Below are 144,179 nucleotides of genomic sequence, written 5' to 3' on the forward strand. Positions count from 1 at the left end.
TGACAGGGGTTGAGATTCTCTCTAGTGACCTGTTGCTATTTAAGGTTACATGTTACAACCATCCTTACCTTTGATGAAAGGGTTCTTTCCCATTTTCTAGGATATTCAACTAGCTTCCTATGGGCTAACCTATGTATGCTACGTCTCTCTTAGAATAGGTGTATGGATTGTTTAGACCATCCCCAATGGCAGTGTCTTTACCAATTAAGACTTGGTACCTAATAGTACCGCCATTGGGCAAAAAAAAATTGAGGGTCTCTTAAGACCCAGGGTCTCACTTAAAACCCCATTCTTAAATGTGTCCCACACCATATTTTAATAAAATAATCCTTGTTACTTTTTATGCTTCCCAATTACAATTTACCGTTGGCTTTTTTTATGCTGTTTATTTATGACCGTTGCAATTTAACGTTGGCTTTTCATTCTTGTTCCATGTAATATAGTATATATTAACTTCCAGAATGCTACTGCATTGTATCGTTGGCAATATTGTTTGTTTTAATTATGTAATTTTAGATTTTAGAAAACTTGTTATTGTTTTGATCATGTAATTTTATCATCATTTTAAATAATTTGTATTTTTTAATATTTGGCAATATTATTATTAATTATTTTTCAAACTTTAATTATTTTTCAATCTTTTAATAAACTACGGTTCATATAAATTTTGTAACTTTACATTTTAATCAATTTAATATGATAAAATAGATAATAGTGTCTTAAATAAATAGTTATTGGTGGGATCTATTTAAGACATTTTGTTAGAGGGTCTTCATTGGAGTGGTTGAGTACCTATTATGTACTATTATTAAAAAACAATAAAAAAGTGATGTGTCAACGTGGGACCCGTTTAAGAACTCGCAATTGAGTGTCTCTATTGTGGATGCTCTTAGTCACTCTAATGTGCGTGGCTATACGACTTGATAAATATCTTTGTGCGTGGCTATACGACTTGATAAATATCTTTGTGCAAGTAGCTTGATGTAGAAACTATAAATATCTGTGCAAGTAGCTTGATGTAGAAACTATATTTGAAATGAATGATTATAGATGACCCGGACTCCACTTTGGTGCCATTAATGGCACCAATGGCACCATACCATTGCATCTCCACCACACACACACACACACATATCACACACACATCCCCACACACATCCACACACATCAACGGCCAGGATTGGTTCTATGGCACCAATGGCACCATTGCTATGGCACTGAAGTATTTCCCGAGATGACCCAACACATGAGTATACAAATTTAACTTTATCAACCATTCATTATTGAGTATACAGATTTAATTTAATTTTTACAAAAAATTCATCTATTACATTTATTCATTCACAACTCGAGGCCCTCTCAAAAAAAAAAAAAAAACTCGAGGCTGGAGTCGGTGATTATTCATTTTTTTTTTAACAATAGCTTATTAAGTGTAAATATTATTTGAAAGATAAATGCAAGTACTTCCCTTTTTTTTGTGGTGTTTGGGTTTGAACATTGGACCTTGCATATATTATGCATTGTCCTTACCAACTGAGTAACTGAGTTAAGCGACGTACTTCCTTTTTTATGACTGATACTACACAGATAGAAATTACATATGACTATAAGAAGGTGGCGCCTCATGCCTTTGTGCATTTTACTTTGCCGGATTCTGCTACCGAGGCCCTCAATGTTGCAGGCCGCTGTGACCTAATTTTGAATGGTAAGGTGTTAAAGGTCATCAGTGGGCCACAAAATCCAAACTTCCTGAACCAAAGGAGGCGAAATGAAGCTCCTTTTAAGATGTCGGATGTAATCGTCGAAATTGGGACTTTGGTTAGCCTAGCGGACTTTACTGTTTCTTGGAGAGGGTGCGATAAAGAGGTAAACTTTCTTGTGGACCCTTTTGACAAAATTTGCAAGATTTGTGTCAATAGGGATACTGTGTTCTCATTCAAAGGAATAGGTAAACAAGCAGTGATAAAATGTGATTTTAAGGTGGGATTCTTGATTAGAGACATAGAGGAGATCCAAAGATATGATGATACATCACATCTTGTTGTTTTATTACGTCTAGCTTCATCACCGTTGGTTTTGTACAGAACTGCCGATGACGACATTGATGAATCGGTCACAATTGATTTGTTAGACGATGACGATCCTTGGATCAGGACCACAGACTTTACCCCCAGTGCAGCCATTGGACGATGCAATTATTATAGAATATCAATCCCACCTCATCATGGTGCCAAACTGAACAAGGCATTGGAATATTTGAGACGCCAAAGAGTGCCACGGATTCCGCTTAACCGGCCACCTAAGATACAAAATGAACCTGATTTTGGGGTTCCCATGTCAGATGCTTTCTTCTACATAGATTCTCAGAAGGACATTTCTTTTGATATAATGTTCTTGATTAATGCAATTGTACACAGAGGAATATTCAATCATTATAGTTTATCAAACAAGTTTTTTGAATTGCTGAAAAATCAATCTAAGGATGTCAATGTGGCTGCTCTGAAGCACATATGTACTTACAAGCACCCACTGTTTGATGCAGCTAAGAGACTAGAAGCAGTCCAAAAATGGTTGCTCAGAAATCCAAAGTTTTATCAGATCTCCAAGCAGCTCGATGATGTTATGGAGGTTAGAAGGCTAGTTGTTACTCCAACAAAAGCCTATTGTATATCACCAGAAGTTGAATTGTCCAATAGAGTCCTCAGAAGATTTAGGGACGTTTCAGACCGATTCTTGAGAGTCACCTTTATGGATGAAGGACAACAAACACTTAATAATTATGCTCTTAACTATTATGTTGCTCCTATTGTGAAGGAAATCACATCAAACTCCTTCCCACAGAAGACGAGAATATATAAAAGGGTGAAGACAATCCTGGAAGACGGGTTTTACTTTTGTGGCCGAAAATATTCATTTTTAGCCTTTTCATCCAATCAACTTAGAGATCGTTCTGCTTGGTTTTTTGTTGAGGACAAGGACATAACTTGTGATGTTATAAGAAATTGGATGGGTAGGTTTAATCAGAAGAATTATTGAGAATGTTGTGATGAATTGTGTTGTTTATGATCAATCCGGTTCGGATCTGGTGTTAGCATTACTCACGGAAACCATTTTCACTGCAAAATGGTTTTGGAGTCTAACTCACGGAAATCATTTTCACTGCAAAATGGTTTTGGAGTACAACTCACGGAAACCATTTTCACTGCAAAATGGTTTTGGAGTACAACTCACAGAAACCATTTCCACAACAAAATGGTTTTGAAACCAACTCACAGAAACCATAGCCATAGCAAAACCATTAGACAATTATTTTGGTTTCTCATAGAAGACTATCAAAACCATTAAACCATAATTATGGTTTCAGTAATAATTTCAGTGTATAACATCTTAATCATTATTCAAAACCATCTAACAATAATAATTTCATTAAAAACCATTACACAATTATCTTGGTTTCACATACATGATTATCAAAACCATTATACCATAATTATGGTTTCAGTAATAATTTCAGTGTATAACATGTTAAACAACATTCCAGTAAAGAAACTCAGAATCCATACTCATTTCTCTCTCTAACTCATAAAAAGCTCTCATCTCTCTCTATAAAACAAAGAAACAGCACCTCCGACGAGACTCTTTTTTTTTTTATTTCCGAATTAAAATTTCAATTTTTTTCGTTGTTAGGTTTCATCTTGAAGCGTGATTATGAAGGTATTTTGTTTTACATCATCGTTGTTAGCTTATTTGTGCAAAACAACTTATTTTGTGCAAAATAGCTGTTTTGCACAAATAAGCTGTTTTGTATAAATAAGTTGTTTTGAATAAGCTGTTTTGCACAAATATGCTATTTTGTATAAATAAGTTGTTTCGAATAAGCTGTTTTGTATAAATAAGCTGTTTTGAATAAGCTCTTTTGCACAAATAAGCTGTTTTGTATAAATAAGTTGTTTTGAATAAGTTGTTTTGCACAAATAAGCTATTTTGTATAAATAAGTTGTTTCGAATAAGCTGTTTTGCATAAATAAGTTGTTTTGAATAAGTTGTTTTTTAAAATGAAATCGGAATAAGCTGTTTTGTATAAATAAGCTGTTTTGAATAAGCTGTTTTGCACAAATAAGTTGTTTTGCATAAATAAGCCGTTTTGAATAAGCGGTTTTAAAAAAAGTGATCCTAATAAGTTGTTTCGAATAAGCTGTTTTGCATAAATAAGCAGTTTTGAATAAGTTGCCCAAATAATTCTTTTCAATTAGAGGGCTTTAATTTAGTGGGCTTGGTGGGGGCTTTTTTAAGTGGACTTTGAAATTTAGGGCTCTATTGACACCTCTACTTATTAAAATTAAGCTTTCACTTGGGGTGTAGAAAGCAATTATGTTGGGTGTAGAAAGCAATTATGCACGGTACATAAGGATCTCCTTATGCACCATAACCAGGGCCGTCCCTGAGAATTCGGAGGCTCGGCTCTGGGAATGAAAAGAGGTCAGTGATAAAATCAAAACGTATTTTTTTTAAAAGAGCAATGTTCTATTTATATTTTTTAAAAGATAAATACAACGTGCCGTATATATGCGTTACACCCATAGGTGAAAATAACTACCGTATACATGAGGAATCCCCACCTAACACCAAAAGCAAGAGGAATATTAAACCTGCACAAAACAATCAAAAGTCATGCGCTGTTTGCACCCCCTTTATTGCAGGATAGTATACTACTGGGTATATTTTTTTTTTTGAGGCCCATCCTTGGGGGAGGCCCAGCTCGGTTGAGCTGTTTGCACCCCCTCAAGGCCAGCCCTGACCATAACCACACCCTTTTGTATGTATTCTCAAACTTTATAATTATTAATAAATCATTATTGGTGATCAATATAATGAATAAATAGTGATTTTGGTTTCTGGTACCCAAAACGACCCACATTACATGTGATTAACTTGTTACATAATCATCTATTATATATTTTTTTCAACTCTTTTAAATCTCAAATTCATATCAAAATATAGATTGTGTTTCAAAATACTCCATCCAATGATCCCATTAGATTTTATTTATTGACATAATCACTTACACGTTATTAGGAAATTATTGAGTGGTTGTGCAATCCACCCTCTGCCATGTGCGACCATAAGAAAAATAACCATTTGTAATTGTCTAACCACAATAAAAGAAGACAACTAATGGAAACAACTTAGAATTTAGCTATAAATAAATGAGTCTTCCCAAGACATTTCTTTTTCAAAGCATGCTGTTATGACCATTTTTTTCTTATATGCCAAAAATCCAAAATGATATAGATTTTGGATCTAATCCAATATATGAAAAATAAAAATGGTGGACCATACGAATATGGTTTCTCTTAAAGACAGTACACAGATTCAACAACAATGAAGACAAAACTGATAAATAAATTCACATGACTCCCATGTTGTTGCTGCTGAAATGTTTTCAGCTTTGTTCCATGATTAAAATAAAGATATGTATATTTTATTTTGTCTAGCATACATTCATAGAAAGATTATTAGTAAATCGTATCAATCTTTCTAAGCTAAATATCACTCGTATTGTAGAGTAACAATATTTTGGTGTCTGTAAAGAAGGGTAACAATGGAAACATATTCTTTCTTCACTTTCGCGGACCATACTTGATAAATAGTATTCAAATAAATATTTTTTTTATTGAAATATAATGATATAAAATTATTTATAGATCTATTTTATAATTTATTTTGAGATGTTGGTTGAAGTTATTTCGTGCTTATTAAGTAGTAACATTGAAAGAAAACTACAAAATAAAGATGCGTACATGCGGATCCTTTTGTTGGACTGAATTCGAATCTAGGACCTTTGGTTAAGTTGGAAAAAAATTGTTTATTATCTCATTCAAATGCTCTTCGACATATGTGGCACCCTTATAAGCACTAAAAATGGACTTTAGTGAGAATGCAATTAGATTCCCTAGTAGATTCCCTATGCTGAATTTGATACATGTAGTTATTAAAGGTCATTTGACTATGTTTACACCTAAATAGGTCTTGTTGCCTAGGGTGAGAGACCTTAATAGGTCTCCTACCGGTGCATGACCTTTTAAAACCACTAGATTCATCAAGCACATTAGATTGTACTATAAGTAAAATACACTTGATTATTTTTATTTGTCTCCCACTAGTTGAGTTATATGAGACAGCCACAACATCCGTGCTTCCATTCCAATCCCTCTCAAATCACTGTTCATTCACCCCTTCCAATCTCATTCTCCACCTCTGTTTTTTTTTTCTCCACAATATCAATAATATTCACTGTTCTAGTTCAATCTAACATATATTAAACTAATTGTCCATGTGTCTGAAAAATTAGTGCCAAGATATGGCATGAACTTAAAGAAGGATTCACACTTTCATAAATAAATTGAAAAATAAAAGAACAAATCTTTGATATCCAATAAAGAACAAAGCAATAACAAGATTCACACTTTTATATACACTTAAGAGAAAATATTACATCTGCAATCAAGAACACACCCCATAAAAATTACTGCCAAAAAGCAAATCTTTCAACAATTAAAGAGAGCATTTTTCTTCATCCCACATTGTTTGGTGCAGATTTTTCAACATCCCCTCCATTCAAGCATGTTTCTTGCCACTAGACCATCAATGATCCAAGCTCCTTTGTTGTTGATTGCTGCAGATCTGAATTGTCCAGAGAGAAAGAAAAATGCAAAGGTGATAGGAGAGAGACAATGATGATGAAATAAAAGAAATTATTGAGTGTTGATAGCATATAGTAAGACTCATAGACTTTTATAATCCAAAGGTTGATCAATCCTTATCTAATGGTTCACATTCATTTTTACCAAAAAACAAAAAAAAATATGTCTCCTACCGTAGGAGACCTATTCAAGTCTCCCACCAGAGACGGAGCCGTAAAAATTGGTAGATAGACGATTAAAGATGTGAGTTTCTCTTCCATCAATGAAATGTTAGGCGAAAGTTATGACAATCGAACTAAGGATAGCCAATTATTTCTCAAGTCTACTGACTAGTACGTGGGTCGTAAAGACATTAGGTTGAGCTAAAGCTCGATAGAACGAGGCAATGGGACACTAAACTCACACTCGCTGTTTATAGTGCCATTGACCGCAAAAAGTGATGAGTAACGAGACCCATTTTGAGGAAGGGTTGCACAATATAGGCATTATAAACAAATCATGCCCTGAAGTGGAAAGCTGAGAGCCAAACATGAGACAACACATATCCCTCAACAAGCAAAAATCACGCACACTACATGTGAGAGTTACGGAGCAATACTAGACAAAGTAGGCCACTCGTTTTGACCAATAAGAATGGATAAATACCTACTTCGTACAACATATTATACACAATCAACAAACACACAAGCTACTTTGCCTATTTTTACCCCTTTACGATTATTCCTTTATCTTTATTTACATGTATTTCTTAGTATATTAACAAAAATCCAAAAACAATAGTTCTTAATGCTCTACTTAAGCGCAATTAAGGAACTGACATTTAAGGAATAAAATTCTTCAATATAATGCGACAACCGAAGAATTATATTGAAGAATTTTCTCAATCCAAACATAATCAATTGAAATTAAAGCAAACTTAAATAGAGAATGAGCAACAACATTTTCAATTATTCAAACATGAGAAACTAAAAACGAAAAAAATCAAATAACCAAGATTCTTGAATCATTAATCATGAAACCAAAGTAAAAATCATCATCGATAGACGACTTCAAAGTCTTGACTACATTAGGAGAATTACCTTCTCGATAATATTTCAAAAACCCATATTACTGGCAAATTGACTGGAATTCAATTCCCTCAATATATTGCACCCTTTTAAAATTTTCAAATACAATAATGATTTCTTGACTAAAATAACCATAATTATTGTACATCTAAACAAAGTTAAGTTCTTAAGTACCTTAAAGGTTGGTTGGATACTGTTACGCCCTAACTAAAATTTGTTTAATATTTAAATTTATTTTTAAAATAAATTAATATAAAAATATGATATGGCGTTGATTGATTGAATGAGATGTATATATGTACCCAACTAAACTAAATAAGTACCATTGTGTTCAAACAAAAAACTATAATTATTGTACATCTGTTTTATATATTCATTCAAATAGTTTTCATTTTTAAAATTGGACTTTTAAGTCCCTTAAGTACTACATGTTATAATTTGGTCCCAACCTATCTTTTTCTAATAGTTGTATTTTCTATTCATAATTAAAATTGGGATAATAAATATCACTTTTGGGAAGAAAAAAACATCTTTTAGGGTAAAACATCACTATTTTTTGTATATACTTATATGATACTTGAAAACCAAAATGTTCAATTTTAAAAACAACAAGTAAATAATAAGTTCTCGAGAGCATGATAAATGATGAATGCAATGATATCCATCTAGTTTGTCTGTGTATGTACCACTCATACAATCATTAAATATCATATCATATTTTTATTTTTATTTATTTTAAAATAAGCATAAATGTAAAACAAATTTTGTATTATTTTTATTTATTTTAAATAAGCATAAAAGTTAAAAAAAAAATTGTATAGAGGGTACCCGTATCCAACCAAACTCTAAGGTACCTAAAAATTCACCAAAAATAAATTACTTTCAATTTTTGAATTCAATATTAATTAATTTTTTTTCATTTTACACTTCAATTAATAATTTTATTTACATGACTCCCAATTTAATATCTCCTATTTTTTACATTTATAGTAAAAATAATACTACCCCCGTCCCTAATTATAAGACCCTTTTGAGATTTTTTTTCCCTTTTTATAAGAATCCTTTGATATTTTCAATTACATTAATTATTTCGTTACCAACATACCGTTATTTATTTTGCATTTTTTTCTTCAATCAACAATAAATACTATGTTGAAAACACAAACTAACTCTCTCTCGTAAGGATAAAATTGTAAAAATAATAGTAATTAAATACAAATTTAATACTAATACCAACTTTCTTAATTCCCGTAATTTTTGCAAAATGGTCCTATATTTAAGGACGGAAGTAGTACATCAATACATGATAAAAAATACTTTATTTATAAACATGATAGAACGTTATTCTAGTTAGTTCATATATAAGTCATGGAAGGGTTTGTGAATTGGTCAACTGAGTTAGTGATTTTCGGATGGACAGAGTAAGTGGATGCCTACCAATAGCAGCATAAATGCATTCTATCACAAGTAGTGGGGTCAATATTTTGTATTGAATAATAGGCCTAAATTTCATTATCCCATTTAAGAAGCTACCAAAAAGTCAACAAATTAGAAAGGTCGACAGAATACCGCGTAGAATGCAATAAAAATAATGGTTTTCATCAACTAAACATTGCTTAATTTTTCTTTCTTTTTCTGAGAAAATATCATTGTAGAAAAATCAAGCTATGACTTTTTGAGTTATTACAATTATTATGATAAGACATAGTTTACTTTGAATGGTGCAACGTTTGATGTTTCATGAGTCTGCAACTTCATGATATCAATATATGTTCCTTCAATTCTTCTTCTATCTTGTGTGGTTGTAACTAAGAGTAAAGACCAATGGGAATTACATTGGTTTCATTTCTTTCTTTTATTCTCTTTTACTGCATATATATCAATATTCAAATCTCGTTTGTCTCTGGAATATGTCTTGATAATCAACAATCATTGCTGCTCCAATTAAAGAACAATCTCACTTTCAGTCCAGAGAGTTCTAGCAAACTAAAATCGTGGAATTCAGGCATTGATTGTTGTAATTGGAATGGTATAGATTGTGACAATAACGGATTGGTTATTGGTCTTGATCTGAGTGGAGAGTCAATTTCTGGTGGATTTGATAATAGAAGTAGTCTTTTTAGTCTTCAAAGTCTTCAGAAATTGAACTTGGCTTCTAACAATTTCAATTCTGTTATTCCATCAGGATTCAACAAATTGGTGATGTTGAGTTATCTGAATTTGTCATATGCTGGATTTCAAGGTGAGATTCCAATTGAGATTTCTCAGCTTACAAGGTTGGTTACTCTTGATCTCTCTTCTAATAGCTATTTATTAGGACAAGGGCTGAAACTTGAGAAACCAAATTTACAGAAGTTTGTCCAAAATCTCAGTAGTACTAGGCAATTGTATTTGGATGGTGTTAGTATAACAGCTCAAGGACAAGAATGGTGCAATGCTTTGTCGTCGCTACGTGACCTCCAAGAACTAAGCATGTCATACTGCAATTTATCAGGACCCCTTGATTCTTCCCTGACAAAACTTGAGAATCTATCACTGATTGTTCTCGATGGGAACAACTTTTCGTCCCCGATGCCAGACAAATTTGCCAATTTCAAAAACCTGACCACCCTCAGTCTTGCATATTGTGGATTGACTGGAAAATTTCCACAGAAGATCTTCAAAATTGGAACATTGTCAGTTATTGACTTATCCTTCAACTACAATCTCCATGGTTCATTTCCAGAATTTCCACCGCATGGATCCCTCCAAACCTTAAGGGTAAGTAACACAAGCTTCTCTGGAGCATTTCCGTACACCATTGGTAACATGAGACACTTATCTGAATTGATTCTTTCTAATTGTAAATTTAATGGAACACTTCCCAGTTCACTGTCAGACCTTACAAAACTTAGTTACTTGGATTTGTCATCTAATAGATTCACAGGTCCAATGCCATCATTTGGCATGGCAAAAAACCTTACCCACCTAGACCTTTCTCATAATCGTTTAAGTGGTGTAATTCCGTCATCTTCTCACTTTGAAGGACTTCACAATCTTGTCAGCATCGACTTGAGTTATAATTTCATCAAAGGAAGCATTCCTTCATCCCTTTTTACACTTGCGTTACTGCAAAAGATTCGGCTTTCATTCAACAAATTTAGCAGACTTGACGAATTCCCAATCACGTCTTCTCCCATATTAAACACCCTTGATTTAAGCAGCAATGATCTATCAGGGCCTTTTCCAATGCCTATCTTTCATCTCCATTCACTCTCTATCCTCAAGCTTTCTTCTAACAGGTTGAATGGGTCATTGCAGCTAAATGATTTTTTGGAGCTAAGAAATTTAACTGCACTAGACCTTTCATACAACAACTTATCAATCAATGTGAATGTTGAAAATGCTGATCATACTTCCTTTTCCAATATTAGTACTCTAAACTTGGCATCCTGCAACCTGAAAACTTTCCCTAGTTTCTTGAAAAACAAATCCAAACTAACCATTCTTGACCTTTCGAATAATCAAATTCAAGGAATAGTGCCCAACTGGATATGGAAGCTACAAAATCTTCAAAGCCTTAATGTTTCTCACAATATGCTCACTGATTTGGAAGGCCCTTTGCAAAATCTCACTTCCAACCTGATAGCCCTTGACCTTCATAACAACCAATTGAAAGGTCCAATTCCTGTTTTTCCTGAATATGCTTCTTACTTGGATTACTCAATGAACAAATTTGAATCTGATATTCCATATGATATCGGTAACTACCTGAATTTCACAACTTTTCTCTCGCTCTCAAATAATACTTTACAAGGCACTATCCCTCATTCCCTCTGCATTGCTTCAAATCTTCAAGTGCTTGATATTTCAATTAATAGGATTTCTGGAAAAATTCCCTCATGTCTAATGACAATGACTCAAACCCTTGTGGTATTAAATCTGAGGATGAACAATCTCACTGGCACTATCCCTGATGTGTTTCCAGCTTCTTGTGTTCTAAGGACTCTTGATCTACAAAAGAATAACTTAGAAGGGCAGATTCCAAAATCTCTTGTGAATTGCTCAACACTAGAAGTGCTAGACCTTGCAAACAACAACATCATTGGCAAATTTCCATGCTTATTGAAGAACATATCCACAATCCGTGTCATAATCTTGCGCAAAAACAAATTCCATGGTTCCATCGGATGTCCAAAAACCAATGGAACTTGGCACAGGCTTCAAATAGTTGATCTAGCCTTTAACAACTTCAGCGGTAAACTACCTGGAAAATGCTTCGCAACATGGGAGGAAATGATGTCTGATGAAAACCAAACTGATTCCATGGTAAATCACATCCGATTTCAGGTTCTTAAATATGGTCAAATATATTATCAGGATTCAGTGACAGTTACGAGCAAAGGTCAACAGATGGAGTACGTTAAAATTCTAACGGTCTTCACCGCCATCGACTTCTCGTCCAACCATTTTGAAGGAGAAATACCAAAACAGTTATTTGACTTTAAAGCACTCTATGTGCTCAACTTGTCAAACAATGCACTTACTGGCCAAATTCCATCGTCCATTGGAAATCTGAAGCAGCTTGAGTCCTTAGATCTATCAAACAATTCACTGGAAGGAGAAATTCCCATAGCGATTTCAACTCTTTCTTTCTTATCATTCTTGAACCTCTCTTTTAATCATCTCTCAGGAAAAATCCCAACAGGTACACAAATTCAATCATTTCCAGAAACTTCTTTCATTGGTAATGAAAAACTATATGGCCCTCCTTTGACAAAATACAACAGCATTAATGCAAGTCAACCGACAACAGAATCTGCCATGAAATTTGATTGGCAGTATGTATCCACCGGAATTGGTTTCGGAGTTGGAGCTGGACTGGTTTTCGCACCATTGATGTTTTGGGAGAGAGGCAAGAAATGGAGCAATGGCATCATTGACAAAATTCTCATGGCAATTCTTCCATTATTTGGATTGGTTTATACTCCAATTGATGATGATGAAGAAGATGACACAAAAGAAGACCCAAATATGACAGATGACAGTGAATACAATGAAGAAGAAGATTATTGGAGTTATCCAAGATTGTATTGTGTGTTTTGTTCCAAATTTGACAACAATAAGAAAAAGGTTATTCATGATCCCAATTGCACATGCTTTCACTCATCACCAGGTTCAAATTCAACAGATTATTCAGATTCATATTCTTATTAGTCACATACAAAAGATGAAAATTTGATATTCTATTTTTGCTTTTTTTTTCCTTGTCATTAGTCTTTTCCTCTGAATGCATACATGTATATGTATTGTATATTGTATATAAACACACAAAATCATTCAAATTATGGTAATCTATGAAGCACTGACACAAACACATGATACGACACTATAACAAACATGTAGATACCGATAAAAAATTGAAATTTTTTTTTGAATTAGTGTAACTACATGTGTCAGTGTCGTGTCGGCGTCTGACCTCAACATGTGTCAGACACGGTCACGCCTTTAATCTGAAGTGTCAGTGCTACATAAGCGGCAATCAAGCAATGAGAAATAAAAGAGTAATAATGTACACCCTGATGTTGTAAACTGTAATGATAAAAAAAAGGTTAAATGTTCAGTCAGGATTTTTATCAAACATTTTGTAGGCATATCCATAATTATACTACGACTATACTTAGTGGCATAAAAGCTAAAAAATAGATAAGTGCAAATAATATTTGTACCCTTTTGAAGATTCTCAAATCACACATGAGAAATTTGAATTCAAAGGAAACTTGGCAGTTAAGTAAGTGGTGATGATTTTGTTCCTGGTATTGAGTCACTTGATGACAGACACACAAGAGCGTCTTTTTTGAAATGGGCAGTTATATTTATTGCTATCCGCACCTATATTTTACTTAAGTACACCCTTTCTTCAGTTTTTTTTTTTTTTTTTTTTTTTTTTTTTTTAAGTTTACTCCTTTGCTTTTTTTTCTTTTCTGGTTACACTCCTTTAGTATTTAGAAGTTGATTTCATTTATATATATTATATATGTAAAATGTTGTCAATCAATCATAATCATCGAAGTATCACAAAAGTTTGTTTTATCATAATCACTTCTAAAATCATATACAAAAGATTGATTGCAATTTGTTAAGTGCAAACCTCTTTACAATAAAAATGCATGTGTTTGGTTGAGTTGCACGTTTAGTGGCGAAAAACCCGAGTTTGCAAATTCACTAAAACAAAGTTGCCGTGATTTTCAAAAGCTAGATTCTTACCGCTTTTGCAAAATAAAAGATCAATTAAAAAATAATAAACCAAAATGATTTTTTTTTTAAAGCTATAGAACTAAAGTAAAACAAATAAAGCAAAATATCTAACTTTTTTTTGACTCAAACAAAATATCTAATTAAAAATTCCAAAGGTTAAGAAATCAAAATTAAATTGATCAAAGTAAGATAAGTAGATAACATTTCATTTTCATTCACAATCATGCATGTTCAAGATTGTTTCTTTCTCCTTTCCACTTGTCTTGTTACTACAAGATCCTTGAATTTCGTCAAGAGCTAGAACAATCAAAATCCTCGACGTGTAGCAACACGTGTTATGCCCTTAAGACATTGCTCTCACACATCAAATTCCTCACGACACACTTTGCCACATGTCACAAACCTAACAATTTTTCCCTTAAATCCACACCCCATAAATCACCACTTTCAATTCTCACCTTTTCTTCCCATAATAACGCAAAATCACACACCACCATCATCACAAAGAAACAAGAAAAAACACTCAAGAAAAACAACAAATGGCTAGTGATGGAAGTGAAGTGTTCAAGTTGGTGTCACCAGCAATAGCAAACGAAGGAAAGCTACCAAGACAATTCACTGATGAAGGACAAGGGGCAAAGAAAAACATATCACCACCTTTAGAATGGTACAACATACCAGAGGGGACAAAATCTCTTGCACTTGTTGTGGAGGATATTGATACACCCGACCCAGAAAGTCCGCTTATACCGTGGACATGCTGGGTCGTGGTGAATATTCCTCCGACAATTAAGGGATTGCCAGAGGGGTTCTCTGGAAAAGAAGAGGAGATGGGTGGTGAGTATGCTGGGATTAAAGAAGGGACCAATGATTGGAAACAACCTGGTTGGCGTGGTCCGAGGTTGCCTACACATGGTCATAGGTTGGAGTTTAAGCTCTATGCCTTGGATGATGAACTTCATCTGGGTAATAAGGTATATACATTTTTTTGTTAATTTTATGTTTTCTATATCATTGTTTGTTGAATTTTTTTTTTCTTCTATATAAAAAAGAATATAAATATATGAATCATAAGAATATTTTAGTATGAGTGTGTTGTATAAAAAATAACAATGAAATTGGTTCATGTATGATATCATGTGACATGTTTGTTTCATATTATAGCTTCTAAATGCATATAAACTAAACTCATTTGAGTTGGTTTGGTGGTGTTGACTGAATTGTGTTTCTCTTAAAGTTTTATGTTCAATTCTCTCCCGTATTAATTTTGATAGATAAATAATTTGTATAGACTAATTTAACTTATCATATAAACCAGAGTAACTTGTTTGAAAGTGGATTTTTTTTTTCTCTTCTTTAATTTGGTGAATTAATTGCAGGTGACTAAGGAGAAAACCTTGGAGGCCAAGGAAGGGCACGTGCTAGGAGAAGCGACTTTGATTGCTATATTCTAAATAATATTGTGATGATATTGTGATGTAAAAGTTTGAACTATTACTAGTATACAATGTCTTTTGACAGATGTACCATTTTGAATCCAATGAGAGAAGAGCTTCATTTAATCCCTTTACACTATAGATTTGTCTTATTTGCAGATTAGAAGACAATTTCTTGATTGAAACTTCAACCGAAGTGAATTATGTTTTTTAGGCAAATAATTACCGAGTAGATACAATATTTCTTCAATATTGTAAAATTACAAAATAGCTTTTTCTTTAACAAGCTAAAATGAAATTATATTAAGAATATTAATCAAACATTCTTACCAGCATAAGATGTATCAAACAGAAGCTTTACAGTTCGATACATTGAACACATGACAAAAACAAAATCTGCTAGCCACCAACCTTAAACCTTTAGATAAATTTGCAATTTTAGACTTCAACCACCCGAAAGAAATAAGCTTAACCTGTCTATCAGTTGTGTTGTAGATTTTTCCTTATTATTTAAAATTCGATCATTTCTTTCATTTTAAAGGACCTATTTTAAAGGACCTAAACACAAGTGAATCAGATTAAGTGCATAAAAGAGCGTCATACTTTAGAACCACCTACCAAATAAGCATATTGAATAATGTGATCCTGAAGAACATTGAGATCAACCGAAGAAAAACCCAACCAAGCACGAACCGAACATCAAAGAGAATTAAAACTGGCACAATTAAGAAACAAGTGGGATGCCGTTTCTGCCACACCACACCCACTCACACACAAAAGATCCTCATGAGTAATTACACCATGCCTAGCCAGATTATCTTTGGTAGATAACCTCTTACGCAGAAGACATCATGCAAAAACTAAAACCTTCACGGAACCCAAATAAAATCGGAAGCAACGGGAGGTTGAAGCTGATGTGAACTAGGTACCCACCACGAATTGAATAGGCACTATGAAGTACGGATACATCTCGGATAAGGCGTGTCTCTGTATCAGACACGTGTCGTGTCCGACACCGACACATATAATTACATTGAATTATATAGTTTTCTAGACCGACACATATAATTACATTGACTTATATAGTTTTCTAGAAAAATAAGTTGTGTCGGCGTGTCGGTGTCCGGAGTCTGTGTCTGTATCCGTGCTTCATAGAATAGACACCATTCCGGTTTAACTGCCACCACTAGGGGTGTAAGCGGTTCGGACTAAACCAACGAAATCGAAAGTCCAAACCGAACCAAACCGAAAAAATATCCGACCTTGTTTGGTTCGGTTTGAAACCGATCCGAGCCAATCAAAACCGATCTATGGTTTTTCATTTCGAGATCCGTGAAACTGATGAACCAATCCGATGATAACCTCACTCCTTATTTTACTAATATTATCCTACCTCACACAAACTTATGGTTAATCCCAAAATTAAAGTCCAACATAAAATACTTTTTAATCCATTCACTTTCTCTCATCATTATCTTCATCTCATCTCATCAGTCAGACTCTTTATCTCTTGGTAATTAATTTTATCATGTTTATGCCATTGATTTGTTATTTTGACTATGTTTTAATTTTAGGATGTGCTTTTTGGAATTTTTGTGTTTGTTGATGAATGATGCATGTATGTATCATGGATGATTGAAATATTTAAGTTTGATGAAGTTGTTTTTGAAGAATGATGGATGAATGAATTTTGGATCATATGTATGAAATATTGAGTAAAGTTAGTTATGAAAAGTAGTTTGAAAAATAGAGAACATGAAAAAACAAAATATGAAATACAATTATACAAAGTTCTATGAAATATTTTTGTGAGAATATGATTTTTTTTTAATTGTATTATTAAACAAACCGGTCAACCGAACCAATCCAAACCGAACTAAACTGATTAGTTTGGTTAGGTTTCTTTTTTGAAAAACAGTGAAAACCGAACCAATCCGAACCGATGAAGATTTCATCGGTTCGGACATTTTTTTGACTGAAAACCAATCCAAACCGAACCGTTACACTCCTAGCCACCACCAATCATTATTAGTATCAAGCTTCTAATTAACGATAGAAATAAGATCCGCACACTCTTCAATCAACTCATTCTTCTATGTTAACAACCGTCTCCTCCACTTTGAAAATTGTTAGATTGTACACTTTACTAGTTAAAATGATCTAGAACATTAAAATGCTCTTTTATGCAAGTGTTTTTGTATTTTTGCATTAACATTATCATATTATCATTTTACGTCATTGGCAGCTTGACTAACAAAGTCCATAACATGGATTATTTTAAAATAAGTGACTATATTTTTTAGTGTTTACGTTGTTATTTATATTGCTCCAGTCATCAAGACTTTGAGTCCTATTATTGTAAATTGTAGATTAAATTTTCTTGTCATGTTGTGTTTACAAATTAAATTTCTTGTTTAGTCTTGACAAAAAGTAAATAATATTTCTTATTTAGTAAAGTAAATCACGAAACCAGAATCACTTATGGTAATTCAAATTTTGCAAAAGAAAATAAAAACAGAATTTGGCAGTGATATATAGTATGTGGATTACCTATACTTTTACACGAGTAGAGAGACAACCATCATGATTCATGACATCCATAAACCCCAATTTCAATCTCAACAAACTTAATATTCAAATTATTTTCTATTACACAAGGGTAGTGGTCAAAGAGGGAGAAAGATCAACTATCCTTGATCGATTCAAGTTACAAATAATTTTTTTTGGCTTGTGGTTACTAAAATCGACTATAGGTGTTATCATAACTGACCAATCCAACTGTCCTTGATCAATTCAAGTTACAGATCATTTGTAAGGTTGAAAAGTTCTTTGTTATGAAATGAGTCCTTCAGTGTAATGGATTTTCCCAAGTGCAATTTTTTATTTATTTACACCATTAGATATGAAAAGGAAACATAGATATAATAATGAGTTTTTCTAGTAACACCCCATAATAATCTAGTACACTCAAAAATATTCAAAATACCCGTGTGTTTGGATGAGGTATTACTAGAAAATATTCTAGTAATAATCTAGTGAAAATATGAAAATGCTTTCATAATAATCTAGTGAATTTGGGTGTGTGTAACTTGATATTTTTGGGGTATTATTAGAAAAAGTCTTTAATAATATTATAAAAAGAAATATTGAGTGTGTGATTGAGATGTAATAATTAAGAAAAATGAAGAGAATTTTACTTCAAAGAATTCATTCCAGTATTAAACCAACTAAAACTAACAAAACACAAACAGAGAAGTTGAACAGGATAAATATATAAACATCATTATAGAATATAAATAATTGATCTCAAACTCATTTATTTTTCGTTGTGCAGACTAAAATTGACTATAGTGTTCTTTTAGCTGATCAATCCAGCCACGCGTCTAGAAGAACTCTGAAGTTGGTGATATTTATTGGGCTAAAGTTTAAAAATTATGAACAATGTTTTTACATAAAATTTTGATTTTGATTAAATGTATAAATATAAATAATTGTTGCTTTCAAATTATAACGAACCAAACTAACTTTGTTTATCTATTTCATTGACACCAACAATATAATAAAAAAAAATAAAATCTGAATTCTTATTTTTTAATGACACCAACAACAATCATTATTACAAAAAAAATTGTTTTAGGGCAAAATTGAGACTATGAAAAAGTCAGTCCGAAATCTTATATTTTCTTTATATATAGTATAGATATATAATATAGACATACTCGTTCTAATATGTTAGACTTTTTAAAGCATAAAGGAAAAAAAACTGAACATATATTCATATTGTGTTTGTTACATTTTTTATTTTATTTTGAATTCACTTCCACCAATTATATTTTGTAAAGAATAAAAGATAAGGAAAAAAATTGTTATGTCCTGGACAATAAATGTTGAGTTTGTTACACTTTTTTTTAATATTTAAATTTACTCTTATTTATTTGTTATATGTGCTACTTGTATTAAATTTGAGGGTAATTTGGGAAAGATAAAAAGTCAGTCCAAAAGGGCCGAAATGAACAATTTTCTTTATATAAAGGAAATAACATGTCTTGCCTCTTTTGGGTTGACCTTTTCTCTTCCCATAATTACCGTCAACTTTCAATACCCACCTAGCATATATAACAAATAGATAAAAATAAATTCAAATATCAAAATAAAAGTGTAACAATCACAATATAAATACAAGTATATACATGTCCAATTTTTTTCTTTATCCTTTAAAAAATGTAACAAACTAGATGATTATATTTGGGGACTGTTAACTTGCACCCACCTAAAAACACTGAGGTGCAAGTTAACAAGCTGCACCTACTTGTACTTTACTAAAACACCCTTTTGTCTCTATTAAACTTTATTTTAATTAAAAGGACATTTTTGTAAATAGCATAAATAATATTTGTTTATAATAGAAAAACATGGGTGTTTTGGTAAATAATTAGTAGGTGCAGCTTGTTAACTTGCACCTACTTGTACTTTACTAAAACACCCTTTTGTCTCTATTAAACTTTATTTTAATTAAAAGGACATTTTTGTAAATAGCATAAATAATATTTGTTTATAATAGAAAAACATGGATGTTTTGGTAAATAATTAGTAGGTGCAGCTTGTTAACTTGCACCTACTTGTACTTTACTAAAACACCCTTTTGTCTCTATTAAACTTTATTTTAATTAAAAGAACATTTTTGTAAATAGCATAAATAATATTTGTTTATAATAGAAAAACATGGGTGTTTTGATAAATAACTAGTAGGTGCAGCTTGTTAACTTGCACCTTAGTGTTTTTAGGAGGGTGCAAGTTAACAGGTCTTGCCTCTTTTGGGTTGACCTTTTCTCTTCCCATAATTACCGTCAACTTTCAATACCCACCTAGCACATATAACAAATAGATAAAAATAAATTCAAATATCAAAATAAAAGTGTAACAATCACAATATAAATACAAGTATATACATGTCCAATTTTTTTCTTTATCCTTTAAAAAATGTAACAAACTAGATGATTATATTTATACTTACTTTTTCACTATCCCAATTATACCCTTAAACAAATTTTTCTATAATAAAGATCGTTGGTGGTGCCATTTAAAAAAAATTAAAATTTAGATTATATTTTTGTTGCTCAAAAAAAAAAGATTATATTTTTGTTATATTGTTGGTGTCATTGAAATAGATAATCATAGTTAGTTTATTTTGTTATAATTTAAAGGCAACAAACATTTATATTTTTTAGATTTAATTAAAATCAAAATTTTATAAAAAATCGTTCATAATTTTTAAATGTTAACATAATAAATATAGCAGAAAGACGGACACTTACCGAAATTGAAATGAAATAAAAGAATATGGAAAAAGAGAATTGTGACACATATTTGGGAGCAGGTGTAGCTGTCAACTTTTTCATTGTACAAGTACATGTCTTTACACAATGTTGGAAATGGATTTGGTGCAGTTACTTTTCCGAGCGTCCATAATGTTCTATTCTCCATTCCAACAAAGTAATTTTAGGAATTTTAGTTTCTTTCATGAAAGAAAGTCAAGAACTTGGAGATAACAATGGTTCCATATACACAACAACTCACCAATAAAAATAAGAGCTTCTACGTTAAACTCATTGAGCTTTTATACTTATTTAGATTTAGATTCTCTCTTTTGTTAATTTCTTCAATCAATACTCTTTAATCTCCTTATTTTCATATTTTTCCTATTTGTGGTGTGTATGTTGAGGCCTGAGGGATAGTTTTGAGTGCATGAATTTTTTTAGCAACCAAAAAGAACAGTAAAGAGAAGGCAAAAAATATCTCTCGGTATACACACATGCAAACAATATAATCTATACGAGTACAAAAGCTGAGTGAGTTTAACATAGAAACTCTCATTTTCATTGGTGAGTTGTGTATATGAAACCGTAGCCATCTTCAATTCCTTGCCTTCCATTCATAAAACTAACTAAACTTATTTTGTTGGAATGCAGAGCAGTACATTCTGTGTACGGGAGTTATATATAAAATTTGTTTTTGTATTCTTTCTTCTCTTTGTTATTTTGTATATATTTGTGATATTTTTTACACTTAGATCTAGATTTTTTTGTTGTTATTGTTGTTTGAGGCTACTTTGTTCTTTGATTATTTAATTAAAATAATAAATATATGAAAAATAATACTATAAAAGAAAATTCAGTACATGTGTATTGTATAACAAATAACAATGAAATTCGTTCATGTATGATATCATGTAACATGTTTGTTCAAGATTATCGCTTCTAAATGCATATAAACTTGGTGAATGCGGGTAAGTTGTTTGAAAGTTGGATTTTTTTTCCTTCTTCTTTTATTTGGTGAATTAATTGTAGGCGACTAAGGAGAAAACTTGGTAAATAATAGTGTGATGTAAAAACTTGAACTATTACTAGCATACAATGTCTTTGATCGATGTTTTATTTTTAGTCCAATGAGAGAAGGGCTTTATTTAATCCCATTACACTTTAATGTCTTGTTTGGAGATTAGAAGATAATTTGTTGGTGAGAAATGATATTTGTAAACTATTTTGTAATATTTTTGAATAATTTCTTTTATATTTAGAGTAAATTACACTCCCTTCCTTTGAAAAGTAAAATTTATACTCCCATTCCTTATAAGATGCTTGAATTACAACCCTCTCACTTAATAATTAAATATGCACTACAGTTTAATCTATTTTAACATAAATAAATATTTTTATTATATATATTAATTTTGAACCACCATTTAAGAAAAAATAATTTGTTTCTTTATAATTTAAATGTCAATGATAATTAAATTTAAATATTATTGATTTTATAATTTAGAGTATAAAATTAACTTTTAAATAACCATGCTTTACTGTCTTTGGTAATTTTTCACATATTTTAATTTTATTTTGGGTTGTTTCATATTTTATAATAGGGTTTAAAACTACATGTTAATGAAATTGTGAATAAAAAATAACGAAAAAAATATGTATTCAATTTTTTATTATATTAAAATAGACCCGCAATACTATTTTTTTCGAAGTGTGTTAGATTATTCTTTTTGTTGCTATATTATTAGAAATAAAAGAAAATATTGAGGGAGTAAAGTGTAGATTTTAACATAAGAGGGGAGAGGAATGTAATTCAAGCTTCTCTTAGGGGAGGGGAGTGAAAAGTTTTCCAATATGTTTTGAATAAGAGGGGAGGGGAGTGTATATTTTAACATAAGAGGGGAGGAGAGTGAAATTCAAGCATCTTTGAGGAGAGGGGATTGTAATTTACTCTTATATTTATATTATGTTTTTATTTTTTATTTTTTTCTCTTACTGTTTTTGACCAATAAAAAATGAAAAATAAAAATTGACACAAAAATTATTATCAAATAGTTATATATATTATTACTCTTATTTTATGTTATACAATCAATGCAGAGGAAAGATCATGTCCAACCGCTAGATGTTGTCAAACGTGTCAAAGTCAGAATATTTCAAATTTTTTAGCATGACACATGTTCAACCACAATCATCTTTTATAGACATGAACTTACAAACACACCGCAAATTTATCAATTGAATAATGCTGCATGTCCCGACAAATAGCAATCCCGAAATCATCCCGAGCAAAAATTTCAACTAAATGTGTTTTTCCTTAATTACAACAATACCCTCCCATGTATTGTGGGCCCTTCCTTTTATTGTGGCATTATACTGTTTGGGAATGCATCGGGACAAACTATGTCGGGACAAATAGCAATGGTGTAATGGAATTGAAGAAGGAGTTAATGATTGGAAGGTGAATTTGTGGCGTGGTCCAAAGACTCCTAACTATGGTGATAGGTTTGAGTTTAAGCTCTATGCTTTGGATGATGATATGCAATTTGATAACAAAGGTAACAATTTAACTAGCTCGATTTGATATTACAACATAATAAATCTCTAAGATTTAAAAATATATTTTATACTCTACCTGTCTAAAATTATAGTAAGTATTACACTCGTAAAAAGATAATAGGATTATTAAAGTAAGATTTTAATGATACACTAATCTAATTATATCTTATGTATACTTGCACAAACACCTACCATATATTTAGTATTCAGATTCTATGAAAATATATTTTATTAAATTTGTCACACTAAAAAAATTTAGTATAACAATTGTGTTTACCTATAAAAAAAAATTGTGTTTATTTAATATTTATTTATAAAAAAACAATTGTGTTTATTTAATATTTATTTACAAAAGAAAAAATATAACTTAAAATTGTTCATACTTTGATGTTATTTCATATTCTTTTTTTTGAACAAACTAAAATGAAATATCATATTAACAACGTGGATTGCCTCGCACAAGGCATGCAAAAAGCAACCCACTCAAAAGTATTTACAGAAACAATGTGTCAAACAAGAAATGACACCAAAACCAACACAAAAAGAAAATTACAAATGAACACCCATACAAAGAAGAGGGTGACTCCACCAGTCATGGTAACTGTAACTAAAAAGCCCCTGTTTTGATTTCAACCATAAGAAAGAATTCAGTTTCACCTTTGCCAATAAAGTTGAAAAGTCGGAAGCCGTGTTTTGGAATACACGTTCATTCCTTTCCTTCCATAGAACCCAAACAGTGACACACCAAATTATCCTAAAGAAAAGATGTGTTGATCTAGGCAAACCCGCATAATTCGTAACCTGAATAAAGTGTTGACGGAGATCACCTGAAGATACAAAATCAATGCCCAACCAAGACCAGACATGATGCCAAAGAGAATTAAAAATATCACAACATAAAAACAGATGATTTGCTGATTCCAAATGTCCACACCCGGACACACAAGTTGCTCCATCAAGGGAAAGAACACGCCGTCGCACCAAATTTTCCTTTGTAGGAAGTCGATCACGAAGAAGGCGCCACACCATAATAGAAACCTTTAAAGGAATTTGTTTATGCCAAATGTCGTCAACTTGGGACCGATCCACTAACTCTCCATTATCAGTGAGGAATCGATAAGCTCCCCGCACCGTATATCCTTGAGAAGGATCCAACAACCAACGCCAAGTATCAATGCTATTATCCTGCAAAACAATATTATGCAATAACACAGCACACTCCCTCACTTCCTCCTCCTCCCAGGCTAGTAAACTACGCCGCCACAGGCAATCCCACCCTTCAGCCGCCCCCAACACCCTCACCATCTCCTCCACCGAACACTCCTTAATGATAGACAAATGAAATAAACGGGGAAATTTTAATTTCAGCGGAATTTCCCCCGTCCAAATATCATGCCAAAATAAAGCTCTCTTACCGTCACCAACCACCCTCCTAGTGTTATTATCAAACCAATTTCCCACACCCTCTCCAATCCCTTCCCTAATTCTATACAACGACCGCCACCACACTGAACAATGCCTACCCCCCTCTTGTAGTCGCCCCCCCTCCTCGCCATAACGGGCTTTCAGAACACGGTACCACAACCCCTCCTTATCAACCAACATCCTCCAACACCATTTGCCCAACAAAGATAAATTAAAAGCACCTACCCTCCTAACCCCCAACCCTCCATCCTCCTTTGGAGTGCAAATCGACTCCCAATTAATCCAAGCAATTTTTCTATTATCCTCACAACCCCCCCAAAAAAAATTTTTAAAACAAGATTCAATAGAAGAAATTATACCTGCAGGGGCTTTGAAAAAGGAAAGAAAGTAAACCGGCAGAGAGGATAACACAGCTTTGAGGAGTACCAGACGAGCTCCGAAAGATAGAAATCTATGATTCCACGACGACAGGCGCAAAGCAATGCGATCAACAACAGGTTTCCAAAAGGCAATTTTTCGAGAGTCCCCACCAATAGGCAAACCTAAATACACAAAAGGAATGATCCCCCTACGACAATTCATCACTGATGCCGCTTCAGACAACCATGAGTCAGAAATATTTACTCCCGTCAACATACTTTTATTGAAATTGACCTTAAGGCCCGAAATATTCTCAAACAATAGCAACACTGCTCGCATAGTACGCACGTTCTGCCAACTCTTTTCACCAATAATGAGTGTGTCATCTGCAAACTGCAAATGAGTCAAGCGAAGGTCTCCAATCTGTCCAACACGATACCCACTATACACATTCGCCCCCACAACAGCCTGCATAAGCACATTAAACCCTTCTGCAGCTAATAAAAAAAGAAATGGCGACAAAGGATCTCCCTGACGAAGACCCCGCTGAATAGGAAACTCCTCTGTTGGACTGCCATTCACTAACACTGACGCTGTTGCAGTCCCGACACATTCGTAAATCCACTTCCGCCAAATAGTTGGGAAATTCATACTAGCCATAACCGAGTCCAGATACCTTAAATCAATGGAATCATATGCTTTTTCGAAGTCAACCTTGAACAAGAGCAGCTCCTTATTAAAACGTCTCGCTTCATCAACTGCCTCATTTGCAATTAAAATACCATCTAAAATTTGCTTCCCTTTAATAAAAGCTGATTGCGACTCCGAGACCACCCTACCCACCACTGCACGGAGCCTATTAGCAAGAACTTTAGCTAGAACCTTATACAAACATCCAACTAAAGAAATAGGCCGAAAATCATTTAGCCGTTGCGGGCTATTCACCTTAGGAATTAAATGAATAAAAGTGGAATTTAAACCTTTTGTCAATTTACCGTTTCGATGAAACTCCCCCAAAAATCTCCGAAAATCATCCTTTACCAAATCCCAAAACTCTTTAATAAAACCAAAGCTGACACCATCTGGACCCGGGCTCTTATAACTGTCACAATCCCAGACTGCCTGCTTGACTTCCTCAGGAGAAAAAGGTTTTGTTAAATTCCCAGCCTCGCCAAAAGTTAACTTGCGAAATTGAAGACTCCCTATATCTGGGCGCTGAGCATCCACAACCTTAAAATGATTAGCAAAATGATGGAAGACAGCTGTGCGAATATTACTCACCCCTTCCACAGAAACACCATCGACATTCACAACATTAATAGCATTTTGACGTCTACGACTTGACATACACCCATGAAAAAATTTGGAATTTGCATCCCCTTCCCGCAACCAATTCATTCTAGATTTTTGCCAATTCATACTATTCTGAATCTGAGACAACGAGTGTAATTTAACAGATAAGTCATGAAGCTCATTTACCTCCTCTTCTGCCAACGCTGACGACTCACCCTTTTCATCTAACCAAGCCATTTTATTTTTTACCTCCGACATCCTTCCATCCAAGTTCTGAAAGTGTTTACTATGCCATTCCTTCAGACTAGCTTTCATCATTTTCAACTTCTGTTTTAAAACAAACCCACCCCATCCTTGACAAGTAAAAGTTCCCCAAGTTTCACGAACAAAGTCTGAATATCCTGGATAATCGGACCAACATTTAAGCATCCGCAACGGTCTTGGACCCCAATTCATATCATCAACATAAAGCATAACTGGAACATGATCAGAAAGGCCCCTTTGAAAAGCGACCTGAACACAATTAGGCCACTTCTCACACCACTTATTAGACAATAAAAACCTATCCAATCTACTCATAGACACACCATCACCACGATACCAAGTAAATAACCGACCACAAATAGGCAAATCAATCAGTAAACTGTCATGAATAAAACTGTTAAAGATGTCTGCATCCCCCTGTCTGAAGAATGTGGCTCTACCCTTCCTTTCTTCGACACTACGAACTGAATTAAAATCTCCACACACACATAAACAACATTCAACATTACTAGTAACCAGAATATGTAATCGATCCCACAACTGCTTCTTTGCTAACAAATCACAAGGAGCATACACATTACAAACCATGAAGTCTTCATTAGTCGAGAGATCCTTACCCTTAATAATCAAAGCATGATCTAACCTCATAGATGAAAAAACAACAACGCGAGAGGGGTCCCACACCGTTACCAAACCACCAGAGGCTCCTACCGACTGTTGAAAAGAATACCCAAACGGACTATCACCCCAAAAAGATTTAACCACCATATCATTAACCATTGACAATTTAGACTCTTGAATACACAACACCCATGGATTCTTCTCCAAGACTAACTTCCTTACCTCCACCCTCTTCTCCCCTCCACCCAAACCCCTTACATTATATGATATAATCTTCATAACCACCACTACCCCCCTCACTCACCCTCACCCTGCCACCAACCACTCTAAACCACCTCCACCCGAGCACCCTCCTCTTCCCCACCCCTCCTATCACCTGCAAAAACTGCTCTCCACTCTCTCCTCCCCTCCCTTGACAATAAATTAAAACTATTCCCTGTGTCACACTGATATTTCACCCCTAGAACCTTACCTAGAGATTGAACATCCGCTGCCACCACATCCTCTTTACCATGAGCAACCACCCAGTCCTCCCATCCCTTGTTGACAGAAGAATTCGAAATATTTGACGAATGAGTCTTAGATTGAGTTGCTGCCTTTGACCCTTGATTACCGACCCCTCCCTTCTTCCGCTTCTGTTTCTTTAAAATGCGTAAAATATGTTTTCGATCGGCAGCCGACATTCGAGCAATTCTTTTCATGAACCCAACAGAATGATTATGATTCCTTTTATTCTTTCTCAACTCGCCTGTACGAGCTGCATGAGTGTTGTCAGCTGAAGTCTTAACCTCACGCCCATTGTTATCTTTACTTGCAGATGTGAACACGCTACCACCATCAACAATAGGCTGCTGGTTTTTCATCCAATCAATACTCCAAGGTCCTGGTTCAATACTCCCTTTCGGTCTCACAATTTGTTTCAGCTGGTTGCCATCTCCAGAAATTTCTTCAACCTCATTGCCTCGATCCGACACAGGTTGTAAAATGGGAGAAAGCTGTACCGTAAAGAATTCCTCCCCATTTACCTTGCTGACTTTATCATTCGACAACACTTCAACTGATCTCTGTGACTCCTCCTTCTTCCCTTCATGTTTACTCCATTCATTGTGCAAATCATTGACAAGATCATCCAACTCCCATTCCCCTTGAACCTCGTCCATGCCTGCAGCACAACATGGTTGAGGCAAAGAAACCGGACTAGCTTCCTCATCAACCTCCGTCATAAAGGCGTCCTCCCCCAAATGACATCCCCATTCCTCCACAAACTTGATCTCAAAATTCTTCCCATCGATAATGAATTCAGAGGTTAAATTAATAATATCTACATTAGGCGTCGACACGAGAATACGAGCATAATCCAAACGTGCCTTGTCCCCTGTACACTCGTCAACATGAATGTATCTACCAACTCCCGACACACATAATCGAAAAAACTGCTCATTCCAAGCGTGTACAGGGACACCGTATACACGCACCCACGCCCCTCGTTCATATCTTGTCTCTACTGCGGACCATTTATGAATATTAGTGAATAACATGCTAAAAAAATCAATTGCCCCATTAAACACTGTCCATATATCATCCCCTCCAACACAATTCAAAAATACACGATCACTTCCCATGGGTATGACCACAACATTGGAGAACCCTGCATCCTCAACACGTTGCTGCAAGGCCACCGCCGAATCTCCCGCAATAACTGTAGCCACCAAACCTGAACTTGCCCATTTACGATCCTCCACACTAGATTTATAAATAGGAGCAAAAAGAAACTTATCGTTGATATGCTGTGAATCTGAAACAACCTTTGAGTCCAACAGAGAACCTTCCTTCACCCTATTCTTCACGTTCCCCCCACGTACCCCTCTTTCCGCCTCCACCTTCCTCAATACCTTCTCAATACCTACCTTCTTCCCTTCCTGTACATCTTCGTTAACAGTCCGCTCCACCCTCCTAAACTTCATTTTTTTAACAGCACCCTCCATTGGAATGTCCACCTTCCCCACCGTCAACACCTTCTCTCCCTCTACCGTCTTCTCCAACACCACACTCCCCACCTTGTCTTTCTGAACAACCTCTGATCGCTTCTGAACCACCTTCCTATCCTCCCCACACTCCTTCCTCCCCATCAAATTACCAACAGTATCATGGATATCATTATGAGCGAAACGATCAAACCTTGCCTCGCTAGCCCATATACGACAGTCCCCAATCCAGACATTTTGTAGAGCATGTAACAACTTAGCTTTGTTCTTAACATTTACATACCTTACAAAACCGAATTCTTGCCCTCGTGCGTTCCGTTGACGTGCAACATACACATCAGAGAGGATGCCACAAACCTCAAAAGATTGTCGTAACCGAAACAAAGGAATATTATCTGGAAAATTAGTGACGTAGAAAGAGACCTTCAAACCTTGATTACTGCCATCCAATGATCCGTCAGTAGCGTGACATTCAGATGAACCCATGCGTCCTCCCACATTGTTGGAGAAACCACCGCCTTTACGTGCAACTGAACTCTGCCCATAGCGAAAGACTCCCTTAGAAAACCTATCGGAAACCTGAAGCCGACCGTGCCCAGTACCTGTCGCCGTTCCTCGTTGCCCGTCTGAACCCGTTGCACTGTCCCATCCTCTGTTCGCCAATTCTGTCGCTTTCCTCTTCCGAGACCGCACCGCATGCCAATTTCCCCTATCCCCCCCATATCTGCCACCCAGGCTGGACCCCTATCCCCCCCATGATATCTCTCTGCCGGTGAAAAACTCCGGCGCGGTTGCCCTAGGATTGCCCTAGGGTTTCCGCCACTCGTTCTCCCTCTGTCTCTCATAATTTTATATTTCAATTACAACTTTCTTGTTATTTCATATTCTATTACTGTATATTGGGCTCATTTGAAACTTTGACAGGTGACAAAGGAGAAGCTGTTGGATGCAATAACAGGCCATGTACTTGGAGAAGCTGTAATGATTGCTACTTTCTGATATATGCACTGCCATCTTAACAAGGCCATGAAGATTAGTCCAAAGAATATTCACCTATATTATTTCTGCTTTTTGTAGTTTTTTTTTGTGTGATTATTATTACTTTGCATGTATTTTGTCAAGTTTTGTGAAATATAAATCTTTACAGAACCTGAAGTCAATCAGCATTGAATTCCTTTAACTTTATACAAAAGGAAAATACTAATAATTGCCCATTTTCCTATTTCTAGCTATCTTAAAAAAAAGTGGGAAATGAATTTAATGTGTTTATTTGAGTATTAATAAGGAGTATATTATCAAGAATAAAAACCTTTTTTTGAAGGAATCAAGAATAAAAACCTTGTTATTTATATAAGTGTTTATATTTAGGGTTAATTTTCTTTTTTGAAAGGATCCTTATAATTAAAGATAGAGGAAGGAAACCTTCAAAAGTTAATTAAGGATAGAGGAAGTACAACCTATGGGAGTTATGTCATCAGAAACCTTGGAACTTCCATACTTCCAATTTTTTTTATAATTTTTTAACAAAACATGAATTTAATATGAATATTTTAGCGCAAAAAAACATAAAATTTCATATTTAATTTTTAATATGAATATTTTAGCGCAAAAAAACATAAAATTTCATATTTAATTCATGTTTTGTTAAAAAATTCTAATTATTTTTTGGGAGAGATTGTCATACTAATAACCGATCTAAAACATAGACCGGATCGGTCCGGTTCCCGATTCAACAGGTAGAACCGACCGGTCCGGTCCGAATTTTAAAACTATGCATAATATTCTACCCTTTTTTGAAAAGTTTCCGGTTCCCGATTCAACCGGTAGAACCGACTGGTCCGGTCCGAATTTTAAAACTATGCATAATATTCTACCCTTTTTTTGAAAAGTTTCATTAGAAAATATTAAGGTTAGACATGAGTTGCCTAAAAAGTAGGACTGATTTAATGAATGAAGATTTTGGAGGGACCAAAAGCCTACGGAATATTTTACGAGGACTAAAATCAAATGTTGATATATTTAAGACGACCATTTACTTATTTAACCCTAAAAAGAAATAATTACGACATAAACATTATGGATTTTGGGGTAAAATGAGTTCAACGAAATTTGAATTAGCATAACAAAATTGAATTGGAAATAAATCACTGAAGATGAAGAGATAATAAACATCTACAAATCCTCAAACTTAAAGGGTTTGTTTTTACATTTCTAACCCAATTTACTATTCTCGTGCCATCTAGTGGTTATTATAATGGTAAGGGCATGCAATTTTGTTTTTCTTTTCACACATGTTCTTTTGAACTCTCCACACACCTGAACTTTGAATTCAGACAGAAAATAAATATTAAAATAGAAATCGTGAAGAGATTAAAAAGGTACCACCACTGAAAGTGAGAAAATGAGAAAATGAGAAAGGTTTCACACATGTACTTTTTTTTTGTAACCAAAAAAAACAAAAAAAAAAAAGTGAGAAAATGAGAGTCTCCCGTTCCACACCAGTGATTATAAAACTATATTTTCTCAATGGTCGGTATACATTTGTTGCATAGTTAACCGACCTACCTAATGAAAGAATTGAAAGCAAGCAGGATACAAACAAGTATAAATATAAACTAATTGAATATAATCACATTTGTCGTTCAGATATCAGACATGCATGTTCAGATATCAGATACGATACTAACACTGATACAAACATTAATAATACATAAAACTTAAAAAATAAATTAATCGAATGTAATCACATGTGTCACATATATGTCTGACACTGATACATAGCATGTTAGACACCAGACACATCTTCTATTAGAAGAGCTTGAAAGTCATAATTGTGTTGACTTCTAGGTGATCCAAAATGGATAAAGAAAAGTTGGCCAAGAGAGATAAAATTTATAGGTCAAGCTACGATTTTTGATAAGGTCTACTTCGAAATAATGAATTGGTTAGTTTCCTCAGCCAAATGTCTTGAAGATCAACAATCCTTGTTGCTCCAATTAAAAAACAATCTCATTTTCAAGTCAGAAATTTCAAGCAAACTGAAGTTGTGGAATAAATATTGCATGCTGCAAATTGAGTTGGAAAAGTTGACATATATGAATTTATCAGATGCTAGATTTGTTGGTAAGATTCCAATATAGAATTTTATCAAGTTATTTATAACCAGCAGGAGATGACAACTCCCAGATAAAAGCCATTGTCAGAAGATTATAGATTAATGAAAAACTAAAGCACTCTAAATTACAAAATATATTAGAACAAATGTCGAATTCTTTATGCAAACTATGTAACAGAAATGTTATGCCATTGAAATAAGGCTTTCCATAAAATATATATGATTCATTGGCTTTGTAAAATCCATTTTATGGTAAACAAAATGTTCTTTATCACCAAGACATTGAATGGAATGTATTTCAACTCTCATATACTATTATGCTGGATAAACTTCTTCTAAAGCTTGCATTAATAGTGTAATTTTGATCACCGCCTTTCGAAAATTGGAAATCACAGGAACTGAGTTAGACCTTCTAAATTTTTAACATAATAATTGGATATCTTAATTTAAAAATAAGACCAAAAACACTAAAGTAATATATCGTTATGTGAATAAAACAGTTTACAACACGTTAACAAGATGTTAGGCAAAGAATGATATCAATGTGTATGTCAAATGGTGTCAATTTCTTTGTGACGATCATAAAATCAAATTAAACAATTGTTTAACCAAAAAGGAACAAAATGAAGTAATTGGGTTGATATTTAAAGTTTTAAAGGCTCTATATTTAGATTTTGGAGTTGTATCCTCTGTGTTTCCAGTTTGACTATGATGTTTATAGCTATAAATTAACTTATATATTTCTGTTTTCAATGAAACACTATCACCACAGTTCTCAATGACACTTGTTTTATTTAAACTTTCTTAAATGTTTCTTGAAAGTTAATACATACCATTACAGACAAAGGAGAAACACAAAGTACAACTTAAATGAAAATAGAAAACATTAATAGTTATCACCACCTTAAAATTCTGTATGTCTGTCCTCTATCAGTTGCATATTCAAAATGCATCCTCCGGAAGATCCGACAGAGAATTTTGTCTACAAGTTTCCAATAACATACTCTCCATTTCTTCCAAAACAAGAGGGGACCAATGATGATTCCGAGCCCAAAAACAAATCCCAACTCCACACTTAAAAAATTCCATTCAATTGAACAAGCTAACCTTTCACAAGCTGGTTGTAGGGGAAGCTCATCCTGCCTTTTACCATTTGGTTTTTCAGGCAGTGGAGGTCCATATAGCCCCTTGTTTCCTTCAAATGAAGACGCTTGAAATGACTGAAGTTGAGTACCTGTCGGGATCTTTCCAACCAAATGATTGAAGGAAAGGTTCAAATAAGAAAGGAATGATAAGCTTGCAAGTTTCACAGGTATTACGCCAACCAAGGAGTTATTTGAGAGGTCTAATGACTCTAACTGTTTCAGGTTCCCAATAGTTGATGGGATTTCACCAGAGATATCATTGTTCGAAAAGTTGAGAACATGGATTGCTTTGAATTCCATCAGCACCTGTGGTATTGGTCCTTCAAAATGATTGGATGAGAAATCAATGGCTGTGAAGATTGCTAGAATTTTAACCAACATCATTTGCCGACCTTTCATAGAAACCGTCACACTATCCTGATAATATGAGCAGTCTTTGTTTCGCGTGTGGATGAAGTCTGATATAACATCATCTTCATCTTGCATCATTCTATCCCATGTTGCGAAGTATTTTTCTTGTAATATACCATTGAAATTGTTGAAAGCAATGTCCAAAATCTGAATCATTTTCCAATGCTTATCTGCTTGTGAATGTGAACATTTTATGGTTCCATGAAACTTGTTGTTCCGTAAAACCAATACACTGAGAGTTGGTATGTTTCTTAAAAAACATGGAAAGCCACAAAGAATTTGATTTGATCCAATGTCCGACACCTTTAATGATGAGCAGTGGGAAAGAGACTTCGGAAGCGGCCCATGTAAGTGATTCCCATTGAAGTTCAAAGTCCTTACAACACAAGAAGCAGGAAACATATCAGGTATAGAGCCTGTGAGTTTGTTTTTACTCAAATTTATAACCTCAATGGTACCAGCCATTGTCATTAAACATGCGGGTATTGTTCCAGAAATTTTATTAATGGAAAGATCAAGCACTTGAAGATTTGAAGCATTGCAGAGGGAATGAGGGAAACTTCCGTGTACGTTATTATTTGAGAGAGATAGAAACAATGTGGAAGACAGGTAATTACCAATATCTTGTGGGATAACAGAAAAATTGTTGGTTGAGTAATCCAAATAAATAGCAGATTGATGAAACATGGGTATTGGTCCTTGCAGCTGGTTGTTATGAAGGTCAAGAAGTATAAGGTTGGGAATATGATTCGTCATTGGTCTTTGAAAGTTTGTAAAAAAATTGTGAGAAATATTTAGCTTATCAAGATATGGTAGTTTCCAAATCCAGTTTGGTACTAGTCCATGAATCTGGTTAGCTGAAAGGTCTAGAGAGCCCAATCCGGATTGGTTAATCAAGAAACTAGGAAATGTTTTAAAGTTGCAGGATGCCAAACCTAAAACATTAAAGTTGGGAATAGAAAGTAAATCATAATTTGAAGCATTCCAACTGATTGATAAGTTGTTGTATGAAAGATGTAGTTCACTTAAACTTATCAGGCCAAAAAGTTCATCTAATTGGACGGATCCAGTGAACTTGTTATAGGAAAGATCAAGGCGATAAAGTGAACCAAGCTGCAATATAGATATTGGAAAAGGCCCTGATAGATCATTGCTTCTTAATTCAAGGGATTCTAATATAGAGGAAGATATGATTGTGAATTCTTCAAGTTTACTAAAGTGGTTGAATGAAAGTCGGATACTTTTCAGATACGGGAGTGTAAAAAGGACTGATGAAATGCTACCATTGATAGAATTATAACTCAAGTCAAGGATAACAAGATTCAGAAGTCCTTCAATGTGAAAAGAGGATGAAACCTCACCACTTAAACTATTCTTTAAAATGGATCCGCCAAATATTAGAACTGTTTAATGCACAAATATTATGATTTATATTAGAACTGTTTAATGCACAAATATTATGATTTGGGGTATAACGTGTTCAACCAATTTCATGTACTGTTTTATGAACCACAGTGGAAATCTTATGAACCGCAGTGGAAGCATTTATCTGAAGCTAGATTTGTTGGTAAGATTCCAATAGAGATTTCCCATGTGACAAGGTTGCAAGTTCTATCAAGTTATTTATAAGCAGAAGGAGGTTGCAACTTCCTCATAGAAGCCATTATAGATTAGTGAAAGTAACAGACAACAATAAATTGTAGCATTTTGTATGAGAATTAAAACCAAAGTACTCTACAATACAAATACATTTTAGAATTAATGTCTTTTTTTTTTTTAATACAAATAACAGAAATTGCAAAAAAGGAACAATTTGGAAATCATAGGAACTGAGTTAGACCTTCAAAATCAAATTAAACAGTTGTTTTACCAAAACGAACAAAATGAATTACTTTTTTTTTTTAACAAAATGAATTAGTTATTCGGTTGATATATAAAGTTTTAACTTATACTTAGTTTTGAAGTTGTATCCTCTTGGTTTCCTTTTTATTTCGGATGAAACACTATCACCACAATTTTCAATGATACTGCTTTATTTAAACTTTATAGAATGTTCCTTCAAAGTTATAGTACATATCATCACACACAAAGGAGTAAACACAAAGTACAACTTAAATGGAAATGGAAATAGAAAACATTATTTCAATAATTATCACAATCCCTAGCACTAATGTTATCACCACCTTAAAATTTTGTATGTCTGTCCTCTATCCGTTACATATTCAAAATGCATCCTCCGAAAGATCCAACAGAGAATTTTGTCCACAAGTTTCCAGTAACTTACTCTCCATTTCTTCCAAAACAAGAGGGGACCGATGATGATTCCGAGCCCAAAAACAAATCCCAACTCCACACTTAAAAAATTCCAGTCAATTGAACGGTTTAACCTTTCACAAGATGGTTGTGGGTGTGGCTTATTTGGTGTTTCAGTTAATGGAGGTCCATACAATCCATCATTTCCTTCAAAGGAAGAAGCATCAAATGACTGAAGTTGGGTACCTGTTGGGATTTTCCCCACCAAATGATTGAAGGAGAGGTTCAAATAAGAAAGGAATGACAGGGTTGCAAGTTGCTCAGGAATTTCACCAATCAAATAGTTATTTGAGAGGTCCAATGACTCTAATTGTTTCAGGTTCCCAATATTTGATGGGATTTCACCAGAGAGCGCATTGTTTGAAAAGTTGAGAACATGGATTGCTTTGAATTTCATCAGCACCTTCGGTATTGGTCCTTCAAAATTATTGGATGAGAAATCAATGGTTGTGAAGATTGTTAGAATTTTAACTAACTCCATTTGTTGGCCTTTACTGGAAATTGTCACACTATCTTGGTAGTATGAGTAGATTCTCCTTTCTATGTGGATAAACTCTGATACATTATTATCTTCATCATGCGTCATTCTTTCCCAGGCTGTGAAATATTTTTCAGGTATCTTTCCATCGAAATTGTTGAAAGCAATGTCGACAATTTGAATCATTTTCCAAGGCTTATTTTCTTGTGAAAGTGAACATTCTACGGAACCATGGAATTTGTTGTTCCGCAAAACCAAGACACTAAGTGTTGGTATGTTCTTCAAGAAGCACGGAAAGCCACCGAGAAATTGATTTGATCCAATGTCCAATACCTTCAATGATGAGCAATGGGAGAGAGACTTGGGAATTGGCCCGTGTAAGAGATTTCCATGGATGTTCAAAGTCCTTAATGAACAAGAAGCTTGAAAAATGTCTGGTATGGGGCCAGCGAGATTGTTCTTCCTTAAATTTAATACCTCAAGGGTACTAGCCATTAAAACTAAACATGGGTAAAATGTTCCAGAAATGTTGTTGAAGGAAATATCAAGCACTTGAAGTTGTGAAGCATTGCAGAGGGAACGAGGAAAGCTTCCCTGTAAATTATTATTTGAAAGAGAAAGAAAAATTGTGGAAGACATATAATTACCAATATCTTGTGGGATGACAGAAAAATTGTTGGCCGAGTAATCCAAATAATCAGCAGATTTAAAAAAGACAGGTATCGACCCCTTCAAATGGTTGTTATGAAGGTCAAGAAGCAACCAGTCTGAAGTAAAATTTTGCAAAGGTCCTTCCAAATCAGTGAGAAAATTGTGAGAAATATTCAGTGTATTAAGACCTTCTAGTTTCCAAATCCAGTTTGGGATTACTCCATGAATCTGGTTATCTGAAAGATCTAAATATTGCAATGCTGAATGGTTTATCAAGAAACTAGGAAATATTTTCAAGTTGCAGGATGCCAATATTAGACTGCTAATGTTGGGAATAAAGGGTTGATCAACATATGACACATTCCCATTGACTGATAAATTGCCGTATGAAAGGTCAGTGAACTTGTTAAAGGAAAGATCAAGAGAATAGAGTGAACTGAGCTGGAAGATAGATATTGGAAGAGGCCCTGATAGATTATTTCTGCTTAAATCAAGGGTGCCAAGTATGGAGGAAGGCATGATTGTGAATTCATCAATTCTGCTAAAGTGGTTGAATGAAAGTAGAATATTTTGCAGTAATGGTAGTGTAAAAAGGGCTGTAGGAATGCTGCCATTGATAGAATTATGACTCAAGTTAATAGTGACAAGGTTTTTTAGTCTTTCAAATTTAAGAGATAATGGAATTTCACCACTTAAATTATTTTTTGAAAGGTCTAGGTAGGTAAGGCTTTTGGCCATGCCAAATGCTGGCATTGGACCAGTGAAACTGTTTGATGACAGATCCATGTACCTTAGTTTTGTGAGGTTTGACAATGAGTTTGGAAGTTTTCCTTTGAATTGACAAACCGAAAGATCTAATACGGATAAGTGTCTCGAGTTGCCAATAAAGTAAGGTAGTGATCCAGAGAAGTTTGTGACACTCACTATAATGCTTTGAATAGATTCACTCAATGAGTAATCTGGAAAAAAACCATGCAGATTATAGTTTAAGGATAAGTCAATCACAGATAGTGTTCTAATTTGGAAGATCTTATGAGGAAATGTTCCTGTCAATCCACAAAATTCAAGACTAAGGATGGTAAGGTTTTTAAAATCGGCAAATGTTTCTGGCACCGGGGATGAAAAATTGTTCCTATCAAGAATAATAACTGATAGGTTCTCTAATTTTGATAGAGAAGAATCAAGGGGTCCTGATAGACCACAATGAGACATGCTCAACTCTTGAAGTTCACGCAGCGGCAACAAAGAATTGCTCCATTTATGTCCCTGAGACGATATTCTTATATCATCTAGATACAAATGCCTAATCTTTGTCAGATTTTGGAGAAACTTTTGTAGATTTAGGTTGTTCATTTCTGAATATCTAGGACCAGAGATATCAAGAGTAACCAAATTTGTAAGCTGTGAAATCTCTATGGGAATCTCCCCCTCAAAGCTTGAATATGACAAATTCAGATAATTCAACATCACCAACTTGTTGAATCCCGATGGAATGACAGATACGAACATGGTATAAGCCAAGTTCAGTTTTTGGAGATGTTTGAGACTGAATAGGCTACTTGAACTGTCAAATCCATCAGACATATATTCCTCACTCAGGTCAAGGCCAGTGACATGACCTTCACTGTCACAAGTTACACCACTCCAACTACAACAGGCAATGCTTTGATTCCACTGCTGCAGTTTGGTGGAACTTTCAAATTGAAGACTGTTTCTTAATTGGAGCAACAAAGAGTGTTGATCCCCAAGACATTTGGCAGAGGCAATAGAGATTTGGAAAGTGATATGTATGTAGTAGTAGTAAAGAAGAAAGGAAAAGAATGAAAATAATGTAATTCTCATTGTTGTTTTATTACTCTTAGTGACATTCACACAACACAAGACAAAACTGAGAAGACATTGGTGACAGATGATGTTCTTATAAAGTTGCGAACAGAAAAGGAAGTTTCGTTGAACATGACACATAAAGTTCCAAGTCATGCAATGGTAACTAAGCATTGCATCACATTGGCCAATTTTTCTTTGGAAATATTTTATCATTAAAAGTGAAAGCAATGACCCTACAATGTGTTATCGAATTTTTCTTTTTTTTCTTTTTTTAAGTTCCATTAGGTTATATTAATGATGACTTCCAAGTCTTCCATTTGGCGGATCGGTTAATTATGCAATAGTGTGTGCCAACCAAATAGAAAATAGTGGTTTATGAATTTCTATCCCAACTGACTTGTTTATTTAAATTTACTCCAAATTAAATGATAGCCACGGTAAATAAATCCTTTTTTTTGTAGTCACTACTTGAAAATCACATATATTAATAGTTTATTTCAATTTACTCCAAATAAGCAATATACTCAAGTAGGCTCTTTTGTTTCCTTTTTATTGAAGTTTCCTTTATAATGTTATGGATACATTAAAACTGACAATTTATATTTGACACATACTACTCACACCTCAAAAAACCCAAGTTACACCCAAAATGACCAATATACCCTTTAACTGAAATAAATTTTTTATTTAATCCAAAATTCTTTCATCACATGTATCGCTTAATCATTCAAACCCCAAAAACTTAGTTCATGTATTCATCATTCAAACCCCAAAAACTTAGTTCACATATTCGTCAATCATCATCTTGAAACACTCACACCATTTTTGAAAGCCATCACTATTTTCACGTATTCATCTCTCAAACTCTGACAAAGCAAGAAAAGAAGGACTTACACATGATTTCTGAAGGACTTCATCTCCTCTTCTCTTTCCACTCGAATACTCTTCATTAACATCCAACCACGTAAGATAGAAAAATTGATAAATCTGTAAAATTGATTGAAACGTAGGATAGAAAAATGTGAAATTGAGAGAAAATTGTAGTTTTTAAAACTATGTAAATTCAGTTTACATAGTTAATGTAAACTGAGTTGAGATAATCTACGTAAACTTAGTTTACATTTGTGTGTATATATATGCGTAAACTTAGTTTACAATAACCTCTCACAGTGAGTAATTGTACATGTAAACTAAGTTTTGTGTGTATTGATGAGTCAATAATTAGTTATTTTAATATAATATGTAAGCCCGTTTTATTTATATTTGAGTTTATTTTATTTAAGTTTATTTCCTTTTCAGAACTCTTTTACTTCAATTGCAAGTTATTATATTTCACGAACATATATTCTAAAGATTGAGTCTTGGAGCAAAAGAAAGGAGAATTGGAGCTGATTCGTGCCAAAAATATAAAAGATCTTAGATAAAAATATCTGGTGCAAGGATTGAGGACAAAAATATGAATATCTCATACAAAAATATCTTGTGCAAAGAATTTGAAGATCTTGTACAAATATATACAAGAGGCGTGCCCCACTTTAGTCCTTTTGCTGCTTTTGCTTTGCGGACAAGCTACCTATTAGTTTATTTCTGACCTAAAAGCCCTTGGTTTCTTGTGAAACATTCTAGTGATGTATTGCTTAGGTTTTAAGTCGTTATAGACTATAAATAGAGTAGCTAGCTATCATAACAATTAATCTTTTGTTCTTGGAAATAATAAGTGACAATTGTTTCTTTGAATAAAAGTTCAACCTTTATTTTATGTTCTTCTTCTTCTTCTCTTCTATGTCTACAATGAACGTTAGTGAGTAGACTTCTCGTCTTGGGATTGTTGGATAAGTCTAATGACATAATCCTAATCAAACCAAGCTTTAACTCTAATCTTATGTAACCCTAGTTTCTAATCTAAATTCACCGTTTTAACATGAATTAACCATTATCAAACTGTAGAAGCGAAAGTGGAGGGTTTGATAATTGTTAATTCATCATCTCAAATATCAATTCATAAAACGAAAGTGGAGTTTTGATATTCGAACAAGTGAATTTAGACAAGGATTGCAAAGGCAGCGAAATAATCTTTGCAATTCTTGAGACATATGATGTTTTAAACTTTAAAGCTTCTTCTAGTAATCAAATCAGCGAAATAGGTTTGATTGCTAGAAGAATACTCTCATTAGGATAATGAAACTCTTAAATAAATTACTTTTACGAGATTGTGTACCTTAATAAATTGATACATAATCTTAAATAAATAGAAACTCTTCAATAATGAAATTCACGAGATTCACTAACCTTTATGAATAGAATACCGATCAAAGAAAAAGATGTTGATTCAATCTTTGATCTTGGTTGCACATCTATGGTGGTTTGTTGGTCAAAGAGGGTAATGATCATGAAAAATAGGTTTTTAGAATTTTACATGGAGAGGGCAATTTCAGTATTATGGTAAAATTTTAAGTAAATTTGGGTGTAACTAGAATTATATGGGGTGAGACTGGAAAGAGTTTTAGTAGATGACTGAGTTCATTTCCATTTTTTTCATAAAAATTTAGTAGCAGACAGAAATATATCATTAAGCATATCCTTTTCGTGTCAACTGCAAGGACAGAGTCTCAAGTGGAGAATCACTTGTAAGGAATCATCAATTGGCCCGTAGCATGAACATAAAACCTCATCTTCCATCCCATGAAGAAACGGTTGCCAAGTTGAATTAGTAAAATACTAACTAGTCATTGAAGAATAAATCAACTTTATCCATACTTCACGTTATAGGATTGAAATTTTCTATGAGAACTAAAATTAAAATCAATCTTCAAATACGGGATCCACCGGGGAGACGGGATAAACAACGGACACAAATGTTTTACGACCACAACAGACGGAGTATCTCCAACATTTTATCTATTCATAAAGAGTGTGAGACTTAATCACTTACACTTGAAAGTTGAAACCCAACAAATTAGATAAATCATATGATATTTATGTGTGTTTTATTGTGGATTTCATTATTCGAACAAGGCTTTTAACCTTGTTTTCTCTTTATTATTTTTTTGAGCAATTCTCTTTATTATTTGTTATTTTATGTTTGGGACGTTAATATGAGTATTGTTTGGCAATCCGTATGATTCTCTCTCATTTTAAATAATTGTTTCTATTTTCCAAAAAATTTCCTGCAAGGGCATAACAACATAGTCAAGCAATTTCGTGCAAAGGCAAGCAATGTGGAGCCCGTCAACAGGTTAAATGAAATTTCGTGCAAAGGCAAGCAATCAAACTTTATAATAAAGTAAACTTCATCTTTTCACATAAAACTTTACATAAAGTCAGAAGTTGGCCCGTAAATCCTTTTTTTTATTGGCCGATTTTTATTTGGAAAATTTGAATCACTTAAAGTGAAAACAATGACCCTACAATTTTGAAATAATTCTTAAATGGACACACTCACACGGAATAAAATTTGAAGAAAAATAATAATTTAATATTAATTATTTTTTAAACTGTTGTGAATTTGATGAAAACTCACACCAATAATTAACTTGATGTCTGGAGTAAGGGATAGTCAAGCAACCAATACAAGTGGATCACAGTTATAATCACAAGCAAAAGTAGAAAACAGCAGGAGAAAAGAAGAGAGAACACAAAAGAATTTGTTGACCTAGTTCGGTCTAAATTGACCTAGTCTGGGGGAGAGAGCAGCCCTTCGTTCCACTATATGATGAGTGACTTTACAAAATAGATATCAATGGGTTACAAGAATAAGTCTCCCGCCTAATTCAACCCAAAGCCCCAAACTCTTCCCGTGATCAAGAGACTCAATCCTAGTAGTGTTTCCCAAGGTGAATCAACCCTAAAACCCTAGTGTTTGTTGCCAAGAGACAAACTCTATACAAACCCTAGTTTTGTTGTTGCCTTTCTAAACCCTTGTTTCAGCCCCCTCTATCTCAAAGTTTACTCTGATACAAGGTCTTTATTTATAGTAAAAGTGTCACTTAAAATTGGGAACAAATCTGCACCCAAAAATACGTTTCTGTTATTCGCTGCCAGCGCACCATCGTGCCACGCTGCGATCCCAACGTGCCACAATTTTTCCAGTGACTTGCCTCATAACTGAAACATCCAATCGTGTCATGTTGCCCTTCAATCGTGCCACGTTTCCTGCAGAACCTGATTTTAAGTTAACTCTCACAATTCTCCACCTTGACTTCAAATCAGTGATGATGTTAATTTAACATCAACCACCATTGCTGCTCTTTCCCATGCTTCCCACTACACCATGTAGCTGCACAAGTTTACACCCTAACCTCTTCAACCATAGGAATATCTTTCGCCCTTTTGAAGATCCTTGTGTCCAAACTACTCAAGGAATTTTAGGTAGTTCCACAAGTGCACACCTAAACCTCTTCAGCCATCGAAATGTCTTCGGCCTTCTCGAAGATCCTTACAGTCCAACTACACTAGGAGTTTCAGGTAGTTCTACAAGACTATACCATAACCTCTTCAATACGGAACATCTCCCGCTTCCTTGAAGATCTACTTGTGCTCAATCACCCCAGGCTTTTAGAGTAATCCACAAGTACACACCATAACCCCTTCAGCCCTCGGAATGTCTTTCGCCTTCTCGAAGGTCCTTGCAGTCCAACTATGCTAAGAATTTTAGGTTGTTCCACAAGCATTCACCATAACCTCTTCAACACAGGACATCTCCCGTTTCCTTGAAGATCACCTTGCATCCAATTACCCTTGGCCTTTTTTTAGGGTAAACCCGCAAGCTGTGCCATACATTCTTCAACCTCCGGAATGCCTTCCGTCTTCATGAAGAAATCCCTTGCTCACCACTAGAGCATAGCACTCAAGGTCCTCCATAGTCGTACCATTACTGGTGTGTTCAACTCCACCTCAAGGTGAGCGTACTCTACCTCAACTAGCAAATGTGTACATCCCAATATGTCTTCAACCTTGAAACTCCACCTCAACAGGTAGATCATGAGTATTGTTGTCTCCGCCTCTCCAAACTGATCATGAGTATGCTTGCCACCGCCTCTCCAGGCTGATGTTGAGTGTTTAACGTCTCTCCAGACGACCACCGCTCCACTAGGCATCATTCTCAAGGTGAGACACATCACCTTCTTCATCCTCCAAACAATACACCACAAAAGCACTTGCATCCTCCTAGCCCTCAAAGACAATTTGTGCAGAGTTACGATTAATCTTCGGACAATCTTTCATGAAGTGACCCATCTTGTGACAGTTAAAGCATTTAGACTTTGACTTGTTTACCACTCTTTCTCCGGTTACCTCTACCTCCACCATTCCCTCTTGAGACACTTAGGCCTTCACCGTTTTCATGAATTCTCAAGTCCTTGGACTTGGTCAACTCCTTGGTTCTCAAAGCCGCTTGAACTTCTTCCAAGGTAACAGTGCCTTCTTTGCCATAGAGCATAGTATCTTTGAACGATTCAAAAGATTTCGGTAGAGCACACAACAAGAATATAGCTTTATCTTCATCCTTAAGTTGCACCTTAATATTCTCCAAGTCATCAAGGATTTTGTTGAAATCCGTAAGTTGCTCCATGATGGCCTTTGACTCCACCATCTTGAATGAGTAGAGTTGTTGCTTTAGGAATTGTCGATGAACCAAAGACTTTGTCAGATACAAAGATTCCTACTTTGACCACATCGATGTCGCTGTTGGTTCCTTTGCTACTTCTCTCAACTTTATCCCCGAGGCACAAAACAACGGCACTCCTGGCCTTGTCCACCATCTCGGTCTTCTCCGCTCGTGATATGGTGACCGGTAACGCATCTTCACCCTTCAAAGCTTTCTCACACTTTTGTTGTATTAACATCGCTTCCATCTTTACCTTCCATAACCCAAAATCGTTATCTCTGGTAAACTTCTCAATATCCCAATTTGAACCCATGTTACTTGATTATCCTTTGACCCTTGCCCCATGGTGGGCGCCAATTGATGTGAATTCGATGAAAACTCACACCAATAATTAACTTAATGTGTGGAGCAAGGGATAGTCAAGCAACCAATACAAGTGGATCACAATTATAATCACAAGCAAAAGTACAAAACAGCAGGAGAAAAGAATAGAGAACACAAAAGAATTTGTTGACCCAGTTCGGTCCAAATTGACCTAGTCTGGGGGAGAGAGCAGCCCTCCTTTCCACTATATGATGAGTAACTTTACAAAAGAGATATCAATGGGTTACAAGAATAAGTCTCCCGCCTAATTCTACTCAAAGCCCCAAACTCTTCCCGTGACCAAGAGACTCAATCATAATAGTGTTTCCCAAGCTGAATCAACCCTAAAACCCTAGTGTTTGTTGCCAAGAGACAAACTCTATACAAACCCTAGTTTTGTTGTTGCCTTTCTAAACCCTTGTTTCAGCCCCCTCTATCTCAAAGCACCATCGCACCATCGTGCCACGTTGCGATCCCATTGTGCCACGATTTTTCCAATGACTTGCCTCATAACTGAAAATCCAATTGTGCCACGTTGCCCTTCAATCGTGCCACGATTCCTGCAGAACCTGATTTTAAGTTAACTCTCACATAAACATTTATATAATGCGCATTGTTATGAGTGTGACTAAATAATGTGTTTAGATCTGTGACCTCGCAAAAATTGCTCACAATTTTCAAGTTCTATAAACGATGACTTACAACCCTTGCTTTCGGTAGATCTGACCACATTTTTGTTTTTCCATTCTCACTTGGTTTCTAATTACATTTCTAACAATGACCAAAAATTCATTATAATGCAGTAAACTTATGTTTACAAAATAACTTTTAATATCAAGCATAATCTTTGTGGGTCCTCCATTGTCCCTAAGAAAAAAATTTCCTTGAAAAGTGCAAGACAGCTTTGAATTATTGTCTTTTACAGCCAAATGACAACATATAGGAAAGTTCCTTTCAATTTCATGGTAACACAGAATGAAAAAATAGAATGGAAATAATTCAGAAAAGGGATTGGATATGATTTGGCATTCGGAAATGTTATTGTCAAAAGATCATTGATTAATGAAGGTGATAGATATCAATAAAGACAATCACGAAGAAGTTGCAGTTTCAATGATAATATAAACAAAATCAGTCTACAAATACAGGGCATGTAGTAGGAGAGGCCGTAATGGTTTGTACTTTTTGAGATATATGCATTATATGAAGATTAATCCAATGTATTCACCCATACTCTTTCAGCCTTTCTCGATTGATATTTTTTATCATACCTTCTATGTATTTTATCTGCCTCCAATTAATGTGTACACACATTAATTGATCTCAACCATCGATCTCAGATTGGTCGGTTTGACTAAATTATCGATCTGAAATACATTGCACATTTACTTAAATCCAAATCCATACCATCTACAATGATTAACTCCTTGAAATAAATCCATGAATAATCTCATGATGTATTCAAATTAGATAAAGGGTAATGCTATCCAGTGCCCCGGACACAGGTTAAGGAACAATAAAATGAATAGGTCCAACTTAATTAACCTTAATTAATTTGAAAAGCTGGTCAACTTAATTAAAATAGGAATGGCTGTATTGAATACTCTTTAAAAAAGACAAAATTAATATACACGCGCGTTGAATCTCATGTTACCGTTGCAGGTACCAGCTCTTTTTTACACTTTTTGTTACTGTCGCATATTCTTTCAACAAATTCTCATTTTACACTTTTTTTATGAAATCCTACGACACCACTTTCTTTTTTCCAGGTACCAGCTCTTTTTGGATTTATTTTGAATTTATTTAGATATGTTACTAACTATATGCATAGGCCTTCATGAATTGATTTGAAAGAAAAAATGATTAAAAAAAAATCACGTAAAACAAATTGCCTTGAATAAAATTGCAGGAAAGAAAAATATTAAGAAATGAAGGCACCGCATGAATACAATGGGAATGGGGACATTCCTGAAATTGAAATCACAAGGAAAATAATGAGAATTGAGAAGCACGCGCGCGTTGCTGGCTAGCTCTGTAAAGTAAAAGAAATTTGCACTATTAAATACAAATATTTTCTGTTTTAATTAGTTGATTTATTTTCCATTTTAATTGAGGTAAATCAAGTGAAATTTGTTTATTTATTGCCTATTTATTGTTTCTTATCCAGTGCCCCGGGGCACTGGTTAGCAACACCCTTTCATGCACTGTTTAATGAACCACAGTGGAAATCTTATGAACCGGAGTGGAAACATTGATGATTGGGGTATAATGAGTCCAACTAATTTGATAGCGGTGTGAAAGGAATAGCGTTGAATCTTGAGAATGAGAATGTCGGAATTGGATAGTGATATGTTAAAGGAATACGGGCTATCAAAATAATGTTCGAATTTTTACACATAGAGGAGGTGTTACAGCTTTAGAGATAGCACTCATTAGTTGCCAAGCTTGCAAAATGTTGTTTTGGTTTCATAAAGGTGGAATATTTAGGACTTACCATTTAAATCCAAGAAGTTGAGATGGACCAATCTAAAATTAAATCTGTAATTGATTTGCCTACTTCATCAAAATTGAAGCAACTAAGGGGACTCTTTGGTTAGTCAGGATATTAAACAAGATTCATCCCTAATTATGCCATCTTTACTAATCCTCTTACTGCATTAATAAAAAAGATGGATTAATTTGTTAATGTTGAGCTTATAGATGCTCCATTGTTAATGTCAAATTTTTATGCAATCTATATAACAGAAATTGTGTATGCCTTCCATTAAAGATGCAAGTTTTTTTTTGAGGGATTAAAGATACAAGTTTCAATATTGGCTTTGTAAAACCACTTCATGATAATATAAATTCTACTTGTAAAAAATAAAAAAGGCTATATAAATTATTTAACTTAAGTAAGTCCTTATTTTATATACAATGCATTAATCATGTGTATGTGTTTGATCGGATGAGTAATGTAGAAGATAAAACTGGATGAGCGAATTAACAAATAAGACCAATGGAACTTTAAAAGAAATATTAGTAATTAGGTGTTGCTTCATATCTGAATCAAACAATTGAATGGTATGTATCATCATTGTTCCAATACATCTCATAAAAAAGGAGTACACACAATGAATAATATAAATGGAATTGGAAGTAGAAAACAATATTTTTCTAGTTTTTTATCACTATTCATCAATGTCGCCTTCCACTTTAAGAAGAAGCGTTTGGGTTTGGAAAAAGTTGAAAAATGGGTTAGCCTGAAAATTCTTACCCTTAAGTTGAGGGTTTGGAGTTTCTAAAATACGCAAAACTCTTCTTTTGGTTATGGAATATTCTAAGTCTCTCAACTTAGAATTTATCATGTTTTTTTATGCATTTTCTTTTTATAATGTTAAGCAAATTCATATGTCCAAACTAAGAATTTTCATGCATCTAGTGGCACCCCATCATACCCCACAAGTTCCTATATATGTGACTTTTTTTGATATGGTTTACTTTGAATTTATGTAATGCTTAGATGGTTTCGCAGAAACTTCAATGAAGTTACTCTTCAACTATTGACCAGTTCCACACTGGAAAATACAGGGAAGATTACATTTGTCTGCAACTTCTTTATAACACAAGCATTTTTGTTGTGATTGTCACTACAAGAGTAAATAACAATGAGAATCACATTAGTTTCATTGTTTTCCTTCCTTATCTGCTACTACAGCATTTATAACACTTTCCAAATCACCATTGCATCAGCCAAATGTCTTGATGATCAACAATCGTTGTTGCTCCTACTAAAAAATAATCTCACATACAACTTTGAAACTTCCACCAAAGTAAAATTCTGGAATGAGATCACTGATTGCTGCTATTGGAATGGTGTAACTTGTGACAGTAACGGATACGTGATTGGCCTTGACTTGAGTGCAGAAGACATCTCTGATGGTTTTAATAGTTCAAGTAGTCTTTTCAGTCTCAAACATCTCCAGAAACTGAATTTGGCTAATAACAATTTCAGTTCTGCCATTCCATCAGGATTCAGCAAGTTGTCGATGTTGAATTATCTGAATTTGTCATATGCTATCTTTGCAGGGCAGATTCCCATTGAGATTTCTCAGCTTACAAGGTTGGTTACTCTTGATATCTCTTCCCGTAGTTATTTAACTGGACAAGTACTGAAACTTGAGAACCAAAATCTACAGAAATTTTTTCAAAATATGACCAATCTTAGGCAGCTTTATATAGATGGTGTAAGTATACAAGCTCAGGGAAAAGAATGGATCAATGCTTTGTTACCTCTGAGTGACCTTCAAGAGTTGAGCATGTCTTATTGTGATCTATCAGGACCCCTTGATTCTTCACTAACAAGACTAGAGAACCTATCAGTCATTATTCTTGATGCGAACTACTTTTCGTCCCCAGTGCCAGAAACATTTGCCAATTTTAAAAACCTGACAACCCTCAGTCTTGCATTTTGTGGATTGACTGGTACATTCCCCCATAAGATCTTCCAAATAAGAACATTGTTGGTTATTGACTTATCGTACAACGATAATCTCCATGGTTCATTTCCAGAATTTCCATTGAGTGTATCTATCCATACCTTTAGCGTAGGTAACACAAGCTTCACGGGAGCAATTCCACACACCATTAATAACATGAGGAACTTATCTGAACTGGATCTTTCTAATTGTCAATTTAATGGGACACTTCCCAATTCATTGTCAAAACTCACAAAACTAATATACCTGGATTTGTCAATAAACAGTTTCACTGGTCCAATGCCATCATTTGGCATGGCCAGAAAACTTGGCCACTTAGACCTTTCTCACAATCGTTTAAGTGGTGAAATTCCAACATCTTCTCACTTTGGAGGAATGCACAATCTAGCCAGAATTTACTTACATGATAATTCTTTCAATGGGAGCATTCCTTCATCCCTTTTTGCACTCGGGTTACTGGAGCAAATTCAACTTTCATTTAACCAGTTTAGTAAATTTGAAGAATTGATAAATGTGTCTACCTCAGTATTGAACACCCTTGATTTAAGAAGCAATAATCTATCTGGCCCTTTTCCAAAATCTATCTTCCAGCTTGGTTTACTTTCTGTCCTCGATCTTTCCTTTAACAGGTTGAATGGTTCGCTGCTTCTAGATAAGTTTAGAAATTTAACTGAACTAGACCTTTCATACAACAACATATCAATCAATGTGAATGTTGAAAATGCTGATCATACTTCCTTTTCCAATATTGGTACTCTAAACTTGGCATCCTGTAACTTGAAAACATTCCCTAGTTTCTTGAGAAACAAATCCAAATTGACCATTCTAGACCTTTCAAATAATCAAATTCAAGGAAAAGTTCCCAACTGGATATGGAAGCTACAGAATCTTCAGAGTCTTAATGTTTCTCACAATATGCTCAATGATTTGGAAAGCCATCTGCAAAACCTCACTTCCAACTTGATAGGCCTTGACCTTCATAACAACCAATTGGAAGGTCCAATTCCTGTTTTTCCTGAATTTGCTTCTTATTTGGATTACTCAATGAACAAATTTGATTCTGTTATCCCACAAGATATCGGTAATTACCTGTATTTCACAACTTTTCTCTCTTTTTCAAATAATAATTTACAAGGAGGTATCCCTGATTCCCTTTGCAATGCAACAAATCTTAGAGTGCTTGATATTTCCATTAATAACATTTCTGGAACAATTCCCTCATGTCTAATGTCAACGACTCAAACCCTTGTGGTATTAAATCTGAGGATTAACAATCTCACCGGCCATATCCCAGATGGGTTTCCACCTTCCTGCTCTCTAAGGACTCTTTATCTCCAAAAGAATAAGTTAAATGGACAGATTCCAAAATCTCTTGTGAAATGCTCAGGACTAGAAGTGTTAGATCTTGCAAATAACAACATTGTTGACAGTTTTCCATGCTTGTTGAAGAACATATCCACACTTCGTGTCCTAGTCTTGCGCAAAAACAAATTCTATGGTCCCGTCCAATGTCCAGCAACCGATGACATCTGGCATATGCTTCAGATAATTGATCTAGCCTTTAACAACTTCAGTGGTAAACTAACTGGAAAATTCTTCACAAGGTGGGGAGGCAATGATGTCTGATAAAAACCATATTGATTTGAAGGTAAATCAGATCCAATTTGAGGTTCTTATACTTGGTCAGAATCAGATATATTATCATGATTCAGTGACTGTTACAAGCAAAGGTCAACAACTGGAGTTTGTTAAAATACTAACAGTCCTCACGTCCATTGACTTCTCATCCAATCATTTTGAAGGACCGATACAAGAGGTGCTGATGGACTTCAAAGCACTTTATGTTCTAAACTTTTCAAACAATCGTCTCTCAGGTGAAATCCCATCTTCTATAGGGAATTTGAAACAATTAGAGTCATCATTAGACCTCTCGAGTAACTCTTTGGTTGGTGAAATTCCTCTGCAGTTAGAAAGCTTGTCCTTCCTTTCTTATTTGAACCTCTCATTTAATCATTTGGTGGGGATAATCCCAACAGGTACTCAACTTCAGTCATTTCCAGCTTCTTATTTTGAAGGAAATGATGGGCTATATGGACCTCCATTGACTGAAAAACCAGATGGCAAAAGGAAGGATGAGCTGCATCCTCAATGTTCAGTTGACTGGAATTTTTTAAGTGTGGAATTGGGATTTGTTTTTGGTCTCGGAATTGTCATTGGTCCTCTCATGTTTTAGAAGCAGTGGAGGGTAAGGTATTGGAAACTTGTGGATAAAATTCTTTGCTGTGTCTTTTCAAGGATTCATCTTGAATATATAACCCACAGAGGACAAACATACAAAGTTTTAAGGTGGAATTAGAGACAAATGAGTGTGCTAATTAGTATAATTTAGTGTTTTCTATTTCCAGCCATGCTGTTTGTTATGTATACTTGTTTGTGATGATATGTTCTGAAACTTTGAAGAGTCTCTATTAAATAAAATAGCTTCCAGTGGAGTTGTGGTGACAAGTTTTTATTCAAATTAAACAAGGATGAGTTGATTTATAAATTATAACTATAGAAATCAAATTCATACTTGTTGAAATTTTATCCTTCTGTGTTTTTGTAAGATGAAAGGAATCCAAAAATGAAAACAGTGAAAGATAAAATCAAGTTTGATTATTGGACCAAAATCAAGCTAATTGTAACAGTGAAAGTAATAAGCTTCTTATTGTTGTTTGCTGAGACTATTTCCAGTGTGGAACATTTGTGTAACTCATTTATTGATGTAGATTATGGGAAATTTGCATTGAATAAGAAATATTTCAAAGTAAAGCTTATCATAAATTTTTATTATCTGCGGATGTCATACAGACACCGAATAGAAGATTGTTCATTTTGTAGGCTCATAACAGAGTTGTTCAACAATGAGTCAAACAATGTCTAATATAATAATAAAGTTAAGTTTGAAATTAGTCATGTCGAAATTTCTCATACAATTTTAGTCTCTTCCACACTTGAAAACACAATATTAGCATTCATATTGCTCTGATGCCTCTGGAAAATGTCTTGTTTATCAAAAATCATTACTGCACAATCTCACATTTAAGCTAGAAAGTTCTACCAAACTGAACTTGGGGATTTCAAGCATTGCTTGATGTGAATGGACTGATCTAAGTAGGAAATATATCTCTGGTGGATTTGCACACTCAAGTAGGTTTTTTTTTTTTTTTTTTTTTATATATCCAAAATCTGCACAAACTGAATTTGGCTGATAACAATTTCAATTCTTCCATTCCATGAGGATTCAGCAAGTTGAAGTTAAATTATTTGAATTATTCAGATGCTAAATTTGTGGGACAGATTCCAATAAGATATCTCTACACAAACGAAAAAATTTGAACAAGTCTAAATATGATTTCGTAGTTATAACTAAAATCGTCTATTTTTAATTTAAAGAAAACGCCATGTGATATTATTTTATTTAAATTTGATAGAGCACATATCATCACAAGGAAGTATACATAACAAACAATATAGAGCATCGTTTTCCATTTCCAACTCTGTTGTATAATTCTTGTAATTTTTCTTTAAGAACAAGAAGGAGATGGCAACTTCATCATTGCAGCCAATGGAAGAATATAATTGATTAATGAAGATAATACAAAGCAATCAATTGTAGCATTTTCTAAGAGAATTAAATCACAGGGAAGAATATTAGAATTAATGTCAATTTTTTATGCAATCTATATAACAGGAATGTCATGCCATGGCAATAAGGCTTTCCATAAACAATACTGCAGTGTCAAAGTGATATCATATATATGATTCATTGGCTTTGTAAAATCCATTTCATGGTCAGTAAAATATTTTTTATCTTAAACAAGTCCTTATATTATATACATTCAACTGCAACTTTTACAATGCATTAATCATGTTTAATTTGATCGAAAACACCATGACACTGAATAGAATGTATATCAACTCTCATATGCTATTATGATGGATAAACTTTTACCTCTAAATCTTGAATTAGTGTAATAATTATGTTCATTTTGCCTTTACAAATTTGGAAGAAAAATACTGGAAATCACAGGGATTGGGTTAGACCTTCAAAATCTAAAACATAATAAGACTAAAAAAGTATATCATTAGGTAGACAATTTTATGAATGTTTATGTCAAATGGTATCAATATCTAGCTGACAATCAGAAAACCAAATTAAACAATTGTTTTACCAAATAGGAGAGAAATGAAGTTATTATTTTTTAAGTTATGAGCTTTTCGTTTCGGTTTCCAGTTTGATTATGATGTGTATATTTATAAATCAACTTATATATTTTTATCTCACAATGTCACTGTTTTATGTAAACTATATAGAATGTTTCTTCAAAAAGGAGTAAGCACAAAGTACAGCTTAAATAGAAATAGAAAACTTTATTTTTATAATTATCACTCCCTAGCACTAATATAACTATCACTACCTTAAAATTCTGTATGTCTGTCCTCTATCAGTTGCATATTCAAAATGCATCCTCCGGAAGATCCGACAGAGAATTTCGTCTACGAGTTTCCAATAACTTACTCTCCATTTCTTCCAAAACAAGAGGGGACCAATGATGATTCCGAGCCCAAAAATAAATCCCAACTCCACACTTAAAAAATTCCAGTCAATTGAACAAGCTAACCTTTCACATGCTGGCTGTAAGGGTAGCTCATCCTACTTTTTACCATTTGGTGTTTCATCCAATGGAGGACCATATAGCCCTTCATTTCCTTCAAATGAAGAAGCCTGAAATGACTGAAGTTGAGTACCTGTTGGATCTTCCCAACCAAATGATTGAAGGAAAGGTTCAAATACGAGAGGAACGACAAGCTTGCAAGTTGCACAGGTATTACACCAACCAAGGAGTTATTTGAGAGATCCAATGACTCCAATTGTTTCAGGTTTCCACTAGTTGATGGGATTTCACCAGAGATACCATTGTTTGAAAGGTTTAGAATATAGAGTGCTTTCAGTTCCATTAGATCCTTTGGTATTACTCCTTTAAAGTGATTGGATGAGAAATCAATGGTTGTGAAAATTGTCAAAATTTTAACCAAATCCATTTGTCGACCTTTACTCATAACTGTCACACTCTCCTGATAATAAAATCTATCACCGAAGCCGATAAACTTTGATGAAACATTATCATTGACATGCTTCATTTTTTTCAAGGTTCTGAAATATTTTTCCGGTAGTTCACCACTAAAACTGTTGAAAGCAATGTCCACAATTTGAATCATTTTGCATGGATTTTTTGCTTTTGAACATTGTAAGGTACCATGAAATTTGTTGTTTCGCAGTACTAGGACACTAAGTGTGGGTATGTTCTTCAGAAAGCATGGAAAGCGACCATCAATCTGATTCGTTCCGATGTCTAGTATCTCTAATTTGGAGCAGCGGGCAAGAGACTTGGGAACTGGCCCATGTAATAGATTACCATGGAGGTTCAAAGTCTCTAAAGCGCAAGAAGTGGGAAACTTATCTTCGATTTGCCCTTGGAGACTGTTCCTCCTCAAATCTAATATAATAAGGGTCTTAGTCATTGTCAGTAAACATGAGGGTATTTCTCGAGAAATGTGGTTGAAGGAAAGACCAAGCACTTGAAGATTTGAAGCATTGCATAGGAAATTAGGGATACTTCCGTGCAAATTATTGTGAGAAAGAGAGAGAGAGAGAAAATTTGTTACAGACTGGTCACTATTAATATCTTGTGGGATAACAGCGCTAAACTTGTTCATTGAGTAGTCCGCATAGTAAGTACATGGGATAACAGGTACTTGCCCTTGTAGTTGGTTGTTATGAAGATCAATAGAGTCCATAAAGGCAGAAGTTAGATTATGTAGAGGTCCTTCTAATTCTGTGAGAAAATTGTGTGAAATATTGAGGCTTTGAACACTGCTTAGTGTCCAAATCCAATTGGGCACTACTCCTTGCATTTGGTTAACTGAAAGGTCTAGATTGATGATTGGTTCATCAAAAAACTAGGGAAAGTTTTCAAGTTGCAGGATGTCAATGTTAGAAAGGTAATTTGGGGTAAGAAAGTTTGATCAGCATTTGCATCACTCACATTGATTGGTATGTTGTTGTATGAAAGGTCCAGTGAAGTTATATATCTAAGAGCCAAAATCTCATTGGGCAGTGACCCTGATAGATTATTTCTACTTAAATCAAGAATTTGAATTACAGAGGAAGACACGTTGATGAGTTCATCAAATTGATGTAGAATTTCTACATGTCATATAACTATGTACACGTGAGTATATATAGGATTGTTTTCCGCAGGGAGTTGCGTTAATCATAAGCATTTTTGATAGATTTTTAGCAAGTGTACTAAAAATGCATCGAAGTAATAAAATTTATAAGTTCGTATCCACAGGGACTGTTTCAATTTCTACTCGGCAAAAGCGTTAAAATAAAGGATGTATTAAATTCAATGGTGCCCTAGGCAGTTGGTTTGATTGCATAAAAATAAATAACAGAAAATAAAGATTTGTTTGGAAACTATAGAGATTAAAATGATTAGGTCTTTCGAATCAGTTAATTATCATTGTTTGGTAAATTGCACCTAGTCTCTACAATTATTCTCCTAGTCTCACGACAAATTAACAAAATAGTTTTGATCAATCCCTTGACTCAGAACACTCTTCTAAAGCTACAACACCCTAATCCCTTAAGTGAGTTCGTAACCGTTGAAGGCTATTATGAACGTTAATTTTTATGTCATAACCTAACAATCATCTATCCCTAGACTGACCCGTTAGATTAACCAGAATTATTAGATCCAATTCAATAACTAGGGTCAGTAGTCAATTGATATTTGAATTCAGTTTATATGTTATCAGTATACAAAAAGCATTAAGAACAAACAATTATGAATAAAACTAGGATTATAATTATATTGAAAAGAGTTTATACAATTACATGGTTCAAACAACTCAAATTAAAATCATCTCAGACCTAATCAAAGGAAATTAGCTAGACATGATGAAAGGGATAAACAACATAGTAAAAGAAAATAAACCGATAAAATTCCGTCGTTGTCGGCGTTGCTCCTCAAATTAATTTCAATCGCTACTGTTGATGAAGTTCTTCTATGTTCATGTGCCTTCCCCTCTCTCTCGTACGCGTGCGGCTTCTTTTTCTTTCAAAACCGTAATCTCCTGTATCAGCCGTCCTCTGTTTTTGCCAAAGCGTGATGCTTTTATATTTTCCCTGTACCGTTTTTCTTTCCAATTACCAAGTGTCTTTGCTTCATGTTTTAGCATTTCGGGTCAGCACCAACATTGGGTCAAAGGCCAAACTATTTATTCCAATGCATCCACTTGCTAAACATCACGTGGCCTATCAAGTATCAATGCATAAAGGCATAATTTTCCAATATCTTTACTATTTAGCCATATGCAACACCTTCTTTATCTCTTGTTTGATTACATGACCAATAATTATGATAATAAACCACAAACTTCAATCATTTTCCTACTTGACTCAATAAATAAGAATACGACATTTTATTTAAAACGACTCTAAATTAAATACTAAAATAATAATAATAGACTAAAAACTTAACTAAAAAGACTCTAAAAATAGTGAATGACTGACTGTCATCACAACCCCAAACTTGAACTGTTACTTGTCCTCAAGGAACAAACTTGTTAAATTGACAATCGACAGTAAATTAACAATTACCTGATCAAGCGATAGTACCCAAAAGTTCAACACCTTACTAGTTAAAGATGAGCTAGTTTGACTTGTAGGCATCCACCAATTCACAACTCCACGCAAAAATATGGAAGGGTTCACACATAGTCGACATGCAATCTACATATTACCATACGCTTGAAAATTTTCTAAACGTCAATCAAAATCAATGTCAATGCACACTTTGAGGTCTTTAAGGGTTATAACGGGGCTTAGGTGAAGGTGGGATAATATTTGGATAAGTAGGCTACACAAAATTTGAGTTAGGTATTCCTACGGAAGTTAAGCACAAAATTCAATCCAACACATTCATTCACCTAATAGAACAACAATTGCAAAGGTACTAGAGAATATTTATAACAGTTGGGACAATCGAGTTTGAAGTTACTCGGATTTTCAATGTTTTGTCCCTTTTTCATTATATTTTCATCATTCATTTTCATTTTTTTTTGATACACCATTTTTGTGTGTATTTTGCATGACAATTTCTTTATTTTGTTCTCTTATTCTCTAGTACCCCCACCCCAAACTTAATTGGTTGCAAATTCCAATAGCAACCCCAAACTTAATCTTTAGCAACATTCTACAATGCCTAACTCAGAAAAACAATAAGGGATAAATCCTAAAAGTCTCTAAGCTTGTAATGTAGTTTGTCATCGAACAAAAAGTTCTAATCCTACCGGCTCAAATTGGCTAAGAGAAGGATAAAATTTAACAATTAAAATCAGGGGTAGGCTTCAAAAGGCTCACAGGACCAAGCACTTTTGTCTCAGTGTGCTAATGACAAAGACCAATCAACAGTAGAGAAAAATCGCAAGTTCTAGAAATGTAGTTGCATGGAATAATCTAATATAAGTAAATTGAAAAATAAAATTTGGCAATGAACCTTATGGCTGAGATTTCTGGGAGTTGTGACTACCTATCTTGAACTGCCGTACACTTCGCATTTGAAATCACAAGTCACTCCTCCTTTTGAACTTTTGGAATACCACTTGAACAAACATTTGTTACTAAACTGGAAAAAGTCAAGTAAACAAGCAAATTCATCAATAACAAACATGTAAACAATTAAAGTTACAATAAATGAGAACTGACACAACTGACATCTGACAAAGACAAAAAATAATAACTGATGTGGACTCTGATTTTTTTTTTGTCCATCTTTTAACCCTTTTTTTTTTTTGCTTTTTTTTCATTTTTTTTCACTGAATAAAAATACCTGCAAAATAAAAAACATTAAAAAAAAAAGGATGGGTTGCCTCCCACCAAGCGCTTTCTTTTACGTCATTGAGCTTGACGCTTCAACCACTGTTAGGGTGGCAAAAATGACAGAAAAAATATATCATCTTTCTTCTTCCTCTTGTTTGGTAGGAATTCCATGAATTTCATAAAAAGAAGCAGATGCTCCCATGCGCTCACAGTTAAACCTTTGGAATTTAAGCTCTCCCACCTTAGAGAAGGACAAGCAACCATCTGCACACGAGTGATTTCCTTAACCCCTGTTTGTTCAGACTTCGGGAAAATGTCAACACTCCTCACTTTTGGATTTTCTTCCACCACAACCTTGTGACACTCAATCTCCATCTGAACCAGCTTCCTCTGAGACTCATGTGCTTTCTCAACAAGATCACCACACTGAACATTAAACTTCTCAAATGAAACTTGATTTGACACCAAGAAATCATCTAAAATATTCTGAAGTTGAGTATTGTAATCGATGTTGATCACCTTTTTCTTCCCTTCACAATTACTACCTGGTTGATTCGCCTCATAACGACCAGATCTCAAATTTAATATCGAGTCCAAATATTTTATCTTCAAAGATAGCATATACTTTTCATACTGCAACGTAACAATCTCTTCTGTGTCATAGAGGCGTAACCTGTCTACTAACCTGTCCATCATAGCTGCAAAACTTGGATAAACTTTTTAGTAGCACTGTACAATGAGAAAAAAACTAAAAGCATAAATCTATTTTTTTTCAATATATATACAAAAATAAATGTCAGAAATCCTAAATAAAAACAAAATTGCCAAGTTGAAATGATTTAACAGTCCCCGGCAATGGCGCCAAAAACTTGATAGATTTTTAGCAAGTGTACTAAAAATGCATCGAAGTAATAAAATTTATAAGTTCGTATCCACAGGGACTGTTTCAATTTCTACTCGGAAAAAGCGTTAAAATAAAGGATGTATTAAATTCAATGGTGCCCTAGGCAGTTGGTTTGATTGCATAAAAATAAATAACAGAAAATAAAGATTTGTTTGGAAACTATAGAGATTAAAATGATTAGGTCTTTCGAATCAGTTAATTATCATTGTTTGGTAAATTGCACCTAGTCTCTACAATTATTCTCCTAGTCTCACGACAAATTAACAAAATAGTTTTGATCAATCCCTTGACTCAGAACACTCTTCTAAAGCTACAACACCCTAATCCCTTAAGTGAGTTCGTAATCGTTGAAGGCTATTATGAACGTTAATTTTTATGTCATAACCTAACAATCATCTATCCCTAGACTGACCCGTTAGATTAACCAGAATTATTAGATCCAATTCAATAACTAGGGTCAGTAGTCAATTGATATTTGAATTCAGTTTATATGTTATCAGTATACAAAAAGCATTAAGAACAAACAATTATGAATAAATCTAGGATTATAATTATATTGAAAAGAGTTTATACAATTACATGGTTCAAACAACTCAAATTAAAATCATCTCAGACCTAATCAAAGGAAATTAGCTAGACATGATGAAAGGGATAAACAACATAGTAAAAGAAAATAAACCGATAAAATTCCGTCGTTGTCGGCGTTGCTCCTCAAATTAATTTCAATCGCTACTGTTGATGAAGTTCTTCTATGTTCATGTGCCTTCCCCTCTCTCTCGTACGCGTGCGGCTTCTTTTTCTTTCAAAACCGTAATCTCCTGTATCAGCCGTCCTCTGTTTTTGCCAAAGCGTGATGCTTTTATATTTTCCCTGTGCCGTTTTTCTTTCCAATTACCAAGTGTCTTTGCTTCATGTTTTAGCATTTCGGGTCAGCACCAACATTGGGTCAAAGGCCAAACTATTTATTCCAATGCATCCACTTGCTAAACATCACGTGGCCTATCAAGTATCAATGCATAAAGGCATAATTTTCCAATATCTTTACTATTTAGCCATATGCAACACCTTCTTTATCTCTTGTTTGATTACATGACCAATAATTATGATAATAAACCACAAACTTCAATCATTTTCCTACTTGACTCAATAAATAAGAATACGACATTTTATTTAAAACGACTCTAAATTAAATACTAAAATAATAATAATAGACTAAAAACTTAACTAAAAAGACTCTAAAAATAGTGAATGACTGACTGTCATCACAACCCCAAACTTGAACTGTTACTTGTCCTCAAGGAACAAACTTGTTAAATTGACAATCGACAGTAAATTAACAATTACCTGATCAAGCGATAGTACCCAAAAGTTCAACACCTTACTAGTTAAAGATGAGCTAGTTTGACTTGTAGGCATCCACCAATTCACAACTCCACGCAAAAATATGGAAGGGTTCACACATAGTCGACATGCAATCTACATATTACCATACGCTTGAAAATTTTCTAAACGTCAATCAAAATCAATGTCAATGCACACTTTGAGGTCTTTAAGGGTTATAACGGGGCTTAGGTGAAGGTGGGATAATATTTGGATAAGTAGGCTACACAAAATTTGAGTTAGGTATTCCTACGGAAGTTAAGCACAAAATTCAATCCAACACATTCATTCACCTAATAGAACAACAATTGCAAAGGTACTAGAGAATATTTATAACAGTTGGGACAATCGAGTTTGAAGTTACTCGGATTTTCAATGTTTTGTCCCTTTTTCATTATATTTTCATCATTCATTTTCATTTTTTTTTGATACACCATTTGTGTGTGTATTTTGCATGACAATTTCTTTATTTTGTTCTCTTATTCTCTAGTACCCCCACCCCAAACTTAATTGGTTGCAAATTCCAATAGCAACCCCAAACTTAATCTTTAGCAACATTCTACAATGCCTAACTCAGAAAAACAATAAGGGATAAATCCTAAAAGTCTCTAAGCTTGTAATGTAGTTTGTCATCGAACAAAAAGTTCTAATCCTACCGGCTCAAATTGGCTAAGAGAAGGATAAAATTTAACAATTAAAATCAGGGTAGGCTTCAAAAGGCTCACAGGACCAAGCACTTTTGTCTCAGTGTGCTAATGACAAAGACCAATCAACAGTAGAGAAAAATCGCAAGTTCTAGAAATGTAGTTGCATGGAATAATCTAATATAAGTAAATTGAAAAATAAAATTTGGCAATGAACCTTATGGCTGAGATTTCTGGGAGTTGTGACTACCTATCTTGAACTGCCGTACACTTCGCATTTGAAATCACAAGTCACTCCTCCTTTTGAACTTTTGGAATACCACTTGAACAAACATTTGTTACTAAACTGGAAAAAGTCAAGTAAACAAGCAAATTCATCAATAACAAACATGTAAACAATTAAAGTTACAATAAATGAGAACTGACACAACTGACATCTGACAAAGACAAAAAATAATAACTGATGTGGACTCTGATTTTTTTTTTTTGTCCATCTTTTCACCCTTTTTTTTTTTGCTTTTTTTTCATTTTTTTTCACTGAATAAAAATACCTGCAAAATAAAAAACATTAAAAAAAAAAGGATGGGTTGCCTCCCACCAAGCGCTTTCTTTTACGTCATTGAGCTTGACGCTTCAACCACTGTTAGGGTGGCAAAAATGACAGAAAAAATATATCATCTTTCTTCTTCCTCTTGTTTGGTAGGAATTCCATGAATTTCATAAAAAGAAGCAGATGCTCCCATGCGCTCACAGTTAAACCTTTGGAATTTAAGCTCTCCCACCTTAGAGAAGGACAAGCAACCATCTGCACACGAGTGATTTCCTTAACCCCTGTTTGTTCAGACTTCGGGAAAATGTCAACACTCCTCACTTTTGGATTTTCTTCCACCACAACCTTGTGACACTCAATCTCCATCTGAACCAGCTTCCTCTGAGACTCATGTGCTTTCTCAACAAGATCACCACACTGAACATTAAACTTCTCAAATGAAACTTGATTTGACACCAAGAAATCATCTAAAATATTCTGAAGTTGAGTATTGTAATCGATGTTGATCACCTTTTTCTTCCCTTCACAATTACTACCTGGTTGATTCGCCTCATAACGACCAGATCTCAAATTTAATATCGAGTCCAAATATTTTATCTTCAAAGATAGCATATACTTTTCATACTGCAACGTAACAATCTCTTCTGTGTCATAGAGGCGTAACCTATCTACTAACCTGTCCATCATAGCTGCAAAACTTGGATAAACTTTTTAGTAGCACTGTACAATGAGAAAAAAACTAAAAGCATAAATCTATTTTTTTTTCAATATATATACAAAAATAAATGTCAGAAATCCTAAATAAAAACAAAATTGCCAAGTTGAAATGATTTAACAGTCCCCGGCAACGGCGCCAAAAACTTGATAGATTTTTAGCAAGTGTACTAAAAATGCATCGAAGTAATAAAATTTATAAGTTCGTATCCACAGGGACTGTTTCAATTTCTACTCGGAAAAAGCGTTAAAATAAAGGATGTATTAAATTCAATGGTGCCCTAGGCAGTTGGTTTGATTGCATAAAAATAAATAACAGAAAATAAAGATTTGTTTGGAAACTATAGAGATTAAAATGATTAGGTCTTTCGAATCAGTTAATTATCATTGTTTGGTAAATTGCACCTAGTCTCTACAATTATTCTCCTAGTCTCACGACAAATTAACAAAATAGTTTTGATCAATCCCTTGACTCAGAACACTCTTCTAAAGCTACAACACCCTAATCCCTTAAGTGAGTTCGTAATCGTTGAAGGCTATTATGAACGTTAATTTTTATGTCATAACCTAACAATCATCTATCCCTAGACTGACCCGTTAGATTAACCAGAATTATTAGATCCAATTCAATAACTAGGGTCAGTAGTCAATTGATATTTGAATTCAGTTTATATGTTATCAGTATACAAAAAGCATTAAGAACAAACAATTATGAATAAATCTAGGATTATAATTATATTGAAAAGAGTTTATACAATTACATGGTTCAAACAACTCAAATTAAAATCATCTCAGACCTAATCAAAGGAAATTAGCTAGACATGATGAAAGGGATAAACAACATAGTAAAAGAAAATAAACCGATAAAATTCCGTCGTTGTCGGCGTTGCTCCTCAAATTAATTTCAATCGCTACTGTTGATGAAGTTCTTCTATGTTCATGTGCCTTCCCCTCTCTCTCGTACGCGTGCGGCTTCTTTTTCTTTCAAAACCGTAATCTCCTGTATCAGCCGTCCTCTGTTTTTGCCAAAGCGTGATGCTTTTATATTTTCCCTGTGCCGTTTTTCTTTCCAATTACCAAGTGTCTTTGCTTCATGTTTTAGCATTTCGGGTCAGCACCAACATTGGGTCAAAGGCCAAACTATTTATTCCAATGCATCCACTTGCTAAACATCACGTGGCCTATCAAGTATCAATGCATAAAGGCATAATTTTCCAATATCTTTACTATTTAGCCATATGCAACACCTTCTTTATCTCTTGTTTGATTACATGACCAATAATTATGATAATAAACCACAAACTTCAATCATTTTCCTACTTGACTCAATAAATAAGAATACGACATTTTATTTAAAACGACTCTAAATTAAATACTAAAATAATAATAATAGACTAAAAACTTAACTAAAAAGACTCTAAAAATAGTGAATGACTGACTGTCATCACAACCCCAAACTTGAACTGTTACTTGTCCTCAAGGAACAAACTTGTTAAATTGACAATCGACAGTAAATTAACAATTACCTAATCAAGCGATAGTACCCAAAAGTTCAACACCTTACTAGTTAAAGATGAGCTAGTTTGACTTGTAGGCATCCACCAATTCACAACTCCACGCAAAAATATGGAAGGGTTCACACATAGTCGACATGCAATCTACATATTACCATACGCTTGAAAATTTTCTAAACGTCAATCAAAATCAATGTCAATGCACACTTTGAGGTCTTTAAGGGTTATAACGGGGCTTAGGTGAAGGTGGGATAATATTTGGATAAGTAGGCTACACAAAATTTGAGTTAGGTATTCCTACGGAAGTTAAGCACAAAATTCAATCCAACACATTCATTCACCTAATAGAACAACAATTGCAAATGTACTAGAGAATATTTATAACAGTTGGGACAATCGAGTTTGAAGTTACTCGGATTTTCAATGTTTTGTCCCTTTTTCATTATATTTTCATCATTCATTTTCATTTTTTTTTGATACACCATTTTTGTGTGTATTTTGCATGACAATTTCTTTATTTTGTTCTCTTATTCTCTAGTACCCCCACCCCAAACTTAATTGGTTGCAAATTCCAATAGCAACCCCAAACTTAATCTTTAGCAACATTCTACAATGCCTAACTCAGAAAAACAATAAGGGATAAATCCTAAAAGTCTCTAAGCTTGTAATGTAGTTTGTCATCGAACAAAAAGTTCTAATCCTACCGGCTCAAATTGGCTAAGAGAAGGATAAAATTTAACAATTAAAATCAGGGTAGGCTTCAAAAGGCTCACAGGACCAAGCACTTTTGTCTCAGTGTGCTAATGACAAAGACCAATCAACAGTAGAGAAAAATCGCAAGTTCTAGAAATGTAGTTGCATGGCATAATCTAATATAAGTAAATTGAAAAATAAAATTTGGCAATGAACCTTATGGCTGAGATTTCTGGGAGTTGTGACTACCTATCTTGAACTGCCGTACACTTCGCATTTGAAATCACAAGTCACTCCTCCTTTTGAACTTTTGGAATACCACTTGAACAAACATTTGTTACTAAACTGGAAAAAGTCAAGTAAACAAGCAAATTCATCAATAACAAACATGTAAACAATTAAAGTTACAATAAATGAGAACTGACACAACTGACATCTGACAAAGACAAAAAATAATAACTGATGTGGACTCTGATTTTTTTTTTTTGTCCATCTTTTCACCCTTTTTTTTTTTGCTTTTTTTTCATTTTTTTTCACTGAATAAAAATACCTGCAAAATAAAAAACATTAAAAAAAAAAGGATGGGTTGCCTCCCACCAAGCGCTTTCTTTTACGTCATTGAGCTTGACGCTTCAACCACTGTTAGGGTGGCAAAAATGACAGAAAAAATATATCATCTTTCTTCTTCCTCTTGTTTGGTAGGAATTCCATGAATTTCATAAAAAGAAGCAGATGCTCCCATGCGCTCACAGTTAAACCTTTGGAATTTAAGCTCTCCCACCTTAGAGAAGGACAAGCAACCATCTGCACACGAGTGATTTCCTTAACCCCTGTTTGTTCAGACTTCGGGAAAATGTCAACACTCCTCACTTTTGGATTTTCTTCCACCACAACCTTGTGACACTCAATCTCCATCTGAACCAGCTTCCTCTGAGACTCATGTGCTTTCTCAACAAGATCACCACACTGAACATTAAACTTCTCAAATGAAACTTGATTTGACACCAAGAAATCATCTAAAATATTCTGAAGTTGAGTATTGTAATCGATGTTGATCACCTTTTTCTTCCCTTCACAATTACTACCTGGTTGATTCGCCTCATAACGACCAGATCTCAAATTTAATATCGAGTCCAAATATTTTATCTTCAAAGATAGCATATATTTTTCATACTGCAACGTAACAATCTCTTCTGTGTCATAGAGGCGTAACCTGTCTACTAACCTGTCCATCATAGCTGCAAAACTTGGATAAACTTTTTAGTAGCACTGTACAATGAGAAAAAAACTAAAAGCATAAATCTATTTTTTTTCAATATATATACAAAAATAAATGTCAGAAATCCTAAATAAAAACAAAATTGCCAAGTTGAAATGATTTAACAGTCCCCGGCAACGGCGCCAAAAACTTGATAGATTTTTAGCAAGTGTACTAAAAATGCATCGAAGTAATAAAATTTATAAGTTCGTATCCACAGGGACTGTTTCAATTTCTACTCGGCAAAAGCGTTAAAATAAAGGATGTATTAAATTCAATGGTGCCCTAGGCAGTTGGTTTGATTGCATAAAAATAAATAACAGAAAATAAAGATTTGTTTGGAAACTATAGAGATTAAAATGATTAGGTCTTTCGAATCAGTTAATTATCATTGTTTGGTAAATTGCACCTAGTCTCTACAATTATTCTCCTAGTCTCACGACAAATTAACAAAATAATTTTGATCAATCCCTTGACTCAGAACACTCTTCTAAAGCTACAACACCCTAATCCCTTAAGTGAGTTCGTAATCGTTGAAGGCTATTATGAACGTTAATTTTTATGTCATAACCTAACAATCATCTATCCCTAGACTGACCCGTTAGATTAACCAGAATTATTAGATCCAATTCAATAACTAGGGTCAGTAGTCAATTGATATTTGAATTCAGTTTATATGTTATCAGTATACAAAAAGCATTAAGAACAAACAATTATGAATAAATCTAGGATTATAATTATATTGAAAAGAGTTTATACAATTACATGGTTCAAACAACTCAAATTAAAATCATCTCAGACCTAATCAAAGGAAATTAGCTAGACATGATGAAAGGGATAAACAACATAGTAAAAGAAAATAAACCGATAAAATTCCGTCGTTGTCGGCGTTGCTCCTCAAATTAATTTCAATCGCTACTGTTGATGAAGTTCTTCTATGTTCATGTGCCTTCCCCTCTCTCTCGTACGCGTGCGGCTTCTTTTTCTTTCAAAACCGTAATCTCCTGTATCAGCCGTCCTCTGTTTTTGCCAAAGCGTGATGCTTTTATATTTTCCCTGTGCCGTTTTTCTTTCCAATTACCAAGTGTCTTTGCTTCATGTTTTAGCATTTCGGGTCAGCACCAACATTGGGTCAAAGGCCAAACTATTTATTCCAATGCATCCACTTGCTAAACATCACGTGGCCTATCAAGTATCAATGCATAAAGGCATAATTTTCCAATATCTTTACTATTTAGCCATATGCAACACCTTCTTTATCTCTTGTTTGATTACATGACCAATAATTATGATAATAAACCACAAACTTCAATCATTTTCCTACTTGACTCAATAAATAAGAATATGACATTTTATTTAAAACGACTCTAAATTAAATACTAAAATAATAATAATAGACTAAAAACTTAACTAAAAAGACTCTAAAAATAGTGAATGACTGACTGTCATCAATTTTCACAATATTTCACATTAAGGTATCGTTTATAAAATGTTTGTTTGTAACACTATATCCAAAAATGACATAAAAGTAAAAACGAGAGAAGATCGAACTATTTCGCTTGCGGTATAAGATAACGAGCAAGCATAACAGCAGCAATCTCTCGATCGATTAACAGACTCTAGCTTTATAACCAATATTATTACAATCATTTCTACAACATCCTTCGTGTCCAAAGCGACATCGTTATTTCTAAGTTAGCGTTTAAACATTCGTGTCCAAATCCCTTAAACGATAACAAAGTCGATCGGATAACTTAATCGACCGTGTCCAGCCTGATTAAGTATCCGAAAGCATTAAATTCTTGATTAAAAGTAATTATCAAAGGTTTAGTCAAGAATGATATAACTTAAGATAGATTGTTATTCTAGTTCTAGATTCAAGAGTTCGTGTCCAAATCATCTTGAATCTCATTGAAAGCATTAAACATAAGAATAACAACAATATTGAATCATTAAGCTAGAACCTTATACATTAAAAGATCAAAAGACTACATAATAGCTTGTTTGTTACCTCAATACTACAAAGTAGATGATAGCTACACATAGACATGTATACTATGCAAAGGATGAAGGAAAGATGAAGATTCCATGTCAAGATCCTTTGTGTCCAAAGTGATCTTGAGTTGAATCTACTCCTAAACCACTTGCTTTGTGTTTCTCTCTTGGAAATAGCTCTGACCTCTCTCTTAGAATGTATGAAAATATCAATGGAATAGTGAATGACCTAAAAGAGAGGAAAAAATGCTATTTAAAGGGCCTGTGTTTTTACACCTGCGCTAATAGCGAAATATACGCTAATAGCGCAGTGTGGCGGTTTAAGTTTGTGGCCAATGGGATTGTGCCACGTTGGTCTTGCCTTGCTTCTACGCTCCAGCTATGCTAATGGCGTGTCTCTCTGGAGCTTTTACGCTAATAACGTATCTCACGCTAATAGCGTATTTCTTCATGACCAGCTTCGCTCCAAGTACGCTAATGGCGTAGCTCTCTGGAGCTTGTACTCTAATAGCTCAGTATACGCTAATAGCGTATTCTTCAAGAGTGCTCCAGGATTTCGCTCCAGGTACGCTATTGGCGTATCTCTCTGGACTTTGGCATCTCTTGATCACGCTAATAGCGTAGATCACGCTAATAGCGTATGGCTTTGAACTTTGACGTTTCTTGCTCCTTGCTTGTATTTTCCTGCACAAAAAGGGTAGAATAAGGCTCAAAAGCACAAATGACATATTTGCATAATATTTGGAGTTTTCCATGGAGAATCTTGCAAAACAAGTCACTAAAATGCCTAAACTACCACATGAAATATATCACTTTTGAACACTTATCAAACTCTCCCCAACTTGGCTTTTTGTTTGTCCTCAAACAAATCAATCGAAAAGGAAACTTACAAGGCTTTGGACAAGGTTTTCAACAGGGTGTCAAACAATTCAAAACAAAAATTTTCAAATGGTGATTCAAATATGATCGCGCGGGCAAGCATGAAGTCCTCCGCTACTCTAGATGCAAACTAAGGATGTGAAACTAGTCCTAAACACAAAGTATATATCATAAAATTCAAAACATAAACATAACTAACTATGAACCACACCTAACACACTTCTTTAAAAGTAAATGAAATACTATGATAACAACAAGCGAGGGCAATGAACACACATCCAACAATCATGCTAACTGATAGACTTTTTAGCAAGTGTACTAAAAATGAATCGAAGTAATAAAATAAGTTTGTATCCACGAGGACTGTATTAATCTCAATTCAGCAATAAGGTTAATATTTAGGATGTGTAAAATATTTTGTTTGCCACTAGGCAGTAGACTTGATTGTATAAAATTAAATAACAGAAAATAAAGATTGGTTTGGAAAATATAGAGATAAAAAGTGATCAGGTCTTTCGAATCAATTAATTATCGCTGTTTGGTAAATTGCACCTAGTCTCTACAATTATTCTCCTAGACTCACGACAAATTAACAAACTAGTTTTGATCAATCCCTTGACTCAGAACACACTTCTAAAGCTACAACACCCTAATCCCTTGGGTGAGTTCGTAACCGTTGAAGGCTTTATGAACGTTAATTTTTATGTCATAACCTAACAATCATCTATCCCTAGACTGACCCGTTAGATTAACCATAATTATTAGATCCAATTCAATAGCTAGGGTCAGTAGTCAACTGATATTTGAATTCAGTTTATATGTGATCAGTATACAAAAAGCATTAAGAGCAAACAATTCTGAATAAAACTAGGATTATAGTTGTATTGAATAGAGTTTATACAATCACATGTTCAAACAGCTCCAATTAAAATCATCTCAGACCTAATCAAAGAAAATTAGTTAGACATGATCAAAGGAATAAACAACATAAGTAAAGAAAATAATAGAACTCCGATGTCACCGGCTTTGCACTCGGTATCTTTTCAATCGCTACTGATGTCTTCTTCCAATTAGCATGTGCCTCTCCTCTCCTTCTTTTTGTCTCGTACTGCGTACTGCTCTTTCTTCCCAAACCGTGAATCACTTTGTGCCAAAATGTGAATTTCTTTTTATTCTGCCAATCTGTTGTTATCTATCTCTTATGATGTGCAGCGCCCAATTTATAAGCTTCCTTGTGACCTAGTTCCATTATCCCAAACAAAATCAAATGATCTCAAGGCCTTTTCTATTGGGCCAATGTTCAGTCACGTTCTTTTTGCTCTTCAGCCCTCCACATTGCTTTCTCTTTAAATAACAATAGCTAATAATAATATTTGACACAATACATTAAAAATGACAATTTATTTAAAAAGACTCTAAACTAAATAATAAATTAATAAAAATAGACCAAAAACTTAACTAAAAAGACTATAAAAATAGTGAATGAATGACTGTCATCACTAACATCCTGATTAAGTTAGGTGTCCATCCAAATATCGTTTCAAAAAGCACAAAAGCATGGATCAAAAGGTCTTTCAAGGGTTATAACTTGGCCGGGCTACAAATGAAATGTCATATGTGGGGCAATTGATCAGAAAGCCTATCAAAGAGGAACATTCTTTGTAACACAACTTGAAATCCATAATCTTCCCTACCAATAATTACAACCTTTGGTGATAAACAATCAAACCAATAACCTTGACAACTTATTCTATTTTTGATTTTTTTTTTCTTTCTTTTTCTTCTTTTTCTTTTCTTTTCTTTTCTTTTTCAAATGTACAACTTTTTCTTTGGTTCAATGTTGTCAGGTTATTTTAACAATTTCACCAGAAACTTGACATATAATGCCTCCTTTTCTCCCCAACTTGAATACAACAAAACTCTAATTGAATGTTCCCCTATCCCAAGGCAAGGGACAAAGTGCAATAAGGTTAAGGGTTCAACAAAGTAAAAATATCAAAGTCCTATAAGAGTCAAGCATGAACTGGATTTTTGAAAAATTTCAGGCAAATTCAATGAGCATTGTGCTTATGAATATTGACAGTTCATGTTTGAGGACTTGATTCATTTGGCTCAGATTGGGGTATCAGATACTCGCTCTTCTCACAGGTAGGCTTTATGTGGTCAATTCGGTTAATCTCAATTCAAAAAGTGTCTTGATCCTTTCCATGCTTTCAAACAATTCAAAATAATTATCAGATTTAACATAACAAAAACAAGTTAGACGGTGATTATCGGTCTCCAGCATATATATACAACAGATTGAAGCTACCTCACATTTATGTTAAGTACTAACTGGTTCAAAAATATTTATGTTTATGACAAGAATTAAATGAGATATATTTTGTGCAAAGTACAAGTTTCAAATTCTTATTAAAACCTAGAATAACAGGAAACCAATACCTTGGCTTTACGCTTTCTCACAAGTAACATCATTATCACTCACCTGCTTTTGCTCAAACATGGCTCCATGGAGCACTTTAAAATTTATTGTTCATGAGCAATTTTCTTTTGAGAGACACAAGCAAGATTTAAACAAAAATTATTCATCCAAAACATAAGTTAAAACCCACAAGATAAGTTATTAAACCAAAACATAAAGTAACAAATTATCAAATCGAGCACTAAAAACCACAGTGCTCGAAGAGTACAAAATACAACCAAGTTAACATAAGTTCCAACATAAAATAAAAAAAAAATAGAGTTCGAAAGCAGAAATAAAAACATCACTAAAAACCCAATGAATGGTCACTGATCATCATCTGCGTCGTCCATGTCAAGATCCACATCCACATCTTCACCTCCAGCATCATCATCAGGTGTAGCCTCATCATCCACAGCATCTGCCACCCCCACATAAGGACCTGGCCTGCCCTCAGGCCAGTGAACATAGCTCTGGTACTGGTCAGGTGTCATAACCGGGTAATCAGCATTTCCCGGATACATGTGAGCATTATAAAATTCCTGATGAATGCCCATGTTGCTCCTATAAATTGCCTCATTCTGATCCATTATGAAGCTGTTCTGGTCCCGCACATACTGGTTGTGCATCTGCTGCTCCAGCATGAAAGTCTGCAAACCTGAAAAATCAAAGGAACCAGTGCCCTCAGATGGGCCACCCTCATCATCCGAAAAGTGGTACTGGGCGCACCTCTGCTCTCTCTTCTCTCAGGTACGAATAGAAGTGTCAGTAATTGTCCCTTCAATGTCTTCATTAAAGGGTCCAGAAATGGTCACTCCATGGGCCTTCAGCAAGGCCATGATAAGTCCCGGATAGAACAATGCAACCTTCTTCGCACCTGTGGCAACCTTCAACGCCACAACTTTCATCTCATTGGCTATGATGCGAGCAATATCAACCTGCACTCCTTTCATAATACACCAAATGAGTGGTAGAACGGCCTTTGGGTCATCGGATGTGTTGGCTCTGGGTAAAGCATTATGGACAAGAAATTGGAACACTAAGCAGACCTTAGCATTCATATCTTTGGTGAGAGCATGCTTGATCTCTCCCTTGTCATTCTTCACAAAGTACCTACCCTTGTTCATGATGTCCCTCTGAATTTGCTCATACGTCCAGCTTCCTTGAGCATTTTTCCTAGCATAAGTACACAAGGTGGGCACATTTGGATCAGGTGATGGCTCAAGGTCTAAGGGATTGTCGAGGAAATCATTAATTGAATCCCTATCAAATGGGATTTGCTTCCCTCTTACATGGGAAGTCCAGGAAAAAGCATCAGCAAGTGTGGTGGGTGAGGCATCAGGAACAGCATTGCAATAGAACTCCTTGACTAGGTCAGTGTTAATTTCAGTTGCGGGAACGAGGAGTTTGTTCCACTTGCGACCAGTGAAAATGTGGAGGAAATTTGAGTGTTCACCACCTGGGTGAATGTCAATTGTTTTCTCATGCCAGGTTTTATATTGTGCCATCTTTTTGAACCTGACAGAGTGGGCAGGTGTGGGAAAACGGCTAGGGGTAACAGGTGTGGCTGAGGTGGAGGCAGATTTGCCTCTAGGACGTTTGGTCCCGGTAGTTTTTTTCGGCGTTCTTAGGTGCCATCTGCAAAATAACCAGGAAATACCAACATATTGTATAGAAAATATTAGAACAAATTGCAATTGGTCAATTAAAAACATCAAAAATTTTGAAAATCTGGGCAAGTCTGAAGAACCACGCTAATAGCGCCTGTCACGCTAATAGCGAAATTTTCTGGAAAAATTTCGCTATTAGCAAAAATTTCGCTATTAGCGTATTTTTTCGTACCTGCATTTTTCAAATTTTCAAAATTCTTGTTCCTGCAATTTCACAGCACATACCAGCATATTTCAACCCTAGGTTTCATCCTATGTCTCAACAACACAATATAATCATGAAAAGGAATCAAAATTACAACATTGGCACACAAATCATTCAAACCCTTGTTTTATTGAAAAATATACAAATGGGTTTTAGATTCAAAAAGAATGTTTGTTGCATGTGGGTTATGATTCTTGTTCCTTTTCAAACTATAATCAATGAAGAACAATCTCTAATCACAAAGCAAAAACTCTAACCCTAACCTAACCATTGCTAATCATGTGAAAACATGTATTTTTCAATTCAAGAACAAAGAAAGGATGGAGAATCAAACCTGTCAGTGCAGTGATAAGATGCAAGCAAGAAGGAATGATGCAAGAATGAATGCTTGACTTGAATGTGAAATGGGTTTGATTTTTAGGGTTAGTGTGTGAGAGAGAGAAGTTTTTGTGTGTGTTTATGAGAAAAGGGAGAAAAGAAACCGTGAAAATGGGAATGAAGAGTGGGTTATGGGAAGTTAAGGAAAGTTATTCCCCTTGGGCCCACAAAATTTTTTCCAACACGCCAAAACTACGCTATTAGCGCAACTCTCTGGAGCTTCCACGCTAATAGCGAAAATTACGCTAATGGCGTGAGGCTTCAGGATCAGTTTTTCAAAGTTGTTTCATTTTCGCTTTCAATGCTTATGTACTACTACTATATGCAATAAGCATAAAAATACTTACAAAACTGGGTGTGCCTCCCAGCAAGAGCTTGTTTTACGTCATGAGGTTGACGCATTTATCTTGAAGAAATCATGGTTCGATTAGTGAAATCATCGACATACTCCGATCAATTTCACCACCGAAATAGGGATTAAGCCTTTGCCCATTAACTGTCCAGCTGTTTTTTGTGACTGGATCCTCAAGTTCAACAGCTCCATATGGTTTGACCTCTTTAACCATGAAAGGTCCGGACCACTTAGACTTTAATTTGACCGGAAACAGTCTTAGTCTTGAATTAAAAAGTAACACCATTTGCCCTGGCATGAATTGTCTTTGGATGATCTTCTTATCATGATATTTATTGGTCCGTTCTTTGTAAAGCTTTGAAGACTCATAAGCTTGATTTCTCAATTCTTCAAGCTCATGCATTTGAACTTTTCGTCTTTCATCGGCCTTCTCTTGATCAAAATTTAGGAACTTCAGTGCCCAAAATGCTTTGTGTTCAAGCTCAACCGGTAAGTGACAAGATTTGCCATAGACCATTTGAAAGGGAGTGAGGCCTATAGGAGACTTGTAAGCAGTCCTATATGCCCACAAAGCTTCATCAAGTTTAGCCGACCAATCCTTCCGAGATGTAGAGACCGTCTTCTCAAGTATTCGTTTGACCTCCCGGTTGGTAACTTCGGCTTGTCCATTTGTTTGCGGATGATACGGTGATGCTACCTTGCGTATTGCAGCTCTTTATATTTCTTCGATTGAGCATGTGGGTATGGTAAGCGTTGAGCCACCACTTGCTTCTCAACTTCTTCTTTTCTTGCCTTTATCTTGCCCCACATCTTTCTTCTTCCTCTTCATCTCCTCTTGTTCAACTAGTTTTCTTTTTTCATTTTTTCTTTTTCAACTAATTCTTCTTTATTTTCTATGTACACATCCTTCTCTATCTCCACAACATCCTCCTCGAACTTCATTAGATCCTCCTCATTAACAACTTCTTCATCCTTCTTTTCAACTACAATCTCTTCACCTACCCCTTTACCGATCACTCTACCACTCCGTGTTGCAATAGCTTTTGACTGCTATGCTTTGTTATGCTCCTTAGGATTTGGTTGAGTGTTGGCGGTGAAAGTTCCCACTTGCGGATTACCTTGAGCCATTTGTTGTGCTAATTGACCAACTTACGTTTCAAGGACTTTGATTGACGCGTCGGTATTCTTCTGATTAGCCATTGACATTTGTATAAATTGCTTCAAAGTCTCGTCGGTGCTTTGGGAATTGTTAGGTTGTTGGGGGTTATTTTGTGGTAGGAAATGATATTGGTTGTTGAAAGGTTGTTGGAATTGAGGGTACCGTTGTTGGTAGAAGTTGGATTGTGGATATTGGTAGTTATTGTTGTAAGGGGTTCTCCATGGTCTTTGAAAGTTTTGGTTACCCGGATATCTTCCTTGAAAGTTGGAAGTACCCGGATTTTGGGCTTGTTGTGAGGTTCCGGCTTGTTGTGGTTTGTTAGGTCTTTGTTGTTGGTTTCCCACATAATTTACCTCTTCTTCTTCAAAAGAACCAGGTGCGGGACAATAGCCGGTGGGATGATCTCCCGTGCAAAGCTCACATGTGTTAACATGTTCTCTTCCTCATCTTCCTTCATACCAAGAGTACCGGCGGTAACATAGAAGTTTGTGAGATGCTTGTAAGGGTCTTCATGATCCATTCCAGTGAAAGGGTTTTTAGTAATCAAATGTATCAACCCCGATTTCAACTCGACTTGCTTGGTATTTTGATTACCAAGGCTAGCAAGCCTTCTTGGACTAACCCAACATGGGAGAGCATTCTCATCTTGATTTTCATTAGCCATAACTTCACTTGTTTCCCTTTCCGGTGATGATGGTGGAGTCAAGTGTAGAGAACCACTCGGAGATAGTATATGAACCGAACCCGAAAGAGAATGAATAGAACTAGATGAGTCCGGCTGAGCCAGCCTGGCTAGTCTCTTAGCTTCCTTTGCTTGTGCCTTAAGTAACCTATGATAGAGCCAAACCGCAAGTGCACGGCCTATCGAAGTAATAGTAGTAAGTAAAAGTATCGTTCCGCTAGGGAGTTGTTCAACTTAATTAACCTTTAGTGAATGATTAGAGGGAGAGAAAGTTTAGTAAAAAGGGGTTTTGATTGCTGAAGATAAAAACAATATTAATAAAAAGCCTCGGGATCATTGGTTCATCATAATGACAAATCCTTCACTAGACAAGACCTAAACATCTAATTTCATGGTTTACACACTAATTTCTAAAGACCGGTTTCCCTTAGCCCCTCACCTTTCCGATGAAAGTCCGGTGAGAGTTTACTTCTAGCAACCAAGCCTATTTCGCTGACATGATTACTAGAAGATGCATAGAGGATTGAAACTACTCTTTGTCTCAATAATTGCAAAGACTATTTCACTGTTTTGCAATTATTGTCTAGATTCACTTGTCCAACATCAAGACTCCGCTCTCGCTTTATGAATTGATGTTTGGGATGATGGATTAACGATTATCAAACCCTCCGCTTTCGCTTCTACAGTTTGATAATTGTTAATCCACGTTAAGACGGTGAATCTAGATTAGAAATTAGGGTTACATAGAAATTAGGGTTTAGGCTTGTTTTGTTTAGGATTGAGTCATTAGACTCCCCAACAATCCCAAGACGAAGAAGTCTACTCACTCATGTTCATCGTAGACATGGGGGAAGAAGAGAGAAAAACAGTAAAATAAATTGCAAAGAAAGTAAAAGGAAAATAAAGACTTTTTATTGAAATAATACTTGAAATAAACAAAGTAAAAGGTGAATGTTTATGGTGGAGAGCTACTCTATTTATAGCTTTACACTTGACTTAGAAACTAAGCAACTAAAGGGATAAAACAGTAAAGCTGCAACAGGGTAACTTGGGCCCGAAGAAAAGCAGCAAAAGAGTGTTCTGGGGACGGGCACGGCCGTGCCACATGTTCGCACGGGCCGTGCCAAGCTTCTGAGTTTGGGGGAACATATTTTTGTCCCGTATCTTCGTATTCTTGCGCTGTATTTGCTCCAGTCCTCTTTCTTTCGCTCCAAGACACCTTCCACCATATATTCGTTCCTAAAATAAAATAAAAAGCAATTTAAAGTAAAATATTCTAAAAGGAAATAAAATGCAATAAAATCAAATCAAATCTTATTTAAAACTAAACTAAATAAAGCATTAAAATATACTAATCTATGACTCATCAAACTCCCCCACACTTGAATCTTTGCTTGTCCTCAAGCAAAAGGCAACAGACATAGCAGCAACAGAAGATTTATGCATGGCAATATTAAGAACACATGTCTCAAAAGAAAGGCTTTGCTTCAAGTACACCAATTACAATTTCAAATACTTCTCATGAACCTATTCTACCCGACATCAAGTCTCAAGTGAGTGTGTGTGTGCAGTCCAACCCTTTTCTTGCTCCTGTATAAGACAAATATTATGAGGAATAGGTTCTATCCTTAGTTCTAAAGTAACCGAGAAAAGTCCTTTCTTCATTTCATATAAGAGTGATGGGAATTTAAGTTAAAATTAGATTAGATTAACAATTAAGCACAAGGGGCTGCAGATGCTTAGGGGCTATTTATCCTCGTAGGAAGTCTTCTCGGATGTAATTGTCCTTTCCCCCTAGATTCAAAATCACCCTAAGCAGTGCTGCAAAATTATTATTTGTTTCATCTCCGTGTAGAAAGTCTTTTTGGATGTAATTGTCCTTTCCCCCTAGCATTGATGAATTTGTTTTAATTTAAGTTCAAATTAGGGAGTCACCACCACAATTAGGAAGTTAGGGATTGTCCTTTCCCCCACATGTTGGTGCCATTCTCCCGCCCCATTATAACTTTAACAATTTAAGAATATAACAATTAAGAACATTGATTAATTTCCCACACAAACTTATACTACTTTTACTCTTAAGACTTTAAAGGGTCTAAGTTAACACTAAAGATAGAACGTGTTCCTTAAAATACCTATCCATACATTTGCTCAAGGATTGCAACCGAGTGCTTTTCTCATTGGAGATTTTCACAATAAAACATGATATGGGTATAGCAAGAACATAAGAAACACAAGAAACTACTTTTATGTACAAGAAGCAACCTAAAGAAGAGACAAAACAAAAATTTTCATGCCATTTTTTACATTAAAAACAAGCTACTAGTCATGCCTTTCACTATAAAAACAAAACAATAAAGTTCAAGGGAGTTTGGACACTACGACTCTAGACACTTTATTAGGCCCCCCCACACTTAGGGGAAGCATTGTCCTCAATGATTCAAAAGAAAAAGAAATTAAAAGAGAAGAAGAAGAAGAAGAAGAAGAGAGAAGGAGTAGAAGAAGAGTAGTAGAGAGAGAGGAGAGAAGGGAAGAGAGGAAGAGGAAAGCTCACAATTTATTGAGGTCCATATGGAGGACCTTGAAGTTGGAGGTGTTGCATCATCCGACGGAGCATCTCATTATTTTTATCATTGACACGGTTGCCCCTTTGAACTTCATTGCGAAGGCAGGAGATCTCAACACCTTGCCTTTGTTGCTCGGTGCTCATCCTCTCGATTTCATTGTGAATCCATGTCCATCTTTGATTTTCATTAAGCTCACTGGCTTCATGGCCATGGTGTTCTTCTTCATGGTGCAAGTTAGCACCCTCTCCCATGTCATTGTGCAAGTTAGCACCGTCTCCTTCATCATCTTGTTGTTCTAGAACCTGCACATCATCAACATACAACCAATTTTCTTCCACCTCGGTGGTAGTCCGAGATGGGTTAGGCAATAAAAACATGATTGGCAAATTTAGCTTAAGTTGGTAATGTAGTGGTGGACGATGTTTAATGAAATTCATAGCAATGAGGGCTTCCCAGTTAAGCTTATTGTTTCCCTCAATTGGTTTGATTCCCTCATCCTCACTCACACCAAAACACCTAGCTATGTATGTAATGATGCCACCCACCACTATGTCTCCCCTACCGGCTGGTCTAGTAGCTACAAAGTCTAGGTAATCAATCAAATAAAAGCCAGTGTTGACGGGGTGGTTGTGGAGCATTGCCCATAACATGAACAACTCATCGGTTCTAGTATTTCCTAGCTCGGTTCTACCCCAAATAGTGCAAGCCATGACCCTCTGAAGGTACCTAAGTACGGGGTTGTGAATGTTGCTAGCTTTGTTGGCTCTAGGGACATAGTTATCAAGGCCGGTGATGCGGTTCCAAAAGGCAGCTGGGTCATAGTTATCCGGTTTTAGACTATCATCCCAATGATCATGAATATACCCCTCATTGACAAAACCTAAGGCTTCACAAAAGTGCTGAAGAGACATATTATAATCAATGTTCATTAACCGGAAAACAACTCTATGATTAGGGTTATCAAAATTCAACTTATCTTTGGTAAAAACAAGTGAGCTTAAAAATTCATAAGTGAAATTCTCATAACCCCTCATAGGTGTTAGCAAATCAGTCCAACCTAGCCTACCTATCAACCTAAAAACATCATCTTTAAGCCCTAACACATTCAAATCATAGGAATCAGGATATCTAGAGGGATGTAAGGTTTTAGAAGTAAGAATTTTGTACCTGTCCCTTTGTTTGTTATCTTTGAACTGAATTCCATGATTCTTAACTTGTGCTTGCTTCTTTGGGGGAGGACCGGAAGAACTTGCTGGTTCCTTTCCACTTCTTCTTCGTGAAGCCATTTGACCTTGTTTGAATTGGTTGGAAGGTTTAGGGTTTGGAAGGATTTTGGTGGAAAGGATTGTTTAGGGTTGGGTTTGATGTTAAAGGAAGGTTTGTGGGTTTAGATATGGAGATTGGTTAAGGTTTTGTGGTGTTTGGGTTAGGTTTTGAAAGATTAGAGTTTTGGTGAATTATAGGTTTGGATGGATGAAAGATGTTTTTGATTGGTGGTTTGTGTTTGGAATGATGTTTGTGATTGATTGGTGAAAGAATTGAGTGAATTGGTGAAGTTTTGAGGGAGATATGAAGGTTTGAAGGTTTGAAAATTATGGAGGTTTAGAGAGAAGTTTGAAAGGTGAAAGAGGGTTGTGGTTTGTGAATGAGGAAGAAGGAAGAAAAATTTTATGTTATAGTGTGTGTAGAGATCGGGCACGGCCGTGCCACCCTTGGCATGGGCCGTGCCAACTTTCTGTGGCTCAAAGCTATGTTTTTCTTCAAATACCTGGCACGGCCGTGCCAGCCTCAGCACGGGCCGTGCCAACCTTCTGGTAAGGAGGACTTCAAAATTTTTCAATTTCTTGATTTTTTTTTCGAATCACACTTGGACAATTACCTACAAAACAACTTAAAACAAAGAAAAACAAAACAAAAGCAATTAAATGCGTGGGTTGCCTCCCACGAAGCGCTCTTTTAATGTCATTAGCTTGACGGTTAGAAAGAGTCCTTAGAATGGATCAAAGATATCATATTGTGTTGATGACGCTATAAAACGTTCTTTCACAACATGATCGTTAAGCATACAACAAGAGTAAAGAGTGGGACCCTTCATAACATTCTCCAACTCAAATCCTACCATCTTATCACTCACTTGAAAGACTATCCTACCGTTCTTGACATCTATAAGAGCTCCCGCAGTGGCTAGGAAAGGTCTACCTAGGATCATGGGGACGTCTTCGTCCTCCGCAATGTCAACGACTACAAAATCAGTTTGGATATATATCCCTTCTATCTTAACGGGTATGTCCTCGACAAATCCTACAAGTTTCATGGTAAAACGATCAGCTAGCTTCAACTCTATTTCGGAAGGTTTCAATTCACCTATCCCTATCCTTTTAAGAAGAGACAAAGGCAGCAAACTAACACTAGCTCCTAAGTCACATAAGGCTTTGTTTATGGTTTCATTCCCAATTTCACATGGTATGGCAAAGCTACCTGTATCTCTAAGCTTAGGGGGTGCTTCTTGGATGATTGCACTAGTTTCCTTGGCCAAGGCTATTGTCTCATTATGCTCTATAGGCCTTTTCTTTGAAAAAATTTCCTTTAAAAACTTGGCATATAGAGGCATCCTAGATAAAGCTTCAGCAAAGGGAAGTTTAATGCAAATCTTCCTAAGTATGTTAACAAATTTTTCAAACTTACCCTCTAGTTTAAGCTTATCAAGATTTAAGGGGGATGGAGTTTTGTTTTCTTCAAGCGGTTTTGCTTCTTCTATCACAATTTTATCACCTAAAGGCTTGACACTTCCTTTCCCAATGTTTTTAACCTTAGCAAAAGTTTCGTCTAACTTACTACCCCCAAAAGATATGACATTAACTTGGGCTTTGGGATTGGCTTCGGTTTGACCAGGAAAGACTCCCGGTGTTTGGGAAGAGGTAGCCACTTGTTGGGCTATTTGAGCGATATGAGTTTCAAGCATTTTAGAGTGAGTAACAATAGAGTCAACCTTGGTATTGAGCTTGGAAAGAGAATCATTCAGATATCCAGTTTGGTTTTTAAGTTCTTGAAGTTGTTTGGTTTGGTTGGCAATAGAGTTTTCCAACAAAATTTCCAAATTGGATTTCTGAGTGAATCTTTGGCTGTTTGCATAACCGGGTAGTGCTACTTGTCCATAGGGATTTTGGTTTTTATAAAAATTTTGATTTTGTCTCATCCCTTGGTTGTATTGAGCATAATTCATTTGCTCAACACCGTTAATAGCACTACCTAGTTGGCAATCAACACCAGCATGACCAGTTATACCACATATTTCACAAGAAGGAGTAGAAGCAGAATTGATAGCACTAACATTGAGTTTTTCAAGTTTTTCGGTTAGTGTATCAATTTTAGAAGCAAGGTGGTCATAGTTAGAGACTTCGTACATACCTGCCTCCTTTTTGGAGGATGAAGAACTAGTGATGGCTCTCTCGTCGGTCCATTTGTAATGATTTTGAGCCATGTCTTCAATCAAGGCATACGCCTCCGTGTAGTTCTTGTTCATAAGTGCTCCACCTGCAGCTGCATCAACAGACATCTTATTGGTATAAGACAAGCCATTATAAAAAGTGTGGACTATAAGCCACTTCTCTAGGCCATGGTGGGGACAAAGTCTTAGCATTTCTTTGAAATGCTCCCACGCATCGTAGAGAGATTCCCCATCTTTTTGGTTGAACCGCGTGATTTGGTCTCTAAGTTTAGCGGTTTTAGATGGTGGAAAGAAACGGGCAAGGAATGCTTGCCTCATCTGATCCCATCAGGTAATGGAACTGACTTCGAGGGAATGGAACCAAGCGCTAGCTCTATCCCTTAAGAAAAAGGGAAAGAGATGAAGTCTTACGGCTTCTTGGTTCTCCTTCATGGTTCCACTAATTCGTAGGAAAACAGAGATGTGAAGATTGGGATCCTCAGTGGGGGATCCCGAGAATTGGTTTTGCTGCACCAAGTTAAGTAGGGCAGGCTTAATTTCGAAATAGTCATCCTCAACCGTTGGGTACACAATAACAGCTTGTGGCTCAGCCGTAGACGGCGTTGCGTACTCTTTGAGAGTGCGATTGGCCATGGCGGTGTTATTTCGTGCGTCTCTCTTTCGTTTATGCAAATACCTTTCGATCTCGTTGATTATTACAACCCGATTTCTGGTTTTTCGCATAAAAAATTGAGAACCCAAGAAGTTAACAATAACAGAAAAATAAAAAGTTAAAAATAAAAAGAAAGAGAAAAGAGAAAGAAGGAGAGAGAGTTCTAATCACTAAGAAAAAGTTAATTAAATTAGTTAACTCCCCGGCAACGGCGCCAAAACTTGATAGAGCCAAACCGCAAGTGCACGACCTATCGAAGTAATAGTAGTAAGTAAAAGTATCATTTCGCTAGGGAGTTGTTAAACTTAATTAACCTTTAGTGAATGATTAGAGGGAGAGAAAGTTTAGTAAAAAGGGGTTTTGATTGCTGAAGATAAAAACAATATTAATAAAAAGCATCGGGATCATTGGTTCATCATAATGACAAATCCTTCACTAGACAAGACCTAAACATCTAATTTCATGGTTTACACACTAATTTCTAAAGACCGGTTTCCCTTAGCCCCTCACCTTTCCGATGAAAGTCCGGTGAGAGTTTACTTCTAGCAACCAAGCCTATTTCGCTGACATGATTACTAGAAGATGCATAGAGGATTGAAACTACTCTTTGTCTCAATAATTGCAAAGACTATTTCACTGTTTTGCAATTATTGTCTAGATTCACTTGTTCCAACATCAAGACTCCGCTCTCGCTTTATGAATTGATGTTTGGGATGATGGATTAACGATTATCAAACCCTCCGCTTTCGCTTCCACAGTTTGATAATTGTTAATCCACGTTAAGACGGTGAATCTAGATTAGAAATTAGGGTTACATAGAAATTAGGATTTAGGCTTGTTTTGTTTAGGATTGAGTCATTAGACTCCCCAACAATCCCAAGACGAAGAAGTCTACTCACTCATGTTCATCGTAGACATGGGGGAAGAAGAGAGAAAAACAGTAAAATAAATTGCAAAGAAAGTAAAAGGAAAATAAAGACTTTTTATTGAAATAATACTTGAAATAAACAAAGTAAAAGGTGAATGTTTATGGTGGAGAGCTACTCTATTTATAGCTTTACACTTGACTTAGAAACTAAGCAACTAAAGGGATAAAACAGTAAAGCTGCAACAGGGTAACTTGGGCCCGAAGAAAAGCAGCAAAAGAGTGTTCTGGGGACGGGCACGGCCGTGCCACATGTTCGCACGGGCCGTGCCAAGCTTCTGAGTTTGGGGGAACATATTTTTGTCCCGTATCTTCGTATTCTTGCGCTGTATTTGCTCCAGTCCTCTTTCTTTCGCTCCAAGACACCTTCCACCATATATTCGTTCCTAAAATAAAATAAAAAGCAATTTAAAGTAAAATATTCTAAAAGGAAATAAAATGCAATAAAATCAAATCAAATCTTATTTAAAACTAAACTAAATAAAGCATTAAAATATACTAATCTATGACTCATCAACCTAGCAGTTTTCTCAATATCCGGATCAAATTGAAGGTCGTCTTTTGAAACGGTACCTCGCATAAACAAAGTTCACAAGGACTATACCAGGTGGTTAGCATAAAAAATAATGAATGATATAAGTGTATAAGTATATGCATGAATGAATTTTGTGCAAAATTGACTTAACATGACAAAATTGTTTCAAAACTTATAATTTAAAATCCGCTACTCCCCGGCAATGGCGCCATTTTGATGTAGAATTTCTACATGTCATATAACTATGTACACGTGAGTATATATAGGATTGTTTTCCGTAGGGAGTTGCGTTAATCATAAGCATTTTCACAATCTTTCACATTAAGGTATCATTTATAAAATGTTTGTTTGTAACACTATATCCAAAAATGACATAAAAGTAAAAACGAGAGAAGATCGAACTATTTCGTTTGCGGTATAAGATAACGAGCAAGCATAACAGCAACAATCTCTCGATTGATTAACAGACTCTAGCTTTATAACCAATATTATTACAATCATTTCTACAACATCCTTCGTGTCCAAAGCGACATCGTTATTTCTAAGTTAGCGTTTAAACATTCGTGTCCAAATCCCTTAAATGATAACAAAGTCGATCGGATAACTTAATCGACCGTGTCCAGCCTGATTAAGTATCCGAAAGCATTAAATTCTTGATTAAAAGTAATTATCAAAGGTTTACAAACTTGTCAAGAATGATATAACTTAAGATAGATTGTTATTCTAGTTCTAGATTCAAGAGTTCGTGTCCAAATCATCTTGAATCTCATTGAAAGCGTTAAACATAAGAATAACAACAATATTGAATCATTAAGCTAGAACCTTATACATTAAAAGATCAAAAGATTACATAATAGCTTGTTTGTTACCTCAATACTACAAAGTAGATGATAGCTACACATAGACATGTATATTATGCAAAGGATGAAGGAAAGATGAAGATTCCATGTGAAGATCCTTCGTGTCCAAAGTGATCTTGAGTTGAATCTACTCCTAAACCACTTGCTTTGTGTTTCTCTCTAGGAAATAGCTCTGACCTCTCTCTTAGAATGTTTGAAAATATCAATGGAATAGTGAATGACCTAAAAGAGAGGAAAAAATGCTATTTAAAGGGCCTGTGTTTTTACACATGCGCTAATAGCGAAATATACGCTAATAGCGCAGTGTGGCGGTTTAAGTTTGTGGCCAATGGGATTGTGCCACGTTGGTCTTGCCCTGCTTCTACGCTCCAGCTACGCTAATGGCGTGTCTCTCTGGAGCTTTTATGCTAATAGCGTATTTATTCATGACCAGCTTCGCTCCAGGTACGCTAATGGCGTAGCTCTCTGGAGCTTGTACGCTAATAGCTCAGTATACGCTAATATCGTATTCTTCAAGAGTGCTCCAGGATTTCGCTCCAGGTACGCTATTGGCGTATCTCTCTGGACTTTGGCATCTCTTGATCACGCTAATAGCGTAGATCACGCTAATAGCGTATGGCTTTGAACTTTGAAGTTTCTTGCTCCTTGCTTGTATTTTCCTGCACAAAAAGGGTAGAATAAGGCTCAAAAGCATAAATGACATATTTGCATAATATTTGGAGTTTTCCATGGAGAATCTTGCAAAACAAGTCACTAAAATGCCTAAACTACCATATGAAATATATCACTTTTGAACACTTATCATAAATTTAACAAATTGGTTGGATGCAAGAAAAATACCCCACGTTGATGGTAGTGTAAAAAGGGATGAAGGACAAATTGGTTGGATGCAAGAAAAATACCCCACATTGAGGGTAGTGTAAAAAGGGACGAAGGAATTGCACCACTCAAATAATTATGAGTAAGGTCTATCCATGAAAGGTGTGTGAGATTTGGTATTGAACTGGGAATTGCACCACTCAAATCATTATACGAAAGGTCAAGAAACTCCAACATCGTGAGGTTCGACATTGAATTAGGAAGTGTTCCATAAAATTTACAGTGAGAGAGATCAAGATGAACCAACCTCGTGAGCTGAAAAATCTCTATTGGAATCTGCCCCACAAATTCATTATTTGACAAATCAAGATAAGTCAACTTCTCCAACTTGTTGAATCCTGATGGAATGAGAGAATTGAAATTGTTATAAGCCAATTTCTGGAGATGTTGGAGACTGAAAAGACTACTTAATCCACCAGAGATATCTTCTCCATACAGTTCAAGGCCAACAACATATCCCACAATGTCACAAGTAACACCACTCCAATTGCAGAAAGCAGTGGTTTTATTCCACAATATTAGTTTGGTGGAATTTTCAAGATGAAATGTGAGATTGTTTTTTAATTGAAGCAACAAAGATTGTTGATCCTCAAGACATTTGGCAAAGGCATGAGTTATGTATATGCAATAATAGCAGAGAAGGAATGAAACTAATATAATTCTCATTTCTCTCACTCTAATTACTCTCAGACACAATTTCAGTTTGGTATGTATGATGTATGTGATAAATGGTGGTATTACATAGTTGCAACCGGGAAAATAGAGTATAAGAGAAGTTTCTTTGGAGAAGAGCAGTGTGGTCACTCACCACGACTTCCAAGTCGTCCATTCATTTTTGACTGGTAATGTCACCTTTCCCATTCAATTTTAGGGAACCTTATCAATATACATCATCAATTTGACTAGTATATAATTATATACTTTTATATCATTTTATATTTACAAATGCTAAATATATCAAATATTGTAATTTCGATCAATTAGTTTTTCAACAATAAACCATCAAATTAGTCACACACACAAAAACCAGGTACTCAACCATTTTACGGGGAAGATCCCAACAGATACTCAACTTCAGTCATTTCCAGCTTCTTCTTTTTAAGGAAATGATGAGCTATATGGACCTCCATTGACTGAAAAAGCAGATGGCAAAGGGAAGGATGAGCTGCATCCTCAACTTTCATGTGGAAGGCTATCTTGTTCAATTGACTGGAATTTTTTAAGTGTAGAGTTGGGAGCTGTTTTTGGTCTCGGAATTGTCATTGGTCCTCTCATGTTTTGGAAGCAATGGAGGATAAAGTATTGGAAGCTCATGGATAAAAAATTTTGCTGGATCTTTTCAAGGATTCATCTTGAATATGTAACCCGCAGAGGACAAACCATAGTCACAGAATTCGCTGGTTGACCGGCGAACCGCGAATTGGTTCGCGCGTACCAATTTGCGGTACTTTCGCGTACCGATTCTCCCAAATTCGTGAAGAAATTCGTTGAAACAAGCGAACCACGAGTACCCGCAAAAATTCGAGAGTGGGAGAACCGTGAGTTGAGGAACAAAGCTGTAGAATGAGAGTGAGAAGAGCACGAGCAAGAGAGAGGAGAATGAAGAAAGAAGAAACCTAGATCTGTTGTTGCAGCCACTTTCACGTTAGTGAAGAAGATGATGAAACTAGGGTTAATAGAAATTGGACTTCTCTGTTGCTGGACCAGTTTTTTTCTATATTGGGCTTTGTTAAATTTGGCCCAATGAAGAATTGCCTACAAAAAACGTATGGCATAGTAATTTTCTTAAACGTAAACTCTTTTTTTGAACTAAAATACTTTACTTTCTTACCAAAACTTATACTTCCAAAACAATTTTATTGTTATATTAATAAAAAAAGCTTATTGCTCACTAATAAATTTTAAGTTTTGTTTAAAATTCTAGTAAAAAAATACTTTTCTTAAAACTTTATTGATAGCTTACTATATTTAATAAGGTATTATTATTAGTACCACGAACCGAAGCGTACCGAAGCTCTATACTCCTATACGTACCGAATTCTTCTCATGTAGCGTACCGCGAACCCGTACCCGTACCGCGTACCGGAGCGAATTGCGAATTATGTGACTATGGGACAAACATACATAGTTTTAAGGTGGCATTAGTGACTTTTGAGGCGCTAATTAGTATAATTTAGTGTTTTCTATTTCCAATCATGTTGTTTGTTATGTATACTTCTTTGTGATGATATATTCTGAAACTTTGAAGAGTATCTATTAAATAAAATAGCAACACATGGAGTTGTAGTGAAAAGTTTTTATTCGAATTAAAAAGGATGGGTTGATGTATAAATTATAACTATAGAAATCATATTCAGACTTAATCAAATTTTTTCGATGCGTTTTGTAAGAGGAAAGGCTTCCAAAATATCAAGCTAACTTTTGCATGTTAAAGATTTTTGACATTTGTATTCTTAATCAGTCATGCTGATTAAAGAATGAATACGGTGAAAGTAATATGATTCTCATTGTTGTTTACTGAGACTGTGATCCGGTAAACAACAAAGAAGTTGCTCCAAAGTCAACTAACCATTGCATCATAGTGGACCCATAAATCTGACAGGGATTTTTGGGGTGTCAAGGCTTACAGTTTGTGTTCTTTTGAGATTCTTTGTGAGACAGCAATAAACAAAACTGTAAAATACATAAATTGTTAATAGATTAAAAAGTTACCCCACTGAGTATTCATTTCGTATACATAAATAAAATGTTGATCAGTTTTACTCAAGTTTTTTATACAAACAATTTTTCATCCCAGTGCCAGAAACATTTGCTAGTTTTAGGAGAAAAAACAAGAATCCAAATAAGAACATCTATGAGAGCATATCCAAAAATTATAAACCTTTCAATAATAAGATTTTACTAATGACTTCATTTCCTCATTTGATGATTTTACTTCCATTTAGAGAACACAGAAAACAATTTGAACAGGTCTAAATATGATTTTGTTGTTATACTTTAAATCGTCACAACTCTATGTGACATTATTTTATTTAAATTTGATAGAAAATATATCATCACAAAGAAGTATACATAATGAACAATGTGATAGCTTCACATGTAGTTCTGGTGAAATCTTTTCTTTTAAATTAAAAAAAGATGTTAAATTATTATTGGTATGTTAATGATTTTGGACATTAGAGGCAGTGAAATACATGAAAAATTCCACTTTTGATTGATTAATGAAGGTAATACATAACAATCAAGTAATGAAGGCAATACACAACAATCAAGTGTAGCATTTTCTATGAGAATTAAAACCAAAATCGCTCTACAACACAAAACATTTTTTAATTAATATAATATGTATGCAATCTATGTAACAAACAATTCAATTTAGTGTCAAGGTGACTGGTGACATCATATATATGATTCATTGGCTTTTTAAAATCCATTTATATAGACATTCAACTGTAACTTTTACAATGCATTAATCATGTTTAATTTGATTGGCAGAACCATGACACTAAATAGAATGTATGTCAACTCTCATATACTATTATGCTGGATAAAGTTCTACCTCCAAAGCTTCCAGTGTAATTATGTTCACTGCCTTTCAAACAATCAAATTAAAAAATTGATTTACCAAAAAGGAGAGAAATGAACTTATTGGGTTGATTTAAAACATCTATATCTAGGCTCTCGTTAATGGAGTTGTATCATCTTGGTTTCCTTTTTTATTTGGAGTTACAAAGCATTCCTTTCGGTTTCCATTTTTTTTTGTCGTGTCCAGGGTTCGAACCCCGAACCTTTGCATATATTATGCATTGTCCTTACCAACTGAGCTAATCTCACGGGGACTTTCGGTTTCCAGTTTGATTATGATGTGTATAGTTGTAAAAATGTAATAATATACATTTATTTTGAATGAAACACTATCACCACAATTCCCAATGTCACTGTTTTATTTAAACTTTATAGAATGTTTCTTGAAAGTTATAATACATATCATCGCACACAAAGGAGTAACACAAACTACAACTTAAATATAAATACTAAACATTATTTTAATAATTATCACAATCCCTCTAACACCAATGTTATCACAACCTTAAAATTCTGTACGTCTGTCCTCTATCAGTTGCATATTCAAAATGAATCCTCCGGAAGAACCAACATAGAATTTTGTCTACGAGTTTCCAATAACTTACTCTCCATTTCTTCCAAAACAAGAGGGGACCAATGATGATTCCGATCCCAAAAACAAATCCCAACTCCACACTTAAAACATTCCAGTCAATTGAACAAGCTAACCTTTCAGATGTTGGTTGTGGGTGCAGCACATCCTGCCATTTGCCATTTAGTGTTTCAGTCAACGGAGGACCATATAACCCATAATTTCCTTCAAATGAAGATGCTTCAAATGACTGAAGTTGGGTTCCTGTTGGGATCTTCCCAACCAAATGATTGAAGGAAAGATTCAAATATGAAAGGAATGACAAGCTTGCAAGTTGCAGAGGAATTTCACCAACCAAGGAGTTGTTTGAGAGGTCCAAGGACTCTAACTGTTTCATGTTCCCAATAGTTGATGGGATTTCACCAGAGAAAGCATTGTTTGAAAAGTTGAGAACATGGATTGCTCTGAATTTCATCAGCACCTCTGGTATTGGTCCTTCAAAGTGATTGGATGAGAAATCAATGGCCGTGAAGATTGTAAGAATTTTAACCAACTTCATCTCTCGACCTTTGGTAGAAACAGACACACTATCCTGATAATATAACACAGATGACGTCTCCCCTATGTGAATAAAGTCTGATACAACATGATCTTCATTGTGCATCATTTTTACCCATTGTTGCGAATTCGATGAGAAAACCACACCAATAACAAACTTGATGTGTGGAGCAAGGGATAATTAAGCAACCAAAATCAAAGTGTATGGAATAGTTATAATCACAAGCCAAAAGTAGAAAAAACACAGAGAAAAGAAGAAGAGAGAACACAAAAGAATTTGTTGACCCAGTTCGGTCCAAATTGACCTAGTCTGGGGGAGAGAGCAGCCCTCCCTTCCACTATATGATGAGTAATGTTACAAAAGAGATGGGTTACAAGAATAAGTCTCCCTCCTAATTCTACCCAAATCCCAGCCTCTTCCCGTAACCAAGAGACTCAATCCTAATAGTGTTTCCAAGGTGAATCAACCCTCAAACCCTAGTGTTTGTTTCAAAGAGACAAACTCTATACAAATCCTATATTTGTTGTTGCCTTTCTAAACCCTTGTTTCAGCCCCCTCTATCTCTCTTTAAATAGTCTGATACAAGGTCTATATTTATAGTAAAAGTTTTGCTTAAAATTTGGAACAAATCTGCACCAGAAAATACGTTTCTGTTATTTGCTGCCAACGCACCATCGTGCCACGTTGCCTGCCCATCGTGCCACGATTTTTCCAGTGACTTGCCTCAAAACTGAAACCTCCCATCGTGCCACGTTGCCCAGCCATCGTGCCACGTTTGCTGCAGATCCTGATTTTAAGTTAACTCTCACACCCATGTTGTGAAGAACGTTTCTGGTAGTTTTCCATTGAAATTGTTTAAAGCAATGTCCATAATTTGAATCATTTTCCAAGGCTTATTTTCTAGTGAATGTGAACATTCTATGGAACCGTTCAATCTATTGTTCCGTAAAACAAAGACACTAAGTGTTGGAATGTGTTTCAAAAAGCATGGAAAACCACCAACAATTTGATTATATCCAATGTCCAATACCTTTAATGATTTGCAGTGTGAGAGAGACTTGGGAATTGCCCCATGTAAGAAATTTCCATGGAAGTTCAAAGACCTTACAACACAAGAAGTTGGAAATGTATCTGGTATAGACCCATTTAGATTGTTATTCCTCAAATTTAATGCCTCAAGGGTACCAGTCAATGTCATTAAACATGGAGAAATGGTTCCAGAAATATTGTTGAAGGAAATATCAAGCAGTAAAAGATTTGAAGCTTTGCAGAGGGAATGAGGGATGCTTCCTTGTAAACTATTATTTGAAAAAGATAGAAACTTTGTGGAAGACAGGTAATTACCAATATCATGTGGGATAACAGAAAAATTGTTTGTTGAGTAATCCAAATATCCAATAGATTCCGAAAAAATAGGTATGGATCCTTGTAGTTGGTTGTTATGAAGATCAATAATTACCAGATTGGAAGTCAGATTTTGCAGAGAACCTTCCAATTCTGTGAAAAAATTGTGCGAAATATTAATCCATCGAAGACTTTGTAGTTTCCAAATCCAATTGGGCACTACTCCTTGAATTTGATTATCTGAAAGGTCTAGATATTTCAATGTTGATTGATTTATCAAGAAGCTAGGGAGAGTTTTCAAATTGCAGGATGCCAAAAAAAAGAAGTTCAAAATTGGGAAAGACAGTCTGATCAACATTTGCATCATTCTCATTGATTGATATGTTGTTGTATGAAAGGTCTAGTGCAGTTAAATTTCTAAGCTTCAAACGCTCATCTAGTTGCAGTGACCCATCCAATGTGTTAGAGGAAAGAAAGAGGGCAGAAATTGAATGGAGCTGAAAGATAGGTGTTGGAAAAGGCACTGATAGATTATTGTTTTCTAAATAAAGATATTTCAATACAGAGGAAGACACATTTATGAATTCGTCAAATTTACTAAACTGGTTGGATGTAAGCCAAATTTTCTCCAATGATGGAAGTGTAAAAAGGTATGACGGAATTGCACCACTTAGATTGTTATGATCAAGGTATAGAGAGGTAAGTTGTGTGAGGTTTGACATTGAATTAGGAATTGCACCACTCAAATCATTGTAAGAAAGGTCTAGGTAGTTAAGGTGTGTGAGGTTTGACTTTGAATTGGGAAGTATTCCATATAGTTGACAGCAAGAAAGATCCAATAGGAATAAGTTTGTCATGTTACCAATAGTGAGTGGAAATGCTCCAGAGAAGCTTGTGTTACTCACTCTAATGCTATGAAGAGAGTCACTTAGTGAGTAGTCTGGAAAGTAAACACGGAGATTGGGGTTGTCAGATAAGTCAATAACTGACAGTGTTCTAATTTGGAAGATCTTTTGTGGAAATTTACCATTCAATCTGCAATTTTGAAGATTGAAGGTGGTTAGGTTTTTAAAATTGACAAATGTTTGTGGCACTGGGGATGAAAAATTGTTGTCGCCAAGAATAATGACTGATAGGTTCTCTAGTTTTGAAAGGGAAGAATCAAGGGGTCCTGATAGACTATAGTTATACATGCTTAACTCTTGCAAGTCACGCATCGACAACAAAGCATTGCTCCATTCATGACCCTGAGATGTTATACTTATACCTTCTAGATACAGTTGCCTCATATTGGTGAGATTTTGGATAAGCTTTTGTAGATTTGAGATTTTAAGTTTTGGCGGTGGTGTTGACGCGTAGAACTGGTTGAAAAGTTGATAGAAGTCGAAATGATAGAAAGGGAAAGAGAGATCAAGAGTAACCAACCTTGTAAGCTGAGAAATTTCAATTGGAATCTCGCCCTGAAATCCAGCATATGACAAATTCAGATAAGTCAACTTCTCCAATTTGTTGAATCCTGATGGAATCAGAGAATTGAAGTTGTTATAAGCCAAGTTCAATTTTTGGAGATGTTGGAAATTGAAAAGACTACTTGAGTTGTTAAATCCACCAGAGATATCTTCTCCACTTAGATCAAGGCCAATAACATGTCCCTCATTGTCACAAGTAACACCACTCCAATTGCAGCAAGCAGTACTGCTTTGATTCCACAATATTAGTTTGGTGGAATATTCAGGATGAAATGTGAGATTTTTTTTTGAATTGGAGCAACAATGATTGTTGATCCCCAAGACATTTGGTAGAGGCATGAGTGATATATATGCAGTAGAAGCAACAGAGAATGATTGAAAATAATGTAATTCTCATTGCTCTCTCTCTAATTAATTACTCTCAGATACAATTTTAGTTTGATATAAATGTGATAATACAAATCGTGGTATATATAGTTTCAAACACACTCTGCCCCAACCAACACACGTTGGCTCAGTTGGTAAGGAACGGGCCACTTCCTTGCAGAAGGTTGTGTGTTCGATTCCCTCTGCCGATGTGAGGGCAGTGTTGGTGGGTGATCTGTAAGTACCTCTATAAGTGCCCTTTGGGCCCGGAGGCGTGCCCTGACCCTGGTGGTGACCGGAGCCGAACCCACCTAAACTTTTTGTAACCAAAAAAAAAAACACACTCTGCCCCGTGAGTTCCAAATCGTTGTATAAAGAAGTTTCAGTGAAGAATAGCAGTGTGGTTACTCGCACGATGACTTCCAAGTCTTTCATTCATTTTTGACAGGTAGTGTCACCTTTTCCATTCAATATTAGGGAACCTTATCAATATGCCTCATCAATTTGACTAGTATATAATCATATACTTTTATATCATTTTATATTTACAAATGCTAAATATATCAAATATTGTAATTTCAAAAAAAAAATATTGTAATTTCAATCAATTAGTTTTTCAACTATAAACTATCAAATTAGTCACACAAAAAAAAAACTATCAACTATAATTCTCAAAATTAATTATCAACTTTTTTTAAGGCAAAATAAATTTTCAACTATCAAGTTAGCAAATGAGTGCAAAAGGAATTAGAATCATGTGTTTCAATGCATCACCAGCTTAATTTTAACCTATTGCTACTACATGTTAAAACAAATTGTGATATTTACATTTTACTAGAAACTTGTAATTTATACCCCTTACCATTAAAACATATATTGGGAACCCAAGACATCTAACAACAAAGTATATACATCTGCAATTTGTTGATTTAATATGTAATTTTTCTTTTGATAGATTCAGCTCATTTAATTACCATAATTCATAGTACTTTTTTTTTGAAGGAATTATTCATAGTACTTACAAAATCGTTATTTTAAGATTATTGATACATACCAATAATATTAATAAACTTTGTTACTTTTAGTAGAATTATTTGTTTCTTTTCTATAATAATTTTAACTACTGATTATCTCATTTCACTTTTTTCTATTTTTGCTGTAAATAAATAGAAATAATTTTAAGAAACAATAGTTAATAAGAAAATATCTAAAAAACAAAAGACACATAAAAAATAACAGAGCAAGTAGTTTAATTTTCATTTGCCATAAACATCTATTAGCAAAACGGTTATACGAGTATGTTTGTTTAAATTATCTAGGGATAAAATCAATTTTTAAGCAAGAATTAATGTTTAATGTTTCAAGTTATGTCTGTCGGGTAAGCTTTTCTTAAAAATTATTTTGTTAAAAAAATTACTTAATTTTGGTACAAAATAAATAACCTACTATATGCTCTCTTTTTTCTGTTACAATCACCTATGTGCTTTAAGTAAAAAACTATTTTGATTAGATTTTGATAAAAATAAATAAAAAAATTCATTTCCGTCTAAAGAGATAGAAATATAAATCTTTTTCTTTTAAAGAAGAAACATAAATCACATATCGTAAGGAAAGAGGCTCTTGACTTAATGAGAAACACTTATTTCATAAGGAACGTGTAAAGCAGGCATGACTAATGTTGGGGGCGTTTGTTTCAAGGTATCAAAAATCAAACCCAGGAATGATTTTCCCAGGAACAACATTCTAGCGAATAAATTCTTCGAAAAAGTGTTTGGATAGTACTTTAAATTCCCAGGAAACTTTTAATTTAAATTCTTTAAAATAAATGTTAAATTTTATTTACAATATATTCTCGTCAACATAGATGTTATATATTTTTTTTTGACGTAAATATAGATGTTCTAATTCTTAAAATGCATATGTGATTAATTTATTTCATTTGATTATTACAAGCACATATATATATATATATATATATATATATATATATATATATATATATATATATATATATATTGAAAAACACTATAAAAAATTAATAAAATAAAAATACTATTTAAAAATCTTGCTTTTTATTATTTTCTTTGTGAAGATATAGGTGGCCATAAAATAAATTTCAAGATTAATTTATTTCATTCGATTATTACAAGCATATATATATATATATATATATAGACACACACACACACAAACACATATATATATATTGAAATCACAGGAACTGAGTTAGTCCTTCAAAATTTATAACATAATAATTGGATAGCTTAATTTGACAACACGTTAACAAGATGTTAGGCAGAGAATGGTATCCATGTGTATGTCAATTGATAATCAGAAAATCAAATTAAGCAGTTGTTTTACCAAAAGGACCAAAATGAAGTAATTGGGTTGATATATAAAATTTTAAAGGCTCTATATCTAGATTTTGGAGTTGTATCCTCTCTGTGTTTCCAATTTGATTATGATGTTTATAGTTATAAATTAACTTTGTATATTTCTGTTTTGAATGAAACAATATCACAACAATTCTCAATGACGTTGTTTTATTTAAACTTCATAGAATGTTTCTTCAAAGTTACAATACATATCATCGCACAAAAAGTAGTAAACAAAAAGTACAACTTAAATGGAAATAAAAAACATTATTTTAATAATTATCACTAATGTTATCACCACCTTAAAATTCTGTATGTCTGTCCTCTATCAGTTGCATATTCAAAATACATCCTCCGGAAGATCAAACACAGAATTTTGTTTACGAGTTTCCAATAACTTACTCTCGATTTCTTCCAAAACAAGATGGGACCAATGATGATACCGAGCCCAAAAATAAATCCCAACTCCACACTCAAAAAATTCCAGTCAATTGAAGAAGAGGGGACCGATGCTGGCCGTGGGTGCAGCTCATCCTGCCTTTTACCATTTGGTGTTTCGGTCAACGGAGGTCCATATAGCCCATCATTTCCCTCAAATGAAGAAGCCTGAAATGACTGAAGTTGAGTACCTGTTGGGATCTTCCCAACCAAATGGTTTAAGGAAAGGTTCAAATAAGAGAGGAACGACAAGCTTGCAAGTTGCACGGGAATTTCACCAACCAATGAGTTATTTGAGAAATCCAATGACTCCAACTGTTTCAGGTTTCCAATAGTTGATGGGATTTCACCGGAGAAAGCATTGTTTGAGAATATAGAGTGCTTTCAGATCCATTAGATCCTTTGGCATTGCTCCTTCAAAGTGATTGGATGAGAAATCAATGGTTATGAAAATTGTCAGAATTTTAACCAACTCCATTTGTTGACCTTTACTCATAACTGTCACACTCTCCTGATAATAAAATTCATCACCGAAGCCAATAAACTTTGCTTCAACATTATCATTGTCATGCTTCATTTTTTTCAAGGTTCTGAAATATTTTTCTGGTAGTTCACCACTAAAACTGTTGAAAGCAATGTCCACAATTTGAATCATATATTTTCCATGGATTTTTTGCTTTTGAACATCGCAAGGTACCATGAAATTTGTTGTTCCGCAGTACTAGGACACTAAGTGTGGGTATGTTCTTCAGAAAGCATGGAAAGCGACCATCAATCTGATTTGTTCCGATCTCTAGTATCTTTTGTTGGAACAAAATGTGTTTAACAATGAACCTTAAAAAGTTTTGATGATAACAAGGTATTAAAAATTGTAAATTGGACTAGCTAATATTTGTTCAAGTGTACAGGACCATAATTATAAAGTTACATCATCATTGGTTCTGAATGAGCAAATAAAGAGCAAAGGAAATGAAGCTTAGATGATTCTGAAGGCAAAGCGCTCCTGAAGTCAAGCTGCTCCTGAAGAAATAGCGCTCCTGAAGTAAGCTGCTCCTGAAGAATAGTGCTTCTGAAGACAAGAGGTCCAGAAGCCACATCATCAGAAGCTGCGTCACCAGAAGCTGCAGAAGTCATATCATCAGAAGCTGCATCATCAGAAGCTGCCTCATCAGAAGCTATTTCACCAGAAGCTGAATCTCAACTGGATTTGCAAAAGATTCAAGAATTGAAGAATTATCAATGCAAAAGCTGTCCATTGGATTCGAAAACACAAACAAAGGATTAGTGGAATTTTGCAACGGTCATTTCAAAGGTGTTTGAAGGCTTGTGCTTGCATTTTGGACGAAAGCGTTGACATTGTACTTTGTACGAATTGTACAACCACGTTCTCCACTACTCTGTTTTGTGTCCACGCTTCAAGACAAGAAAACAGCTCCAGAATACGGTCTCGCCTGCATATATGTTCCTTTGGATAAGGAATGGATTTCAAATTGGTTCTTCATAGGACAACAACCAAATCAGGCAAAAGATCATTGGTGAAAGATCAAGCTTCACTAACGACTCTTTGGTGTGCTGGCAATTTCATAACGTCTCTTTCACACCTCTATATAAAGGAGTGAAGACCTAGAGAATTGGTAATGCAAGAACGCTAAACGAAAGACTCACAAGATTTTCACAAGTACCAAACCTCTGCTGAAATTGTTCTGCATTCACTTAGAATTTCTGTGTCTCAAAGTCATATCTTAGAAATTCTTAAGTCCATTGAGTCTGTATCTGATTTGTATTGTGAGCACCTCTGATTGTATATCAAGTGTTCAACCTTAAACAATTTTCTGTGTAATTTTGTTTAGTTAGGAAGTCTCTTGCAGTTGTGCTTGAGCAGGAAGTCTCTTGATTGTGTTCTTGAGCAAAGGAAGTCTCTAGCTTGTGTGCTTGAGCAAAGGAAGTCTCTTGCTTGTGTGCTTGAGCATTTGTAATCAGATATTACTCATAGTGAAATCTCCTTGGAAGTGCAAGGGGGACTGGACTACTTCCGGATTGTGGAAGGAACCAGTATAATTGCTTTGTGTCGTTCTTCTTCTCTCTCTCTGTTTTATTCCGCTGCATTTAGATTCTGATTATCACTTCAGAAGCTGTCTCGCTTAGCTTCTGATCAGTGTGTTCAGTTTTTAGGAGAAACGAAGAATTTTTCAAAAACACAATTCAACCCCCCTTCTTGTGTTTTTCTCACCTTCAATTGGTATCTAGAGCCTTGGTCTGTTGTGTAACACTTAATCGTGCAACAGTCAAAGATCTGAGAAAAACATGTCTACTCCTCCTCCTACTGGTTCTAGTGATACTAGCTATAAACATGTCTCACATGATTATAGTGATAGTAAGAAAACCAGTGTTGGAAAAGTTCCAAAGTTCAATGGAGATGCTGAAGAGTTCTCTTGGTGGAAGACCAACTTTTACAGTTACATCATGAGCCTGGATGAAGAATTATGGGATATTCTGGAAGATGGTGTTGGTGATTTAGTCCTTGATGAAGAAGGAGCTGCTGTGGATAGAAAGAAACATACTCCAGAACTGAGGAAACTCTACAAGAAGCATCATATTATCAGAGGAGCTCTTGTCACTGCCATACCCAAAGCAGAATACATGAAGATGAGTGACAAATCCACTGCTAAAGCTATGTTTGCTTCTCTCTGTTCAAATTATGAAGGGAGCAAGAAGGTCAAAGAAGCAAAGGCTCTCCTGCTTGTACATCAGTATGAGCTATTCAAGATGAAGGATGATGAAACCATTGAGGAGATGTACTCAAGGTTTCAAACCTTAGTTTCTGGGCTACAGATTCTAAAGAAGAGCTATGTTGCTTCTGATCATGTAAGCAAGATACTCAGAAGCTTACCTGCCAGATGGAGACCAAAGGTGACTGCCATTGAGGAAGCTAAAGATTTAAACACTTTAAGTGTCGAAGATCTTGTTAGTTCTCTCAAAGTTCATGAGTTAAGTCTTAATGAACATGAGTCTACTAAGAAGAGTAAATCAATAGCTCTTCCATCCAAAGGCAAGTCATCAAAAGCTCTCAAAGTAGTTGAATCTGAAGAGGAAGAACAGTCAAGTTCAGATTCTGAACCAGATGCTGCTGAAATGGCCATGCTCTCAAACAGACTTCAATATCTGGCCAACAAGAACAGAAAGTTTCTCTCCAGAAGGGGTAACTCCAGAAGCTCAAAGAAAGAAGATCAGAAGGGATGCTTCAACTGTAAGAAGCCTGGACACTTCATTGCTGAATGCCCTGATCTTCAAAGAGAAAAGTCAAAGGACAAGTCAAAGAGGTCTACATTCAAACCAAGCAAACTCAAGAAGCAGATCAAGCAGAGTTTAATGGCAACCTGGGATGATTTGGGTAGTGAATCTGGATCTGATAAAGAGGAAGCTGATGAAGATGCAAAGGTAGCTGTTGGGTTGGTAGCAACAGCAACTTCAGAAGCTGGATCAGATTCAGACTCAGAAGATGAAAACGAGGTATATTCCAAAATTCCCAGAAATGAACTTGTTGAGTCACTTAAAGAACTTCTTACACATTTTGAAGTAAGAACCAATGAGTTGAAGGATTTAAAAGAAAAATATGCTGATTTGGTACAACAGCAAAAATCAACTCTATTGGATCTGAAAGCTTCTGAACAAGGACTTAGGGGCTTTGACTTCATGTGTAAAACATATGAAGATCAACTCAGGTTCTTATGTCAGAAGCTACAAGAAAAGTGTAATGAAAAACCTTTAAGTAACCATGAAATTGCTCTTGAAGATTTTATTATATCTGGCATTGACAGAAGCAGAGTGGCTTCTATGATTTATAGCATTTACAAGACCAATGGCAGAGGAATTGGTTTTCCAGAAGTGAAACTTGAGAAAACCAATCTAAAATCTTGTTGTGAATGCATCAAGGAAGGTCTGAAAACATTCTTTGTACCAGAAGGGGCTGAGTTGGAAACTGTTGTTCAATCAGAACCTGAAGCTTCTAGTTCTAAGGCTAAGGTTACTTCAAAGCCAAAGAACTCTAAGTCAAAGGCTATGATCAAATCTGATTCCAAGACTTCAAAGGTCAGGATCCTGAAAAGATCAGAACCTATTCCTCAGAGTCTGGTGAAACCAAAATCTGGGGTTCTGAAGTCTAAGTTTCAGAAGAAGACAGTTGCTGCTTCTGAAGTACCAAAACCTAAGGTGATGGTTAATCAGAAGCAACCCAACTCACAGCACAAGGTACAAGAAGTGAAGAGTAAAGCCTTAAGTACTAACCTTCCAGGACCCATAGAACAATGGGTACCTAAATCTAAAAATGTCAATGATGCAGGTATGTCTAAGAGCAGTGCCAAAGCAAAGATCATGGTACCTAGACAGCGGTTGCTCAAGACACATGACAGGAGACAAGTCCATGTTCCTCAGCCTAACAATGAAAGAGGGAGGAAATGTGAAATTTGGAGGCAACCAGTCAGGCAAGATCATAGGTACAGGAACTATTGGTAATTCCTCTACCTCAATTAATAATGTATGGTTGGTAGATGGTCTTGAACATAACCTTTTGAGCATTAGTCAATTTTGTGATAATGGTTATGATGTGCTTTTTGAAAAACCCAACTGTACAGTAATCAACAAGGAAGACAAATCCATTGTGTTCAAGGGAAAGAGAGTTGACAATGTCTATAAAATCAATTTTTCTGAACTGGCTGATCAGAAGGTGGTTTGCCTACTATCAGTGAATGATAAGAAATGGATGTGGCACAGAAGGTTGGGACATGCTAACTGGAGGTTAATCTCTAAGCTTAGTAAGTTACAACTTGTGAAAGGGCTACCAGACATTGACTATCATTCAGATGCACTCTGTGGTGCATGTCAGAGAGGGAAAATTGTGAAATCATCTTTTAAAACCAAAGACATTGTTTCAACCTCAAGACCTTTAGAATTACTCCATATTGATTTATTTGGACCAGTGAGTACTGCATCCTTATATGGAAGTAGATATGGATTAGTCATTGTTGATGATTACAGCAGATGGACTTGGGTGAAATTCATAAAGAGTAAAGATGTTGCGTGTGATGTATTCAGTAGCTTCTGCACTCAAATTCAATCTGAAAAAGAATCAAAAATTTTGAAAGTCAGAAGTGATCATGGTGGAGAATTTGAAAATGAGCCATTTGAAGCTTTTTGTGAAAAACATGGAATTTTCCATGAATTCTCTTCTCCTAGAACACCACAACAAAATGGGGTTGTAGAGAGAAAGAATAGAACTTTACAAGAAATGGCCAGAACCATGATTCATGAAAACAATTTACCAAAACATTTTTGGGCAGAAGCAGTGAATACAGCATGCTATGTTCAAAACAGGATCTATATTAGACCTATTTTGGAGAAAACAGCATATGAACTCTTTAAAGGAAGAAAACCCAATATCTCTTACTTTCATCAATTTGGATGTACATGTTACATTCTGAACAACAAGCTCTACCTAAAGAAATTTGATGCCAAGGCCCAAAGAGGAATCTTTTTAGGTTACTCTGAAAGGTCAAAGGCATACAGAGTGTATAATTCAGAAACACTTTGTGTTGAAGAATCTATGCACGTTAAATTTGATGACAAGGAGCTTGAAGATAAAACTTCAAAGCAAGGTGAAAGTTTTGCAGAGATACAGGTTCCTGAAGCTACTCCAGAACCTGATCAGATAGCTGAATCTGAAGATAGTCCAGAAGCTGAACCCACATCAGAAGCGCAAGATGAAGCTGCTTCTGATGAAGCACAAGATGGCTCACATCAAGCAGATCCACCCAGAAACACATTCAAACACAAGTCTTCACATCCTGAGGAGCTAATCATTGGAAACAAAGATAGTCCAAGAAGAACAAGATCACATTTCAGACAAGAGGAGTCAATGATTGGACTAATCTCAATGATTGAACCTACAACAGTTGATGAAGCACTTTCAGATGATGGATGGATCCTAGCTATGCAAGAAGAGTTGAATCAATTTCAAAGAAATGATGTGTGGGATCTGGTACCCAAACCTCAGCACAAGAACATTATTGGAACAAAATGGGTATTCAGAAATAAGCTGAATGAGCAAGGTGAAGTAACAAGAAACAAAGCCAGGCTTGTTGCACAAGGGTATAGTCAACAAGAAGGCATTGATTACACTGAAACGTTTGCTCCAGTTGCAAGATTGGAAGCAATCAGGTTACTTCTTTCCTATGCAGTTAATCATGGCATAATATTATATCAAATGGATGTCAAGAGTGCATTTCTAAATGGTGTCATAGAAGAAGAAGTGTATGTCAAGCAACCTCCTGGATTTGAGGATATTAAATATCCTGACCATGTTTTTAAACTGAAGAAATCACTATATGGCTTGAAACAAGCTCCCAGAGCTTGGTATGATAGACTAAGTAATTTCTTAATCAAAAATGATTTTAAAAGAGGACAGGTTGATACTACACTCTTCAGAAGGACCCTTGAGAAAGATATTCTTGTTGTGCAAATATATGTTGATGATATAATATTTGGTTCTACTAATGCATCTCTTTGCAAGGAATTTTCTGAGTTAATGCAGGATGAATTTGAAATGAGCATGATGGGAGAGCTGAAGTTCTTCCTGGGCATTCAAATCAATCAATGCAAAGATGGAGTCTATGTTCATCAATCAAAGTACACAAAGGAGCTTCTGAAGAAGTTCAAACTTGAAGATTGTAAAGTGATGAACACTCCAATGCACCCTACATGCACCTTAAGCAAAGAAGATGAAGGAGCTAAAGTAGATCAGAAGCTGTATAGAGGTATGATTGGTTCTTTGTTATACCTTACTGCATCTAGGCCAGATATTTTATTCAGTGTATGCTTGTGTGCAAGATTCCAATCAGATCCTAGAGAATCTCATATGACTGCTGTCAAGAGAATCTTCAGGTATTTGAAAGGAACAACTAATCTTGGACTCCTTTATAGGAAATCCTTAGATTATAAGCTAATTGGATTCTGTGATGCTGATTATGCTGGTGATAGGATTGAAAGAAAGTCAACCAGTGGCAATTGTCAATTTCTGGGTGATAATCTTATATCCTGGGCTAGCAAAAGACAAACAACTATTGCTATGTCTACAGCAGAAGCAGAATACATTTCAGCTGCAAGTTGTTGTACACAACTACTTTGGATGAAACATCAGTTGGAAGATTATCAGATAACTGCTAACAGTATTCCCATTTATTGTGATAATACTGCTGCTATTTGTTTGTCTAAAAATCCAATTTTGCATTCAAGAGCGAAGCACATTGAAATCAAACACCATTTTATCAGAGATTATGTTCAAAAAGGAATTTTAGATATACAATTCATTGATACTGAAAATCAATGGGCTGATATATTTACTAAGCCTTTAACTGTTGAAAGATTTGATTTTATAAAGAAAAATTTGAACATGCACTTTGTATCTGATTAAATGCTTGCTTGCTCCTGAATAGGATTTTAGGTTCTGAAGTTAGTTCAGAAGCGGTAGTCCATCAGAAGCTCTTTATTGAGGTTCTGAGGAAAACTCGCTTCTGATGATGACGTCAGCATCTGAAGTCCAGAAGCTGGATTTGTTGCTTCTGAATAGTTGAATTAGTGGGAACGTTGGAAGTTACCTTTTAAAAAGTAACTTCTGGCCCACTAACTTGGTAGTTACTCTGTGAACTTCTTACGTGGCCTGTATGTGTTGGTGTATAACTAAAAGGGCAATGATGATTTAATAGCTTTGAAAGTACTTTTCACGCGCCCCCAATTTTGTCATTAATGTTATGTTTGTTTGTCTCTTTTGAATTGCAATCGTTTTACTTTTAACACTTTGTCAATTCACACACTACTCACTCACAACAAACACATTTGCTCTCAAACCTCTTGCGAAGTAAGCGCATTCTTCTCAACCTTAGAACCCTAAAATCTTCATCTTCTTCAAATCTTCGTCAATCATCAAATGGCATCATCAAGCTCGCAACGAAAAGTTTCAGAATCTACATCAAACAAGCAAAGCGTATCAGAATCTGGGTCCATCTACAAAGAGAAGACTATGGATATTCCATGGGAATCCTTAGTAGTTCAAGTAGAGTCACCGGTGGATTTTGCTTCACTCAAGAAGTATGAAGTAAACATGGAAGGATTGATAGAGACTCAGATGCTGTCTGAGTATTTCAAGATGCTAAATGGGCCAACATATGTGAACTTGGTCAAGGACTTTTGGTTAAAAGCTGAAGTGTACAATGAAAAGCCTGCAAAAGTCGTAAGCAAACAAGCTGGGTCAAAGAAAGGGAAAATGATCATGGATATGAATCCTACATCATTTGATAGCTTAGAAATAAGGTCTGAAGTGATGGGCATTCCTATAACCATCACTGAGGACGTTATAGCTAAAGCTTGTAGGATGGATGCAGAGGGAAGATTCCAAGAAATAGTCAGGAAGGAAGATGTCCTGCTACAAGGTTACTACAACACTCTTTTGGGTGGGAAGAAAGATGCAAAGCCTTCTGAAATGGAGATTCACAACAGGATGTTGGTGAAATTCAGTAATGATTGCTTCTTTCAAAGAGCAGGAGGATCTGACCAACCCAACAATCAACAGAAGCTAGCAATTTACTTCATGGCTATTCTGGAAAAGATAAACTTCCCAAGATATGTAATGGATCATCTCTGCTGGGCCATAAATGAAAGCACTATCAGAGGAAGAAAACAAGTACCCTATGGAAGATTGCTGTCTGAAATCTTTTATCAAGGAAGGGTGCTGGAGTTCTTAAAAAGGACAAGGAGTGCTTCTGATAGATGTTTCGAAGTCTCTACTGCTGAAAGGACTATCAGTAGCAGGAGCTTATGCTCTATGAAGTTCATCAAAGAAGCCCCTAAAGATGAAAAGTGGTTAGAGATGACAACTGCTGAAACTGAGATAATCAGGGACTTTCCTCCCATCTTTAAGGAAAGTGACTCTGATTTCCTAGTTCAATCAGTAGCTGAGTACGTCTTGGAGGAAGATGCGAGGTCTCAGGAGGAAGCTGCTCTTGCTAAAGGGAAAGGCAAGAAGGCCAAAGCAGTTGCTGTGTCAGAAGCTGCTGTTTCTGATGCACCTAAAGGGAAAAGGGCCATAACTAGTTCTGAATCTGATGCTGCTCCTACTAAAGGAAAGAAGGCCAGAACTAGTACTGAGTCAGAAGCTGCTAAACCTGTTTCTATCAAGGAAAAAGGAAAGATGCAGAAGGTTGGTGCTGCCTCTATTCCTCAGAAAAGAAGAAAAGGTAAGGCAGATTTGGTAATCACCCAAGAGCAGCTGGAGGAAGCTCTTGAAGAAATGGAGAAAGAAGAGGCTGATCCCAAGCTGAAGAAGAAGAAGGCTCCCCTTCAACTTGTGAGTCCTATGGTTGAGATGACTCCAATAAGGAAAAGGATGGCAGATGAACGTGCTTCTGATCTTATATCAGACAGAAAGGAACAAAAAGCACAATACATTCATCAAAGAGATGAAAAGCTCAAGGCCTTGGGATTGGAAGATTGTGATAGGTTCTACAAAGATAAATTGGCTGAAGTAAGAGCCATTGCTGGTAAGCCTACTGAAGACAATGAGGAAGACGATATGATGCTCATTTTTGAAAATGCTCCAGAAGAGGGAACTTCAGAAGTAGTTCCTCAAGCTGCTGATCCACAAAAGATCACTTCTGAAGCTGGCCCTGCAGATCAGGTAATTCAGATTCCAGTCACCTCTCTCCCCATTTCACCCTCTTCACCATCAGCACCTGAACCAATAGAAGACACTTCTGTCTTAGACAATCTTGCTCTCCACTACTCAGGTGAGTTACCTTTAGACAAATCTACTTCAGAAAAGGCCTCTGAAGCAACTCCAGAAGCCGCTGCTTCTGAAAACGTTGTTTCTGAAAACCCCCATCAACACACACCTGAACCACATAAACCCACATCACCCCCACAATCACCAACAGCTACCATTAACCCCCAACTCAACACTCAAACATCAACTTCACCACAACAACCACCAACTGAAATTGAACACTCCCCACAACCAACTCCCATGGATGTTGACATCTCTCTAGTCAATGTTCAAGTCTCAACCTCTACCACTCACATTGCCTCTGACCAGCCTTCATCTTCAAACACACAAACACACTTTACCATTCCAGTTCCTAACCCTGTTCAAAATTTGGAAATCAGTGATTCTGATCTTGAAATCCTTGAACAACCACCCTCAAACATCCTGGAATCTGGATATATTACTTCTGAGCTTCTGACAATCCTTAGTAGATTGCATAATCTTGTGGATCAACGAAGGACAATTGATCTCACAAGTGCATATGAAGACTCCTGGGCATCTCTTCAGAACCGGGCAGCTGAGCTTATTGAAGAGATCAAGGCTAAATGCATCAGAGTCAAGCAAGCATCAGTCAGAAGGCTAATGGAAAATCTGAATCAGAGTCTTAGAGTAAGAAGTTCTACACTGCTCCTGGCAAACCAGCCTTTCTTCTTAGAAACGGATTACTTGACCAGAGAAGCAAGGTTGTGTAAGCTTCTGAAGAAACAGATGGCACAGCAGCAGCAAGAAGCTAAGGAAAGGGAACAGGCTCTTCTCCAGAGGCAACAACAGCTTGAAGAACTGTTGCAGAAGAAGATTGAAGAAATGGAGGAGATGAAGAAACAACAACAAACCAACCCTTAGTTGCACACCCTTGTGTTTTTCTTTTTGTTTGTTGTTTGTTTTAAATTCCTAGTCCTTGCTTCTGAAACCATCGTGTTTTATTTCTCTATGCTTCTGAATGCTTACTGATTCTGACTGTTTAGCTGCTTCTGATTTTTTAGATATTCATGTTCATATATTTTTGATCTGATTAATTTCTTGTATACTCTCTTCTGTTTGAGTTTTTCTCAAATCTTTTTGTCTTTTATGCTTATTTTTTTACCTTTTTTTTTGATAATGACAAAAGGGGGAGTATATGTGACAAGTATTTAAAGGCTCTGAGCCCCATTAATGGCATTTGAAATTTTTGAAAAACTTCTATCATTTTTTTTACCTTATTGGTATAAGCTATGAACGAACGAAGAAGTATCAAAATTCAAGTAAAATTAATTGAACCATTCTTCTTATCTATAAGTTAATTCTTTCAATGATTCAATTTTGTTTTTAAGCTCTGATATTTTTTATTGTGCGAAAAATGAATTTAATTAACCTGGATAGAACTTAGGGGGAGCTTACAAACCTCACCTTAAAGACTATCAGACTCAGGGGGAGTTTGAGCTTACAAACCTCAGATTCTGAGCTTACAAACCTCAGAACCCCAAAGTCAACTTGTTAATTAGATTAACAACAATTGATCAATTTTAAATACTTTTGTTTGTCATCATCAAAAAGGGGGAGATTGTTGGAACAAAATGTGTTTAACAATGAACCTTAAAAAGTTTTGATGATAACAAGGTATTAAAAATTGTAAATTGGACTAGCTAATATTTGTTCAAGTGTACAGGACCATAATTATAAAGTTACATCATCATTGGTTCTGAATGAGCAAATAAAGAGCAAAGGAAATGAAGCTTAGATGATTCTGAAGGCAAAGCGCTCCTGAAGTCAAGCTGCTCCTGAAGAAATAGCGCTCCTGAAGTAAGCTGCTCCTGAAGAATAGTGCTTCTGAAGACAAGAGGTCCAGAAGCCACATCATCAGAAGCTGCGTCACCAGAAGCTGCAGAAGTCATATTATCAGAAGCTGCATCATCAGAAGCTGCCTCATCAGAAGCTATTTCACCAGAAGCTGAATCTCAACTGGATTTGCAAAAGATTCAAGAATTGAAGAATTATCAATGCAAAAGCTGTCCATTGGATTCGAAAACACAAACAAAGGATTAGTGGAATTTTGCAACGGTCATTTCAAAGGTGTTTGAAGGCTTGTGCTTGCATTTTGGACGAAAGCGTTGACATTGTACTTTGTACGAATTGTACAACCACGTTCTCCACTACTCTGTTTTGTGTCCACGCTTCAAGACAAGAAAACAGCTCCAGAATACGGTCTCGCCTGCATATATGTTCCTTTGGATAAGGAATGGATTTCAAATTGGTTCTTCATAGGACAACAACCAAATCAGGCAAAAGATCATTGGTGAAAGATCAAGCTTCACTAACGACTCTTTGGTGTGCTGGCAATTTCATAACGTCTCTTTCACACCTCTATATAAAGGAGTGAAGACCTAGAGAATTGGTAATGCAAGAACGCTAAACGAAAGACTCACAAGATTTTCACAAGTACCAAACCTCTGCTGAAATTGTTCTGCATTCACTTAGAATTTCTGTGTCTCAAAGTCATATCTTAGAAATTCTTAAGTCCATTGAGTCTGTATCTGATTTGTATTGTGAGCACCTCTGATTGTATATCAAGTGTTCAACCTTAAACAGTTTTCTGTGTAATTTTGTTTAGTTAGGAAGTCTCTTGCAGTTGTGCTTGAGCAGGAAGTCTCTTGATTGTGTTCTTGAGCAAAGGAAGTCTCTAGCTTGTGTGCTTGAGCAAAGGAAGTCTCTTGCTTGTGTGCTTGAGCATTTGTAATCAGATATTACTCATAGTGAAATCTCCTTGGAAGTGCAAGGGGGACTGGACTACTTCCGGATTGTGGAAGGAACCAGTATAATTGCTTTGTGTCGTTCTTCTTCTCTCTCTCTGTTTTATTCCGCTGCATTTAGATTCTGATTATCACTTCAGAAGCTGTCTCGCTTAGCTTCTGATCAGTGTGTTCAGTTTTTAGGAGAAACGAAGAATTTTTCAAAAACACAATTCAACCCCCCTTCTTGTGTTTTTCTCACCTTCATCTTTAATTTGGAGCAGTGGGCAAGAGACTTTGGAACTGGCCCATGTAATAGATTTCCATGGAGGTTCAAAGTCTCTAAAGCGCAAGAAGCGGGAAACTTATCTAGGATTTGGCCTTGAAGATTGTTCCTCCTTAAATCTAATATCATAAGGGTCTTAGTCATTGTCAGTAAACATGGGGAAATTGATCCAGAAAAGTTATTGAAAGAAAGACCAAGCACATGAAGATTTGAAGCATTGCATAGGAAATTAGGGATACTTTCGTGAAAATTATTGTGAGAGAGAGAGAGAGAGAGAGAGAGAGAGAGAATATGTTACAAACGGTTAATTACCAGTATCTACTGGGATAATAGAGCTAAACTTGTTCATTGAGTAATTGAGTAATCCATAAAGGCGGAAGTTAGATTATGTAGAGGTCTTTCTAATTCTGTGAGAAAATTGTGCGAAATATTGAGGCTTTGAACACTGCTTAGTGTCCAAATCCAATTGGGCACTACTCCTTGCATTTGGTTAACAGAAAAGGTCTAGATTGATTAATGTTGATTGGTTCATCAAGAAACTAGGGTAAGTTTTCAAGTTGCAGGATGTCAATGTTAGAAAGGTAATTTGGGGTAAGAAAGTTTGATCAGCATTTGCATCACTCACATTGATTGATATGTTGTTGCATGACAGGTCCAGTGAAGTTATATATCTAAGAGCCAAAATCTCATTGGGCAGTGACCCTGATAGATTATTTCTACTTAAATCAAGAATTTGAATTACAGAGGAAGACACGTTAATGAGTTCATCAAATTTAATAAATTGGTTGGATGCAAGAAAAATACCCCACATAGATGGTAGTGTAAAAAGGGATGAAGGAATTGCACCACTCAAATAATTATGAGTAAGGTCTATCTATTATCAAATGAACAAAGTGAGGGAAAATTCTCATTGATTATTGAAATGTTACAATGCTATAATACAAGTGCAAGTAAGAGCTTTGTAACTAACCTAACCAACTAAAGAAGAAGCTAGTACAAAGACTAAAAATCCCTCTAACAATTACTTGGGCTGCAAGCTATCTACATTCTTGTGTTTATTTTCTTCTATGTTTAATATCCCCCCACAAGTTGGAGGTTGGTAAATGTTTAGCAACCCCAACTTGGATAGAAGGAGATTAAATGGTTGAGGAAGCAGTGATTTGATGAAGAAATCTGCTACTTGATCTTTGGAAGAAATAGGCAGCAGTTTGAACAAGCCAGCTTGTAGTTTTTCCCTGATATGTGGCAATCAATCTCCAGATGTTTGGTGCGTTCATGGAAGACTGGATTGGCAGCAATGTAGATAGCACTCTGGTTATCACAGTAGAGCATAGGTGGCTTGATGCATTTGACCTCTAAATCTTTGAGAAGATATGTGAGCCACTGTAATTCACAGGAAGCAGATGCAGGTGCTCTGTATTCAGCTTCTGAGGAAGACCTGGAAACAGTTAGTTGCTTCTTGGTTCTCCATGAAACAAGAGAATTGCCAAGGAAGAAACAATGACCAGATATGGATCTTCTAGTGTCTTTGCATCCAGCCAAGTCAGCATCAGTGTACCCTTTGAGTTGAAGTGAGGAATTTCTGCGAAAGAATAAACCTTTACCAGGACAACCTTTTAGGTATCTCAAAACTCTCATAGCTGCATTGTGATGAGTTTGAGTAGGGTTACTAAGAAATTGACTGAGTTGCTGAGTAATATATGTGATATCAAGTCTGGTTGTATTAAGGTACAACAATCTGCCAATCAATCTTCTATAAGCTGGTATATCAGGAAATGAGGGTGCTGAATCATTATGTAACTTAATAGAAGGATCAGATGGAGTGGACAATGGTTTAGAACCAAGTAAACGTGAATCTTCTAATAGGTCATGATAATACTTTCTTTGACATAAAGATATGCTAGATTTGGAATGAGCAACCTCAAGTCCCAAAAAATACTTCAGTTGGCCAATATCTTTGATTTTAAAAGCATCATGAAGAACACTTTTAATCAAAGTGAACTCAGAGAGAGTGTTACCAGCCAAAATAACATCATCAACATACACCAGTAAGACAGTAAAAGAGGAATTGGTGCTTATGATGAACAAAGAAGCATCAGAAGCTGCTTGTTTGTAACCATTTGATAGAAGAATAGTAGTAAACTTCTCATACCACTTTCTACTAGCCTGTTTGAGACCATACAAAGACATGGTGAGCTTGCAAACTTGATTGGGATGAGAATGGGAGACACCAGGAGGTATTGTCATGTAAACATCTTCCTGTAACTCTCCATGCAGAAAAGCATTGTTTACATCAAGTTGATGTAAATGCCAATGATTGATGGTAGCTAAGGCAATGATGAATCTGACTGTGGTGAGTTTAGCTACAGGTGAATAGGTGTCAAAATAGTTCAGACCCTCAATCTGATTGTATCCTTTGGCCACCAATCTTTCTTTGTATCTCTCTATGGATCCATCAACATTGTGCTTGATTTTGAAGATCCATCTGCACCCTATAGGTTTGACTGCTGGAGGAAGATCAACTATCTGTCAAGTACCAGTTTGTTCAAGAGCAGTAATTTCATTTTGCATGGCTTGCTTCCAACAATCATGTTTAATGGCCTCAGTGTAGGTTTTAGCTTCAGTGTGAGTGGAAATAGACAAAGAAAACAAAGAGTGAGAGTTAGATAAATGTGCATATGAATGATAATCAGAAATGGGATATTTGTTGGTTAAATGATGTGATTGATTATGAGAAGAAGAATGAAAAATGAAATCATGTAAGTACGCAGGTGTATGTTTAGTTCTTGTTGATGTTCTAATAGGGGGAGGGTTTTAAGGAGTGGTAATGGGTAAAGAGAGGGAGAAACAAGTTCATCAACAAAAGATGTTTGATTGTGGGAAGGGGTGAAATATTGCCAGTTGGAAGAAAATTGAGTGGGAGGTGAAATGTAAGGTAAAATAGACTCATGAAAGGTGACATTTCTAGAAATGAAGACTTCTTTGTGTTATACCCTAATTTTGGACCTAAAAATACTAATCAATCTTTCCTTTCTTGCATTTCAAGCCATTTGAACTGTCTCTGATCAACTGCATCTTTCTCTGCATTCTATTTCAAAGTTATTTGCAAAATTTACATGCAAGGGTATTTTAGTCATTTCCCATGTCAAAATTTCTTCCAGTCTTTTAAACTGTTGTTTGGGTCCTGTCAAGTAGTGTGAATAAGTCTTCATTTCATTCTATGTCAAAACCCATTTTAAAAATTGCCTTTGAAGTCATTTTGAGTCAGTTTTGCCCCTAGGGGCATTTTAGTCTTTTCAAGTGGCAAGACTCTGTTCAGATCTTAAAAATTGTCTCTGAGTTTTTCAAGTTGGTTTAAATAAACTTTTGTTTCAATTCTCCGTTAAAAATCATTTTAAAGTTGCATCTGAGTCATTTTTAGTCATTTTAGCCCTAGGGGCATTTTGGTCATTTCACACGAAATTTTGGCAGAGAGAGGTTACTTTAAAGTACCTCATTTAGGCCATTGGTTCGTTTTAGTCCGTTTTGTCAATTTTATTCGTTTCACTTTACGTTATTTTCCAATTACCAATTTTAATTCATTTTTTTTTTTTTTTTTTTTTGCACTTTAGTCCCTTAATTCCTAAAAATTGCATACTAGTTCTTTTTGTCATTTCTTTTTAGCTTTTTATTTTTTTTTAATTGCATATTTGGTCTTTTTTCTTTTGCAGTCTTTAAACATTTTTTAAAATTTGCAAACAAGTCCTTTAAGTCCAAAATATTGCAAAGTGGTCCTTTTCTTGTCCAGGTTATCCTTTTAGTCTTTTCTATTTTGCAGGTTAGTCCCTCAATTTTTCAGAATTGCAGAAAAGGTCCCAAAGTCCAAAAATAGTCCAAGGCCGAGCCAAACAAGCCCAAATCCAGGTGTCTAATTCCAATTGGTCCAGCAATACACTTGGCAGCCTATAAAAGGCCCCCAATCATTGCCATGCCACTCATAACAGGCCAACTCATCAAAAATCAACAAACACGTTTCCAATTCTCTCTCTGATCAAAACAGATCAAACACCAAAATTTCCAGAAAAAAACTTCAAGAACATTCATAACAGAAACCCTAACCGTTTCCAGAACTACACAATTCATCATAATCATATCAATTTTCATCAACACGAAGCTTAATTCAGCAAATTATTGCGCAAATCAATTGGAATTGACACGAACTCTCAGAGATTCATCAAGAACCTTCATCATCGAGTTCGTACCTTCGCAATTCAAGCACAAAGTGCGATCACGAAGGATTTTGAGGAGAGAAGAAGAGTGACAGAAGCAATTGTGAATCAGTGAAGAGGAAGAAGAAGATTACCGATTTATTTTCGGTTCCAGAACTTACCAGAAGCTTCAACAAGGATCTTTTGTTCGAACCTCCAAGAAAACCAGGTAATCCTCGAAAAAACCTCTTCGTTTTCATCGCAAAAGCTCAACGAAGCTCAACAAATAGAAATAAACGGTGAGTTGAAGAAGAACTTCGAAAAAGATTCGAAGAACTTCGAAACGAAACCCTAAAGATGTGAATCTTCAAAGATTCACCGTTTATTTCTTGAAACGAGGCTTATAATCATCATAAGTAAGAAAGATACTTCTGTTTAGGGTTTCATTTCGGTATATTCAAGAAAAGAGTTTCAAAAGCTTCGAAACGAAACCCTAAAAGTGCAATTCATGAAGATTCACCGTTTATTTGCGAAAATTGAGTTCAAATCCATGATCAGTGAAGAAGATAAGGTAGTTTAGGGTTTCGTTTCAAGAGATTCGAAAAAAATTTGAAAACCTAAGAACCGAACAGTTCAAGTGTAGATCTGCTCCGATCTATTCATTATCTTTGAAAATTGATTATGGATTTGAAAAGAGGAGAGAAATAGCTGTTTAAAGATGTAAAGAAAGTCTAGATCGGAGCATTTCAAAACTCGCCGGAATCTGCACTTCTCGCCGGAGAAGATGAAGCTTCCGACGAAGCTCTGCAACTAGAGAGAGAAGGAGAACGTTTTAAGAGAGAGAGAGAGATGTGGAAAATGAGCCAAGAACCGGTTCATGGCCTTATATAGGCCACTGAACCGGTTCAACCCATGGCTTGACCCGTTTCTTGACCCTACCCGGTCCATTCTAGGTGTTTTGAGCCCAATGACTGTCCTGAGCCCTTTCCTGCACGTTTTGATATGCGCACCCCCTCTGTATCTGCTGTTCTTGTTGATTTTCGCTATTTGCACCCCTGTCCACTTAATCTTTTCATGAAAAATCCTAAAATTTTTTCTATGTGTTCTTAATATTTCTTTTAACATGTTTGTGGCATTTTTTGTGCTAAAAAATTGAGAAAAGTATTTGAAGCATTTTTTCCCATTTTTTGTTAGAATTAGTAATTTTCTTGCATTTTTTTTAGTCCAAAAAACCTTTAAAAATTCCTAAAAAAATTCATATAGGTTTCTTGACAGTTTTGTAGCATTTTGTGGTAATTTTTGCATATTAAAACTGGTTAAAAAACAAGGTGTTAATTCTCCTACTATTTTGAGGTATTTTATGCTAAAAATGGATGAAAATTTGCTTGATTTCAATCCTATTGCTTGATGAACACTTGTGACCTATGCCACTTGATTTGAGGGAGTTTTAACTACTGTTTGTGTTGATATTAATGCATGAGTATGAATCTTGATTAGTTACTTAGCTTACAAGTTAATTGTGTAGTTAAATAATGTAAATATGCTTAAAATTTGTTCTAAAATGCCAAGTAACTCATGTTGCCTTAATTCCTATTCCAAGACTTGTTTCTAAACCTTTAAAAATGCATTGGAATGTGAGAATTATAGGTCATATGGTTCTTGCATTCTATGAACAAATTTTAGCCATGTTTGCACTCATTTTCTATCCTTTATATTCTAATGCTTCTCTTGCTTTATTTCCTTTGATATTGTCATGTGCTACTAACTCCCTTCACTTCATGTTTCATCATTTCATAAGCATCTCCATTTCATCCCATATTCATCTCTATTTCTCTTGCAATTTAATTTGTACCAAAGTTAGAATGTAAACACTTAGGAGTTTTGTAATATTTTCCTTTATGCACTTTTAATTTTCTTGGCAAAGAGGCCATAGAATGTATCTAGGGTATGATGTAAAGGACAATGGACTCTAATGATGTACACCGACACAAGCACCGACACATGCACACACATCACTATATAGCTAGAATACGCATGTTTAGATGTATGTTTAGGATTGTATGTTTAGATGTATGTTTAGGCTTTAGACTTAGGAAAAAACCAATTTTTCAAAAAAACTTGAACAAACTTCACTCAAACGTTTTTCACAATAAACCTTGGGATCAAAATCCCATCGTATTTTCCTTTTTCATTTTCTTAATCAAATTTCAATGAAAATAATCATGTTTAGACCATATTTTGCAAATTACTAATTCAACCTCACAATTTCATAATCTCATTCCCTTGAGGCCTCTTTCTATTCTTCAAAATCCATTTTCAAACTTAAAATCAACCAACAAAAACAAAAAACTTTTTTTGAGAGAGAACTACGGTGGATTTGATCCCTTAAACGGGTACGTAGGCAAGGAACAAAATTCCTTCAATTCAACTAAAATAAAAATCCAAAAAACATTCTTCTCCCTCCAATTCTTCATTTAGTAACTCTTAGGTGTAAATATCATTTCAAATAGCATTTAAAAATAAAGCGCGCGCGTAGAAATTAAAGACGGTTCCTATAGGATACTATAGTCGTTATGGGTGCCTAACACCTTCCCGTAGCGAAAACAACTCCCGGACCTCGATTCTCAAGGGTTTTGCTTACTTTTTCCCTTCCCAAGAAAAAATAAGATATCACCGGTTAGAAAGGTTCAAACGTAATCAATGTTTGACACCTGAAAACCAAGATAAAACAGCTGGCGACTTCACTGGGGAGATTCGAGAGTTACGCCTAGTCTTTATTTCCACGTTTGCGCTCTTTTTACTTGTTTCTTTTACTTGCTTTCCTATGTGAATAAATGTTTAATTTCTTGCAAACGTGTGGGGTGAGAATATCAAAAGTCATGCACCCGGGCTGAGTGAACTTAGGATTTAGGAGGGATATAATCGACAATTCATTCTGGGGGTTGCCTCGTGTTTTGGATTATGCGATCAATCCCACATAGCTGAGGCATTTTGGGGGTGATGATGTCGGCGCGTGTTGTCGCGTTTAGGCACTTTACTTCTAATTGTTCTATGACGCTATGAACCGTAGATAACCAAACCCATCCATGGCCATTTTCTAGGATGTAGTGCGGAGGCTAAACCGAGTGTCGTCTCGAGTTTTAGTCGTCACGCGATACTACACTCAAGTTAGACCTTCCACGTATAATCATGGAGCGAGTGTTGTCTCGTGACACCGTGAGATACGTCGGAGAGGTTGCAACTTGGGAACCTTTTTAGAACCCGGTTACTATATCCTAAAGCCCTAGTTTCACCGGACACCGTGTCCACCCATGACTCCTCGACTTTGAACTTCAAACCCACCATGTTTTCTCCGAACTTGAACATAATCATGCATTCATGCATACATGCATACATGCATAAACTTTTTCCATGCATTGTTATCGAAGGGCTTAGACAAGTTGAATTTGTAAACATTTCAGGGATGAAAATGACTAAGTCCTACAAGTTCAAGGAAGTGGATTTGGCTAGTTTGAGAGATTTGGCACTCAAGATTGAGGATCCGACTGGTTTCCGACGTCGTTACGGGGCCTTACTTCCTATTCTCCATACTAATGTGGATGAGAAGCTTGTGCACACTCTAGTGCAATTCTATGATCGGGGGTATCGGTGCTTCACTTTCCCAGACTTTCAGTTGGTGCCTACTCTAGAGGCTTATTCTTCCTTGATGGGTTTATCTATTGCTAAGGGGATACCTTTCTCAGGACCTGAAAATCCTCCTACTCCATTGGTTATTGCTAAAGATCTCTATCTCAAGACCACCGATGTCTCCAAGAATCTTGTCACTAAAGCACGCATCCGAGGGTTCACTTCAGAGTATCTTCTTGGGAAAGCCAATCTCAAGACCACTTGTCAGGACACTCTCGAGGCTATTCTTGCACTTCTCATCTATGGGCTTATTCTCTTTCCGAATCTTGATGGCTTCGTGGACATGAATACTATTATGATCTTCCACTCCAAGAATCCGGTTCCTACTTTGCTAGCTGACACGTACCATGCTATTCATGATCGTTCTGGCAAGGGTCGTGGATACATTCTTTGTTGTGTGCCTCTCCTCTATAGGTGGTTTATTTCGCACCTTCCGAAGTCTTTCCACGACAATCCGGAGAATTGGTCTATCTCACAGAGGATTATGGCTCTCACTCCTAATGAAGTAGTTTGGCTCACTCCAGCTTCTAGAGTTAAGGAAATCATCTTTGGTGGTGGAAAGTTTCTTAATGTACCTCTTCTTGGTACCCGGGGTGGAATCAACTATAACCCGGAGCTTGCTTTACGACAATTTGGTTTCCCAATGAAAGATAAGCCCATCAATCTTGCTACAGCTCCTTACTTCTTTCACTACTCCAATGCTCCTACAGGCATAAGAGAGGATTTCATGGAAGCTTGGACTAAGCTTCGGAAGAAAGAGGTGAAGCATATGGGTATAAGGTCCGGAATTGCTCATGAGGCCTATACACAGTGGGTGATAAACCAAGCTGAGGAGATTGGTATGCCTTACCCCTCTATGAGATATGTGTCTGCATCTGTTCCTACCATGCCTTTGCCTCTACTCCCACCTACCCAGGAGATGTATCAGGAGCATCTAGCTATGGAGAGTCGGGAGAAGCATCAGTGGAGGGCTAGATACTATGAGGCTGAGAACTTGATCATGACTCTGGATGGAAAGGATGAGCAGAAGACTCATGAGGTCTTGACACTGAAGAAAGAGTTAGCTAAGGCTAAGAGAGAGATTGAAGAGAAAGATAGGTTGCTTATGAGGGACTCCAAGAGAGCCAGGGGTGCCCGTGACTTCTACGCACGATACTGCAGCTATGAGTCCGACTCTGAGGACGACGCTTCCACTTCCTATGCTTGAGGATTTCCATTTCCTGTTGTTATTTCCATTTGTTTATGTTGAAATTATCTTGTAAAACTATATGTTGGTTGTTTGTTTCCCGTTTATGTTAATTGTTGTTTAGTAATGTTTACGAGTTTATAATTTGTCTAAAACCCTTCGATAACACAAAAAGAGTCTTTTTTGCATATGCATTAACACATTTCATGCATCATATGCATTCATTGGTCACAAAAAACTTCTCTCGTGCTCATTGCCTCCTGGTTTTATCCGCCGCAGTCTGAAAAGTGGCTCGTGTTCGCAAAGTCTACCAACCAGATAGAATTCATCAGACAAGATTTCACAAGAGAAGGATGATGGCTAATTTTGAAGAAGAAAATGCTCAGCTCCGTGCCGAATTGGCTGCTATGAAAGAAGACTTGGCTAAGGCTCATGACGCTATGTCCGCTATGATGGCTGCACTGGAACAACCAGCCACTTCTGTTCCGGTTACTACTGAGGTGATTCCCTCTATCCCACTATCTACTGTGGCTACTGATGCTCGGTTTGTTATGCCCAACGGCCGTCCTTATGGCCTCTCAGCTTACTACTCTCCTAATACTGCTGCTGGTGTCTCTGGTTTTGCTGGTCAAGGACAGATTCCTGTATCCACTGCTATGCCTCAAGTAACCACTGTTGTTACCGAACCTATTGTGCACACTGTGCAACAGGTGATTGATGTTGATACTCCGCGTGGACAAGATCCCGCAATGGAAGCTATGAAGAAACAGTTAAGGGAGTTGGCTGGAGAACTCCGTGAGGTCAAGGCTAGCCGAGGAAACAATGGTGCTCCTGCTAAAGCTCGTGATCTATGCTTGGTATCCCGATTTGAGGTTCCTAAGAAATTCAAAGAGCCAGAATTTGACAAGTACAATGGGACTTCTTGCCAACATAACCATGTTATCCGGTATGTCCGAAAGATGGCTAACCACGCCGACAATGATGCACTGATGATCCACTGCTTTCAGAGTAGCTTGACAGATGATGCAGCAGATTGGTACACTAGTCTGAGCAAAGATAACATCCATACCTTTGAGGAACTCGCTGCTGCTTTCGAAGGTCAATATGAGTTCAACACCCGTCTGAGGCCAAACAGGGACTCTCTCAAAGCCCTATCTCAGAAATCAGATGAGACCTTCCGTGAATATGCTCAGAGGTGGAGAGGGGCAGCTGCCCATGTTTCTCCTCGACTTGATGAGGAAGAGTTAACACAAACATTCCTGAAGACTCTGAAGAAGGAGTATAAGGAGAGAATGATAGTCTCTGCTCCGAACAACTTCTCTGATATGGTTACAATGGGAACTCGCCTAGAAGAGGCTGTCCGAGATGGTATTATTGTCCTTGAGAAGGGTGAATCTTCAAACAGTGCACCAAAGAAGTACGGTAACGGTCATCACAAGAGGAAAGAATCTGACGTAGGAATGGTGTCTGGTAACCCATCTGCAGCTGCTACACAATTACCTCTGCCTTATCACTACATGCAATACTCTCAACACCCTTTCTTCCCACCATTTTATCAGCAATATCCTCTACCACCGGGTCAACCACCAATGCCCGTCAATGCCATCCCTCAGCAAGTGCAACAACAGCCTCCTGCTCAACAGCAACGACAGCAACAACAGGGTCCCCGTCCCAAGCCTTCTTTTCCAACAATACCAATGCGGTATGGTGAGCTGCTCCCAACTCTACTAGCTAAGGGACACTGTGTCACTAGACCAGGCAAGCCTCCGCCTAATCCATTGCCTCCCAGGTTCCGACAGGATCTGACATGTGAGTTCCATCAGGGCGCTCAAGGCCACGATGTTGAAGGTTGCTTTGCTCTGAAATATATTGTGAAAGACCTGATAGAAAAGGGACGGTTGACTTTTGAGAATAGTGTTCCTCATGTCCTTGACAATCCGCTCCCAAACCATGCTGCTGTCAACATGATTGAGGCCTTTGAAAGTGTTCCCGTTCCTCAAGAGGGTCCCGTGTTGGATGTCCGCAATGTTGTTACACCCTTGGTACCGTTGCATGTCAAACTTTGCCAGGCTTCTCTGTTCAAACATGATCATGCTTCTTGTCCGGAATGTCTTCGGAATCCTATGGGCTGTTGTGTTGTGCAAAATGATATCCAGAGTCTGATGGATGACAAGCACTTGATTACCAGTGATGTATGTGTGATTGTACCAGTGTTCCATGATACTCCTGTTGAAATTGCATCTCAGGCAAAGAATGTTGAGCCTTTGGTGATCAGGCTACCTGGTCCGGTATCTTATACCTCTACCAAAGCAATTCCCTACAAATACAATGCAACCATGATTGAAAACGGGGTGGAGGTGCCTCTGGTATCCCCAGCTACAGTTGACAATGTTGCCGGTGAAATTACAACTCTGAGAAGTGGAAAAGTCCGTCCACCCTTGTTTCAAAAGAAGGTGGTGACACCTATTGCCACAATAACTCCACCAATTGCTTCTCCTGTTGACAAGAATCCCGGCCCGACAAGCCAATCTATTGAAGAGTCCAATCTGGACGAAATCCAGAGGCTTATCAAGAAAAGTGACTATAAGATTGTTGACCAGCTGCTATAAACCCCATCAAAGATATCCATCTTGTCTCTGCTCATGAGCTCAGAAGCTCACAGGAAGGTGTTGATGAAGATACTAGAGCAAGCTTATGTCGACCACGAAGTCTCTGTGAATCAATTTGATGGGATAGTGAGTAATATTACTGCCTGCAACAATTTGGGGTTTGGTGAGGATGAGCTCCCCGAAGCAGGGAAACACCACAACTTGGCTCTACATATCTCGGTGCACTGTGGGTCTGATATGATATCCAATGTATTGGTGGACACTGGATCGTCTCTGAATGTAATGCCTGAATCCACACTAAGGCAATTGAGCTATCATGAAATTTCTCTGAGGGGTAGCAGCTATCTGGTTAAAGCTTTTGATGGATCCCGCAAGGATGTTCTCGGGGAAGTGGACTTGCTAATTACTATCGGTCCTGAGACGTTTCAGATTACTTTCCAAGTTATGGACATCAATGCTTCCTACAGTTGTCTCCTCGGAAGACCATGGATCCATGACGCTGGAGCGGTAACTTCCACTTTGCATCAGAAGCTCAAGTTCATGAGGAATGGTAAGATTGTCACTGTGCATGGTGAGGAAGCATATCTAGTTAGCCAGGTATCATCGTTCTCTTGTGTTGAAGCAGGGTCCGCTGAAGGGACGTCGTTTCAAGGCTTGACTGTTGAGGGTGTAGAGCCCCGGAGGGCTGGTGCTAGCATGGCTTCACTGAAGGACGCCCAGAAGGCTGTTCAAGCAGGGCAAGCTGCTGGCTGGGGCAAGGTGATTCAGATCTTGGAAAACAAGCGTAAGGAGGGCCTTGGATTCTCTCCAACTTCTGGTGTTTCAAAGGGAACTTTCTACAGTGCTGGGTTCATCAATGCTATTGCTGAAGATGCTGCTGAAAGAGGTCATGTGCCTACATTTGTTATACCAGGAGGCACTGTGAGAAATTGGGAAGCCATTGATGTTCCTTTAGTCATGCATGCTTCCATGTAATGTGTCTTGTTGCTCATGTTTTTCTTTGTTTTCAAAATAACAATCCTTTCGATCTGCCCAAGGCGAAAGTGATATCATTGTAAGGGCGTGTTTGTTTCGGCATTGCCGTTTTCAATAAAAGTTGTCGTCTTTCTCACGACTCTTTGTTTTTACTTTTTAGTGCCTTTTTCTTGGAAATAATGGTAATGCCAGAAAAAACCAAAACATCTGTATTTTCTTATTAATTTCAAAAATCTGCATAAAAACGTTTTTCTAAAAATCATCCCAATCATATTATGCAGATTGAACCATAATAAACCCGTTGAACACAGTGACCCTATGGTTCCTCCAAATTTTGAATTCCCTGTATATGAAGCTGAAGATGAGGATGATGATGAAGAGATACCGTATGAGATCACTCGACTGCTTGAGCAAGAAAGAAGAGCCATTCAGCCCCACCAGGAGGAGATTGAACTTATCAACCTGGGTACTGAAGAGAACAAGCGAGAGATCAAGATTGGTGCTGCACTTGAGCCAGAAGTGAAAAAGAAGATCACCCAGCTGCTCCATGATTATCCAGATGTCTTTGCATGGTCCTATGAAGATATGCCGGGACTAGATCCCAAAATTGTGGAGCATCGGATACCGACAAGACCTGAATGTCCTCCTGTCAAACAGAAATTGAGAAGGTCTCGTCCAGACATGGCTCTTAAGATCAAGGCTGAGGTGCAAAAGCAAATTGATGCGGGCTTCCTCATGACAGCTGAATATCCTGAGTGGATTGCCAACATCGTACCAGTACCAAAGAAAGATGGGAAAGTTCGAATGTGCGTGGATTACAGAGATTTGAATAAAGCTAGTCCAAAAGATAACTTCCCATTGCCTCATATCGATGTGCTTGTTGACAGTACGGCTCAGTCTAAAGTGTTCTCTTTTATGGATGGTTTCTCTGGCTATAATCAGATACGAATGTCTCCTGAAGATAGAGAAAAGACGTCCTTCATCACTCCGTGGGGAACGTTCTGTTATAAAGTGATGTCGTTTGGCTTGATAAATGCTGGTGCTACCTATCAAAGGGGTATGACCACTCTGTTTCATGATATGATTCACAAAGAGATTGAAGTATATGTTGATGATATGATTGTGAAGTCAAGTGATGAAGAGCAGCATGTTGTGTATTTGAAAAAGATGTTCGAAAGATTGAGAAAGTACAAGCTGCGGTTGAATCCTAACAAGTGCACATTCGGTGTAAGATCTGGAAAGTTATTAGGCTTCATTGTCAGTCAAAGAGGCATCGAAGTTGATCCTGACAAGGTTCGAGCTATCAGAGAGATGCCAGCCGCTCAAACGGAGAAGCAAGTCAGAGGTTTCCTCGGACGTCTGAATTATATTTCAAGATTCATATCTCACATGACTACTACTTGTGGTCCAATTTTCAAATTACTCAGAAAGAATCAGCCTGTTGTATGGAACGATGAATGTCAGGAAGCTTTTGATAGCATTAAAGAATACCTGTTGGAGCCACCTATCCTCGTCCCACCAGTGGAAGGAAGGCCTTTGATTATGTACCTGTCAGTGTTAGATGATTCAGTGGGTTGTGTTCTCAGTCAGCAAGATGAGACTGGTAAGAAAGAGCATGCCATCTACTATCTGAGCAAGAAGTTCACCGACTGCGAGACTCGGTATACGATGCTTGAAAAAACTTGTTGTGCTTTAGCTTGGGCTGCCAAACGCCTGCGTCATTATATGGTGAATCATACAACTTGGTTGATATCCCGAATGGATCCAATCAAGTACATCTTTGAAAAGCCTGCTGTTACTGGAAAGATCGCACGTTGGCAAATGTTGTTGTCTGAATATGACATTGTGTACAAAGCTCAGAAAGCAATCAAAGGAAGTGTCCTTGCTGAGCATCTCGCTTGTCAACCTCTTGATGATTACCAGCCAATTAAATTTGATTTCCCTGATGAAGAGATCATGTATTTGAAAGCGAAAGACTGTGAAGAACCCCTGATCAATGAAGGGCCGGATCCCAATAGCAAATGGGGATTGGTGTTTGATGGTGCTGTTAATGCTTATGGTAAAGGAATTGGAGCCATCATTGTAACTCCACAGGGGCACCACATTCCTTTCACCGCTCGAATAACTTTTGAATGCACAAACAACATAGCTGAATATGAAGCATGCATCTTGGGCATTGAAGAAGCCCTTGATCTGAGGATTAAGCACCTTGACATCTATGGAGATTCTGCACTTGTTATTAATCAGATAAAGGGTGAATGGGAGACCCATCATGAGAAGCTGATCCCGTACCGTGACTATGCAAGACGTCTGTTGACATACTTTACCAAGGTTGAGCTGCACCACATCCCTCGGGATGAAAACCAGATGGCTGATGCTCTTGCCACTCTGTCTTCCATGTTTCCTGTCAATCACTGGAATGATGTGCCCGTAATCAAAGTGCAGCGTCTTGATAGGCCCGCTCATGTGTTTACTATTGAAAATATGCCAGATCAAGCTAATGAAGATGTGAATGATAAAAAGCCTTGGTATTACAACATCAAACAATTCTTGCAGAATCGTGAATATCCACCTGGTGCTTCCAATAGGGATAAAAAGACTTTGAGACGATGGGCTAGCAGGTTCCTTCTGGACGGAGAAATCCTATACAAGAGGAACTATGACATGGTCTTGTTGAGATGTGTTGACAAACAAGAAGCTGAGAAGCTAATGCATGATGTACATGATGGTACTTTCGGGACCCATGCTTCGGGTCACACCATGTCAAGGAAGCTGTTAAGAGCCGGCTATTACTGGATAACTATGGAACGTGATTGCCACAAACATGCCAAGAGATGCCACAAATGTCAAATTTATGCTGACAAGATTCATGTGCCTCCACACGCTCTCAATGTTATCTCTTCCCCATGGCCTTTCTCTATGTGGGGCATTGACATGATCGGAAGAATAGAACCAAAAGCTTCCAATAGACATCGTTTCATTCTAGTGGCAATTGATTACTTCACCAAGTGGGTTGAAGCTGCCTCCTATGCTAATGTGACCAAGCAAGTGGTTGTCAAGTTCATCAAGAATAACATCATCTGTCGATATGGTGTTCCCAACAAGATCATCACTGACAATGGTTTCAATCTGAACAATAGTATGATGCAAGCTTTATGTGAAGAATTCAAAATCGAACATCACAACTCTTCTCCTTATAGACCTCAGATGAATGGTGCAGTTGAGGCCGCTAACAAGAACATCAAGAAGATTGTTCAGAAGATGGTCACCACTTACAAAGACTGGCATGAAATGCTACCTTTTGCCTTGCATGGTTATCGTACTACAGTGCGCAGCTCAACCGGGGCGACCCCTTTCTCTTTGGTGTATGGTATGGAAGCAATTCTCCCTCTGGAAGTGGAGATTCCATCTCTTCGAGTGATCATGGAAGCAAAATTAACTGAGGCTGAATGGTGTCAAAGTCGGTATGATCAATTGAATCTAATTGAAGAGAAACGCATGGATGCTATGACTCATGGACAGTTGTATCAAGTGCGAATGAAGAATGCCTTTGACAAGAAAGTCCGACCTCGAGAATTCAAGGAAGGCGAACTTGTATTGAAAAGAAGGATAAGTCAGCAACCCGACCCAAGGGGCAAGTGGACACCTAACTACGAAGGTCCTTATGTTGTCAAGAAGGCTTTCTCTGGTGGTGCTTTGATTCTTACACACATGGATGGTGTTGAACTCCCAAATCCTGTTAATGCCGATATAGTCAAGAAATACTTTGTCTAAAAAGAAAAGAACAGCGTGGTAGGTCGAAAACCCGAAAGGGCGGCCTAGGCAAAAATGCGCTTCCCGGTGGATCGAAAACCCGAAAGGGCGATCCAGGCAAAAGTTAGGGACAAAAAAAAAAAAAAATTGAATATGAAAAAGCTCGCTGAGATTGTACGCAACTCAGGCAAGAATGAGCGCATCGATGAGCCGAAAACCCGAAAGGGCGGTTCATGCAAAAACGAGGTTGATAAAAGACAAGTAACTATATCTGGCAAATCACCATCACCCCTTGGGGCATCTGCAACTGTCAATGATCTTCTTCATCAGAGGCTTCTGTACTTGTGGATTCAAAATTTCTATGAGATGTAGCGGTCATCGTGTTCAATGTACCACCAACCAATAAAATTAATATTTTCTAAGCTTTGTAAATCCGTGAAGTCATGCCTTTGGCTGACTCTCACTCTTTTACATCAATTTGAAACTTTCTACTGTTTGAAACTCTATTTTTCTTTCTACTTTCAATGCTTTATACAAAACAATTTCTTTCTATTTGATAATGTCAATGTCTGAAACAAACATCTTTGAAAATTGAAAAATCTTTTTCTGTCCACTTTGAAAGCAAACCTGAGCAATAGGGTACATTTCAATGAAACATGCATGAATGAATGGGTGTCAATGTCTATTTCAATACATGTTACAAGCAGGTTACTCCCCAGGATGATCTGTGGTCAATGGCAAGAATGAAAGAACAGAATGAGAATGAAAAAGAAAAATGAAAAATGAAAATAAGAGGCTCGCTAAGTTGAAAACCCGAAAGGGCGGCTTAGGCAAGAATGAGCACCCCGCTGATTGACAACCTATGAAGGCAATTCAGGCAAAAATGAGGCAATGAAAAGAATCCTACTCCCCGGTGAATCGAAAACCCGAAAGGGCGGTTCAGGCAAAAATGGGGTTTGAAAATAAAAAAATGAAAGAATGAAAATGAAATAAGAGCATTGACCACAGATGCGAACATCCAATGTTTACCCAACACTGACACGCCTAGCAACGGCGACCTGTATCCAGGAATTTTCCAAGAGTTCCTCCTTTACAAGTTTTATTGCCCTCAGCCATGGTTTTGATACGTCTCTCAACGACGGTCTCTCCAAGAGGTTTTTTTTCCCCTGTGAACATGTTGCAGCACGAGCCACTACGTGCCCAATCTTCCAATGTCTTGTCTGCCTTTGTGAAACTTTCTTTGTCAAAATTACAAGCCAATCATGCATTTCGAGCATTCATACATGCATAATCATGCATTTTATGTGCTCATACATCCAATAATCTTGCTATACCATACATACATGTTGCATATCCAACTGTCAACTGTCAAATTCGATGCAACCTCAACTTTCCGATCTCAATTCCAATCATGTCAACTGTCAAATTCGAAGCAATCTCAAATTCCAATTCCAATTCAATGTCAATTCGAAGCAATTTCCAATCTCCAATTTCAATTCCAATTCCAATTTCCAATCTCCAATTTCAATTCCAATTTCAATGACAATATCCAATGCCAATATCCAATGTCAATGTCAACGTCAATGTCAAATATCCAATGTCAATGTCAATTTTCAATCCAATTTCAATCCAATTTCAATGTCAATTGCAACTCTCCAATTCAATGTCAATGTCTATGTCTCAATCCAATTCCAATTTTCAATGTCTTTTTCAATTGCAACTCTCAATCCATTGTCTATGTCTATGTCTCTGTTCAATCTCAACTTTCAATGCCAATTTTCAACTCAAATCAATGTCAATTTACTCTCAATTTGCTCTTGGGCCAACCAAAATGGTCATGTCTACCCTCAAAACAAGTCAATGACAATTTACCTTCAATTGGTATCTTGTTAAACCAGACTTTCAATTTGTATCTTGTTACTGGTCAAGTGCCAGGTTCGATCCAAAAAAGAACCACTTGTACCTGCCTATATACCTATGCTTCCGGACAAACGGCAAGTTCGATCTAAAAAGAACAGTTTGTACCCAGCTCATGCCTTGTTACCAGTCAGACGGCAAGTTCAATCTGAAGAACAGTTTGTACCCCAGCTTACGCTTTGTTATCGGTCAAACGACAAGTTCGATCTAGGAGAACAGTCTGCACCTTCCCACATGACGTGGTGATAATCCAACAAGCAAGTTCGATCCAAAGAAACAGCTTGTATCAACCCTTTTGTCTATGTCTCCAGCCAAACGGCCGGTTCAATCCAAAGAACAGTTTGTGTCTGCCTATCTGTTTGTATCATCAGCTAAGTGTCAAGTTCGATCCAAAGAACAGCTCATATCTGCCTATGTGTCTATGTTTCCGGTCAAGTGCCAAGTTCAATCCCAAGAACAGCTTGCACCTATCTTTTGTCTTGTATTCCTTGGTCAAGTGGCTAGTTCGACCCAAAGAACAGCTTGTACCTTATTTTCTACTCCCTGGTTCGTCTACCCTGTTAATGTCCACCTGAATCCCCAGTGACATGACAGGCCCCATAGACTCCAGTTTGTTTGTCTTGCATTCATAATCAAATATTGCATGGCATTCATAACTTTGAAAATCTGAAAGCGTATTTTTACGTCCAAAAACAGTGCAAATGTTAATATTTAAGTATCTTCGTCCCGTCAACTCTAAGACCTCGTCTCTTGACTCTCCGGACAAAGAAACTTAAATAGGGGCAGCTGTTATACCCTAATTTTGGACCTAAAAATACTAATCAATCTTTCCTTTCTTGCATTTCAAGCCATTTGAACTGTCTCTGATCAACTGCATCTTTCTCTGCATTCTATTTCAAAGTTATTTGCAAAATTTACATGCAAGGGTATTTTAGTCATTTCCCATGTCAAAATTTCTTCCAGTCTTTTAAAGTGTTGTTTGGGTCCTGTCAAGTAGTGTGAATAAGTCTTCATTTCATTCTATGTCAAAACCCATTTTAAAAATTGCCTTTGAAGTCATTTTGAGTCAGTTTTGCCCCTAGGGGCATTTTAGTCTTTTCAAGTGGCAAGACTCTGTTCAGATCTTAAAAATTGTCTCTGAGTCTTTCAAGTTGGTTTAAATAAACTTTTGTTTCAATTCTCCGTTAAAAATCATTTTAAAGTTGCATCTGAGTCATTTTTAGTCATTTTAGCCCTAGGGGCATTTCGGTCATTTCACACGAAATTTTGGCAGAGAGAGGTTACTTTAAAGTACCTCATTTAGGCCATTGGTTCGTTTTAGTCCGTTTTGTCAATTTTATTCGTTTCACTTTACGTTATTTTCCAATTACCAATTTTAATTCATTTTTATTTTTATTTTTTTTTTGCACTTTAGTCCCTTAATTCCTAAAAATTGCATACTAGTTCTTTTTGTCATTTCTTTTTAGCTTTTTATTTTTTTTTAATTGCATATTTGGTCTTTTTTCTTCTGCAGTCTTTAAACATTTTTTAAAATTTGCAAACAAGTCCTTTAAGTCCAAAATATTGCAAAGTGGTCCTTTTCTTGTCCAGGTTATCCTTTTAGTCTTTTCTATTTTGCAGGTTAGTCCCTCAATTTTTCAGAATTGCAGAAAAGGTCCCAAAGTCCAAAAATAGTCCAAGGCCGAGCCAAACAAGCCCAAATCCAGGTGTCTAATTCCAATTGGTCCAGCAATACACTTGGCAGCCTATAAAAGGCCCCCAATCATTGCCATGCCACTCATAACAGGCCAACTCATCAAAAATCAACAAACACGTTTCCAATTCTCTCTCTGATCAAAACAGATCAAACACCAAAATTTCCAGAAAAAAACTTCAAGAACATTCATAACAGAAACCCTAACCGTTTCCAGAACTACACAATTCATCAGAATCATATCAATTTTCATCAACACGAAGCTTAATTCAGCAAATTATTGCGCAAATCAATTGGAATTGACACGAACTCTCAGAGATTCATCAAGAACCTTCATCATCGAGTTCGTACCTTCGCAATTCAAGCACAAAGTGCGATCACGAAGGATTTTGAGGAGAGAAGAAGAGTGACAGAAGCAATTGTGAATCAGTGAAGAGGAAGAAGAAGATTACCGATTTATTTTCGGTTCCAGAACTTACCAGAAGCTTCAACAAGGATCTTTTGTTCGAACCTCCAAGAAAACCAGGTAATCCTCGAAAAAACCTCTTCGTTTTCATCGCAAAAGCTTAACGAAGCTCAACAAACAGAAATAAACGGTGAGTTGAAGAAGAACTTCGAAAAAGATTCGAAGAACTTCGAAACGAAACCCTAAAGATGTGAATCTTCAAAGATTCACCGTTTATTTCTTGAAACGAGGCTTATAATCATCATAAGTAAGAAAGATACTTCTGTTTAGGGTTTCATTTCGGTATATTCAAGAAAAGAGTTTCAAAAGCTTCGAAACGAAACCCTAAAAGTGCAATTCATGAAGATTCACCGTTTATTTGCGAAAATTGAGTTCAAATCCATGATCAGTGAAGAAGATAAGGTAGTTTAGGGTTTCGTTTCAAGAGATTCGAAAAAATTTTGAAAACCTAAGAACCGAACAGTTCAAGTGTAGATCTGCTCCGATCTATTCATTATCTTTGAAAATTGATTATGGATTTGAAAAGAGGAGAGAAATAGCTGTTTAAAGATGTAAAGAAAGTCTAGATCGGAGCATTTCAAAACTCGCCGGAATCTGCACTTCTCGCCGGAGAAGATGAAGCTTCCGACGAAGCTCTGCAACTAGAGAGAGAAGGAGAACGTTTTAAGAGAGAGAGAGAGAGAGAGATGTGGAAAATGAGCCAAGAACCGGTTCATGGCCTTATATAGGCCACTGAACCGGTTCAACCCATGGCTTGACCCGTTTCTTGACCCTACCCGGTCCATTCTAGGTGTTTTGAGCCCAATGACTGTCCTGAGCCCTTTCCTGCACGTTTTGATATGCGCACCCCCTCTGTATCTGATGTTCTTGTTGATTTTCGCTATTTGCACCCCTGTCCACTTAATCTTTTCATGAAAAATCCTAAAAATTTTTCTATGTGTTCTTAATATTTCTTTTAACATGTTTGTGGCATTTTTTGTGCTAAAAAATTGAGAAAAGTATTTGAAGCATTTTTTCCCATTTTTTGTTAGAATTAGTAATTTTCTTGCATTTTTTTTAGTCCAAAAAACCTTTAAAAATTCCTAAAAAAATTCATATAGGTTTCTTGACAGTTTTGTAGCATTTTGTGGTAATTTTTGCATATTAAAACTGGTTAAAAAACAAGGTGTTAATTCTCCTACTATTTTGAGGTATTTTATGCTAAAAATGGATGAAAATTTGCTTGATTTCAATCCTATTGCTTGATGAACACTTGTGACCTATGCCACTTGATTTGAGGGAGTTTTAACTACTGTTTGTGTTGATATTAATGCATGAGTATGAATCTTGATTAGTTACTTAGCTTACAAGTTAATTGTGTAGTTAAATAATGTAAATATGCTTAAAATTTGTTCTAAAATGCCAAGTAACTCATGTTGCCTTAATTCCTATTCCAAGACTTGTTTCTAAACCTTTAAAAATGCATTGGAATGTGAGAATTATAGGTCATATGGTTCTTGCATTCTATGAACAAATTTTAGCCATGTTTGCACTCATTTTCTATCCTTTATATTCTAATGCTTCTCTTGCTTTATTTCCTTTGATATTGTCATGTGCTACTAACTCCCTTCACTTCATGTTTCATCATTTCATAAGCATCTCCATTTCATCCCATATTCATCTCTATTTCTCACATTCTTTTAAACTGCCGCCGCTTATCTTTATTTTGATCAATGGATGATCAAAATAAATTTTTTTTTTGTATTTTTTTTCATTATATCTATTCATTGAATAAGTGATGATCCAGCAGTTCTTACTCAGAGAATTTTTGGACTTGGATTAAAGGTTTTTTTTGAAATCATCGTGGTTCTGGTATGAATCTGAGGTTTTTGAATTGATTCTATAGGGTCTTAACAAGAAAATTCCTATCAATAATAATAAAAAACAACAGTAAAATCGTATTAAATACAGACAAAAAAAATGAGGTGAATAATAGAATATTCAAGAGGCCGGTAACGATCAAGAGAAAAGACGAGTGAGCCGACTTGAAATTTTGGCATTATAAACACAAAGAATACCTTTTGGATTTCCATTTTTTTTTTATCTTCAAAAAAGATTGGAATCATAGGATTAAGTTAAGAAGTTTAAAACTTTCTATTCCACATATCCGTTTTCCAAATAACTAGTATTTTTGTTTGAGCCGTACGAGATGAAATTCTCATATACGGTTCTCAGGGGGGTCCTTTGGTTTACCTATCTCAATAAAGTCTATGATTGGTTCGAAGAACGTCTTGAGATTCAGGCGATTGCCGATGATATAACTAGTAAATATGTTCCTCCTCATGTCAATATATTTTATTGTTTAGGAGGAATTACACTTACTTGTTTTTTAGTCCAAGTAGCGACGGGTTTTGCTATGACTTTTTATTATCGTCCGACCGTTACGGAGGCTTTTGCTTCTGTTCAATATATAATGACTGAGGCTAACTTTGGTTGGTTAATCCGATCAGTTCATCGATGGTCGGCAAGTATGATGGTCTTAATGATGATCTTGCACGTATTTCGCGTGTATCTCACCGGTGGTTTTAAAAAACCTCGCGAACTGACTTGGGTTACAGGTGTAGTTTTGGGTGTATTGACTGCATCCTTTGGTGTAACCGGTTATTCCTTACCTTGGGACCAAATTGGTTATTGGGCAGTAAAAATTGTAACAGGTGTACCCGACGCTATTCCTGTAATAGGATCGTCGGTGGTAGAGTTGTTGCGCGGAAGCGCTAGTGTGGGACAATCTACCTTGACTCGTTTTTATAGTTTACATACTTTTGTATTACCTCTTCTTACTGCCGTATTCATGTTAATGCACTTTCCAATGATACGTAAGCAAGGCATTTCCGGTCCTTTATAGAGAATATGAATCATAGATATTTGTAATCAATCATTTTGGGGAGGAGTATATAGTATTTCATTGCTACAAATATGCATTATTAAAAAAAAAATAAGACATGTATTTGGATATTTCCCTTCAACTTAACAAAATAAATTGCATACCTATGTAACTATATTTTTATTTTTGTTTGTCACAGGATGGGTAGATGTCACAGATGATGAATTGATTTCGTACCTATGTAACTATATTTTTATTTTTGTTTGTCCGTAATAATTGATTCATGAATCAATTATTTTCAATTGTATCTTTCAAGTGGTATTTTTTGGTTATTTTCCTATTTTTATCTCAAAAATAAATGGAAACTTAGGAAAGTGCTTTATAAACATATGTATAAAAAGAACATATTTCATCTAGTTTCCTTATGCCCACTATAACCAGTTATTTCGGTTTTCTACTAGCAGTTTTAACAATAACCGCGGGTCTTTTTATTAGTCTGAATAAGATACGACTTATTTGATTTGAAATTTTGAGATGAATTGTAAATTTTGGAATTTTTTAGATATTCTATAGTTCCTTATCGTGTCAATTGCCAATTCTTGGTCATTGAGATTCACGGTCAATACAGATTCCTATTTAAGGATAGATATTACCCCCACTTTTTTTCCTTTCAACCAAACTCAAATGATTGAAGTTTCTCTATTTGGAATCGTGTTAGGTCTAATTCCTATTACTTTGGCTGGATTATTTGTAACGGCATATTTACAATATCGACGTGGTGATCAGTTGGATATTTGATTTAAGTAACATCTCTCTTGTTTATTGACCTCCCATTTCTTTGTTTGAATACTAATTCACAGTAGATCAAATTAAAACTTTTGATTAGACTGTTATCCCATTACTGAATATTTAAGATTTAAGTGTCATTCTCAATCTAAGAAGAATGGGGCGGAATCACGCTCTGTAGGATTTGAACCTACGACATCGGGTTTTGGAGACCCGCGTTCTACCCAACTGAACTAAGAGCGCTTTCTTTTCATAAATAATTTTTTGTGATGGCAATAGATCTTGCATGCATACATACTCAATATGGAGAACTATTCATATTGAGTATGTATCAATTTGAATCGGTCGCAATTGATCTATTGTTACTGCTGATACGATAACTACTAGTTACGGATAGGGATGACAGGATTTGAACCTGTGACATTTTGTACCCAAAACAAACGCGCTACCAAGCTGCGCTACATCCCTTTACATTGGTTTCCATTGTCATTGTAAAGACTTTTTGTCTTGTTTTCCACATTTTTCCATTCTATATATATATAGAATATATCCTGTTTTTTTTTTTTTTACTTTATATATATCGTATAAATAAGATAAGATATCGATACGAATATTCTTATCGAATAATTTAATTCTATTAAATTAAATTAAAAACAGAGAATAGATAGGATATATAATATAAATATTAACAATATAAAGAGTATAATAACAAGAACATAAAGAGTATAATAATAATATATATATATAATAGAATTAAAATATAATAAAAAAAAAATAATTTAAAATATTCTTTTAATAGAAATTAAAAATATTCTTTTAATAGAATGTATAATTATTGATCATATTCCTATATGTAATATGTAATTCTGTATTATTATGTATTACAAATTACAAGAAAAAAACGAAGGAGGATTTGAAATGCGAGATCTAAAAACATATCTCTCTGTGGCACCAGTGGCAAGTACTCTATGGTTCGCGGTTCTAGCAGGTCTCTTGATAGAAATCAATCGTTTATTCCCGGATGCATTGACATTCCCCTTTTTTTGATTCTAGTTATTGGCACGGCAAGGGGTGACAAAGATTAGAGATCCAATAAAATATTAAATCCCTCTTCGTTCGTTTTTTTTTTTTTTTTCTAATTAGACTAGAATAAGTTCGAAAAAAAAGAGCAAATTAATTTAATAAAGGTGGATTTGGCCTCAGTGAAATTAGGAGTTTTTCCCAGGTTTCAATGGAATTGAAGTATTAATTCAATTCCATTGCTATGAATTTAATAATAGAGTGAGACCATAAATGGAATTGTAATAGAATACTTGGGCGAGTCAATAATATCATACAAGATATTTAAATGAAAAATGAAATACTGTACTGTGATTTGAAATATAGTTCTAAATCATTGTATTACTGAATTATTACTGTACTATATAAAATTAATATAAAATTAATTGGAACAAAATCTTTCATAATTTGATTTTGAATTATCAACTTATACTTTTTTCGTTCCTTTTTTCTTCTTCGCTTCGAATCTTAAAATAGAAGAGTTAAGTGAATCAAAAAAAACCAAAGGAGGTTCATGGCCAAGGGTAAAGATATACGAATAACTGTTATTTTGGAATGTAGCAGTTGTGATAAAAAGAGTGTTAATAAGGAATCTAGGGGTATTTCTAGATATATTACTCAAAAGAATCGACACAATACACCTAGTCAATTGGAATTGAGAAAATTCTGTCCCTTTTGTTGCAAACATACGATTCACGTCGAGATAAAGAAATAGAGAAAATGGATTGTTTGTGTGTCACCCTTAGGAGGTAAATTCTATAAATTAGATTCTATAAATTATATATATAACAATCTATAAATAGCATATATTTCCTTATATAACAAATATAAATAAAAACAAATAAGATATATTAAAAAAAAAATAAGAATATAAATAAAACAAATCCTTTTTTTATAAGAAATGGGATTTTCGGTATAGGAATAAACAAACCATGGATAAATCTAAGCGACTCTTTCTTAAATCTAAGCAATCTTTTCGTAGGAGTTTGTCCCCGATCCAATCGGGGGATCGAATTGATTATAAAAACATGAGTTTACTTTATCGACTTATTAGTCAACAAGGAAAAATATTATCTAGACGCGTGAATAGATCAACCTTAAAACAACAACGATTAATTACGATTGCTATAAAACAAGCTCGTATTTTATCTTTGTTACCTTTTGTTAATTCGTCACCTTTTGTTAATAATGAAAAAAAAAATATGAAAAAAGCGAGTCGATCACTAGAACTCCTACTACTGTTCTAAAAAAAAACAAAAAATAGAGTTACTCTTCAAGTAAATTTTATTTTGAATCGAAACTCAAATTCAATGCGGATTGATATTTATTTTTTTATTTTTTTCGAAAAATACGACAATCCTATTGAGGATGTTGCGTTGTAAGAAAAAAGATAATAGGTGAAGAAGAATAATTTTTTTGAGCGTGGTTGTTTATTTATTTTGATAACTTTTTCATATGAATTCTATTTTATCATACAAATCTCTTTTATTCTACCACCTTCCCGGAGTTGAGTCTCCGGGGAATTTTTATTTTTTTATGATCTCGTTGGCAATCATAAAAAGACAATTCCCTTTTAATATAGATATTTGTGCAACTATTTTACGATTAAGAAGCAATTGACTCTTGTACAGATTATACATTAATTTACTATAAATACAGTATACGTTGTTTTTATTTTGGGCAATTATTGCGTTTATTCGACTGATCCACAAACTGCGAAAATCCCTTTTTTTCCTATCTCTATCCCGATGAGCCGAAACCAAAGCTTTTATTTTCTGTTGCGAAATAGTTCGAGTAAGTTTTGAATGAGCTCCGCGAAAGCTTGATGTAAATAAACGAATTTTTGTCCTCCGTTTTCGAGCGATAGATCCTCGTTTAACTCTGGTCATTGAATAAATGAGACTTTGATGAATAACTATTTTCTTTTTTTCTTTCAGTTATTCTTTTATCCTTCCTAGTCTATTAATAACAAAATGGATTCTTCCAATGTATAAAATAAAAATTCCAATGGCTTTTGCTGCTATAACCTTCCCAACCACGATTTTTTTATTTTTTTCTAAGTATTTAAGCTCGTAATAAGAAATTCTATTGATACTAGGTATTCAAAAAAGCATAGTTAATTTAATAGAAATAGACAAAGAAATGGTGGGTTCCATCGTTTCTATGATTACTTGTTAAACGGTGAGGTCCTCTCTATACACCGGAGCCCCTTCTTTTATTGAATCCTCATTCAATCAATGTTATTGTGAATTTGTACAGTTCACACTTATGGGCTCTACCCATGAAATATCTAGTAATAGGTCTTTCACAACAAAATCTAGCTATACAGTAACGGTATTTAAGTATGAAGATTAGCTGGGTAGTTGACCCTCTTAGTCCGTTATTGCAAAATTTAGGGCATAATTTTTTATTTAAAATTGGATTTTTCCCGCTTAATGGATAACTATTTGTTACCAATGGGAAAGTATTTTTCATCTTAAATTACAAATTAAGGTGATTCGGTTTGCACCAATCGAAACCATAAATTTTATACACAATAGAATTATATATATAATTCTTATTAATAGACTAGATTTTTATATTTTAGTCTATGATCTAAACGAGTCGCACATACACCCTAGTACATGTTCCTCGGCGCTGAGGGCATCCCCGAAGAGCGGGAGATTTTGTTACATTTCGGATTGGCTGTCTTGTGTTTCTAATAAGTTGTTTTATAGTTGGCATGGTGAGTCATATATATATAATGAACTGGTTTAGATCAATCCTAACCGGATAATTATGAATTTTTTAGATTCTAAAAAATCCGGTTGGTAAGACAATTAAAGTAAAGAACAACTAAAAGACAATTAAAAAGCTAAAATAGCAAATCCTGTATTTATGGGTAATACCTTTCAGGAATACTTTTTAATTTCTTACTCATGAGTAATCCTTTTGAGTATAATGCTTTGTTTAGAATGCAAATGGTTGGGGGATAATACTTTTGAGTAATCCTTTTTTGGAAAGGGTTATTTGAGTAATCCTTTATTATTCATGAATACTGCTTTTAAGTAAAGATAAAAAGTATAGTAGTATAATTACTATACTATACTTACTATACTTTTTATTGATTTTTATTGATTAAGTAAAGATAAAAAGTATAGTAGTATAATTACTATACTTTTTATTGATTTTTATTGATAAAGTAGTAACACTAACTTATTGATCTTATTGATAAATTAAGTAATTGATAAATAAGTAAGAAAAACAATATTTTTTTTTTTATACAATTTTGATACAATTTTTTATTTTCTTTATTTTGAACTTCATTTTTCATTTTCTAAATGATTATCATTATCATCATTATCAGTATTAAAAAAGTTATTTTATCATCTATTTTATCATCATTATTAGTATTATCATTATTAGTATTATCATTATTAGTATTAAAAAAAGTATTAACAAAAAACTGTACTTTAATAATTACTTTAGTAATTAATCGCTTCAAAAGCTTCAAAAGCTTCAAAAGCAAACCCCATAGAGAAGGCGGGGGTGGAGGGGGCGTAACAAACATTGTTGCCATATAATTTTCCTCATATAATTTGAGATAAGTTGACTTTGTTTCCTTTATTTATTTTTTTTTACTTTTTTAACTTATTTACTTTTTTAACTTATTTACTTTTTTAACTTATTTATTTTTATTTACTTTTTTAACTTATTTATTTTTATTTACTTTTTTAACTTATTTACTTTTATTTACTTTTTTAACTTATTTACTTTTTTAACTTATTTATTTTTTTTTTTACTTTTTTAACTTATTTACTTTATTTAACTTATTTATTTACTTACTTTATTTATTTACTTTATTTAACTTATTCATTTACTTACTTTATTTATTTACTTTATTTAACTTATTTACTTATTTAACTTTGTTTAATCTGCGACCGTATCAACAATTCCGTGGGCTTGAGCTTCTTCTGCTGACATAAAAAGATCCCTTTCCATGTCTTTGTATATCTGCCAGGAAGCTTTGCCTGTTCTTTGTGCATAAATATTTGTCATAGTTTTTCGCATTTTCAGTAATTCATTCGCTTCCAGCATACATTCTCCTGCTTGTCCCTCATACAAAGAAGTAGCAGGTTGATGGATCATTACCCTGAGCTGAGAGTCTAACAGAATAGGAGTTTTTCCTAATCTTGGATTAGGAGGTAGGGCATATAAAAAAGAAATTCAATTTAAAGCCGTACAGGCATCTTTTTTATATAGCATACGGCTCGGCTCTACTATAAATATGAAATCTACCTTCCATTGCAGAAATATAAAATATATATATATAAAATATACCGGGTCTATCAGACCCAAATCAGTAACTAATCCAAAATATAATAATCACCTTTCTTTTTTGTTTGAGAATATTTTTTAAAGAATATGATGATTCCGTTGCTCTCTTATTTAGTCTAGTTGTTTATTCAGCAATCCAAAAGTTTCTTTTTTGTTTTGAAATTCAATTAAAATAATTAATGTTGTTGTTAAATGTCTCTGCTATGAAAAATGAAAACAAAAAAGAATTGTGACACTAAACTAGAGTATTATAATTATCTAAAATAGAGTATTATAATTATATAAAATCGTAAATACTCCTTTTTCATACGACTCTTTCGATATATAATCTAATGGTTTTGAAAAAAAAAAAAAAAATTATTTTTGTATATCGAACTCGAAGTGCCATGCTTTTTTTACTTAATATTGGTTTAGGCATAGTTTTTTTTTCTTTTCTAAAAATTAAGAAAATAAGAATCATTCGCGCCAAGCGTGAGGGAATGCTAGACGTTTGGTAAATTCTCCTCCGACCAAAAGAAGAGATCCCATTGAAGCGGCTAATCCTACGCATACTGTATGTACTTCTGCTTCTACAAGTTGCATAATATCAAATATGGCCATTCCAGATATTACCTCTCCGCCCGGAGAATTTATAAACAAATACAAATCTTTGTTCTTGTCCTCTAAACTGAGATATACCATTAGACCAACAAGTTGATTTGATATTTCACTGTTGACCTCTTGACCTAAAAAAAGTAATCTTTCTTGAAAAAGTCGATTGTATAAATCAACCCAAGATGCGTCATCATCTTCAGGAAGTCTAAAAGGTACTTTTGGAACACCAATTGGCATTAAATAGAAAAAGATCTATCTTCCTTGTCTTTGGAGTGAGAACGTAAGGAGACAGAATGAATTGATTTTGTTAAAAATTATTTATATTTCGGAGATAACATAAATAAAAAAATAACACTAAATGAATAAAGGAAAGTTTTGACGAATAGGTCCTTCTTGGATATGTCTGGATTCACTGATATAAACCACATATCCAATACAAACACTCATAAAAAAAAAAGTAACCCCCCACCACCATTGCGTATTGTTACTTATCGGATATAGAATAGATCTGCTTCTTTTTGTTCCTACGAATAGAATGTTCTATTATTACTAAAAAAGTAGAACATTAATTCTTTAATGCGAGATAATTTACTAAAAGGGGAAGGTCCATAGGATAGTTTTTTACAGTGCAATAAAGTTACATAGTGTCTATTTTTTGTTGATATAAGAGGTATTTTCATGGGTTTGCCTTGGTATCGTGTTCATACCGTTGTATTAAATGATCCCGGCCGTTTACTTTCTGTCCATATAATGCATACAGCTCTGGTTGCTGGTTGGGCAGGTTCGATGGCTCTATATGAATTAGCAGTTTTTGATCCCTCTGACCCTGTTCTTGACCCAATGTGGAGACAGGGTATGTTCGTTATACCCTTCATGACTCGTTTAGGAATAACCAATTCGTGGGGTGGTTGGAATATCACAGGAGGGACTATAACGAATCCGGGTATTTGGAGTTACGAAGGTGTGGCCGCGGCACATATTGTGTTTTCGGGCTTGTGCTTTTTGGCGGCTATTTGGCATTGGGTTTATTGGGATCTAGAAATCTTTTGTGATGAACGTACTGGAAAACCTTCTTTGGATTTGCCAAAAATATTTGGAATTCATTTATTTCTTGCAGGGGTCGCGTGTTTTGGTTTTGGCGCATTTCATGTAACAGGATTGTTTGGTCCTGGAATATGGGTATCCGATCCTTATGGACTAACTGGAAGAGTACAATCTGTAAATCCAGCATGGGGTGTGGACGGTTTTGATCCTTTTGTTCCGGGGGGAATAGCCTCTCATCATATTGCAGCAGGGACATTGGGCATATTAGCGGGCCTTTTCCATCTTAGTGTGCGTCCACCTCAACGTTTATACAAAGGATTGCGTATGGGAAATATTGAAATCGTCCTTTCCAGTAGTATCGCTGCTGTATTTTTTGCAGCTTTTGTTGTTGCTGGAACTATGTGGTATGGTTCAGCAACTACTCCGATTGAATTATTTGGTCCTACTCGTTATCAATGGGATCAGGGATACTTCCAGCAAGAAATATATCGAAGAGTTGGTGCTGGGCTAGCCGAAAATCAAAGTTTATCAGAAGCTTGGTCTAAAATTCCTGAAAAATTAGCTTTTTATGATTACATCGGCAATAATCCGGCAAAAGGGGGATTGTTTAGAGCGGGCTCAATGGACAATGGAGATGGAATAGCCGTTGGTTGGTTAGGACATCCTATCTTTAGAGACAAAGAGGGGCGTGAACTTTTTGTACGTCGTATGCCTACTCTTGCAATTTAATTTGTACCAAAGTTAGAATGTAAACACTTAGGAGTTTTGTAATATTTTCCTTTATGCACTTTTAATTTTCTTGGCAAAGAGGCCATAGAATGTATCTAGGGTATGATGTAAAGGACAATGGACTCTAATGATGTACACCGACACAAGCACCGACACATGCACACACATCACTATATAGCTAGAATACGCATGTTTAGATGTATGTTTAGGATTGTATGTTTAGATGTATGTTTAGGCTTTAGACTTAGGAAAAAACCAATTTTTCAAAAAAACTTGAACAAACTTCACTCAAACGTTTTTCACAATAAACCTTGGGATCAAAATCCCATTGCATTTTCCTTTTTCATTTTCTTAATCAAATTTCAATGAAAATAATCATGTTTAGACCATATTTTGCAAATTACTAATTCAACCTCACAATTTCATAATCTCATGCCCTTGAGGCCTCTTTCTATTCTTCAAAATCCATTTTCAAACTTAAAATCAACCAACAAAAACAAAAAACTTTTTTTGAGAGAGAACTACGGTGGATTTGATCCCTTAAACGGGTACGTAGGCAAGGAACAAAATTCCTTCAATTCAACTAAAATAAAAATCCAAAAAACATTCTTCTCCCTCCAATTCTTCATTTAGTAACTCTTAGGTGTAAATATCATTTCAAATAGCATTTAAAAATAAAGCGCGCGCGTAGAAATTAAAGACGGTTCCTATAGGATACTATAGTCGTTATGGGTGCCTAACACCTTCCCGTAGCGAAAACAACTCCCGGACCTCGATTCTCAAGGGTTTTGCTTACTTTTTCCCTTCCCAAGAAAAAATAAGATATCACCGGTTAGAAAGGTTCAAACGTAATCAATGTTTGACACCCGAAAACCAAGATAAAACACTTTGGTGCTTAAATCATAAAGAACAAACCCTTTATATCCTGACTTGTATCCCAAGAAAACAGACTTTCTTGCTCTAGATTGTAACTTAGTTCTATGGGCTTGAAGGGTGGAAGTAAAACAGAGACAGCCAAAGACTTTGAAGGAATTAACATCAGGTAAAGTGTTGTATAGAATTTGATAAGGAGACTGGTTGTTGAGGACAAGAGTAGGAACTCTATTTATGAGAAACACTGCATGTAAAACAACATAAGACCAAAAGAAATTTGGAAGTTTGGACTGGAAAAGAAGAGCTCTAGCAACATTTAAAATGTGTTGACGCTTCCTCTCAACTCTACCATTTTGTTGAGGAGTTTCAACACAAGACCTTTGGTGAACGATGCCATGAGAAGCATAAAAATCAGACAAAAGGAATTCAGGTCCATTGTCTGACCTGATGATCTTTGGTGTGACATGAAATTGATTTTTAATGAGTTGAACAAAATTTTGAATATGTGATGGAACTTCAGATTTGATTTTGAGCAATATGATCCATAGAAATCTACTATGTTCATCAACAATAGTTAGAAAATACCTATAACCATGTATGGAAACCTTAGCAATGGGACCCCAAATATCAAAATGAAGTAATTCAAAATTAGATGAAGCAATAGAAGTACTCAAAGCATAGGGTAATTTTTTGTTTAGCAAAATGACAAATGTCACAAGTGGATTTATTATCAATATGAATAATGGGATACAATTGATGCATCTGAGACAATCTTTGATTGGACAAATGTCCCAATCTAAAGTGCCACAGTGCTAAAGAAGGTATATGAATATTAGAAGTACAAGAAACTAAATTACAAGATTGCAAGGAATGTTTATTGTAAAGAAACTTAGGAATACTATCAGGAGCAGAACTAGAAAGTGAAGTATGGCATTCTCAATCAATAAAGTCCATCACAGAGTTCACCCGAAACAATCATCTTCTGTGATTTCATATCCTGTATGGTGCATATATTATTCACAAAATGTATAGCATAAGTCATAAGTTGGAGGAGTCTAGATACAGAAATCAAATTGACCTTAAAATGAGGAGAATATAAGACATTTGTGATATGAAAAGATGAGAAAAGAAGACAGTACCAGCATAATGCACTAAAACAGATTGACCATTAGGTAAAGTGACATGAAGAGGTTTAATTTTATAAAATGAATGAAGCAATGAGATAGAAGAACAAATGTGCTCATTAGCACCTGAATCTATAAGCTAGTAAGGTGACTTAACATGCAAGGAACAGGAAAAGACAGTGTTTATACCTGCAGAAGCATTGGTAGAAGATGAAGTAGGTGCAGAAATCACATGATTGGTGTTGGCTGAAGTAGTATTTGGTGTTGGAAGAGTGAAAGATGATTGTTGGAGCAAGGTAACAAGATGAGCATACTGATCTTGAGTCAAACCAGTTTGAGAAATAGTTGAAGAACCTACAGCAACACCTTGTGATTCAGGAACAGCCTCTGAATTCACAGCATGAGTGGAAGGAGTTCCCTTGTTAGCATTAGGGAAACCATGTTTTTGATAGCAGAAATCAACAGTGTGGTTTGTCTTATGGCAAAAGGTGCAGTATTTTGAGTTGTTCTTTGGAGGATATGAACCAGAATTAGGTTTGCCACGTCCTAATGGTTTTCTTGCTTCAAAAGCATTCACCAAAATGTTAGAGTCTTCAATAGAGGGAGAAGCAATAATACTGGAATTATTACTTTCTTCCTGAACAACAAGTGAATAGATTTTGTTAATAGAAGGAAGAGGCTCCATAAGCAAAACCTGAGTTTTTACAACTCCAAAATTATCATTCAAACCAGTTAAAAACTGAATGACTTGATCCTCCAAACGAAAATTGCGAGCAGATCTCATAGATTCACAACGACATGGATGAGGACAGGTGCACATAGGCATAGGATGATGTGAATTGAGTTCTTCCCAAAGAGACTTCAAC

General features: G+C 35.6%; 6 protein-coding genes, 3 non-coding genes and 4 pseudogenes across 10 annotated transcripts; 5 read left to right on the plus strand and 8 right to left on the minus strand.

Annotated features, from left to right (window-relative positions):
* Positions 1–1,569: 1,569 nt before the first annotated feature.
* On the plus strand, positions 1,570–3,099 carry LOC146926484 (RNA-dependent RNA polymerase 6 pseudogene; annotated as a pseudogene). The gene has a single exon (XR_015034137.1). The product of XR_015034137.1 is annotated as an RNA-dependent RNA polymerase 6 pseudogene (transcript).
* A 6,283-nt stretch (positions 3,100–9,382) lies between these two features.
* LOC146926485 (receptor-like protein 6) lies at positions 9,383–13,095 on the plus strand. Its single transcript, XM_085758823.1, has one exon. It carries the CDS (start codon positions 9,596–9,598, stop codon positions 12,965–12,967), a length of 3,372 nt encoding a protein of 1,123 aa, XP_085614949.1. The 5' UTR covers positions 9,383–9,595; the 3' UTR covers positions 12,968–13,095.
* A 1,380-nt stretch (positions 13,096–14,475) lies between these two features.
* On the plus strand, positions 14,476–15,578 carry LOC146926486 (uncharacterized). Its single transcript, XM_085758824.1, has 2 exons — positions 14,476–14,982; positions 15,388–15,578. The coding sequence occupies exons 1-2, from the start codon at positions 14,548–14,550 to the stop codon at positions 15,460–15,462; spliced, it is 510 nt and encodes a 169-aa protein (XP_085614950.1). The 5' UTR covers positions 14,476–14,547; the 3' UTR covers positions 15,463–15,578.
* Positions 15,579–27,607: 12,029 nt separating this feature from the next.
* LOC146926487 (uncharacterized) lies at positions 27,608–29,988 on the minus strand. The gene is made up of 2 exons (XM_085706917.1): positions 29,869–29,988; positions 27,608–29,803 (listed from the first exon to the last, which is right to left on the minus strand). Exons 1-2 carry the CDS (start codon positions 29,986–29,988, stop codon positions 27,608–27,610), a joined length of 2,316 nt encoding a protein of 771 aa, XP_085563043.1.
* Positions 29,989–33,277: 3,289 nt separating this feature from the next.
* Positions 33,278–35,223, minus strand: LOC146926488 (receptor-like protein 7). The gene is made up of 2 exons (XM_085706918.1): positions 35,190–35,223; positions 33,278–35,076 (listed from the first exon to the last, which is right to left on the minus strand). Exons 1-2 carry the CDS (start codon positions 35,221–35,223, stop codon positions 33,278–33,280), a joined length of 1,833 nt encoding a protein of 610 aa, XP_085563044.1.
* A 729-nt stretch (positions 35,224–35,952) lies between these two features.
* Positions 35,953–39,272, minus strand: LOC146926489 (receptor-like protein 7). The gene has a single exon (XM_085758820.1). It carries the CDS (start codon positions 39,219–39,221, stop codon positions 36,114–36,116), a length of 3,108 nt encoding a protein of 1,035 aa, XP_085614946.1. The 5' UTR covers positions 39,222–39,272; the 3' UTR covers positions 35,953–36,113.
* Positions 39,273–48,821: 9,549 nt separating this feature from the next.
* On the plus strand, positions 48,822–52,200 carry LOC146926490 (receptor-like protein 7; annotated as a pseudogene).
* Positions 52,201–54,108: 1,908 nt separating this feature from the next.
* Positions 54,109–86,551, minus strand: LOC146926491 (receptor-like protein 7; annotated as a pseudogene).
* LOC146926492 (small nucleolar RNA R71) lies at positions 82,198–82,304 on the plus strand. Its single transcript, XR_015009115.1, has one exon. It is a non-coding gene; the product is annotated as a small nucleolar RNA R71 (small nucleolar RNA).
* Positions 86,552–89,967: 3,416 nt separating the features above from the next.
* On the minus strand, positions 89,968–93,810 carry LOC146926493 (uncharacterized; annotated as a pseudogene).
* A 39,932-nt stretch (positions 93,811–133,742) lies between these two features.
* TRNAW-CCA (transfer RNA tryptophan (anticodon CCA)) lies at positions 133,743–133,816 on the minus strand. Its single transcript has one exon. It is a non-coding gene; the product is annotated as a tRNA-Trp (tRNA).
* Positions 133,817–133,967: 151 nt separating this feature from the next.
* Positions 133,968–134,041, minus strand: TRNAP-UGG (transfer RNA proline (anticodon UGG)). Its single transcript has one exon. It is a non-coding gene; the product is annotated as a tRNA-Pro (tRNA).
* A 3,632-nt stretch (positions 134,042–137,673) lies between these two features.
* Positions 137,674–139,823, minus strand: LOC146926496 (ATP-dependent Clp protease proteolytic subunit-like). Its single transcript, XM_085758827.1, has 2 exons — positions 139,421–139,823; positions 137,674–138,769 (listed from the first exon to the last, which is right to left on the minus strand). The coding sequence occupies exons 1-2, from the start codon at positions 139,778–139,780 to the stop codon at positions 138,542–138,544; spliced, it is 588 nt and encodes a 195-aa protein (XP_085614953.1). The 5' UTR covers positions 139,781–139,823; the 3' UTR covers positions 137,674–138,541.
* Positions 139,824–144,179: the final 4,356 nt, after the last annotated feature.

This window comes from Medicago sativa, chromosome 4 (assembly GCF_051527215.1).
Source record: "Medicago sativa cultivar Bolivia chromosome 4, Bolivia_mono, whole genome shotgun sequence".
Lineage (NCBI taxonomy): Eukaryota > Viridiplantae > Streptophyta > Magnoliopsida > Fabales > Fabaceae > Medicago > Medicago sativa.

What these genes read in the sequence shown, in the direction of transcription:
- LOC146926485 (XM_085758823.1), top strand. Translation starts at nt 9,596, where the DNA reads ATGGGAATTACATTGGTTTCATTTCTTTCTTTTATTCTCTTTTACTGC.
- LOC146926486 (XM_085758824.1), top strand. Translation starts at nt 14,548, where the DNA reads ATGGCTAGTGATGGAAGTGAAGTGTTCAAGTTGGTGTCACCAGCAATA. An exon ending in AACTTCATCTGGGTAATAAG is followed by an intron (nt 14,983 to 15,387) that starts GTATATACATTT and finishes AATTAATTGCAG; the next exon opens with GTGACTAAGGAGAAAACCTT.
- LOC146926487 (XM_085706917.1), bottom strand. Translation starts at nt 29,988, where the DNA reads ATGGGGGGGATAGGGGAAATTGGCATGCGGTGCGGTCTCGGAAGAGGA. An exon ending in GCAACGAGGAACGGCGACAG is followed by an intron (nt 29,804 to 29,868) that starts GTACTGGGCACG and finishes CGCTATGGGCAG; the next exon opens with AGTTCAGTTGCACGTAAAGG.
- LOC146926488 (XM_085706918.1), bottom strand. Translation starts at nt 35,223, where the DNA reads ATGGTAGCATTTCATCAGTCCTTTTTACACTCCC. An exon ending in TCAGTCCTTTTTACACTCCC is followed by an intron (nt 35,077 to 35,189) that starts GTATCTGAAAAG and finishes ATGATCTATCAG; the next exon opens with GGCCTTTTCCAATATCTATA.
- LOC146926489 (XM_085758820.1), bottom strand. Translation starts at nt 39,221, where the DNA reads ATGAGAATTACATTATTTTCATTCTTTTCCTTTCTTCTTTACTACTAC.
- LOC146926496 (XM_085758827.1), bottom strand. Translation starts at nt 139,780, where the DNA reads ATGCCAATTGGTGTTCCAAAAGTACCTTTTAGACTTCCTGAAGATGAT. An exon ending in AACGTCTAGCATTCCCTCAC is followed by an intron (nt 138,770 to 139,420) that starts GCTTGGCGCGAA and finishes TTAGACTCTCAG; the next exon opens with CTCAGGGTAATGATCCATCA.